The 103518-nt window shown below is 44.6% G+C and overlaps 16 protein-coding genes and 1 long non-coding RNA gene across 22 annotated transcripts; 9 read left to right on the forward strand and 8 right to left on the reverse strand.

Moving 5' to 3' along the window:
- Positions 1–17908: 17908 nt before the first annotated feature.
- LOC9663365 (protein MIZU-KUSSEI 1) lies at positions 17909–18823 on the reverse strand. The gene has a single exon (XM_002993477.3). It carries the CDS (start codon positions 18797–18799, stop codon positions 18098–18100), a length of 702 nt encoding a protein of 233 aa, XP_002993523.2. The 5' UTR covers positions 18800–18823; the 3' UTR covers positions 17909–18097.
- A 299-nt stretch (positions 18824–19122) lies between these two features.
- LOC9663366 (pentatricopeptide repeat-containing protein At1g74750) lies at positions 19123–21547 on the forward strand. The gene is made up of 2 exons (XM_024667183.1): positions 19123–20926; positions 20991–21547. The coding sequence occupies exon 1, from the start codon at positions 19137–19139 to the stop codon at positions 20187–20189; it is 1053 nt and encodes a 350-aa protein (XP_024522951.1). The 5' UTR covers positions 19123–19136; the 3' UTR covers positions 20190–20926; positions 20991–21547.
- A 214-nt stretch (positions 21548–21761) lies between these two features.
- Positions 21762–25331, forward strand: LOC9663349 (DNA repair protein RAD4). The gene is made up of 16 exons (XM_024667172.1): positions 21762–21784; positions 21849–21952; positions 22011–22280; positions 22354–22446; positions 22504–22596; positions 22671–22766; positions 22814–22863; positions 22918–23577; positions 23635–23759; positions 23810–23880; positions 23930–24124; positions 24181–24312; positions 24365–24574; positions 24635–25001; positions 25068–25089; positions 25165–25331. The coding sequence occupies exons 1-14, from the start codon at positions 21769–21771 to the stop codon at positions 24998–25000; spliced, it is 2481 nt and encodes an 826-aa protein (XP_024522940.1). The 5' UTR covers positions 21762–21768; the 3' UTR covers position 25001; positions 25068–25089; positions 25165–25331.
- Positions 25332–28335: 3004 nt separating this feature from the next.
- On the forward strand, positions 28336–29901 carry LOC9663351 (probable xyloglucan endotransglucosylase/hydrolase protein B). The gene is made up of 4 exons (XM_002993463.2): positions 28336–28771; positions 28850–28950; positions 29046–29242; positions 29306–29901. The coding sequence occupies exons 1-4, from the start codon at positions 28603–28605 to the stop codon at positions 29697–29699; spliced, it is 861 nt and encodes a 286-aa protein (XP_002993509.1). The 5' UTR covers positions 28336–28602; the 3' UTR covers positions 29700–29901.
- Positions 29902–30144: 243 nt separating this feature from the next.
- Positions 30145–31677, reverse strand: LOC112343541 (protein EFFECTOR OF TRANSCRIPTION 2-like). The gene is made up of 3 exons (XM_024667169.1): positions 31545–31677; positions 31072–31458; positions 30145–31005 (listed from the first exon to the last, which is right to left on the reverse strand). The coding sequence occupies exons 1-3, from the start codon at positions 31617–31619 to the stop codon at positions 30454–30456; spliced, it is 1014 nt and encodes a 337-aa protein (XP_024522937.1). The 5' UTR covers positions 31620–31677; the 3' UTR covers positions 30145–30453.
- An 84-nt stretch (positions 31678–31761) lies between these two features.
- On the reverse strand, positions 31762–33397 carry LOC9663352. Of its 2 annotated transcripts, none has more exons than XM_024667168.1 (7): positions 33078–33397; positions 32795–32884; positions 32663–32743; positions 32474–32605; positions 32188–32409; positions 32037–32129; positions 31762–31980 (listed from the first exon to the last, which is right to left on the reverse strand). In XM_024667168.1, exons 1-7 carry the CDS (start codon positions 33330–33332, stop codon positions 31819–31821), a joined length of 1035 nt encoding a protein of 344 aa, XP_024522936.1. In that variant the 5' UTR covers positions 33333–33397; the 3' UTR covers positions 31762–31818. The 2 variants fall into 2 exon arrangements, with proteins under 2 accessions (XP_024522936.1, XP_024522935.1); XM_024667167.1 differs by having other exon boundaries at positions 32037–32144.
- Positions 33398–33542: 145 nt separating this feature from the next.
- LOC9663367 (ent-kaurenoic acid oxidase 2) lies at positions 33543–35835 on the forward strand. 3 transcript variants are annotated; one of them, XM_002993464.2, is made up of 10 exons: positions 33543–33694; positions 33781–34006; positions 34102–34429; positions 34485–34634; positions 34701–34952; positions 35014–35100; positions 35152–35230; positions 35280–35386; positions 35438–35559; positions 35627–35835. In XM_002993464.2, the coding sequence occupies exons 2-10, from the start codon at positions 33783–33785 to the stop codon at positions 35718–35720; spliced, it is 1443 nt and encodes a 480-aa protein (XP_002993510.2). In that variant the 5' UTR covers positions 33543–33694; positions 33781–33782; the 3' UTR covers positions 35721–35835. The 3 variants fall into 3 exon arrangements, with proteins under 3 accessions (XP_002993510.2, XP_024522941.1, XP_024522942.1); XM_024667173.1 differs by having other exon boundaries at positions 35014–35230; XM_024667174.1 differs by having other exon boundaries at positions 33543–33677; positions 35014–35230.
- Positions 35836–35896: 61 nt separating this feature from the next.
- Positions 35897–36995, forward strand: LOC112343542. 2 transcript variants are annotated; one of them, XM_024667176.1, is made up of 3 exons: positions 35897–35984; positions 36066–36107; positions 36165–36995. In XM_024667176.1, the coding sequence occupies exons 2-3, from the start codon at positions 36081–36083 to the stop codon at positions 36921–36923; spliced, it is 786 nt and encodes a 261-aa protein (XP_024522944.1). In that variant the 5' UTR covers positions 35897–35984; positions 36066–36080; the 3' UTR covers positions 36924–36995. The 2 variants fall into 2 exon arrangements, with proteins under 2 accessions (XP_024522944.1, XP_024522943.1); XM_024667175.1 differs by having other exon boundaries at positions 35898–36000.
- A 4101-nt stretch (positions 36996–41096) lies between these two features.
- Positions 41097–42156, reverse strand: LOC9663353 (NDR1/HIN1-like protein 26). Its single transcript, XM_002993479.2, has 2 exons — positions 42074–42156; positions 41097–41652 (listed from the first exon to the last, which is right to left on the reverse strand). The coding sequence occupies exons 1-2, from the start codon at positions 42154–42156 to the stop codon at positions 41097–41099; spliced, it is 639 nt and encodes a 212-aa protein (XP_002993525.2).
- Positions 42157–42734: 578 nt separating this feature from the next.
- On the reverse strand, positions 42735–43260 carry LOC112343535. The gene is made up of 2 exons (XR_002991312.1): positions 43169–43260; positions 42735–43105 (listed from the first exon to the last, which is right to left on the reverse strand). It is a non-coding gene; the product is annotated as an uncharacterized LOC112343535 (long non-coding RNA).
- A 722-nt stretch (positions 43261–43982) lies between these two features.
- On the forward strand, positions 43983–48561 carry LOC9663369. Of its 2 annotated transcripts, none has more exons than XM_002993465.2 (14): positions 43983–44869; positions 44939–45073; positions 45128–45272; positions 45328–45612; positions 45666–45915; positions 45977–46164; positions 46215–46368; positions 46421–46527; positions 46578–46706; positions 46759–46854; positions 46914–47398; positions 47460–47581; positions 47653–47758; positions 47829–48561. In XM_002993465.2, exons 1-11 carry the CDS (start codon positions 44076–44078, stop codon positions 47391–47393), a joined length of 2763 nt encoding a protein of 920 aa, XP_002993511.1. In that variant the 5' UTR covers positions 43983–44075; the 3' UTR covers positions 47394–47398; positions 47460–47581; positions 47653–47758; positions 47829–48561. The 2 variants fall into 2 exon arrangements, with proteins under 2 accessions (XP_002993511.1, XP_024522949.1); XM_024667181.1 differs by having other exon boundaries at positions 47657–47758.
- A 217-nt stretch (positions 48562–48778) lies between these two features.
- Positions 48779–52329, forward strand: LOC112343539 (probable disease resistance protein At5g66910). The gene is made up of 2 exons (XM_024667165.1): positions 48779–49056; positions 49110–52329. Exons 1-2 carry the CDS (start codon positions 48779–48781, stop codon positions 52327–52329), a joined length of 3498 nt encoding a protein of 1165 aa, XP_024522933.1.
- A 7-nt stretch (positions 52330–52336) lies between these two features.
- Positions 52337–53077, reverse strand: LOC9663354 (probable C-terminal domain small phosphatase). The gene is made up of 2 exons (XM_024667155.1): positions 52943–53077; positions 52337–52887 (listed from the first exon to the last, which is right to left on the reverse strand). Exons 1-2 carry the CDS (start codon positions 53051–53053, stop codon positions 52480–52482), a joined length of 519 nt encoding a protein of 172 aa, XP_024522923.1. The 5' UTR covers positions 53054–53077; the 3' UTR covers positions 52337–52479.
- A 13-nt stretch (positions 53078–53090) lies between these two features.
- LOC9663370 (integrator complex subunit 2) lies at positions 53091–57852 on the forward strand. The gene is made up of 14 exons (XM_024667154.1): positions 53091–53335; positions 53385–53485; positions 53535–54077; positions 54141–54303; positions 54365–55017; positions 55075–55332; positions 55384–55532; positions 55585–55714; positions 55783–55936; positions 55990–56186; positions 56250–56944; positions 57002–57146; positions 57204–57389; positions 57450–57852. The coding sequence occupies exons 3-14, from the start codon at positions 53754–53756 to the stop codon at positions 57687–57689; spliced, it is 3294 nt and encodes a 1097-aa protein (XP_024522922.1). The 5' UTR covers positions 53091–53335; positions 53385–53485; positions 53535–53753; the 3' UTR covers positions 57690–57852.
- Positions 57853–62928: 5076 nt separating this feature from the next.
- LOC112343540 lies at positions 62929–64875 on the reverse strand. Its single transcript, XM_024667166.1, has one exon. It carries the CDS (start codon positions 64873–64875, stop codon positions 62929–62931), a length of 1947 nt encoding a protein of 648 aa, XP_024522934.1.
- Positions 64876–70251: 5376 nt separating this feature from the next.
- On the forward strand, positions 70252–71283 carry LOC9663355 (heavy metal-associated isoprenylated plant protein 28). The gene is made up of 4 exons (XM_002993467.2): positions 70252–70361; positions 70472–70574; positions 70756–70837; positions 70904–71283. The coding sequence occupies exons 1-4, from the start codon at positions 70318–70320 to the stop codon at positions 71239–71241; spliced, it is 567 nt and encodes a 188-aa protein (XP_002993513.2). The 5' UTR covers positions 70252–70317; the 3' UTR covers positions 71242–71283.
- Positions 71284–71467: 184 nt separating this feature from the next.
- LOC9663356 (heavy metal-associated isoprenylated plant protein 28) lies at positions 71468–72835 on the reverse strand. Its single transcript, XM_002993482.2, has 3 exons — positions 72177–72835; positions 72015–72090; positions 71468–71952 (listed from the first exon to the last, which is right to left on the reverse strand). The coding sequence occupies exons 1-3, from the start codon at positions 72567–72569 to the stop codon at positions 71591–71593; spliced, it is 831 nt and encodes a 276-aa protein (XP_002993528.1). The 5' UTR covers positions 72570–72835; the 3' UTR covers positions 71468–71590.
- Positions 72836–103518: the final 30683 nt, after the last annotated feature.

A 103518-nucleotide genomic window follows, 5' to 3' on the forward strand; every position in this document is an offset into this window, starting at 1 on the left:
GATGATGTTTAAGCCCCCACCAAAACCCCTAGGAATCATCTCATGGCAAAGAAGAAACCATAGAGAGGAAAGAAAATCAAACAAGAGTGCTCTTGGAGAAGATCCAGTGAGATCCACATGGATGTTTCTTCTTCCATATTCCTATGAAAGTTGTGGAAGTTTGGAGGAGGAAGTGGTGGTTTTCAAGAGCATGGATGGAATGGACTTGGTTTCATGGAATTTGATCATCGTTCAGTGCATGGAAAATGGTAAATCCAGGAGAGGGCTTGATGGTGAATCTGCAATGGGATGTGGAGCCAGTTAGGGAACGAGTCAGCCTAGGAACCTGGACATGGGCGTTTACAGCCCCAAGACCAGCTTGGGAGGATGGTGATGTGAAGGTGTGGTTTGTAGTGTCCCTTGAATAGAATGTTGGTTGTCTTTTTTGGGTATCTAGAGGCAACATGTTAGTGCCAATAGGAGACAAATAGGTCATGCTGATGGTGACAGATAACAAAGTCAAATGCAGAATTTAAGTGGTACATCAGGCCCCGAAGCATTTGGTGGTGGTTCAATCATAGAGGGAAATGGCATTCTCAAATGGTGGCAATAGCAACTTATTGAAGATTTGGATTAAGACCTAGTAGCATGGAAGCAAGGAGTGAGGAGCTCCTTTTCGAGCACGAGATGGTCCCTTGACCAACAGGGAGGAGGCCCGAGGGGAGATCCCCAAGCTTTGGAAGAAATGGATCGAACAAGGAGTCAAGGCAGACCAAATGGTGAACAACACATTTGCATTCTGGAAACTACCAGTACAGGAGAAAATCAAGGCCACCTTTTGGTTGGTGGCAAATAACAGGTTATCAGTGGGACAATAATTCTAGGAGGAAGCATGCCAACAATACAAAGAATGTGGCGAACTAAAGACAGCATAACATGCACTATGGAAATGTGATGTGGCGAGAGAGGTATGGTGATAGATTCTTAAGGTGATGTAGAAAAGAAATATCCCAAAGTTCAAGGTTCAGAGTGGAGACATTCTCCACTAGTTTGAGGGAGCTAGAGGTCCAACCATTGGCCCAGATTGGAGATGTATTTAGTGTCAAGGATGACACGGATGGAACATGCAAGTCTAGTGGGACATGATAGGGGTTGAAGTCAGGATGTCAGTTTGGGAGGTGATGGGTTATAAGCATTGGTCTATCTTGAGAGTGACAGGTGTGCAAGCACTTTAGGAGGCACAAAATCATTGTCACTTTGATGGGAAGCAAGTGAGTATATCTACAATGGTGGCTTCATGGTAGAGACTCACTCTTGCAGCAATGCATCTTCATTACACCATCTTGAAAGAGTAGGTGAAATTGAAGAAGCTAGAGGAGTGGAGGTCTAGGTGGCTCCTGTGTTTCAATAGAATAGTAGGTGGCAAGATTCACTAGCAATGGTGCTCCCTAGACTCTGTTCTACATTTGGCTGAAGGGGGAGATTTGGACATTGATATGATTTGAAGGAGATGACCACGTCCATTTGTATTCAAGGACTAGGTTCAATTGCGACACAAGAGTAGCTCATTGAGAGGGTGGTACACCCAATTTTTGTATTAGTCCCATTGGGATATAAGGAATGCATATACATATTTATTAAGGATGGTGATGAAGAGTGGATTTGTTCCAGATGGTCAGACCTTGGTTGCTGCTCTCAAAGCTTGCGAAGGTGTTTTAGAGGAAGAGGAGAAGTAGGGTGATTGGAAAGATATCATCTGGCTGCTTGGAAAGAATTAGAGAAGAAAGATTTATGACATCTAGCAACACATACTCTGTTTATAATATAGATAAGCTCATGCTACTCTTTATTTGACTAAACTCAAAACTAATCCAACACTAAACTACTCAAAGAGCAATAGTAAATTTCCCTAGAAAAGAATTGAGTAATATAACTCAAGCCTTTCAATAGCAAGTGTAAACAAAAATAATTTAGGACTTCGCCATTATCCACTCCATGGCACACAATTCGTAAAACCATCATAACTAATATGCATCAAAGTAGAAACTTTTGATAGCATGATGTGAATACAAGCAATGAGATCATACTTCATTGTAAATCATTTCTTGAAAATGAAAAGATAATTTATATATTTGATCCTTCATCCATAATGACTCTCTTTTCGGACTCAACTTAACTAAACCATAAGCTTGCATTCAAACTACTTTTAGTCCAATTTTAGAAAAGTCTATAACAGAGCATGGCAATGACTACTTGAACCAATAGACTAATCTTTATATTTTTTATTAATCCATTCATAATCATGCTTAGAAAGGATCTACTAGTATTGTGCTAAATAGCTACCGAGCAGCCCATTTGCCACTCATAGCAAACCTATAGGAAGTGTACTTTTTACCTACGGTAACATAGTAACAACTCATGGTAACTATCAATTGGCTAACATTAATCTTACTAACTCAAAGTGTAACCTTAAGTTGCTAATGTGTCTCATTCATGAGCTTAAGCATAAACTCGTGCAAACAATACATTTTTATCCATCTAATGAGCTTAATAATTTGGTGCAAAATAATAACTAAAATCCATACCCAATGGACATATGTGAAGCCATACCAACCAAATGTATTCCACTCAAATCATCATTTTCATCTTTGCGTATGCAATGAGACGAGTTGCCTAATGGCATTTTATCACAAAGAATCTGTCCAAGTTCAAAAGCTCCAAGAAGATTGCAGTGCTTTTGAGCTTTCTATAGAGCTTGTGCAAGTTGCAGCAAGATGACTCCAAAATGCTAAACTTTAATCTTTGTTTGACACAAGTTTTGCAAATGGTAGAGGCTCTTGCGATTTTCAAGTATTCTGTGCAAAGTCTTAACATGCTGGTAAGTTTTATAAGAGCTTCACCATAATTAAACTTTATAAACCATAGCACATAGTACCTCAAGGAAATAGAGTGTGCAAAAAGAAGGTTGAAGAAGATGAGTAAAGAGTGAGTGTGAGGGAGAGGCAAACTAGATTAAGGTTCTATGCTCCTCAGTGGGCACAAGTGTCTATCTTCCTAGTAGCCACCTCAGTTAGCATCACAAAATCCATGTAACTGAAAGCTAGCATCTAGGACAAAGGAGTAAGTAAAGGCAAAGGACCAAGTCCCTTGAAGATAATAAAAAAATCACTTGATTGCCTACTAACATGCCATGCCTAGATTCTCAGAAAACTTAGCAATAATGCCATTGTATATGCTAGATTTGGACAAGTACAAACTAATAAATAAATGAGACTACCCACAACAGCTCAATAAGGAAAATGTTGTATGGCTTTGTGATTTGCTAGAGCTTTTGGGGACTAATCAAAGGAGAGATTAGGGTTAATCTCTAACATGGACCACTAGAACATTCTGAGAATATTCTATAGCCTGTGGGAGGTTGGACTAGGGTTGTATTAGAGACAAGTTTGGTATTAATGATTTGCTTGATCATCCTTGTGTTGCTTGATATTTTATTAATTTGAGGCAAAGGTATCATTAGATTTGTGTCAAGCCAAAGGCTATTCCAAAGATAGCATTCCAAACAAGGATGAGTTACTATAAGTTTTTGGTGATGCCATTTGATTTGACAAATGCTCTTACAACTTTTCAAAGGTTGAAGAAATAATTTTTACATTTGAGGAAGTTTGTGATTGATTACTTTGATGATATCTTAGTGTCCAACTCTACTGTGGAAAAACATGAGATTTTTGCAACAATTAAGGGACACTAAGGTCTACTTGAAGTTGTCTAAGTGCAATGTTTTTTAAAAAGGAGATTGAATATCTTGGATATTTAATTTCGGTGCATGGTATAAGAGTTGATCCCACAGTTTGTTAAGATCCGGTAAAAACATGGAAGTGACAATAAGGTGGCTAATGCATTATCCAAGATGATGAATTCTATCTCATTTGTAAAACTATCCTATAATCTCTTGAAGTTTACTAATTTCAACTCTTTTATCAATGATATTCATATGGAGGTTTTGTCGAGGGACACCTTTACAAATTTGAAGGGTGATAAGTTTATATTATTCGATATACAAGATGGAATTTTAGTGAAGAAGGGATGTGTGGTGGTTCCTGAAAAATGAGCCATCTTCATAAAATGGTCCATCATTTCTTTAAAAGGTCTTAGGTAAATTAGTGATAAAATCTATCAAGATGTTATCCCATTCATTTTTACGTACACATAAAGTATGATAGAGCCTAGAGAGCTTTTGATGATCAACTTTGATAGCTTGGCAGGTTAAATAACCATATATGTAGTTCTCAACATTTGACTTCATCCTAAGCCAAAAGAAATGTGTCTTTACCAACACATATATCCTTAGTACCCTTGGATGCTTAACATTTGGCACATCATAACACTCAATCAAAATTCGTTTAATGAGTTTATCTTTTGTTCGATTGCCATGGCTACCAATAGCGGCTGCTACTAACGCCTGCATGCCAAGATAAGAACTTGAATAGAAAACATACTCCTTTATGGCCAGCTATCCTTCCCCATACATCCCAAGTTCCCGAGAGGAGGTCACCATAAAATGTATAATGTTTCGTATCAGCTTGCGTCCAAGAAGTATACCCGAGCTACATAAATTGTCGGTAAGATATGAAGAACTAAGAACAAGGAAAGAAACTTACAGCAATCGAAGGAGTTCCAAGAACAATGACGTGCGTGAAGGACAACCGAGCTGGGTGGCTTGATGAAAGCTCTCGACTTGGCTCGTAATAGAGGGTTTTAAGGTCACTCTTCTGATACAAATCAAGCCCTACTGTATATGTGGTGAGGAGTGTCACTTACCAAACCAAATCTGTTGCACAGGAGCTGAAACTAGTGTGGCCCCAATGGCTTGGTGATGGGTGCTGCAGTCGACCAGCCCACAATGAAGATGACAATTAAAACTTCTAAACTTTCTTAAGTGTTTGTAGACCAGTTATTTAATCTTTATGGTTTGCCAAGTGACAATGTGAGTGATTGAAATCCCAAATTCACATCCAAGTTTTGGCAAATGGTTTTTAAGAAAGTAGAGACTAAGCTAGGCATAAGTAGTGGTGAGTATCCACAATTAGATGGGCAAGAAAAACACATGAATTAGCTCTTAAAAGATGTATTAAAGTCTTTCATAGAAAACTTGACTTAACAAAGAGTATGAGAAAAGTATTTACCTTTGCTCCAGTTTGTGCTCAACAATCAACTATTGACATGTCTTTATTCATGGCAATAAATGGATATAAGCCCAAATCTCCTGTAAGTTTGAGTTTAATTGTCAAGGTCCAAAGCCAGCTCAAGAATAAGACTTGGTCAAAGTCAGGAGTTTTTCTTTCTTTTTTCGGTCATAGTGGGGGAATAAGGGAATATTCTGCTAGAAATAGGATGCATCCCTTAGTGCCAGAGGTTGATGAGAGGTGGACAGCCAATTTCTGGGCATAGCATGTATGTAGAAGTGAATAGAGTTAAATAAAAGAGAAGGTTCTTGGAAGGATGCCTCATCCAACAGATTTAGAGTGTGTGGAGTGGAGGTTGGCAATGCAGCGGTGACTACAGTTATTTAAGGAGTGCACCACAGCAAGAATTGCTTGAGATCAACCAATCTATGTGAGTTGTCAGACCTGTGGGCAACCCTAGGTTAGGATGTTGGCAGAGGTTTTAGCAAAGGTCGCCAACGAGGCTAGGGACGAGGCTAGGCAGCAGTGATTCTCCGTGTCGTCGCGAGGAGTGACATCTTTTGGTGCACTACCTGGGAATTGAAATGAGCGTGAAGATTGTGGTAGAAAGGTGAGCGCTAGGAGAAGCTAGGCTGCCCTCACCAAATCTACGTTGTTCCTTTCTAATGTATGAGCCAAAGAAGTCAAGAGTACTTGGTAAGACTTATAGAAGTGCAAGAGCAAGAGGAAAGATGAGTGAAGCAAAGATGTGAGAGAGAGGCGAGAATTCTTGTTAGAAATCCACCACTAGTTTATGATCTTAAGAGTCCAAGAGCGAAGAGTGCAAATCCTCGGCCAAGCAGTCCTATCAGCAAGCAAGAGAACAGTCAAAAACAAGAAGATGAGTGGCAAGAGTTCCAGTCATCACCACCGCAGCAACAGCCAGTAGAGCAGTGGCAGCAGCCACCAATCCAACAAATGCAACAACCTCGGCAGCAACAAGCAAGGAATATGGTAACAATAAAGATGAAGTATACTATCTTTAATGGTATGGGAGATCCAAATGCCCATGTGATAGCATTTTAAGGATACATCCACAGTAAATGAGGAGGCAAATGCAGAAGATCATATGAAACTTTTTCCAGCCACATTATAAGGCATAGCTGCAGAATGGATGGCTCAAGTTTCAGCAGCAACAGATTGGGCAGCATTTAGGGCATCTTTTTTAGCTACCTTCTAGTTGGTAGGCTTTTCACAGTGACTCATGACTGATTTGAGTCATTTCCAACTCTTGCCGGGTGAAAGTTTACAAAGTTATATATTAAGGTTTAAGGGATTGATCCTCAAGAAGCAGCCATAGCCAACAAAAAAGGAGCAAGCACAATACTACACAAATGGCTTGCCTCATGCGGTTAGCTTTCATGTTTTGTGCCATAATCCACAAACCTTGGCCAATGCAATTTGTCTAGCTGGAACTTGGGAGCTAGATGAGACATCATTATAGTAATCATGGATTGGGAGCTTTCAGCGATGGAATGATGAATTTCATGATGGGAGGACCTAGAAGCATGCCATAGCATCCAATGCCTACTAGACAATAGCCTTTTGGAGTCTTTGGAATAGGCCTTGGGATAATGGATTATATCCATTAGCAATAGCAACAATGGCAAGCTTCAATGAGTGTAGTTCCAAATCCAACACCAACTACAGTGGACATCCAAGTAGAGATGAAGAAAATAAAGGAAGATATGACAAAAAAAATGAGTGACTTGCAATTGAACTGGGTTAGAGGGGTACAAAGCAGGCCACAGCCCATGCGATAGTGAAAAAATTTCTGGTGTGTGTAATGCAACAATTATGGACACTACCCAAATGAGTGTCCATAGCTAGTGGTGAATTGAGAGAAGTGCCAATATTGTTGGTGAACTAATCATTTCTTGGAGGATTGTTTTTACAAGCCAGGAAATCCAGCAATCCTTGGAAGCTACATCCAGACTATGCCATCAACACCACTATCTTCGGCTCGAGCATTGACTTTCTTTCAATGCCCATTTTCTCATCCAGTCTAGACCATGAGCTATGAGCCGGTGATTCAAGGGTATATGCCAAATATAATCCCAGTATATGCAGCAACACCAATTCCAAGAGGCCGTGGACGAGGAGCTCCCTGTAGAGGACCTATTCAATGCTGGAATTGCAATGAGATGGGCCATATTTCACCAAACTATCCACATCCCAGGAAGCAAATTGGGTACCAGCCTATATGTGGAATCTGTCAGACATAGGGCTTGCACAAGCAAGACAATTGTCGGCATAAGCTCAAGCCAAGCAAGGGAAAGGGGGTTGTAGATAGCAATGCAATTTTTTTCCAACAAGCCACACCAAAATCTAGAGTTATAACACAGGCACAGAGGCATCAGCAGATGGAGGAATCTGAGATTGATGATGCTAAGGAGGAGGATGACCCAAAGAAAATCGCAAGAAAAAATTGCAAGGAGAAAATAGAGAGTAAGCAGCCTAGATCAGATCCACCGGCTACAAATGACTAAGATAAACCCTAGCTAGGGCTCTTGACAAGGGCCAAGGAGTTGCCAAGGTGCTACACAAGAAGTGGAAATGAGTGCTGAATCTGGAAATGTGGCTGTACAATATTCTTCAAGATTTGGATAGTCAATGCCCAAACATCACATTTGCCCAGCTTTTGCAATTGGCTTCAAGCATGAGGAAAGTGTTGGCCATGGCCATGAAGGAACATCGAGAAGTACTGGTTAATTCAGCTTGGCCCCTTTTCACAGATCTCAGTCCCCCCTATATAGATGTGGAAATGCAAGGCAAGCCAATCTGCTGCGCAGTGATCAACAGCGAAAGCAGGGTCAATATTTTGCCCGAGGAGACATGGCCGAAGTTCAATCTTCTGGAACCAGTTCCAGTGCCATTTATGGTTAAAATGGCCGACCAGAGACGTGTCCAGCCAAGAGGAATTGTGACTAGTGTTCGCACTCAGATTGCTGGTCTAGTTTTCCACATCGATTTCGTGGTCTTGAAGATGAAGGAGGGATGTTGGGCTATCCACTACTGCTCAGACGTCCTTGGCTTCTCCAAGTTGCAGCTGTGCATAATTGGCATACAGGGATTCTTGCCAATGGTGATGGCAATAATCGTGTTAAAGTCCAAGTTCATTTTCGCCTTAGGGCATGGCAAGTACTTGAGGCAGAACAGGAGGATGAAGACAGCTTTGATACATCCAATTCTAGCAGCCCAACAAGCAGTGAGGACAATAAAGAAGGTAGCAACAACACAGCTAGTTGTGAGGAGCTGGAAATGATTGATGTTGCTGATGTCATTAAGAATTCTTGGGGTAAGCCTCTTTTAGCATGCAACACCAAGGAGCTTGAGAGCTGGCTGTGGGGAAAGGATGGAGAGTTGCCTTTTGGCAGCGTACAGGTGGTGGAAGAAGAGACTGGTGCCAGACAGTAGTGAGGACGGAGCCCTTTTCCTCACTACATAGCCACGGTGCTTCACAAGAAATGGATGGATGGCATTTTGAATCTTGATGTGAGGAACAATTTTTTGAGTGAGGAACTAGTTGCCACTTGCCAGCTCAAAGCTATTCCACTGGAGCAGCCATGTTATGCTATGCAAGTAGGAGATTTGAAGCAGATCATATATAGAGTTCCAGGTTTGACGATCAAGATACTAGAATTTCCAGTCGACTCGGATTTTTTGGTGGCACCTTGGAAAATGGACAACTATATCCTGCTGGGACAAGATATTTGTAAGGCAGCAAGAGTGTCTCATCAGTGGAATGATCCTCTTCACTTGTGGATTCCAAATCCACATGGCAATGACAGAGTGCAGATCAGCATGGAAGAAGGGAATGAGCCTAGCGAGCAAGTTTTTATCATGGTGTTGGGATCAGGAGCTGAAAATCAAGCTGTGCCAATGCCAGTGGCATTCCAGATAATGGATAGTTCTAAGGCCTGGATGGGAAGAACCAAAGCAATGCATCTCATAGCATTTTTGGAGAATGTAGAACTCACAGCAATGGTGGACTCAGAAGCACTTGGCAACTTTTTGACAAGAAATGGAGTGGCTCGAGTAGGCTTGGCGATTACGGCTCTTCCTAAGCATTACATTGCCATTTGTGCCGATGGTGGAGTTTTTCCAGTGTTGGGTCTCATGAGTTCCAACATCATGATTGGTGATGGAGACTTTCACAAGGTGCCTTTTTATGTGATCGAGGGCATTGTGACCAGCGTACCAATTACTTTGGGAGTAGCTTGGCTTTTCCAAGTGCAAGTTAGTCATGACTATGTGACTGGTACTTTGGTGGTGGAAGATGATAATTACTAATCTCGGACAATCATCTTGTCTAATATCAATGTGTTTGATTATCACTTTTCTTATATGCTAAAAGTCGAGAAGGCTTTAAAGTTAAAAAGCAAGGAAGTGGCAGCATGCAAGGATCATAGTATGCTTGAGTCATCAACAACTCAGCCAATTCAGATCATGGATGGACCTCAAGAGCTAGCTGGCTGTCAACTTTCCAAGGACGTGGTGCCAACAGCTGAGTTGGAAGCAAGAAATTATCCCAGCTATTGAAGGCACCCCAGACATAAGCTGTGTTTATGGAGCAAGTTGGTGATGAGTGACATGAGTTACTGGTGGGACACCAGCTCACCAAGGAGGAGGTGGAAGCTTATTGTCAACTATTTTTTGAGTTTCAAGAGATGTTTGCATGGAGCTATGCTGAACTTGCTAAAGTAGATCCAGAGCTGGTGCAACATAGGATTCCCTTGCTTCTAGATGCAGTGCCACAACAACAAAGAGCTTATAAGATGAATTTGAGCTTGTGAAGAGCTTCAGAAGGTATTGGATGCGGGATTTATTGAAGAAGTGGATACTACAGATTGGCTTTCGCCAATTGTAATGGTCCAGAAGAAGAATGATAAACTTAGAGTGTGTGTGGATTATTGCTGCCTTAATGCTACAATGAGGCAGGATGGATTTCCTCTTCCCTTCACAAATGTGGTGCTGGACAGGGTCACAGGGAAGGAGTTGTATAGCTTTATGGATGGTTACAGTGGCTATAACCAGATTCAAGTGGCTCCTGAGGATTGAGCAAAGACAGCATTCATTATAGAGTGGGGCTGCTATATCTTTCATGTCATGCCATTCAGTTTCACAAACGCGCCGGCTACTTTACAACGTGTGGTGACTTTAGCATTCAAATCTCTTCTTCATGAGAGTGTGGAAGTCTTCTTCGATGACTTCTTGACTTTTGGAAGCTGCGAGAAACATCTGGAGCAGCTTCGTGCAGTGTTCCAGCAGTGCCAGAAGTTTGGTATTTCTCTTAATCTTGGGAAGTGCCAATTCGGAGTAACGCAGTGTGTTGCTTGGCAGGGTCATCTCAGCTTGAGGCTTGGAGGTGGATCCTGCAAAAGTGAACAGTGGAGGAGCTTGAGGCACCACAGACTGTGGGGAAGCTACAAGCTTTTCTTGGCCATGTTGGTTATCACCAATGCTTTATCCGGCATTATGCCAATGTAGCTTTTCCTTTGACGAGCCTCTTGAAAAAGAACATTCCTTTTGCATGGACCTTTGAGTGCCAAGCTTCCTTTATACAGTTGAAGCGAGCCTTGATGACCACTCCAATTCTCAAGCTGCTAGACTAGAATTTGAAATTCTATGTGCATGTTTACACCTCAACTTTTGCTATTGGTGCTGTTTTATGCCAGCCAGTTAATGGTTGGGATCATCCCATCTTTTATTTGAGTAGGCAATTATCTCTGGCTGAGAAGAATTATACAACTACTGAATGAGAGGGCTTGGGAATGGTGTTTGCTATTACTAAATATTGCCACTATTTGTTGAGAAAGCCATTTCTCTTCTATCTGGATCACTAGGCATTGTGCTATCTTATCAATAAGCCCTGTCGACACAGCCAAATCACTCGCTGGTTGCTTTTGCTTCAAGAATTTGAATTCGAGATCATGTTGAAGCCGGGAAAATCTCATGTGATGCCTAATCATCTTTCAAGATTACCAAGAGAACCTGCTAGGGAAGGAGTTTATGATGAGCTGCCCGATGCTCCTCTTTTCTTGTTGGAGGGAGGGCAAGTTTCTACAGAAATTCTAGATGTGTTCTCAACTCGATTAGAAGTAGTAGAGCTACTGTTATACCAGGTTGTAGCTATGCCAGAGTGGTATCAGGGTATTGCAGAATTTCTTGCTGCTGGCAGATTTCCTAATGATATGCCAAAGGTGGTGTAGAAGAGGCTTCTTTACCAATCACGAGCTTTCACCCTGATTGCTGGCCAACTTTATAAGGAGGGAAGAGATGGTGTTCTGAGGTGCTGCATTCTTCCTCATGAGGTGCAGCAGGTGATTGGCTCTTGCCATGATTCTCCCTATGGTGGGCATTATGCAGCAGCAGCGACTATACGCCTTGTGCTCCAAACTGGTTATTGGTGGCCAACTCTCTAGCAAGATGTGGCAAAGTTTGTGAGAAGTTGTGATCCATGCCAGTGTGTTGGGTGTCCTACTCGACGAGATCAATGCCGTTACATCTGATTATTCCAGCTCTACCTTTTGAGAAGTGGGGAATCGACTTCATGGGGCTGTTCAAGCCAAAACGACATCACTAGAATCGTTATATCTTGGTTTGCATGGATTATGTGACCAAGTGGGTGGAAGCTGAAGCTTTTACAAATGACACGGCCAAGAAGGTAGCAGGATTCCTTTACAAGAATATCATCACACGCTTCGGCTGCCCACTTGAGCTTGTGAGTGATCGAGGTACGCATTTTATTAATGCAGTCATTGCAGCTCTCACAACCAAGTATGGCATTTCCCATCGATGCTTGACGTTGTATCATTCAAGAGCAAACGGCCAAGTTGAGAGAACCAATAAGACATTATGCGACACTATGACCAAGCTTTGCAACGCAAGTGCCAATGATTGGGATACCAAGCTTCTTGATGCACTGTGGGCTTACAATGTTGCCTACAAGGTAATTACACGGTTCTCACCATTCCAATTGGTTTATGGCCAGGAGGTGATCCTTCCTCTTGAGCTGGAAGTTCCTTCTTTGCGGACAGTAGTAGCTCACAATTATGATTGGGATGAAGTTGTTCAGCAGCGGCTGGAGCAGTTGGAGAAGCTGGATGAGACTCACCTCTTTGCTTTCCAAGCTCGTGAAGCTCTCCAATGTCAACACAAGAAGTGGTATAATCGTCATTTACGGGCTAAGAGTTTTCAGGCATGAGACCTTGTGCTACTATACAAGAGCAAGTACTAGAAGCATCCAGGCAAGCTTAAAATCTGCTAGATTGGACCTTATCACATGAAGGCTGTGAATATCAATGGCTCAGTCAAGTTGAAGGATTTTGTTGGCAATCCTTTGCCTATGCCTGTGAACGGAGCACGACTGCAGTGCTATCATGTTCCATATGGAGAGGAGTGCTTTGGGGACAAAGCACAATTGTCACAGGGGTGATGTTGAAGGCTAGAGCCAGCTCAAGAATAAGACTTGGTCGAAGTCGGGAGTTTTTCCTCTCTTTTTTTGGTTATAGTGAGGAATAAGGGAATATTCAGCTGGAAACAGGGTGTGTCCCTTGGTGCCAGAGGTTGACAAGAGGTGGATGGCCAATTTCCAGGCATAGCATGTATGTAGAAGTGAATGGAGTGAAATAAAAAAGAAAGTTCTTGGAAGGATGCCTTGTCCGACATGCTTAGAGCACATGGAGTGGAGGTTGGTAGTGTGATGGCAACTACAATTGTTTGAGGAGCACATCACAGTGAGAATTGCTCAAGATCAATTAATCTGTGTGAGTTGTCCAACCTATGAGCAACCTTGGGTTAGGATGTTGGCAAAGGTTTTAGCAAAGGTCGCTGACGAGGCTAGGGACGAGGCTAGGTAGCAGTGATTCTCCACTTTGCTAGTGTGTTGTCATGAGGAGCAACATTAACTTTGGTTCAAGTGCCTCATGCTTGTGATTTCTTGGAGGATATGCAAAATAAACTTGAGTTGGCAAATTTGAACATGAAACAAACTCAAGAACGAAACAAGAGATTAGCTAATGATCATTATTGTTATTAAGAGTACAAAGTTGGTGACAAAATTTTCCTTAAGTTGTCAAATGCACAATAGTCTTTAAAAGGAGGTGGTAGTGCTAAGTTGTCTCCATGGTATTGTGGACCTTAAATCTTGCTTATACTTTAGACTTGCCAACTAATTTGAAAATTTATCTAATGTTCCATATGAACAACCTTAAAGTGTGTTTGCACACTAGTGATGTCATAGATCAATCCATTATCCAGGTCCTATTTATGTCCCAGAGATTGATGCTGAGAAAGCTAATCCCCAATATTCTTGCTCAGACATTAGTGAGGATATGTTGTAATATAACTTAAGAGTTGTTGGTTCAATGGAATGGCTATTCTATAAACAAGGTTACATGGAAAATTAAAGATGACGTGAAGAGATTATTTATGAGTTTTGGTTAGGATTTGAATGACATTTCTAATGAAGGGGAGAATTGAGTTTTATAGTCATATTGCTATATGATTTGAGCTATTTATTTATTTTCATTCTCTTATTTCCATGACCGTGTTATCATGTGAGAAAGCTGTATTGCTTTCTTTCTTTTGTGGTTATTTATCATGATGTTAATGTTGTGGTTTGCACATTTTTTTTCCATAGCCGTATTGCCTTCCCTTCATATAAAGCTTGTTTAGTTTCTTGAGGCTAGTTCATGAGGGAGGGGAGAATGATATAAACCATAGGAATATTCTGATATTTTATGAAGGCTAAGGGTTGGGAGGTTGGCCTATGGTTCACTCCTTATTTGTTTCAATATCCATATATAGGTGTTGAGATTGAAGTACAATCCTCCATCTGAAAGCATTTATCAATACATTATAGGCTCTTTATAAAGGTCATGAGGGCCCACACAGGGCATCGACCTATAATTTGTGTAGAAGATGCCTTCACTTGAGCAAGTGGAGTGTCTTCACTTGAGGCAAGGTGTTTTGATGATGTTGTATGTATCTAGAGTTTTGTTTGAAGTTGGTGACAGTCTGGTTCAAGAATGGCCAGCAGCTTATTGCAAAGGCATGATGCACTGTCGCGGTCAAACAAGGATGTCCCACTCTCTTCAGTTTTTAGACACTCATTCGAAAACAGGATTTATCATAAATTCATATGGCTAAACTCTACATATATCTCCTCCTCTATGCTGATAATTTACTTCTGTTCTCAACAGGCTTATAACACCAAGTTCACCACTTAGTAAGGTTCTGTTGCCTTACTGGCTTGTCTGTAAATCTCACAAAAACACAGACCATGATCCTTGGTCAAGTTGATCACAACAACATGAATGATGGTGATCTTCACTATGAAAACCAAGTGCTTGTTCGTGTTGAGAAATACAAGTACCTTGGTTACATGGTGCACACTAGGGATCCCTGGAAGATAGGAACAGCATAAAGAATTCAAGCTGCCACCAATGCTTACTACGCACTCCAAAGTTATCTCAAACAAGTTGGCATCTTTTGATGGGACGCTGCAGGCAATATTATCACACCAAAGTCATCACAGTATTGACATATGGAGGTGAGGTTTAGGACCTTGGCTTGCCAAAAGCTGTATGGAAGAAAATGGAGCAACTAAATTGCTAGTTTCTCAATGCTACGTTTGGATGCAACAAGGTGCCCATTGGGATCATGATCATGGAATCTGGTATACTCCCAATTGAGGTCTACATGTGGAGGAACACAATACAGTACCTTCTGAATCTGATAGGCCAAAAGTGAGAGAAAATGGTTCAATATGCTATCTCCAACTCCATTGAGCTTGCAAGACACAACTGGATAAGGGTGGTTTCACACAAATGAACAACATGTCTTGGAATGGATCTTGACACTTTGCTTGACCTATGTTCCAGCACAATGGCTTCAATGAGCATTTTGAATGGTGGCTCCAAGGTGCAGATCATGATCAAAAGTTCCACCACTACCTCTCCACGGTCAACATGGATCAAGGTGGGAATCTATCTTTGTTATTGACAGATTCACCAAGTCAGACATGTTCTTTGTGTTGAGGGAGTGGCACTGTGAAGCGATCAGCAGGTTGTAAGCTATGCAATCTTGGACAAAGTGTTGAACAGTTTTGATTGCTTGAGTGCATAAGTACCCTCCCTTGACATTTTGCATCCAACCTCAGAGTGAAGATGATGCTGGCCTGTTCTGTATAGTGGGAAAATTCTACAATGTTCTGTCCCATGGGCATGTGCGGTTTTAGGGCTTGGGATTAGGGTGTACGGGTTGGCCTCTTGGATACTATGCTAGTATGCTTGTATAGGTGTTCAATTGCATTGACCAGTGCATTTAATTTCCAGAGTCTCCAGAAGAGCTACAGTAACAAATGCTTTACTGAAATCAACAAAACAAAAAAGAGTTGCTTTTGTTTTGCGAATTTTTCATACAATATGCGTAGCATAATGAAATGATCTGTGCAGCCATTCTGTGGTCTAAATCCTGCCTGGCCGACAGCTCGTTTGGAGTTGAGTTCACTCCATAATACAAGATGATACTCAAGAATGCTTGCAAATAATGGAGCTCACCATGATAGTGCGATAATTTTCAGGTGGCCTAGGATCACCAGACTTGTGGATTGGAAAACACGGTTAATTGTCCATTCAACACTGTTCGCACGTTAAAAAAAATTGGCGGAAGTATTTTCAAGGGGAAGATCATGTCACAAACTTGGCATCATTAAAGTCTCTATGGCTCCAAGGATTTAGTCTTCTCTAAAATGAAGTATTCGTGAGCATTGTCAGGGACAATTTGGTCTCGAGACTGTTGGCTGTAGAGTTGCTTGTCGGCAAGGAGAATAGGTTTTGCAAGCTAAAGCTTTTTGTGGTGTAGTGCTTGGCGTACATTCTCGAGATTCTTCTTGAGGCAGTGGCGATGTTGCTTCCATTTGCATAGCAGGCAGAATTGTTGCTGAATGTCTGCTGCATCAGGTGCACCCTCTCATGTTTTACGCTTTTTGAGGTGATGTAGTCTCTAGGGAATCTGCCAGCTTGTTTGGTAGTGTTCTGTGGGAAGGTGTACTGAGCAGTTGTAGTGGCACGAAGGAGGAGTGCATCATGTTCCTCTAGTCGGTTTCTTCACTCGTTCACTGTAGAGTGGGTTATGTTATGGTGGTAAAACAATTCCAAGTGGGTAGTGATCTGAGACCCAGGGGTCTGGAAGTTTGTTGTGTGTGGGTTGAGTTCCAGACTTGTGAGTGCATAGTCAACAACGCTGGTAGTATAGCAGGTGTAATTTGTTGTGTCTGGCCACTTCGAGTTGCCATTTAAGATCTGGAGGCACACAACATCAGTGAGTTGTAGAATTTGCTTCCCTGCTCTATTGAGAATTGTGTCTTCAGAGTGCCGGGTATGCAACTCGGCTGGCAGTCTGTTCGAGCATTAAAGTCCCCAAGGACGACAGTGGAATTAAGTTGGTGTTTCATAAGGCAATTGAGGAGACTTGATTGTATGAGGACCCAGGCAAGGGGGAAATAACGATCAGGTATTCATCAGAGATGGAGCTGGTTGTGTACATATGCTGTTACTCTTCCATTGCCGCGGGGAGTGCCAGAGCATAGCCTGGCAGTTGAGGCAGGTGGAATGATGCTCCCACGTCTCACCAAACCCAGCAATGTCATCCATTCTAGCAAGCCATTCCAACGTGTGGCAAATTGAGGGCATATTTCTGGATACCTAATGTTCTTGCCCTATTTGTACAAGTTAGAAAGGTTTAAAGTAACGAAGTGCAGTCGTGGCCTCACAACAACACAACCAAGCCATCACCAGCAACTACCACAGGTGATCACAACTCCCGATTCCAAACCATGCATTGTTTGTAGTGACTTATTTCTAGAGAAAGTCTGAGGAGTGCAAGATCAGCTGAGCTGTTTTTGGATTTCTACTCTTGTATGTCTTGTATGTTTTGCTGGGAACATCTCCAATCGTTTCTCCTCGGCAACCCCACTGGCTGGCACCTGCAAGGATTGCATCAGTATTGTGGCCACAGGGAGGAGGGGCTGTCGTTTTATCTGCAGTTCGTTGCCAAGGTTCTGAATGCTGGTGTCGACGGAAGTTGGTGAGTCGGTGAGTAACTTTTTTGGTTGTGGTCCTCTGTTGACTGGAAGTTTGAGGAGAAGGTAATCAAGTTCCTCCTGGACTTGTGCTTTGTATTTGTATGACCGATTTTGATTTTTGCTGTCGTTTGCCTTTTGGAGTGAAGTGCACTTTTTCGACTTTTTCTAGTACCAGCGAGTCCACAATAGTCTCCCAAGGATCGTCAGGATTTTCAGCTGCCAGAAATATAATCAGGAACATACCATCTGGAGACTTGCCTTGCTTAAACAGCCTTTCCGTAAAGGCTGTTTAAGCTCTCGAGTTTCTTTCTGTAAACGTTGTTGAAGCTCTTGACTTTCTTCCTCTCATGCATAAATCGCTCATGGTCGTATCGCTGAAGCTCAAGTATTCGTGTCTGAGTCTCAAGGGAACCCAATTTCGTCTCCAATGGAGCCCTTTATTTCAGCATAAAAGATAGCTGAAACTTTGAAAGATTAAATTAATCAATTTAAAATTTAAATTACCATTAAAATAAAATCATTCTTTAATCTTATATAAAAAATTTAGGATTACAGAATATTCGTCTTATCGACAAAACAGGATAGCGAATATTCTTCTAACTGACAAAACAGGAATAAAGAATATCCTTCTTATTGACAAAACAGTGTGGTTGTAGTACTTTCGTCGGCCAAGCGTTCGATGCGCTGATCCAGACGCTAAAATGTACACACAGCCACATACACACACAGACACACACACACACAGACACTTATATTACACGTGACCGACGATCCATCGCATTGCCACTGAGATCATCGCCTCTTAGATCCGGAGGAAGAAAATGCTGAGCTCCGGCGCACCACTCCCGTTGGGATTCACCATGTAGAGCGCCTCCGAATCGTTCGATCCGACCACCCTCTCGAACTTGGCCCTCATGTACATGAGCTCCTCGCCGGGAGAGGGCGAGGGATTCTCCCCGGGAAGAACCCCCGCGCCCATGGACACCGACTGGACGAGACCCAGGACCCTGGCATCGCTAGCGCCGCAATGCCGGCTCACCGCGTAGCCCGCCTTGCGCCCATTGCAAAACATCGACCAGATCGACTCCTGGAAGAGAAACCCCCGATTGCTGCCCCCGCGCTCGCATTCCAGCGCGATTCTCAGCAGCCCCGACGACATCTCCCGGACCAGGCAGCTCGTCGGCGTCGCGAGCTCCAGCAGCACCACGGGCTCGGATTTGGGGTCTTCTTGGACTGCAAGGAAGACGTGACCCCGACGATAGCCATAGAGCGTCCCGACGACGATGCTGCCCACGGATTGCTGCGAGGAGGAGGACGATCCCTGGGGAAGCGCGAGCCACTTGCAAGGGGGAAATGCCGGGATCGGCAAGAAGCTCATGAACTTCCTGAGAATGCCGCGGAGGAATCTGTTGTGCCGCCAGCCCGAGGCGTGCGATTGTTCCGGTGGCGACGCGGCGGAGGAATCGCAGTTGCTGCGCAGCGCCACCAGCGGACCGGCAGCCATTGCCGCATCTTTCTTGTACTTGGCCCCCATGAAGAACCCTAAAAAAACCACTAGTAGATCGCTAGCCGTTCGTGGTTTTAAATGGCCAACGGACGGGACAATCGGACGGCTGGGATTTGTTTTACTGTAGAGACCTTGTGTGTCTAGCCGCAGTGTTTGCAAAGTGGCCGATCTAATGCTGGGAAAGAACACGCCATGGAAGGAATATTTTAAGATCCTTGTGTCACATTGGAGAGAGTTTCTTAAGCGCTAACGCTGTCTTTAGCGAAAGATTATATCTTATGCCAAGAACCCTAAAAAATAGTTTGGAAGGGGGGAAAGGATTCTGGGGTTTTGGATGCTCCGCCATGGCGCCGGGAGATCGATTGCGGCGCAGGGTTGGATTCGCAGTCGGCGAGGTATGTGCATTTGCGCCGCCAGGGCCAGCGACAGCCGCGAGCTGGTGGAATGCGTCGTCGATCCATCCGAGACGATGCATCCCGAGAGGCTGCTGCTGCTGCGGACGCGGCCATTCCTCTACAAGATCATCAACGTTCTCAACAAGCCAGAGCTCGTCCCCAGCCTCAAGGAATCGCTCAAGGTGTGGGAGGGATTCGTGGATCCGTTGCTAGTCGGGGAGGCGCTCAAGCACGTCGATAGAGGCCACGCCGCCCTCGCGTTCTTCAACTGGGCGGCGACGCAGCCGGGATTCAAGCACAGCACCTACACTTACAATTGCCTCATCCGGTGCCTGGAGCTCGCGGATTGCCAGGTGATCGTCTACGACATCTTCCAGAGGATGCTCTACATCGATCTGGCTCCCACCTCGTTCACTTTTGACGTGACGCTGCGATCGCTGGGAAGAACCGGCGAGCTGGACAAGCTCAAGGTGGTGTGGTCGGAGATGAAGAAGCTCAAGCTCTCGCCGCATCCCAGCACGTATGAGTCGATCCTCCACTGCTACTGCAAGAACGGGGAGGTCGAGGAGGCCTATAAGATCTTCTCAAGGCTGATCCAGTGGCCGGAGCCGATATGCTTCCCACACCTCTTCTACAACAAGTTTATCGGGCTCCTCACGCAGACCCACAACGTCGGGACCGCCTATCTCGTGTTCCTGGAGATGATCGAGAGTGGCTACGAGGGCAACGTCGACACGATTGGAAAGCTCGTCATCGCCCTTCACAAGGCTGGGAGGCACTTGAGCGCTTGCAAAGTCTTCGACGAGCGCGTGCGGATGTTCCAGACGGCTCTCACGGGAAGGCTGGGCGTGCCAGGGGACTCCATCGCGGATCACTATCTCTATCACGCTGAGAAGACAAAGAGGCTGTGGCGAGCGGCGGTGCTTAGCACCGATCCCAGGAAGAAGAGAAGATATGGTGGCCCAACTTGCCTTAAGAGGCATGGATACTGAGAGTTCGAGTTGGGGCACAAAAAAGAGTTCGTGGAGATTATCAAAGATCTCGCTGTGGAGAAGAGCTCCGTCCTTCACTCTTCGAGGTCCAGCTCCAAGCTCCACAGCTCCAAGGGGTGCTTGGCGGTACAGAGAGCTGAGTTTCTGGGACGTGGTTCAAAGGGCAGGAGTTCCAGCCAGCTTCAATCTTCTACAGCTCCAAGGGATAGAAAGAGCAAGAGCTATGGAACAGCTCCATCCGGGAACAGGGGTGCTTGGTGATAGAAAGAGCTGTGGAGTTGATCTAACAGCTCCATCCAGGGACGTGGTTCTCATCATAAGAAAGGAGTTGCAGCCAGCTTCAACCTTCTACAACTCCCAGGGTGCTTGGCGATAGAAAGAGCTGATGGAGCTGATGGAACAGCTCCAACCAGGGACGTGATTCGGAGTTCCAGCCAGCTTCAAGCTTCTACAGCTCCCAGGGGATCAAAAGAGCTATGGAGCTGATCGAACAGCTCCATCCAGGAACAGGAGGAGTTCCATCCAGCTTCAAGCTCCCAGGGGTGCTTGGCATAGAAAGAGCTGTGGAGTTGTTCGAACAGCTCCATCCAGGGACGTGGTTCTCGCCACCAAAACGGAGGAGTTCCATCCAGCTTGAAGCTTCTACAAGCTCCCAGGGGTGCTTGGCGATAGAAAGAGCTATGGAGAGCTCTCAAAAAGGAGGAGTTCCAGCTTCAAGCATCACAGCTCCAGAGCAAGTAAGTGGAAAGTTTTGGTGTTTTATATCTAGAGACCCCAGATTTCTTATGTATGTTTGGACAGGACTTAGAAGATGTCTTCTGGCCGAGGAGGCTGCCATGGATCTTGTTTGCCGGTGTCCAGTGCTATTCCGAACAAGTTGGCCGGGCAACAAAAGATGAGCTCCAGCTTCTTGCTGCCGCATCCTTCGAGCTCGCCAAGCTTCATCTCTCTGGGAAGGCTGGCCAGCGGCAGCGGCGTCCACTCGCCACGCTCGCGGTTGAAGTAGTGCAGCGGCCACGACTTGCGCGCGATCTTGCTCCTCTCGCGAAACGCCGCCATGAGCTCCTCCACGCTGGGCGCCTCCCGGAAATCGATCGAGTGCCGAGTCTGGGAAACCGCCATTGCTTTCGGCGGCTTGCCGAGCAGCTTGTGTCCGGGCATGTCGATCCACAAGTCCTGTAAAGCTCCTGGAAGAAGAACAAGGTGAGAGAAAAAACCAGTGTTCTTCGCCAAAGATCCTGCTACCTCGAAGCGAGCTTTCTGGGCAATAGACTCTTCGTAGGACTTTTTGGTTGTAGAAATCGGCATCTTCGATTTCCTCTTCAAGCTCGCTCTCGATCGCCTCGAGTTTTTTTGGATCCACCTGCGAGGTAGCGGTGCTCGGCGTCCACTTGCTCGCACGCTTCCCCGAAGATCTTGGTGCCGCGGCGCTCCACCTCTTGCAAGTACTCGTCCGACTTTTCACATTACAAGCGCCAAAATCTCGAATATACCTTTAGGGTTCTAGGGTCCAACTTAAACCCTAAAGCCTAGGGTTTACCTTTATGTTAAAATGTTTTAGGGTTTAAGGACTATCGCGATGGAGGAGGAGAGGGGTAAGGGCATGGCGCGCTCGCGATTCCGTCCTGGGCCGATATTTCGATCTTCTCTTTTCTGCAGAGACTCTGGCCGATGCCTCGGAGAAGGATGTGCAGCGGCTCTTGGATCGGGTGCGGGGGAAATCCAGCAAGAAAGACAGCTCTAGCGCGCCGAATTCCAGTGCGGTATGTTGTTTGCAGGGTGGAACAGGGGGGCTAATGATCGATCCGTGCCCTCGATCAGAAGCGCTGCATTTGGGACTCTTCCAGAGCTGCCGCTACCGCGTCGGTTTGTGGCGCGCCGGCGGCGGTAGCGCAGTCGCACCAGGAGATTTTGCTGGCGCGGGAGAAGAATGCGGCCGAGAAAGGCAAGATTGAAGCCCCGGAAGACGATATCGAGTGGGAAGTTGGTGATGGGAATTTCCAGTGCTTGAAAAATGGCTTAACGATAGAAGTGGAAAAGGATGTCGGTGGAAAGAAGAAAATCACAAGGAGAGCGAACGCAAAAGACAAGGTTAGTCTCTCTTTCCTTTACGATTGTTTGTTTGTTCTTCTTTTCTTTTCTCTCAATGAGTTTAGTGTTACAGGAATTCGCGGAGCTTGTTCATAAGCTGCATCTCTTGTGTTTGCTGGCTAGAGGGAGGCTCGTGGACGCTGCCTGTGACGACACGCTACTCAAGGTTTCGAGATTGTTTTGTTTTCCAAGTGTGAGAAGTTTAAGATCTATTCTGATGCAGGGATTGGTTTATTCGCTTGTGCCAGCTCGGTTTTCTTCGTCCATCGAGCCGGAGAAAACGACTGTGTCGACTCTGACTGCTCTTGTAAGATGGGTAAGACATGTTTGTTTTGTCGGGTACTTTTGCTGCATGATTTCTTATGTCTTCTTTTGCTTTGTATCTATCAGCTCAATGGCGTGATGCAAATTGCTGTGGGATCTGTGAGTGGACCCTTGTCCGAGTTGAGTAAGGTCCTTTCCCGGCAATTTGGTTCAGAAGAAGAGGTAACATGCGTTTTCTCTCTTTTATGAACTTAGTAAATCGTTTTTAGATTGCGGCGATCACAGTGGCCATGTTCCGCGCTCTGACATTTAAAACCAGGTTCGTTCGTGTTGGAATCCGGTTTTACTCACGAACTAAGGTGTGGCGTGACAGATATGTCTGCGTTTTGGACGTGGCTTCCATAAAGCCCGATACAGAATCGATGCTCGCTTCGGAAAACTGGGAAGAAAATATAGCGGACTCTAGAACAAAAGCAGGGAAGCTTTTCACAGATTTTAGATCTGGTGGCTCACCAGATGTTTGGACGTTGAAACGTGAAACCGAAGACTTAACAACTTCGCCAGTTTCGACATCTAAGAGCGTACTGTCCAACGACAGCCCTGAACCATCAAAACCTCAATCAACCAGCAAAAAGAGGAATCACACGCCAACTTCAAAGCCTGCTGTCAGCAATACAGATGAGACGACTCCAGCCACTCAACAGAAAAGAAAACGAAGGGGTGATGAAGAGTTCGAGCTGGAAATGGCACGGGCAATGGCTGCGACCAGTGCAGCAGTGATATCTACACCCCAACCTGCTCCTAAAGTTGTTCAGCCCAAGCCCCCTCCGCCGGTGGTTTGGTCTCGAAAGAAAGGTCCTCTCCTGCACTGGGCAGAAGTCTTTTGTGGCGATGACAGCTCGGGAAGATGGATTCACGTCGATGCTGCTCGAAATCTGGTCGATGACGCTGAGAAAGTCGAGGCCTCGAGCAAGCAGCCAGTTCGTTACGTCGTCGCGTTTGCTGGATCCGGAGCAAAAGATGTGACTCGCAGGTAGATACATTTTGCTTCAAAATTCTCGCCGTCTCATCCATTTTTTCGAATTAACAGGTACACTACTTCCTGGTCCAAGATACAGGCATTGAGAGTGGACGAAGGATGGTGGAGTTCATGTCTCTCTCCTCTTAGGCGCTTGGAATCAAATGCATACGACTCACACAGAACTTCAAACGAAGGTGACCATCTAATGCTATATGTTTTAGCCTTGACGTCGTGCCACTGTCAGAAAGGAACACGAGAGAAGATATGGAGCTGGATGTGAAGTCTTTTACTGAGCCCCTACCAACAAACCAACAGGTATTCGAGCATTCCATGGGCAATCTTCTTTACCACGCGTCGTCCACAGGCGTACCGAAACCACCACTTGTATGTCATGGAACGATGGCTGACAAGATACCAAGTGCTACATCCGAAAGGGCCCATTTTAGGCACTTGTGGTGGCAAGCCTGTTTATCCCCGGACGTGCGTTCAGGATCTTCACACCAAAGAACGGTGGCTACGAGAAGGATTTGCTGTGAGAGAAGGAGAAGAGCCCGTCAAGGTATTGTCACTCACCAGAATATCACGACCAAATGACAATCGCTTTTGTTATTGCAGATCATAAAATCTCGTAATTTGGCCCGCAAAGTAGAGGGAGCGCCCGACGAGCCTTCTCTAGTGCTCTTGTTCGGAAAATGGCAAACCGATCCATGGCAACCTCCGCCGGCAGTGGATGGAATTGTTCCAAAAGTAAGGCCTCAATCTCTTTGTGCATCTCTGAGCGTTTGTTTTGTGGATTTAGAACGAGCGAGGCCATGTGGATGTATGGTCAGAAAAATGTATACCTCCTGGAACCGTGCACCTCGCGCTCCCGCGGGTGACCCCGGTCGTCCAGATGCTGGGGATCGACTTCGCACCGGCAATGGTCGGGTTTGAGATCCGGCAGGGACGCTCCGTACCAGTTTTCCAAGGGGTGGTAGTGTGCGTTGAATTCAAGGACGCCATCCTACAGGTAAGCAAAATCTCGTCACACCGTTTTCAGAAGCTGATGCTGTGCGGAGAAAAACCAAAGGTGTACCGCGCGGAAGAAGAGCGAAGGGAGGCCCAGCTCCGAGAAAAGAGCGAGGCACAAGCGGCTCTACGGTGGAGGCAGCTGCTGCGTTCCATGGTGACGAGGGAGAGATTGCGAGCAGCGTACGAAGACAAAGGTGTGAGCAGCAGCGTCCCAGAGGCGGAGGAAGAAAAGGCCCGGGCTGCTGCTGACGATTCGAGTGCTGCTGCCAGTGATGATCGAGCGGCGAGGAGGAGGCCCGCAAAGGCGGATGATGAGAACCACGTCCACAGCTTCCCGGACGAGTGGCAGAGCTACGACGAGGAGGCGTGCGTTCGGATCAAGCGCTGTGGCTGTGGCTTTGAGCTGCGAGTGGAAGAAATGTAAGGTATGTTTTCAGCTTTCAAGGATAGAATCTACAAACTTTGATGGCCTTGGACTCTCGCCTTTTTAGAGGCATGGAGGACAATCACCAGGTAAGTTGGAGACACAGTCGTTAAGATGAATCGTTTTGGGATGTTGGGTGATGGGGGTCTTCTTGGTCCGTGCAGATAAAAGCTATTAAATCCGTGCTCGAAAACATCGCCTGAAAGCAATCGGTGGCTAAGGTCTGTGCAACAGCCTCTCTCCAAACTTTGAGCTGCCATTTTGTAGCATGAATTTTAATCCGAAGTTAGCTCATCTTATTCGTGGAAGGTGAGCAAATATTTAATTTGTTTTCCCTTTGAGAGTTAAATTGATATTCAATTAACCCTAAATCTTGCTGGTGATCAAGGCGCTAGTGCCTGCACTCATCTTGTCAAAGGTTTGTGCGCATATCTCGTTTCACAGGCAAGCCCTGCATTGGCAAAATTGCGATCCAAGCTCTACTACTTGCACATAACCATGAAGAAGATCAGACCTAGTGTGCTCTAAATGGTTACTAAGGTACATCCACACCAAAAGAAAAAAAAAAATATGTTGCTTCTAATAACAGTGGGAGGCTTTCTAGTTTGTGACCATCAACAAACTCTCTTAGTAATATTGCAACTATTATTATTAAGATTTTTAGACAAAATACTGCAATTCTTATTTTGTAAAGTTTCTTTCTTTGAAATATTACCATAATAACAAAGCCAAGCTTCTAAGATTCATAAACAACAGGACTAGTATTTTCCAGTTAACAAGAAAAGGTTGAATTAATAAGGATATTATAAATATAATAGCCTTCAAAGCACAGAATCAACCGAGCCGAGAATTTGTGAATTGCTCAACAAGCATTGAATGGCTATGATGGATCCCATCGCTGGAAACCATAGGACATGGCCATTACGCCAGAAAATCTGGTGATTAGAGCAAGTTCATCAAATGTCTAAGTAAGCATTAACATTTAAGCACGAGGAATCTCGCAAAGTTTTGCCGCACTCAAATTTTTCTTTTGAGATACTTCTTCTCTTTATTCCTTTCTGGCCAAATGGAATCTTTTCCTTTTCTCTTTTTAAAGGTATTCTAAAAATTATCCTTCGAAGCATTACGTGGGATTGAAGCAAAGGTGATTTACAAATAGCACGCCATAGCTCCCATCGGATGCTGCTACACACAGTTCCTCTCGCTCCATACGCGAAGTTCCGCTCCCCCTCATCAGCGCGTGATCTTTTTTCTTGTGCGAACAGACGATGAATATCGGCATAGGGATAGCGCTTACTGCTGCTGCTGCGGTTGCAACACCCGCCGTAGTTTCTGCGGGCATCGCAGCTGCTGGTTTCGCGGGGGCGGGGATCACCGCCGGATCAGCAGCGGCGAGTATCATGAGTCTTTATGGTGGTGCTGTTCCTGCGGGAAGTCTGTTCGCCATTCTCCAGTCTGTAGGCGCTGCCGGCCTTTCCACTACCGCTGCAACTGTAGCCTCTGCTGTGGGTAGTGGCGTTACTGCCGCTTGCATCGCGTACGTATTCTGAAAAATTCCACTATGGAGCTTTGTGTATTTACAGTAAAAGTATGATAACGTTTAAGAAATTCATGACTTGTGAGCGTGGCTCTCTGACGATTATCGCCATATCTCGACGATATTGCCATCCCCACTGGAGGTAAGTCCCAGGTAAGTAGAGTTCTCTATTTTTCCAAGGCTTTTGCTTGTCGATATGTACATCAACTGACCGAACGAATGGCCAAACTGTGTTGCGGGGCATCATTTTTTTTGTTTTTTTTCCCTCTTGTTTTCGTTCTAAGATTGATTCGCGCAGGTAGGAGAAACCGAGATGAAAGAAGCTTAAACGCAACAAAGCTAACAGGCCCAAGATCTGCTGCTGGTGATGCCCCCTCCAAAGTTCATGGCAGCGGCAAGGGCATCGATGTTGCTGAGAAGGACTCGGCACTCTGCCAGTCACTGGAGACCGGGGGCGAGGTCGGGCTGCAAGATCAAGCTCAGGATGTCAGGCCGGAACGTTCTCATCAACTTCTGGGTACTTTTGTGCCAGCTTCAGTGTCTGATTGGATGCACGACGTTCAACTACACCTTGAGGCTCTTCTGCATTGGATTCACCAAGCGGAGGCCGAAGAAAACTTGCTACGCTCTGTCAAATTAGATCACGGTCAGAGTTCAATGCGGCCGGGTGCTCGGGCATCGGGATTTGCAATCATCGCAATCATCGCAGGAGGACGAGGATGCTCTCTCGCAGGGAATGGAGGCTCCGTCCAAGCTCCGAGCTCAGACCACGCTCCATATGCATGTCCTTCCACGCCCTCTCTTCCAGGTTAAATCCAAAGCTCTTGCTCCAAGCTCCAAACTCCAAAGACGATCATCAAAACTGGTACGTAGCTCTGCGTCCTTTTCATCTTTCCAATACTTCCACATCCTCTACACTCCATGCTCCATCCATGCTCCAAGCTTTCATGATCCCAGCTCCAGCCTTGGTCCTTGCTCCAATCCTTGTGCTCCAAGTCACGCTCTGCTCCATGCTCCATGGCGTTGCCACTCTTGATTGGAACTGTTCCTCACTGGCAATATCAATGGATTGGGCTGGCATGTCAATCTGGATCATGTAAAACTTCTGATTAAATAAGAAACTAGCTAGTGTTAGCTTGTGGCTGATTTGAGCCGAAGATGAGCATTGACTTTCGTTGGAATGGGGTTTTGATGTCTTACCGAGTCAACGCAAATTGATCACGGTTTATCTTACTAATTCGAAGAAAGATTTATAGAAATGGCTTTATTGTGTTTTGAACTTGAAGGAACCAGCTGGCCTGACACAAAGTAGTAAAAGTATAGTATCATCTGTTCTGTGGTAGCCTGGCAGGCTGGCTAGGATAAATAGGTGGTAAATGTAGTTGTTTGTGTGTGGTAAAGTAAGTATGAGCTGGACTGGACACTGAACTGATGGCATGGATGGGAGAGAGATTGATTTCCGATTTTGATTGATCGTATAGTTTGTGACTCATGATTCCGGAGCTACGTACGTAGCAAACGGCCCCTACGTAGCCGTAGAGAGAGAGCTATACATATAATGCTTTGAGAAGCGAGCTCCAGGAGGAGCGGTCGTTGTCTCCCTGGAAATTTTGATTCTTCCGTTTCGTCGTCTCGGACGGAGCAAAAGATAGGCATGTCGATGGTCGAATCCCAACAGACAAAAGCAAAAAACAATTCAAAAAAAAAGAGAAACTTTTGTATTTTTCAATTTTTTCCTAAGAAAACACATTTGCAAATGTTGGAAAAGAGAGACTGATTTTCCAGCCTAAAAGTGAAGCACTGGCACGCAGCCAGGGGATGTGAGAATCACTCACTCGAGCGCCCAATTCTCTTCTCACGTGTTCTGCGTTGCTCTGCTCTACTGTGGCTTTCGATTCAAGCTACCTTTGAAACGCTACGTACCCCGCTATAAAACCTTCCTGGAGGAAGGAGAGAACAAATAGATTCATAGGCCTTTGTTTTGGGCGATCGAAACTCTCGATCGATCGAGTTGGTTCTCTCCTGTTCTTGTCAATCAAAATCGAGTTCTTTGTAGTGCATAGAGATGGGGCGTCTCTTTGTGCTTGGATTCGTGGTAGTTCTCGCTGCTTCTTCACTGGCAGCAACCGTGAACAAGAACTTCAACACCGACTTCGCGGTGACCTGGTCGCCGGATCACGTCAACACTCTCTTGGGTGGTAGTGCTCTCCAGCTCCGGCTCGACAATTCATCTGGTAGAGAAAAGAGATCCTCTCACATTTTTCTTCCTTTTATTGATCTCACCGTCTCGATTGGAATCCTCTGATTGTTAGGATCTGGATTTGCATCGAAGGGCCAGTTCCTGTTTGGAAAGATCAGCATGGACATGAAGCTAGTTCCGGGAGACTCGGCCGGAACAGTCACAGCATACTACGTAAGTTCCACATCACGATTCACGATTCACGATTCGATCTTGAGAGCATTTCGATCTGGATCTAACATAGCATTTGCTTTTCTGTTTTCTTGCAGCTCACATCGGGCCAAACACCCAATCGAGACGAGCTCGACTTCGAGTTCCTGGGAAACGTTTCCGGCGAGCCATACATTCTCCAAACCAACATATACTCCAATGGAGTTGGAGCGAGAGAGCAGCGGATCTTCCTCTGGTTTGATCCCACCACAAGCTTCCACTCCTACTCGGTGCTCTGGAACCAGCACCAGATCGTGTAAGCAAGACGAAAATCTCTTCTTTCTCTTCTCTCGAGCTCAAAGTTCCTTCCTTGGCACAGATTCCTGGTGGATGAAATCCCGATTCGCGTCTTCCGCAACAACGAGGCCAAAGGCGTCGCGTTTCCGTCCAAGCAATCCATGGGTGCTTTCTCGAGCATCTGGAACGGGGATCAGTGGGCTACTCGCGGAGGGGTCGTCAAGATCGACTGGAGCAAAGCTCCGTTCGTCGCGTCGTATCGAAACTTTGCGGTGGACGCTTGCGAGTCGGGTAAGGTTGAGGCGTGCTCGGCCATGGCCAGTTCCGCGTGGTGGAACGAGGAACGCTACCGCTCGCTCAACCGGAACCAGCGCCACAGGCTCAAGTGGGTCCAGAAAAACTACATGGTTTACGACTACTGCATCGACACCTCGCGCTATCCCACGCCTCCGGCCGAATGCAAGGATGCTTTCTAGGACTGGTGCATGGTGGCTTCCATTCTTGGACACGGCTGAAGCTCTGGGCTGTATCGAAATCGGGTGAGCTCCATTTCGTCCTCGGGTGGCAAGTTTACATTCCAAAGTTGCTTTGTACATTTTGTTATTTCATTTGTGAAGTTGATTCTGCTCTGAAGCTCAAACTTGATTTCAAAATTCAAAAGTTTCCATATTCTTTGTACATTTTCATGCATTTTGTTACTTTGTTATTGTGTTGAACCTGTTCTTGGGTGGCAAGTTCAAAATTCAAGAGTTTCTTTGTACATTTTCTTATTTCCTGAATTTCAAGCTGTTCTTTAGTGGGAACAAAAGTTTCTTTGTGCATTTTTTTATTTCCTAGGAAACTCAGAAACTTTGAACCTGTTGTTCAGTGGCAACTTTAAATTTTCAAAAGTTTCTTTGTACATTTTGTTATTCCAGGGTGAACTCTGAAGATGAACCTGTTCTTGAGTGGCAACTTCAACTTACAGAGTTGTAACAATGACATGATAACAAGAGTCAAATCTCATCTTTAAATCAAACATCGTACATTCTGTTGTTTTCTCGTGATTTCAAAAAAGTTCGAATCCGTCCTTGATGACAGCCAATCTTGAGTTCAAATGTGCGTGTCTGGAGCATTCCATCATCACAAACTTACGAATCTTTACCCCTTATTAAAAAGTTGGTAAATTTTGTTGAGCGTAAGCTTAGCATACAGTGTGAGAGTTGGAGTCCCATCACATAAGAACTATACCTATAACTTGATCACCCTCATTCTCCTATGCAAATCGCAGCGCTTCCTCCCATTTCTGGGAGTTCTCGTGCAGCCAACGCCATCCACCTTTGACACCACTCCGCATTTCAATCCATTCTCTCCTGTCACTTCCCCGTAGAGTTTCCCTGTCCCTGCTCTTTCGATCCTCACCTTGCAAACCTTCCTGGAAGAACTCGTCTTCCTCGCATCGTCTGGACGAACTCCATCTCCTTCTTTCTTGCGATGATCTTCGTGACCATCAATGGAGAGGCCAAACAGTCTCCTGATCACGTCCCGGAAGCTCCTGGCCTCCGATCGATCCTTGGGCTTTGACAGCTCCACCCTGACTCCAACTCTCCTCTCGAAAATCCTCGCGCAGCCCAGCCGTGTCGCAATGGAGCTCCTCGTCCCGCACACCACGTTGGATTGCATCTCAAGCTTGGTGAGAACGTCCAGCGATCGCCGAGCTCCATTGGCACCCTTGTTCCAAGCGTAGTCGAAAACATGGAGTAGCTTCTTCTCGGCTGCTAGCGCTGATTCCTTGCTTCCTGTCTAGAGCAAAAAAGAAGAAGAAAAAGATGAGCAAACTTGCGAGAGAAAAAAGTACCAAGAACTTACAGCAGACCATCGAAATGCCAGTGAGTATCCTCGAGCAAAGATCTCGGAGAACAATCGAGGTCCTTGCCGGAAGATCTGCGTGAGAACTCTCTTCTCAGGCAGCCATTTCTCCAATCCAGTCCAGCCTTCCAAGTGAGACCCTCCTTGCCCGTAAGACTGTAGCCTTTGTCTCACATTCTCGGCCTGTCCGAGGTACACGGCCACCACATCTCTCCTGTGTAGCCTCTTCTTCTTTTTCCTCTTGCGAGAACTCGAGCACGGCCGGACGATCCCCAGCTCGTAGATTCCAGGACGAACAGCGCTCTTGCTGGGGAGATTGTGGAGCCGGTACCTCGATCCGCTAGGGCTGTCCACTGAATCGCGCCAGTCCGAGTGCCCGATCAAGATCTAGAGGAACGGCGTTAGCGGAGACCAGGATCCAAGAAGTGGAAGAAATGCGCCAGGATTTGGTAAGTGAGGGAGAGATGTGGTACCTTCCAGCGCGTGAAGTAGCGATCGTGCTTCACTGCGAAGCATTCCTCGCGGCGCATCCGGCAGGGCGACGCCATGGATCGTCCTCTAGCAACGGACTAATTTTCACTTTGGCGCCCTAAGTTCCAGGATTCGAACCCCTGACTTTTCTCATCTCGGACTCCATGTCAGCCTCCAGCTCGGGCACTCCACCTCGGACTCCACCTCGGGCACTCCATCTCGGGCAATCTTTGTGTAGTATCTCAATTCTTTCCTTTGCTCAAACAAAACTGTGCATCACATCGTCTCCCCCGGAGGGAGCTCCGGATGCTTGGCAGGCATTCCGAGTATCCGTTCCATGTCGTAGCGAACTTCGATGTTCCGGATGCTGTATCCCACCACCATGAGCCAGTATAACAATCTCGCCAGTTCTTTCGCGCTCGTCTCGGTCGCAGTTCTCTGTGAGTGATCCATCGCACAGGAGATCTAAAGAGAGAAAAGCATATGGCTGCTACCTTTAGCATTGCAGCGTCCGAGATTCTTATCAAGCGTTGCACGAATGTGTTCATGGCTTCCACTGCGTCCTCCCCGGCGCTAGTTGTCAGCTCCTGCGAACTCAAAAACTTCTCATCCAAAACTTTAGGAATGAACGGAGGTTTTGAGTACCTGTAAGTTTTTGGGCTCCAGGTTTTTCAAGTAGTCGAGAAGCTCGTTCTGGCCAGACACCTTGCCTCGCTCTAGTTGCTGCTGAAGCTTTTCCACCTCCGACTCTAAGAACTCGATGTATTCCACGGCGTCCATAGCCACCGGGCCATCTTCTTTGTGCCACTTCAAGACGCTCCCCTGGACTTGCGACTTTTGTACCTTACTCTCGAATTCGGGACCAAACTGGAACGAACACAAAAATCATCTTTGGTATCAGACAAGACTTACGAATATCATTTCATCTTGCCTTCTCGTCTTTGGGGGCCGGAAGTGCCGCCTGTTCTAGACTTTGTTGCAACTCGATACGGTACTGCGCATTTCTAAACATATATCCTGTCATTAGGACGCTATACATGAGCTGAGCAAGATTCTCAGCCACCTAGAAAAGCACAAGTTTTTTAACCACGAAGAAGGACCAAAAAACTAAAACCATTACCGTAGTGATAGTTATCTCGAAAAACTGTGGAGGAAGCGTTCCAAGCATGTTCGTCACTGTCTTTCGCATAGCCTCGACCACCTAAGGTACAGAAAAAAGAGTTTAGTTGACAGAAAAATCACAAATCTTTACCTGTTGAGGAGCTTTTTGGATGAAGAGTTCCATGAACTCGGGCTGGACATTTTGCACATACTCCAGCAACATATCTCTCCTAGTCTTGGACTGGAAGAAGAAATCAAAAGCATTTCCTCCCAATCAGTATAGAATCCATCATATAAAAAACCCATAGAAAGAAGAACATTCTAGTCGAAACAAGAGAAAAATCCAGAGCTCCAAGCAAGAAAGAAGAACCTTCTAGTCGAAACAAGCAGGAGAAAAAAATTCTAATCGAAAATGCAGGCCTAAAATTTCTTACAAGAGATCGATTGCCAGCGGACGAAGCAGAGGAAGAAGTTAATTCATCGCCAGACGATGCCGATGAGGTAGCCGCGGCGCAGCTAGAATGCTTCCTCCCGCTCCGCCATAGCCCTATTGCAGAAAAAGCCCTGGACGAGCTCCACGCCTGCTTTGCCCGATTGTGATCCGGCCAAGACGCCAAGGAGGAAATGGCGCTTGCACTAGTCGAGGAAACGCATGGCTTGAGCCAGCACGCCGGTTGCAAGCAAGCCATACCCTAGCAATCGCCTCCGTAGCGCTGCTCGCTTGATCAATCCGCCATAGCGTCTGGAAATTAGGGCTCATAACTGGAGCCTGACGTGTCGGGGTTGCTACCGTCCGATGGGGAAATCGACGGCCCTGCAACCACCTCTAAGCTAGGGTTTAGGGTTTAACGCGGATCGCTTTTTGATTACTTTACTCCTTTTTTTTGTTCGTCCTGGAAGATTCTAGCGTAACGCAATAGAACAAGGATCTTGATCTCTTCTGGGCAAAATCTTGATTTTTGTCAAAGTGTCCTGTAATTTGCAGGAGCTGGATGGAATCAGGAAAAGCTATGGACGAGAGCTCAAGCCCACAAGTTAGTCTTCTTCCAAGGTTTCCTCTTTTTGTAAAGTGGATCTCCACACTGAGAGTTTGCTCTCTTTTCTTCTTCTCTCTTTTTTTTTTTCTCTTCGTTGCAGGGATGAATCTCAAGTGGGCGATCGCGATCGCCACAGTGGCTGCCGCTACATTCTTCGAGCTCCTTCGCAACTTCAATAGATTCTGGTATGAACCAAAGCTCAAGCCCGGGCAAGCTCCACTTCCTCCAGGCTCTCTCGGATGGCCAATCTTTGGAAACATGGCATCGTTCCTTCGGGCTTTCAAGTCCCACAATCCAGACTCTTTCATCACCAAGTATCTCCACAAGTTAAGCTCTCTCTCTCTCTTTTCTCATGAAAAACTCAAGCATTTTTCTTATGAAAAACTGAAGCTTTTTGCTTTGGATCTTCTCCTTCTCAAAGGTACGATCGAACAGGAGTCTACAAAGCATTTCTCTTTTGGCAGCCAACAGTGCTGGCGACTACTCCAGAGACATGCAAAGTGGTTCTTTCGAGGGATTCTTTGTTTGAGACTGGATGGCCGAGCAGCACAAGGAGACTTATCGGCACGCGATCTTTCGCTGGAGTTACCGGCGAGGAGCACTTGAAACTTCGCAGGCTCACGGAGCCAGCGCTGAGCAATCCCAAGGCTCTCGAGGATTACATCCCTCGCATGTCCAGCAACATAAAGAGCTGCCTGGAAGAATGGTCGTGTCAGGAAAGAACTCTCTTGCTCAGGGAGATGAGAAAGGTATGTTCTTGCTCAAATCGATTTTGAGTTGGTCTCTGAATGGGAATCTATATAGTACGCGTTTCGTACCATTCATGATATTCTTTTCAGCAAAGATTCGGGCCTGGACGTGGAAGAAGTTTCATCTCTTTACTATGAAGGGAACCAAGGAATACGTTCTCTACCGATCAACTTGCCAGGAACTTCGTACAATCGAGCTCTTAAGGTAAAAACTTTGCTTTTCCCAGGCTTGTCTCTCCAGCCTATGATAACAACCTTTTTTCTGTGCAAGGCTCGCAAGAAACTCGATGTACTGCTTCACCGAGTTCTCAACAAGAGAAGATTTTCGGAGAAACCTGAGAAAACAGACACACTTTCGCTGCTTATGGATGCCACTGACGAGAACGGGAAGCATTTGGACGACAAGCAAATTGTAGATTTGCTAGTGATGTATTTAAATGCGGGGCACGATTCGACTGCTCATCTCATACTGTGGCTACTGATTTTCCTACTCAAGCACGAAATTGTCTATGACAAAGTTAAGGTAGTTTGTTTCTTTTCTCCTCTCTTTGTTAAACACCGTTTTACTGCTGACATGCTGACAGGAAGAACAAGAGCTCATCGCGTCTCAAAAACCTCTTGGAGATTCGCTCTCTCTATCGGACGTGAAAAAGATGTCATATCTTTCAAGAGTAAAGTTGCGATTCATAGCTTTGTCTCATTTTCTTTTCCCTTTGCACCAGGTGATCAATGAAACCTTGCGAGTGGCTAACATATCTCCAATGGTTTTCAGAAGAGCTGTGACTGATGTCGAAGTTAATGGTGATTCTTTCCGGTTCTTAGTTTCTCTAGACTTATAAATCGTATACAGGCTTTACAATTCCTAAAGGCTGGTATGTGGAGCCTTGGTTGAGACAAGTTCATATGGATCCTGCCGTGCACTCCAATCCTCAAAACTTTGATCCGGATCGATGGGCTGTAAGTGTTGTCTTTGTTTTTGCGTTACTGTGACAAAACAAATCCCTGCAGAGAAATGAAGTTCGTCCATTCACGCACTTACCATTTGGACTTGGAAGTCGAACATGCCCAGGGAACGAACTCGCGAAGCTCGAAGCATGCATTATAGTCCACCATTTGGTGCTCGGCTACGAGTAAGCAAACTTTATTTGTACGTGTATCTTTACGTGTTTGGTCACTGTGTGCTTGTGCTATTTGCAGCGTGAAACCGCTGAATCCAGATTGCGAAGTAACTTTCCTGCCGCATCCAAGGCCCAAAGACTACTTTCCAGTTCAAGTTCGCAGACGTAGATAAATCGGTGATCACATCACGCAATCGAAGGACAGATGAAGACTCGAAGGACAGATGAAGATGTTTACTCTCGAGAAGCAATCGTTTAATGGAAGATAATGCAGAAAAATCTCTTTTTTATCAGCTTTTCTAACCTTTCTTTTGGATAAAAAGTACCTTTCCTGAGTGGAGAGCTGGCAGGAAATTCAAGGAAGCAAGCTTGCTGCGAAGAAAGCGTGGTAGCTTTGGTTATTTCTAGAAGACGAATGTAAGAAGCTCAAGAAATAGGTCCGTTTCTTAGAGTGTAAGTTGCCCTCTTTTGGAAGCTAAGCTATAGAGTAAAGGGTCTTTGTGTTTTCCCCATGTTAGGACACAAGGACACGAATGGCGCTCGCTTCCTCCATCTCTAAGGCAAGTCACACCGAAAAAACCAAGAATTTTCTATCTCATGGGCTGTGAAATTCACAGGTGCTCGAACGATTCAAGCGGAATCCACGCGCTGCGATCACCGACAGTGGTAAATCCAGGGAGAAGGCCAGGATATCGTTTCCTCGATTGGAATTCAGGGAGAGGGACGAGGCCAAGTTTGATCTGGTGGCACGGCTCGACTTGACGCTCAGAATCTCCATGCTGTCCAAGGTGAACTCCGAGATCCAGCGTCGCTCCTTCTCGGCTTTGCTGCTCTTCACGGCGGTGTGTCTCATCGGCCCTTCGGCGGCTTTGGCTATGGAGGTGGATGATATTCCAGAGTATGGCCCAGGGCTTCCAAAGAAGGATTTAGTCTTCCATGGGGGAGTTTTTCTCGCTAGAGTCCAGAGGCCAATGGCATTGTCAACCACGGCAACTTCACTGGCCAGTGAATCATCTCGCGGCGTGTTTATGGAAGAAAAACTCGACGTGGAAAACGAAGAAGAAGAACTCGAGGAGATTCTTGAGCTGAGTATGGTGGTGCCAAGATCCGAGCTCACAGCATTCGACGTGTTTATTAATCTCCCACAAGCGAGCGAGAGCTCGCCGATCACTCTCCCGGAGTTTGTTGGCTCGTTTGCGAGTGGCGAGATCGATAGGCCAGGGTATCGACGAGTGAAAGTTCGGTTTGGAATAGGTGACAAGATCAAGCTGCTCCATCTGGAGAAGGAAAGGAGTGTTCTTGTCGCAATTGTTCGTCATGGAGCTACCAAAGGCGTGGAAATCACGATTAAAGACATTGATATAGAGCTAGAATAACAACTATAAATCAGGAAAGACTCATCGTACTGTACTTTAATTATAATAAATCAATACATCCATTTCAAACAAGAGTTATTTTTGGTTTGCTTAAGCATGATTAGGATGGTAGTGAATATACCTATAATATGTCTGAATATTCTAAGATTTTTTACCATTTAACAGTTGTTATTCATTTAGATTAATCTTGTATTTATAATTTATAAACATGTTTATAATTTATAAACTTTCCTAAACACTTCTTAGTATATTATTTTCTATTCTACCATCTAATGGTTAATATGCAATAAGATTAATTTTGATTTATAAATTATAAACATTTTTTTATAATTATTGATCGATTGGATTATTAAACGAGACTACTATTAAGCAAACCAAGTGTTGTTGCATGCAACATGCAGCAAATTAATCTTGAAATAATTTAAAATAACTTGAAATAACTTGAAATTTTGGTACATGCCCAAACCAATTTTCAAGTTTCAATGAGTATGAGGATAAAGAGACTGTAAAGTACCCAGGTACATGCTTTTTACAGCCACTTTGCTAACACCTTGTCACCAGATCTAAAGCATCACCTCTCACAATCCCGGAGTTTTATAAATTGAAAAAATGAACACTATTAAATATGAAAAATTCTAGAGGCCTTTTGATTGTTTTTGTGGCTTGGATTTCAACTTGAACCTTATAATCCCCCAAAGTCTTCCAACTACTGCCTCCTCATGCCGTGGGGAGGACACGCCTCCAACCTTTTCTTGGGGCTAATATATACCTATTTTGAAATGTAGCATACTTCAGCATTTGTGGTTGCTATTTGCTCTTGGCAGAAGAAAAACAGGAGACTTTCTACATGCTCAACTCTAGCCAATTATGATGGTGAAGATGTTTGCAATCACAACCCTTTTTGTCTCCTACAGTCACCATAACAGAGAATTCTTTGCTAACTAAAAATCCAAAATGCTAGCTTGGAAATTGGATCACCAATCACCAGTCCCAACCTATGCTGTGTGCTGACACAGAGATCTCCCAAGAGCATTGCCACTGCATGTGAACCATGATTTACAAAACACAATAGTACATATTGTAGCTCAAGTTCCATTTCAATCATATTAAACACATGTTAATTTCTTACCTCAATCCAATCAATGCTAAGCCAATTTGTACCAATTTGCCATTGGCTAAACAAACATCCACAAATTTTTTATTGAAACCATGCATACTAAGACTACGCTGGGCACTTTTTTGGCAGGAAGAAGTTGTTGCAGATTTGCAAAAACTTGAAAAACAGCTACTATAGAGCTATACTCTTGACTCTATTGGGGGGGGGGGCGGGTGCAAGGGATGCCATCCTATGCTGGAACTTGCACTAGAATTGCTCAACCATGTGGTTGACATTGCATTGGAATTATTCAACCTTATGGTTAACACTGCACTAGAATAGCTCTATCCTATAGTGGACTTTGCATTGGAATTGCTACATCACTAACAAAGCTCTTTTATGGAATTGTCTCCTCTATTCTATTTACATTTTCTCTATTTAGTCATGGAGCAACCTCTTTTACACTCTCAGCAGGAACAACATTAGGGGTGGACATGAACTCAAGATCTGGTTTCTCTATTTTAAAAGACAATGTCTCCTCACTGGCTATAGTGTGGTGAAGAGAAGAAGCAAAAGAACATAAACAAGTAAGGTAAACGAATTTGAGTGGTTTTGGCTTATTATATAATGCTAGCATAAAGATTTCTAATCACTGCAATGATTGCAATGAGTGATAAATATCACTTGCAAACTACTAACTCAAAGGAACTCTACAGAAGGCTTGCTCCAGCTCTATCGCTCCACAGATGCCATAAGGCCATACTCCACATCCAACCAATTAGGCTTCATATTTGTCTTTTTTAATTCCCTGGTTAAACTCCACCATGGGAGTGTGGCTGGAATATATGACACTACTGAGGAAGCCACAAGGGCATATGACCGAGCAGCAGTGGGATTCAAGGGAATTCATGTACATCTAAACTTTCCCAAGGACCTCAAAGAGCAATTTAAAATTTTCTTAGGAGGGGACAAAATGAATATGCTGCAAGGGATATTTCCTTGTTCCAGGTATAGAGTCCCTTGGAATATCTTGCCTAGGTAGAGAGTTTCTATCTCTTTGATGTTTTGACTAATATGGTTTCCTTGCCTGTGTGTTGACTGAACATTTGATTTTCTTTGTTATGAGAAAAAAACAAATTCTAGACATCTGCTATGGTTACATGAAAAGTCAACACTTGTCACACACAACAGCACCTTAAACACATGTCAAATTCGCATCTTAGCACACTCTAGCTAATGAGCACACAAGTTGTGCCACCCTCTCATTGGCCTAGCAAACATTAGGATGTGATGAAAAGAAGGTTTACTTAATTAATCTTTTGGTATTTAACATAAATATATTGATAAAAAAGAAGTGTTTTAATCATAAACCATAAAATATATAGCTTAAAATATTTATTTATTCTTATTTAATATAAAAAATACCACAAAAAATAAAACTCAAAATAAACTAAGTGTTATAGTAAATTATTTATATATTTTAAGATGTTTTTTCCTTAAAATCAAATAAATAATAAGCCTTTAAATTTTTATTTTAAATATAAATTATGTCTATTAATTTCAGTTGACCAAAAAGGTTTATCAGGATAACTTGGAATATAAAACTAAATTACAATCATTTTGAAGGCTCAAAAATGTTAGAAATATACAATTAAGATTCTTTTTACAAAAGACGTTTCTTTTCCACTCTATATTATATAATGATAAAAAAAACTATTAATTTAACTCTGAAAATAGCATTTTAATTTGTTATTTATTTTAATTTTAATTTTTATAAATTATATTTTTGCCAGAATAAAGTACAAGATTACATCTTAAATTTAGTAGTAAAATATCCTTATTATTGGGAGATATTAAAAATTATCTTGGATTTTAGAAGGAAAAGCTTTAATTTTAAAGTATTCATAAAACACAAAAAACATTTTTATTTTCATTTAAATTATCAGTTTATGTAAAAACAAGCTGAGCGCTACACACCCGGGGCAAGAGGAGAAATCGATTGCTAACACTGAGTCGGCCCGATCCAGCTAACAGGGAGCGATCTAGAGCAAGAAACTATGAAATTTCGTTGTGATCGAAATGTGTGTACCACTTATAATTATACTTTTATAAATATTACAATCATCTATTGATTTTGGTTTATTAACTGATCCACTAAAATAATATTCAGGTTCTGATATACCATCTCGGTCATAATAAATTTTTAAATTTTTAAATGTAATCTTTATGGAACTTGCTGAAATTAATAAATTTTATGAAAATATTTTCAAAATAATCTTCCAAAATCTTTATATAAAGAATTTCCAAAAGTATAACCATTTTCTCCACTTGATGCATAATTAAGAGCATTTCTTGAATAACATGAAATTTTGGTTAAAACAATTCCACTAGTTAAAATTACTGATATACTATTAAATAAATTTAAAAGATAGTTATCATTTCAATCAATAGCATGTATTGATTCATCAATAGCATCAACAATTGTACTCATATCCACATTATTTATGCTATTTAGAAAATCAAATTCTGGATCATCACCATATGTTACTGTCAAAAATAATATTATTACATAGCTGATAATAATGTTTTTAGCCATATTTATTAATTAGAAAATGACTATAATATATTTAAGAGTTTAAATTTTATTTATAAAAGTATTTTTCTTGTTTTTTCAAATTCTTATTTGGATTTTGCTTATTTTAAATAAAATAAAGTTTTAAAAATTATAAAGTCCTGGTCTTAAGATAAAGGCTCCAATATTAGCACAACAACTCTCTTTTTCCATGAACAATTTTCATGCACTTTCTTTTCCCAGATTGTGATGCTGAATTCACCACGTCCCAGCTTGCACCCCAGCCTTGATCGAGCTTCCGGTGTGCTGCGTCTTGTATCAAAAGCTCCAAAAGGACCAAATATTTGCATGGCCTGACCTTGTGTTTTACAAAATCAATGTTTTACTCAACGCTCAGGCTGACTGCATTGTGGGAATTCTAGCGGCTTTCACGCGTCCTTGGAAAGCATTTGCCTTCAAATCAGAATCTGGACCGTGCAAAATAACAAATCAAGATTATATATTTTCAAGCTCCCTGATTTGGATTGAAAAATGCAACAGTCCATCCACACTGCCTTCCTTTCAAGCTGCTGAACCTATTAGTAGAACTAACGCCAATCAAAAGGTTACACTTATCGTCCCCGTGAAGGTCGCCAGAGATAAGCTTTGTTTGCCATGACTTGTCGACTCGTTTGTACTTTGCCCGCATTTTCACGTTGATCCTCATCGGAATTTGGCCGGAGTCTAGATCGCCCTTCAGTTTTGTGGCAAGATCAAGAGGAATGGTGAGGTTGAAAAGTTGGAGAGGCGCTTCAAAATGTGTGATGTTTCGAGGTGGCTGGACAAACGGAGATGCGTAGGCTCTTCCCAGCTCGTAGCCGCGATAGACAGCAGCGATTCGCAAGTGCCAGAAATGGACCCCCATTTTCTTGTTTGCATTGCGAGACCAGACCTTGAAAGTTAGAGATGCCGAGTCGATCCTGGATCCTTGTGAGCTTGAGTTGCTTGCGCTAAGATTCGAGAGGACTGCGTCCTCCAGGATGTGGTGGACTTTTGAGCGGTTTACGACTGCACTGACTGAGCTAAAGAAGATGATCACAAACAACATCGAGAAGAAGAGGCAGCAGCAGAAGCAGCAGCAGAAGCACTTGCATGACGACATTTTACCTACGATTATGAAGCTCAAGTGGAATCGAGGGAGGTTTCAGATCTCATATGGGATGGTTTAGAGTGTACGTTTTCAACGTTGAAATTTGTGTAGCGCATGATCTTCCTGGAAGTAGCTTGCACGACCATCACACGGTTTGAAAGATGATTTTGTCAAAGTACTTCATGGTATCATTTTAGTTCCACTGTTGGTTTCGAAAAGAAGAAGCAAAGCTTTACAAGATAGAAAGAAAGAAAGAAAGAAAAGTAGTGATAAATCAAACCAACTACTTTATAATACTTTGCTGGTTTTCTTATTCTTGATTGAGAGCTCTGAGAGACCTTTCAGTCTCTCACGCAGCTCTTGCTGCCGTCGTCCCAGGACCATCCAACATAGCACTTGACACAATCACGTCCACTCCAGTGCCACCCATTGTCATATTCGCATCTCACACATCTACTACCATTCCAGTGCCATCCACCGTCTTCGTCGCAATTCTGTGACACGCAAGTGTTTCCATTCCAATGCTGGCCACCGTCGCAGGAGCACACAGATCCTCTCCAGTGCCGGCCGCCATCGCAAGAATTATCATCATCAGCAGCAGCAACATTACATTCCATTGCGACATAAAACGCCACACACAAAACGCTTGCGACTACGAAACCAAGCTTGAGACCCATTGCTTCTAACTCCAACTGATTATACATTGTGCTTATATACTAGGGAATACTCTTGGGTAAGACCTTAGTGAGGCTCATCTCTTTGTTTATTGTGTTTACATGGTCGTGTAGTGCCCACCAAGAAGGATAAGATTGGAATTCACCAGGTCCAACGTTTATATTGTTAGCATCTATGTAAATCTTCCGGACAAAGAAGATTTCTCCAACTTACCAAGTCTAACGGACGTCAACTTGTTACAGTATTGCTTTTGCTGGCCACAGTAAAATCCATGCAACTGATTTTGACTAATATTCGATTTAGTGTAATACAAAACAGAGACAGTGTCAAAACTATGTATTTGGCTCTAATCCTTTTTCTTCTCTTTAAACAGTTGCATGAGCAGCGCAAAGAGCATGGACATGAGAATGTATCCCCATCTGGGGCCTTCGGAGGAATTTGAAGCTCCAGCGCCACAAGTGTCGAAGTGATTATAGTTTGATGTGGATGAAAGCTTTGGTAAGTTTGCTGTGTTGGTTTGAGACGAGGATCTTGGATGGATGATGATCACAGCAACAAAGATGATGAGAGGCAGCAGTATAGCCCAAACGGAGAATGTTGTCAAGCGATCTTTCAAGCCCGGGATGCCTTTGCCTTTGAAGAGAAACAGAATGGAAAGAAGTAGCAGTGGAACCAAAGGCGATGGAGGAGCTGTGGCGGCGATGGCCATTCTAAAAACTCCACAGTCAAATCATCAAAGCACAATAAAAGCAGTGGTGATTCTCATCACTTACCACTCGAAACTTTTGTAATCCCCCTTTTGAAACTCGAGAGATCATAAGATCCCAAATCACGAAGTTTTGTCATCCACTGTTCGCTGTCGCGTAATCTGACCACAGCACAGAAACTCTAGAGTTTTGCCTTTTCAAAGAAACGAAAAGAAAAACTTGACCCGCGAATTCTTCTAGCTTTTTTTTCTACTCAGCGTGAGCGACTTCGAACTGGCAAAGGTTCTCCAGCCACAATCGCCCAAGTGAATTTAAGACTAGATCTCATGAACAACGAATGCATAGAACGAATTGGAAGAGAAAGCACGCCATGAAGAACAAATGGAATTTGATTACAACAATATACCTGGCCTGGCTACAAAAATGTGGCAGTAGGAGTGTGGAAGTAGTGTCATTCCTCGTCCAAGAGAATGGGATTTATCAAGGGATTCATCTGTGCAATATACACAATCGCCCATCTGGAAAAAAGAAAAAAAAGAGTATCAGTTTGAGAGAGAGAGAGAGAGAGAGAGAGAGAGAGATCTTACAGCATCCAGCACGAGACCACAGCAGTGATCACCAAAGTTACATGTAGCCTGCCAATTTCCCGAGAAAACCTAAGATCCAGCGTTCGCATCTATAGATTTCTACTCACAAATTCATGGATGGCCCCTTGTTGTAGAAGAACGTGAATCCCAGGCAGCCCAGCAGCGCAGCGCCGAAGAAGAGGATCGTCGTTACCATAAATCCCATGGCGCGCACACAAACCCTAGATCTTTCCCGCCAAGCGTGAGCTACAAGATACTCAAATTTAGGGCTCTTACGCAAGGGCAGGGCATTGGCCGCGCTAGGCTGCCAATGCGGCGCTCGCTCAGCGTAATCCAGCTCTAGTGATCCAGTAGGCGCAGATTGAAGCATAGATCTAAGCGCATCGATGGCGGATTCTCGCGGCCGATTTGTTGTCAAGCCGCTGGCGGCGCAGTCGTTCTTGGCGGATATCGAGGTAACTCCGGGGAAGATTTACACTGTGGGGCGATCGAGCTGCTGCGATCTCGTGTTCAAGGATGGGAGGGTCAGTCGCCGGCATTGCCAGATTTTCGTGGATGCCGAAAATTCTCTCGTCTTGCACCATGGAGTCGAGAAAGGGGCAGATATTTGCCTGAGATCGTCCGTGGTCTACGTCAACAGTGAAAGGATTTCTCTCGGGAGCTCCAGGGTTCTTGTTCCAGGGGATAGAGTGTTCTTGGTAGCTCCGGTTAAGGATTCTATCCAGGATACAGGGTTTACAGTGGAGAATGCTGGCGAGAGTAGTGATGCTATAAGGAGCTCTTTGGAGGAACTAGAGATGAATGTCCAGCGGCGCCAGGTAAAATCCAAGGCTGATCATCTCGGGCCAAGTCTCAACTGTAAGGTGAAGAGGGTGAAAGCTTCGGTGGAGCAGCTGATTGATAAGAGCCGGCAGCTACGATCAGAGTGCTTTACCAGGAACTCTAGCCTGGAAAATCTAGCTTTCGTCGGGAAGGAAAGGGATCTCCAAGAAGTTGAACAGATTGGAGGCGACACAAAGGTGGCTGGTTGTGATTCTTTTCCAAAATCAAGTGGACTGTGCATGAATAAACTGGAGGATGTACAGCCCTCCAGAACAGACGTGTCAGTGGCAGATCTTCTGGCGCCATTGGAAGACATTCGGGAAATGTTTGTGGCATCGTTTACTACTGACATTATTTGGTGAGAATTTTTTTTTTTTTTTCTGTTCTTCTTTCTCTTTGTCTAATCTCCGCAAGTCGTTTTTTGCAGGTTTATCTCGTCCTTCGGGCTTCCAAAGACATTACCTGTGACTATAGCTTGTCACGACAGCGAACGAAGCTGGAGCACCGCCATAAGCGACCGCATGGAGCATCCATATTGTGAGTGGCCAAATTTGAAAGTAGTGTAAGTTTCTCGTATCTCATGTTCCAGGCGAAGTATCTACATGTTTCTATGCAGGTATCCGCCTTTCCCTGTTTTGCGACGAACAAATGATAAATCCAGGATGCGTGGTGTTGGCTGCCATCATCCCAAGTTTTTTCTCTTAAAGCGTTCAAAAGATATTCGAGTTATAGTGACGTCCTCCAATTTGAATTACAGACAGGTATTTCGTTTTCATATTCTCCTTTGGAGTTTGCTAACTCTTTTTTTTTTCACAGTGGCTGCAAGTCTCCAACACGGTTTGGTGGCAAGATTTTCCCCTTCGCAACACAAGAGACTATTCCTCTCTATTTTCGTCCAAGATTACCGAGGGCGGAGAAAGAAATGGAGATTTTGCAGCTTACTTGGCTGGCTTCATTTCCACTTTGGTGAAAGACGTTCCTAGCGAAGCTCATTGGGCAACCGACTTGGCTTGCTACAATTTTTCGAAGGCAACGGTGTCACTGGTTGCGTCAGTACCGGGATTCTGGGAGGAACTGTTGCCTTTCCCAGAGAGTATGAAGGTAAGCTTTTTATTTTGGTGTTTGTAAATCGTTCTGATTAAATTCCGAAGCAGGAGCTGGAGAAAAGTTACCTCGGCACCGTAGCAACAACAGTTGCGGGAATTAGCCATCAATTTTCCCCCAAATGCGATCCTAATGGACTGAGATTGCGAAAGCTCGCTGCTCTCTTGAACAGTTTGCCTCTTGATCCAGAAGGCATGGTGCACGTCCAACTCAAGCGAGCCAAAGACTTACCTGCTGATCCGAATGCAGTGGTGATTTCCGTGGTTCCACCAACTCAGCAGTTGCGCTTTCTCGAGCAAAGTATGTGTTAACTTCTGGTGTTCTGTTTTATGATTTACCGAATTCTGTGTGTGTGATACAGGCGATATTGTATCACAAGCAGAGGAGCTGCCGATTGGATTCTTGCCAAAACGTGCAGCTGCATGGGTTTCAACGCTGTGTGACGCTGGTTTGTGTAGCTGGAGGGCCATGCTATGGCCCAAGCAAGTGCTTGGTGTGGCAGCTGGCCAAAGCAAAAGCGTAGTACAGCTTGGACTTCATGTTTTTGAGGTAACCCGTGCTTTATATCGTACATTGTTGACAGTGTTTTTGTGTATCAGGGGTCTAAGTTCGGGGAGCTTCTTACGAAAGACCAAGAATCTGCAATGAGCAATCTCTTGCGCCATATTCAACGGAAATATGGCCTGTGGCGATTAACAGAAGTTCTTGCCGAGCACAAGTGGCCAGATTCCGCTGAAGTCGATTTTGTGTATTGTAAGTGCTGCTTAAAACTTATCACTAAAACTGATTGTCGAGGTCCTTGCAGGTTCCTCTTCCATTGGAACGTCCTTGAACTCGAACTTTCTGGCATCATTCTCCGATGCTGCAGGCCGCAAGGCATCACTAGACGATTCGTGTGAATCAGATCCGGAGGTAAGGTTTTGTTATTGTACGTGACTATCTTGCGATCTTTTCCTATTCAGTGGGGCCGCTGGACCGCGGAGCATGAGGCGGCCAATCCATCAATAGAAGTAGTTTTCCCGACCTTGGACCGGTTAAAAAGCGCGAAATGGGGCCCTTCTTCATACCGAGGAATTCTTTGCTTCCCAGAGGTACATAAATGTTTTTTGCCGAGCAAGCAAACATCACTTCTACCAACAACAGCGAACGTGGGAGAGAATAAAATCGACGAGCGCTGTCAACTTGCACGACGCAATTCCATGTCCACCTAGTCGAGAAGGAATCCCAATGCATGTAAAGGTACTATAAGTTCTAAGTTGCAAAGAATGCTCAGTCACACTATCTGTTCAACCTCGCAGGTAGCACAGAGACGATTTAAATCGCCCACATCAAGCCAAGCATTTGGCTGGATTTATACAGGCTCACACAACTTTAGCCCCGCCGCGTGGGGCAAATACGTCAAAAAGGCGGCGAGCAACGACGACGAATACCAGTCACCTTGCACTCGACTACACATTTGTAACTACGAGCTCGGGATAATATTCATAGATCCGCCACCAACATACCAGGACGATGGTGATTCCAACACAACGAAACAACAAAACCATGGTGGAATCGATAGTTTTACACTGCCGTTTCGAGTACCGGCACCAAAGTACAGCTCTTTAGACAGGCCTGCGACAGGCAGCGCAATCTTCCAACTTGTACAACAATTAGGGGAGGGGCAGCGATCCGTCCTAAACGAGGCTGGAGAGCACGAAGGCGTGTCACTGTCGGACGTGGAGATTGATACACAGGAGCCGGAAGAGGACGATGCATCCTCGAGCGCGTGCTTATAAGCCAGGTACTTAGTTCCCTAGTAGTTTGGAAAGTAGAATTGGTTCTAACAAGTTTCGCGACTACAGGCCACGAGGACGAGATTTCTTGGCGTGTTTCTAAGCCTAGCACTTTGGAATGTAGAAAAATTTCGAGACTACAGGCGACGAGGACGAGATCTCCCCCGGTGGAGCGCGTGCTTACAAGCAAGGTACTTCTCTAGCACTTTATAGTTGGTTCTAACTAGTTCACTTCTAACCACCTACACTGTTTGTATCAAAGACAGTCAGTCCATCGCTGCCACCTCGCCATCAGCCGTTGAGCTAATTTGCCACATCATCTCTTGGTTCTTGGCACTTTGATCTCGGGCTTTCTAGCGTCACAAGAGGTATGTGACGGGCAGCCCAGTAGCAGACCCCTTTTGATCGCCGCTGGCATTGTTTTCCTTTGCAAGATAGATGGGGAGAGAAATGGAGGAGCTTGGCTTGCCGGTCGAGGTCCGCGACTACCTCCAGTCGGTCTCCAACGCCGAGGTCGCCCTCTTCGTGGCGGACAAGCGCCCCGCCAGCGTCCGCGAGGCCCAAGACATGGTGGCCGAGCTCGGGGCGCCGCCGGTGAACAAGACTTTCATGATATCCTACGGCGACTCCAACGACTATGGCTTTTGGGCCCGCGGCACGGTCAACGGTCGCCCGGCGTCCTTCATGCCCAACTACGGCTCCGACGCCTTGGTCTCGGCCAGCGCGGTCAACCGCCTAGGGTTGACTACCACCCTGTGCCGCCCCTTCCGCGTTGACGGGTCGCCCGTGGTCCACAACCGCAAGGTGAGCGACCTAGTGTTCGAGCTGGATGGCGGGTACAAAGGCTGCATGGATTTCTACGTAGGGGATGGCGGGCGCAACGATTTCGTGTTTGGCAACCGCGATATGACCAAGTTGGGTACCGGGTGCTCGGTTTACTACGGGCGCATGCTGGTGGAGCTCAGGGGTGGAGACGGGACTTTTACCTCGCCCCTCTACGAGGGCCGTCCTGGGTTCCACTAGGTGGGGAGCGATCTTCATTCTCACAAGCTCATTTTCATTTTCAGCAATGTGCTACTAGGTAGGAACCAAGTGGTAAGCATTCACTCACAGAACTCCTGTTCTTATTCTCGGTTCATTTTTAAAGAAAAACCCATCGTTTTCATTCTCACCAATGTGACTCTTTCTTTTCTTTTTGTTTTGTGCTGAAAATCGACATTTTCCAACCCAAGACTTAGCCTTGTTTTCTTTATACAATTCACTATGACTTTGCCCAATGCCAGGACCCTTCGGAGCACGCTGAAAAGTACAAACAACGCGTTCTAGGAGTGAAGCTCGTATAGTTTGTTCATGAGCGATTTTTGCGTTAACAGCGATCTTATCAAAAGATGTCTTTCGATCCCACGTCCGTGTTGCCAGCGGTCATTGCCGTGCCTATCAACGAAGCTTTCAAGCTCCTCATATCCGGGGCCTCCAAGTACTGGAATTTCCCAAGCGCGTCCAAGGCTGCAATTAACGAGTACACGCCTATCTACAATCTTGCACTAATGCGTATTGCGGCCGTACAAGATCATGCTTCGGATGAATATCAAACACTGACTCGTTTTTGCGATTGTTTCAATGAAATGGAGCAGCATATCAAGAACGTCCACTCAGCTCATCCCAGGTAACATCCTCATCTGGAAAAATTCTGGAACACTAAACATCACTCTACTGCAGATACATCGGGGAGATTTTCCGCTTCTTCGGCGCCAGATCTAAACTCGACAGCTTGATGCCTATCTTAAACGCCCAGCAAGTTCTCGAGCGGCCTTTGGCTCTAGTCCACTCTCAGCAAATCCAGGCTTTGGACTCTCGGCCGCCCCATGAGTTTCAGTACCGCTGCCAGCCCCCAAGTCTTCCTCCAGGCATAAACTACTTGATTGTTGGAAGAGACGAGGAGTTTTCCAGGTTCAAGTCACTGCTTCTGGACGAGGGAGGGCCAGAAAGGATTGGCTTGTTTGGCCCGAGCGGCGTTGGGAAGACGTTCCTGGTGACCCATCTGTGTCGCGACGGGGAGATCGCCAGTCATTTTGATGGCATCATCTGGATCAGTTTTGATTACAGAGAGCGCTTCGATACGTTGGTCACTATGCAAGCAGACATACTTTCTCGGTTGACAGGGAACGATCGGAGGGTAGCATCGGTTGCAAATGGAAGCAGGGAGATTTTCAACTTTATAACCAGGAGCAGCCTCAAGAGATACATGCTTGTTTTGGACAATGTATGGAAAAAGAACTGGCTGCATCTTTTAGATCAGGAAGGTGACATGGGGAGGGGGAACAAGGTGGTGGCCATCGCCAGCAATGCCAAGCTATTTCCAGAGGATAGGTGGACTAGTGTCAAGTTGGATCCTTTGTCTTTTGATGATGGCTACAAACTCATTTGCATGCAAGCGTTTGGAGGAGAAGACCAGGTCCCAGACACCCTTGATAGAGATTATGTGGAGAAGATGGTTTGGCTGTGCAGTGGAGTTCCCAAGGCTCTTCAGGTGATGGGCAGATATATGAGAAGAAACAAGGATCGTCCTTGGTTTTATTGGCAGCATGTTCTTGACAATATCAACAGGTGGGAACTGGATGAATGGAAGGGCATATTTGAAATGGTGAAACTGAGTTTTATGGAGCTGGACGAAGATGCGCAGCTGCTCTTTTTTTCCCTCGCCCTGTTAAGAGATCCCTGGGATGAATCGAGCTTATTTCACCTGTGGCGAGCAATGAGGTGCTCAGAAGACGATAACCTTTGTTTTGAGTTGCATAAATTCAACGATGCCATCTGCAGGCTAGAAGATGCATCGTTTGGGCAGCGGCAGTGGGACGATCAAATCGTTGTCGACGATCTTATGATGAGTTTTGCTGACTACATCATAGACAACGAGCCATTATTTTTTACCACTTTAAAGATTTGCAGAGACACTCAAGGATATCTAGTTGTAAGTCAACCCAATGCTGAACAGATTGTGCTTGTCAATAAGATTACTTCCCAGCCTCTCATTGAAGCTCCATCGCTTAGGTTCCTGCGTTGTCATGTAGCAACTTTCACGGAATCTTTTCTGGGGAAACTTGTGGAGCTCAGGTACTTACACTTGGAGTCATGGTGTAGTGGCTTGTGGAATGCTCTTCGGAAGCTTTCTAAGCTAGAGGCACTCAGAATAGTACTACGGGGCAGAGAAGCGGATGCCGTTATTGATCTCAGCTTTCTGCATGGGATGCATAACCTGAGCGAATTATACATTTACTATTACAAACTTCCAGTGGTAAACTTTGAGTTTGTGAGGAAATTAAGAAAGCTGAAGGTTTTACGACTTGAAGATAAACATGTGAATGTCAGATACGACGGGAAACTCAGGTGTCCTAAAGAAGATCTTATTCTCTCCAAAAACGCACTGGAATTATTCAAAACTTTCAGTGGGTCTAAGATGCTAACAATGCTACATCTTGGAGCTATTATTCTTACAGAGCTGCCGTGCCATATCAACTTTCCACGTCTCACTAGCTTGCAAATTATGGTTGCGTCAAGATCCCTACCACCCAGCTTTGAAGAGCTTCAGAACTTGGAGAGCCTGGAATTAGACGGTTGTGGAGTGCTGGAAGAAGTGCCACGGTTGGGCAGGCTTTGCAACCTCCGGCAGCTTCAAATTTCGGGCTGTCCTACAATGGAACGCATTCCTGACTCTGCTCTTCAAGATGGTTTAGTGTCCTTCCCACGGCTTGAGCGCCTCAGCATTTCAGACTGTCCAAAGCTGGCTCACCTTCCTCACGTACAATCCACGAGACCGCTTGTTGTCCACCTGGAGGCACTACCAGCTTTAAGACAAATCGACGAGCAGTTATTCATTGATCCTCTTATTATTGATAACTGTGGGTTGATCCAAGAGGTTAATGTTGGAAAAAGCTTGCGCCGAGATCTTCCTATCTCCGTGTGTGAGAGCATAGACGACATTCCAGTGATAGGCAACCTTACACTAGGGGAACGGATACCCCCCATCTTCAATTTGATTGAATTCTCTACCTCGATGATGCTGCACATTATGGAGTGTGAGAAGCTGCTGCTACAAAAGCTTCCCAAAGCTCTTCCTATGCTTCGTAAGCTCTCATTGGACAAGGTGACATCTTTGGTGGAGATTAATGACATGTTCTTGCCAAGACTGGAACGACTGACGATCTTAGATTGTGAGATGCTGCACAACATTTCAGCTAGATTGCCATCACTCAAAGAGCTTGTGCTGCAGAACTTACCATCTTTGTCAAGAATTAATATGCAATCTGATCCAGAGGCAGTTTCAGATCCGGACAAGCTGTACAGCGTTCCAGCTCTTCCTTCTACAGTCATGAGGATTGAACTAGTGGCATTACTATCTTTGGTGGAGATTGGCGGCATTATGCCGTCCAAAAATCTCGAAATGCTCATAGTATCGGATTGTGAGAAGCTGCGCAGCCTCCCAGCTCAATCTCTCAATGCCACCACGGCAGATCATGCAAAAGGCTATCGGCTTGTCTTAAAGAACTTGCCATCTCTAGTCGAGATTGGACAAGGTTACAGCATGTCAAGGGTGAGTATCTTGCACTGCGAGAAGTTGCACAGGGTTCCCTCCATTTCTGGGATGACGGAACTTCGACTGAAGAGTTTGCCATTGCTGGTCGATATCGAGGAAAGCTGTGCGGTAAAATTGTACATTTCGGACTGTGAGCAGCTGCAAAGAGTTCCTCCCATGCACGGACTTGAACGCCTTTCGCTGAAGAATCTACCATCCTTGATCCAGATTGATAGAGGTTCTCTATCCACAATCACACACTTGAAGATCTCGGGCTGTGAAAAACTAGACGAGGCAGAACAGATTGCACAAGAGTGGGAAGAAAGTGACGATGATGAAGCAAGCTGTCTGACAAGGAATTTTTGATATCTAAGGAGATAAAGAACAATCCATTTTGATTGCAATACAGGTTCATAAACTACAAAATCAATCGAAAACAATCAGAGCCGAGAAAATCAAGAAACTCTGACCAGCTCTCCGCAGATTTCTAAACGCTGTCCTTAAAGGAAAATCCAATTATTTGCCGAAGTTTTGTAATCGCCACTTCCGCACAACCGGCCTCACATCCTCGACCTTCGCAAGGCCGAGCAAAAACGGGACGAGGTCCAGCAGCTCGCGATCACCGGGGTTGTCCCAGAAGCTCGAAACGGGCACCCAGTTATCCAGGTTCCACACACACTTAGACTCGGAGTCGTCCACAATCACCACCCTCTCCATCCCCCGCCCCAGCATCGACAAATCCTTGACGTGCCCAACTTCGCTGCTCCAGCTGCAATGCTCGGTATACAATCTGTGCGCAAACAATCTTCCCTCGGGGTCGAGCTCGTCCAGGATCGGATCCGCGATGCGCCGGTCGCACGACGTGAAGACGACGATCTCGTAGACACGGGCCATTTGGCGGAGGAAATCGTCGACAAAGGGGCGCTTGAGAGTGAGAAGTGTGCCATCGGATCCACGGACTTTGGAAACGAAGTCGTACCTCTGGTCGGGGCTTGTGACGCTCGAGACGAGCGTGTGATTCATGTCGAGAACTAGGGTTGGCTTGCCTTCGTGCTCGGGGCGCTGATCGGGTGGGATGAGAGGACGCCATGGCCGCGGCTCGGAAGCTCTCGCCAATACCATTCTCTCTTCTTCTCCAAAACCCTGAAAAACCCTTTGTAATTGTAAGACCTTTAATAGTGGGGGTTTTTAGGGTTTATGGCGATTCGCTTCTCTGGCTCGTCCTCGGAGGTGCTGCGCGTCTTCAACCGGGCGGTGGATTTGCTGGCGAGCAGCGCGCCGGAAAGCGACCAGGAGCTGCTGGAGATGGTGAGGAAGGCCAAGAAGGAGCAGGAGAGCAACATCTTCCATCCGCCCAAGAAATTGCGCACTGGTAAGGCATTTGATCGAGGGATTGATTGATCGACGTCCTTCTATGGCAGCGCGCGCGGCTGGAGATAGCGATTCCACTGCTCCTGCTGCTACTGCTACTGCTGCGGCGTCCAAATTGGGAGCATCGTCTCGCCCATCTGACCAGCAACAGGTAGAATTCTACTCCCTCTCTCTCACACTCACAAATTTCTTGGATCCAGGCCTCTAACCAGCCGCCAAAGCCGAGTGGATTGGTGCGATTGGGCTCCAACGCCGGCGTCGCAAGGGGGCGCGTCGAGAAACCCAAGCGCAAGCCAGGGCGGTAATGCCCAAGAGCCCTAAATCTGCGAATATGCTGGATGATGCTTATTTAAAAAGCTCACAGAATATTCTTGTAACGGCACTCGAATATTACGTTAGAATGTTAGGGTTTATGGCCGATGGCGGACGATATTTTGGAATTCGTGCGCCATCGCGTCTTCCCCGAGCGCCTGCACGCCATCGATGCGTCCATGAAGCTGCCATTCGCTCCCTCGCTTCTACTTGCAGCGTGCGATGATCCAGAGCAGCGGCATTGTGTGCTGGGGAATTTGGAAGATCACAGGTGCGTTTCGCGAGCGCTCGAGTATGCGCGGCTGGATTACGGGGAGATCTCGTGTAATATCGGTGCCGAAGCGGAGAATGCCGCGCCTATGGACGAAGATGGATTGCTCGATGGCGGGGAAAGTCCGGACGAATGCCTGGCGTTTGAGCAGGCTACTGAGGTAATCTTCTAAGTTTTAAAGGATGTCTTCCTTCTTTTTGATGGATCGTCTCCTTTTTTATAGAAAGGGCGCGTTGAGCTTGTTATAACATCCTTGCTAGGAAGAGCTTCAAAAGCAACCTCGAATTCCAGCATGGGCAGTATTTGGAATAACACGGCATATCTATCCGAGCTAAGGTTGCTTCTTCCAATCGCTGTTTCACGTTGTCCAGGAATTTTCACTCCAGGTTGAATTCTTTTCTTCTTCTCTCTCTCAAGTCTTACATTCAATGTTTTTTTTTTCTGCAGAGCTACTCGTCAAAAGCTTGCTGACTGCTGCCTGTGGCATAGAGCTTCTTGTCACAACGCTCGCAAACAATCCATCCCTGGTCGAGCGAGCTCCAACACTCCTGGTGGACCTCGTGAAACGGGAGTTAGATCAAGAGTCAGCCCGTGAAAAGTCGCCTGCTGAGCCTCGTTTTAAGCCGTCACGCGAGATGGAAGCCGCCGTGTGGACGCTGTTCAAGCTTTGTCAGGTCTCTCGTTCGTTCGCCTCGACTTGCAGAGACGCGATGGTGGAGGCAATGGTTCTCGAGGAGCTGGCATTACTGGTGACTCTGGAGGTTTTACACGACGAGTTCGAGTTCCTATCAGAAGTTCTGTTCAAGAGCTTTACACTTGGTGGAACGGTACATAGCTTATTGCCATGGTTGGCGCAGTATCTATCGTCGAGAGAGAAAAGTTTGCTGCCACTTCCGCGTATGACCGACAAGGAGGGTCTCTCGACGCCATCCGAAAGATTTGTTAACAAGGAATGGGTGACTTGCGAGCTCAGGAAGGCCTTGCTGAGGCATGCGAGGAGGATAAAACAGAAAAAAGGATGGTGTCCTGAGCTATATGCACACTTGAAGATATATTGTGTCTTGATTCGAGTTGGAGACATCTCGCCATCGTTTGAAGAGGTACTCAAGTTTTCTTTCTTGTTTTGGTTCTGGCTTAATCTTTCGGCATGGCTGCAGAGTGATTTCTGGTTGAAAACAATTGCGCAAGACAAAACAAAGCCACCCTGTTGTTCGCAACGTATTCTCGAACTTGGAGTTGCATATTTATGTTTGGTACCAGGTCTAGCTGGAAGCCCAACGAGACTGCTGTACCATGGATGTGTGTCGTACTTGCTCTCACCCGTGAAGCAAGACAGCGGTTTTTCATCGACTGTGGAGCTTGCCATATGGTTGTCGGTGCAGCTATTTCTACGAAACTTGAACAACATAGCCCAGGTAAATCCAGTACGCGCGTCTTTTCTATTCTATGCTCTTACTGTGTGGCAGTTTGTTAGGGAGTCACTTGGAATCCACGTGACAGTGCACCATGGTTTGATGCATGATTTTGCGTCGGCTGCTGGAATAACGTCCGACCCGTCGCTGATTGCAAATGCCGTTGCTGCACTTCGGCCTCAAGGTGCTCTTGCTGGGAACGTGTAATCAAATCACCATTTACCTTTCTCATTGACTGACTTTTGATTCTTGCAGGAAACAACAGAGTCGTGCACTAATGTGTCTCACGCAACTACTTCACGCGGGTACGTTCAGTCGGTGCTTCACGGACATCCTAGGTGCAGTAATACACAGTATTTCAAGAGCACGCGAGCCTGTTTGTCGTGTAAGTTGGCCTCTGGAGTCTTTATTTTTCTTTTCTTTTTTGTCTTACAAGCTTTGCGTCGATTCTAGGAGGTAGTGCACTTGATCCAATCTTATATGGATTTACCGGTTCAACAAGGAAATGCCAAAGGCCCTATATTCAAAGCGGTCGAGCTGGAGACGTTCTTATTGGATGCCATATCTCCTGGCAGCTTGTCTTTTTATAACAACTGTTCGGATGATGGTGAGATTCTTTTCCAGATTATTCATGTCATTAGCTCGCTCTCTTGCAAATAGGTCTGCGGGAAGCTGTCGATCAGGCGCCGGCAGTTCTCGCGACATACTTCATTCTCTGCAGAGAACACCTCCTCAGAAGTTTGGGTGTTGACGACGATGTAAAGTGGTGGCCGGATTTGGTCTCAGGTACACCTTGGAGGCTGGTGCTCTCGTACATGGAGAAGTTCTCGTCGCAATACGAAAATCTTCTTCCTCAGGTAAGAAATCACCAAGTCAAATTCATGCTAGAAGCCTTTAACGTTTGTATCTGCTGCTCCTAGTGGCTCGCTCTCGCAACTGCACTCTTCCCTGAAAAGTTCATCGTACTCAACCATCTTGACCAAATGGAAGCAACGGACAGACTTATTGATACGGTAGGCGTCGACGTCGCAATGACCGACGAACATGCGGCAGACAGGGACTCTTTATCAGTGGACGCAATTCAATCGGCAAGAAAGAAGGCTCCAAGCGAACCACAACTTATTCTCCGTGTTCTGGACGGAATGCGTCGGCGAGCTTCTAGCTATGACTGGAAGTTGACAGACGTGGTTGGAAAGCCCAGCTACTGGACGCTAGAGAGCACTCTTATCAAGGAATTGCTGCCGTTTTTATTGGACCCAACGTGCCCGCATGACGTACAGGCAAAGTTTTGTAGCTGGTGGTACGCTTTGCCAGATGCTGCGAAGGAGCCTCTGATCATAGTCTTCTTCAAAGCGATTAAGGTCTCTGGCTCGGCCTATACTGGTCTCTTGAAGGAAGACACGCTACTGAGCTACAGAACTTTGGTCCGGGATCCCTTGCTTTTCTTATCGTGCGACCCGAGGCTTTTTCGTACGCCGATGCTAGCGTTTTACTTGGACACGCTAATGGAGATCCTGATAGTGAACAGGAGGCTGTGCGAGGCATCGATATTGGAGTCTGGGAAAGATGGCCTGAGGCGTGAAGAAATCGCCACGGCACTCGTTTCTCAATACAGGTATAGTTTATAGTTTTCAATTTTCTTTCTCGAGAGAGTAATTTTGTGTGCATGCAGCGCTGTCTGCCAGATTCTACTGGAGCGTTGTGATTTAAGCCAGGGGAAAGAGTCTTTGTCGATGGCGATGAACAAGCTTGTTTGTAAGACGGTGTCATCACTTCTTACAGTGAACTCTCTACTTCTGAAGCTGATACATTTCCAGGCAAGTTTTTCCTTATCCCGTTTCATTCTACAATGCGCATTTCGAAATGTTTTGCAGGGATATGATTCAACGCGTATACCGGTGATGCTAGAGCATGTCCCTGCAATGGTCCACTGCCTTGATTTTCTAGACGAGTTATTACAACAGCAGCAGCAACACAAACAAGTTTTTGCCATCCTTCTCGCCTCGCACGTCACTCGCTGCTATCCCGAAGCCAATCTAAGCTTCCAAGTGGCAGAGAGGGTAGGCAATTATCCACACATTGTTTTCATTGATACAAGCAATCTGTGTTGTGTGCCTCAGGTAGTCTCTCATGTTACATACATCCTGTCCAAGGTCGCTGGCAGCAGCGAGTTTTTAGCGCAGATTTTGCAGCCCGTCGCAGAGATTGCCACCACCTTCCCTGTGCTCGCTCCAAAAGTGGTGGCCATCTTACAGTCGTGTAGTCGAGCTGGAGCTTCGTTGAAGGCAGGAGGCCCTCCTCGAGACGCCAAGCTCGAGGCGGCCGCAGTGGGAGCTCTCGGCCTTGTGGTGGGAACTTGACCAAGCGAAAAGAAAGAGGTAAAGCGACTGGAATCGCAAAGCAAAGCTCCAGAGACAAGGATGCATTTGTTAAGAGGAGGAGGCAGCTCTTTCTAAATGCCTGATTATGTGTAAGCAAGACAGCTCCAAGATGGAAAGTGTGGCTTCTTCTGTCTTTCTTTAACTCCAAAGTAGGTCACAATTCAACACCAAAGATGCGCTGCAAATGAACAAATACAGGAAAAGAGTGGATCAGTGGCCATCCGACAACTTGTGCAATGAAGGGCTGTAGGGCAAGGGCAAGGGAGTGTCAGGTGGTCATCTCTTCCTCCAATCGATCCTTTGTGAGGATCTTACAACGGTTCATCTATTCCACATAGCCAGCAATATAAGATGACACTTACAGCCACATCTGGCATAAGAAACTATTCTTTTTAATAAGTAAAGAAAGATAATTTGTCTTGTAAAGGGCTTTAAGAATTTTGTGCTGGCCAGTAGCTTGTTGTAGACGTACTATGGAATTTGTGGCAGATAATCCATTAAAATAAGGGATGACATAAACTATAAGAATATTTTAAGAATATTCCATGGTCTGTGCAGTAATGTGTTCATTGGAGCAGCACATTCTTTTAGGATGACAAATAAGTGGGATATAGATCTTGACGAGGAGTATGGCATTAGTGATGATTGCTATGACAAGGAGGAAGAATCTCTTGATACTATTGTTGTGTGGCAAAGATGCTAAATATCTAAGGTTTAAAGTAATATTAAAGAGGTTAAAGATTCTATCAATCTTATTAAAAACTTCTTACTTCACAATCAATCTTGTGTCTGTGATTATTATTGGTACATTAAACATGCCAAGGATTATGGTATTATAGAATGGAAGTCATCACTAAATGTTTGTGATAGTTAGGAGGCCAATTCTTGGTTGGAATTATGGAAAAGTTATTGGTCTCATAACCTTTGTAAGGATAAAGTGAAGATTAAGTTAATTCTAAATTGACTTCTTGGAGTGATTTGATTAAAATTTTCTATACTTTGTTTATTAAAAAGTTTGAAGAGGTTGATCTCATGAACCAACTTCTAGAAATCAAGCAAGGGATTTTGTCTTTAGATGTATATGCACACAATTTTTGCTTTAGTCTTATAAGCACTTATAATGAGCTGTTAAAAGTGCAATGTTTCATCAAAGATTTGAGCTTAATGGATGTGTAGCAAAAGGTAAAAAAGATTTTCTAGCAATGTTAACTAATGCTATCACTAAGGCTTAAATATTTTTGCCCAAACTATCAATCAACTTAGTCAACTTTGGTCAATAGGATGATTTATAGGGTAGTTAATATGATGACCAACCCAATGGTTCATATTTAGGGAAGAAACAACTATTGTTCCATCATAACTCAAAAAAAAAAGATGGTAATGAGGTTAAAAGAAATCATTTATATTAGCAAGAGAAAGATAAGGTAGAGGGCAATTGTTTTCATTATCACAAAGCTAGACATCATAGCAAGGATTGTCTTCTTATGAAAGGATCAAAGAATATTAAGGTGAGTATGGTGGAATTTATTAAGGATACAACTCAGGCATCTATTGTGGTGGCTCTTTCACACATTATGGCAAAAGTTCAAAAATTTAAGTCTTGAGTGTATATTAATTTTGTAGAGCTCAATGGTTTTATGCACAATCAACTTGTGAAGGCCAAAAAGGACATTCAGGGTAGTGTTGTTAGTATTCTTTTTTATCTAGGTGCTACACACAACTTTTTGAGCTTTAAAGTGGTGAAGTAACTTGGTTTGCTTATAGAAAAGAGTTTGATAATCTATGAGGTGGTTATGGTAGATGGATTTAGCACTTATGTTTACTGTGAATAGCCTCCGAGTGTTCTTTTGATGGTTTAAGGGATTCTTGACCATCCTTCACTCTAGGTTATGGATCTTGGTCACACAGATGTTATTTTTGGGAAGGAATAGTGATAGGAAGCCAAGGATCAATTGAGAATTTAATGTTTTGCATATCGAAATTAGTGGCATGTGAAAGAGATTGTCATAACAGACAATAATGATACTTCATTGATTAATACTTTGGAGTTGGTGATATGCACACATGAGATCTAATTCTTTTGTGGTTTGTTTCTTTCTAATATACTCATATTTAATTTGGCATATGTTCGTGGGCATGGGGCTCAGATGGATTGCATTCAAGAGGAGTTCTAGACGTATTTCCAGATGAATTGCCTGATGGTTTGCCTCCCAAACATAGAATTCAACATGAGATTAATTTGGTTCTTGGAGCTACTCCTTATTAACAACAACTGACTCACACTAGTCTTGCTGAAGATGAGGAGATTAATAGGCAACTTGTTGAGTACCTTTGGAAGGGGTGGTTATAGATAAAGAAGTCTCCTTAAGTTGCTTTAGTGGTGATGGTTAAGAAGAAAGATGATATATGATATCTCTATGTGAACTATAAGGGATTGAATGATAAGACAATGAAGAATATGTTCCCAATCCTTATATTAATGATTTTCTTGATTGTCTTTATGATGCTTGATGTTTTTCAAAGATTGATTTGAGGCAAGGGTATCATTAGATTTGTGTCAAGCCAGAGGATGTTCCAAAAATTACATTTTAGATGACAAGGTCACTATGAGTTTTTAGTGATGTCATTTAGTTTGATGGATGCTTCTACAACTTTTCAGAAATTAATGAATCAAATTCTACAACCTTACTTGGGAAAGTTTGCAATTGATAATTTTGATGATATCCTGGTGTTTAGTTCTTTAGTGGAGGAATATGAGATGCATGTACAAAGTGTTTTGCAACATTTGAGGGATAATAAGCTCTACTTTAAGTTATTTAAGTATGAGTTGTTTTTGGAGAAGATTGAATATCTCATACATTTGATTTTAGTATATGGAGTGAAAGTTAATCCCACAAAGATCCAAATTGTGGTTGATTGGCCTATATCTTCAATAGTGCATGATCTCCGTTGAGTAGATATGTGATGTGATGTGTGACTAAGAAGTTGCAAGATGCAATATGATGTTATTTGGCATGTGTATAGCTATATTTGGTGCTAAGTTCATAATGCTATCTCTCATATTGCAAAAGGATAGTTGGAGTCAATTTTAGTTTCCCATTTTTTTGAGTTCATGACATTTGATTTGATAGGGCATTTTCCACAATTGATTGTTGGTAATGAGTATGTCATTATTGCTTCTAATTATTTGACTTGCTATATAGATGTTAGTGCTTATTTGTAACTATTATTAGATACTTTTTTATCAATCGAGTGGTATTCTAGCATTCTTGTCCAAAATGGATTCTCTCAGATAATGGTCCCACATTTATGGCTAAGGTATTTTACATTTTAACATCTCAACTAGGGATACACAGCAATGTCACAAGTGCTTATCATTTATAGATAAATAGTTTGGTGGAACAATTCATTCAAACCTTCAAAGGAATAATTGTAAAGTAAGTGAACTTTTAGTATTCAAATTGGGATGGTTATTTGCTGTATCTTCAATATGCATATGTCACAAGGATATAAAATTCTGTTGGTGCTTCACTATATAAACTTCTATATAGTCATGATCTAGTACTGCCAATGGAGTTGAGTTTACTGTAAGCGATTAATTTTTCCATTATACTTTAGTCACTTAACCACACCTCTGACCACTTCGAAGAGTCTCACTCACCACCTCCATAAGTCCTACTTTGGACTTGGGCTTGCTAACCCCGAGAATGGCATCTCCGCCACTCAACCTTTGCACTTGGTCCAAGTGCTCCACGTGTCCGATCCCATGACTGACACCCCAAGGCACCACCAACACATCAGCCCGTTACACTAAGGCCATGCCCATTCACCTTGGTCACACTGGTGGTCTAACACCACCTACACCACAGTCCCGTCTCTCAAAGACTGGGCCATCCGTCCATGAGGGATCATCCCCGATCCACTCCTTAGCATCCTTAGGATGTCCATAGACATGGGGATTAGCCTTCCCCAATATCCGCTTTTCGGTCCCTACCAAGTCCCTTTCTGGCCATGGCCGTATTTGCCAACACTGCCACTGGATCAAGGCCCGCAGGCCCGACCTCTAAGTCCCTCTATCCTTTGGGACTTCCTCACCATGTGACCGTATCCTAGGTCACTACACTAGAGGACTGCTCCTCTTCCCTTTCACCGTTTGGGACTTTGGGGACAGCATTTCGGAACACCGTGGCCTTACGCAAGCCTCATGGGTACTCTCCCCGCCTTTCGCCTTTAGGTGCTCTAGCCATGGGCTTAGAGCGAGGTTCCGTTGAGCCATGACAGGTATCCAAGTAGGTAGTGCCACTCACACTTGGACTGGGAGCATCGGCCAGTCGATCTCCCGGGGGAACTAGAGCCGACTCTTGAACACTTCACCAAGCTACCCCGCTTGTCGGCTTGTGTTCACTCTAGTCTTGGACTTCCCAGTGGGCAGCTCATCACCCAACATTGGGTCCGGCCTTCCTGGGCCAAACTGGCCTTTCCTGGCTAAACTGGCTCCACTGCAGTCCTCCCCCTACTATACTTTTGGAGCTCACCAAACCCCCCAGGGTCTGGGAGACGAACGCTTTGGGCTTTCACCCTCTCAGACTCGAACTCGGACTTGGCCTCGGACTCGGACTCGGACTCGGACTCGGACTCGGACTCGGACTCGGACTCGGGCTCAGGCTCGGGCTCGGGCTCGGTCTCGGTCTCGGTCCCGATCTCGGTCTCGGTCCCGGTCTAGGTCTTGGTCCCGGTCTCGACTTCGGACTCCATCTCGGGTCCATCTCGGACTCCATCTCGGACTCCATCTCGGGTCCATCTCAAGTCCATCTCGGGTCCATCTCGGGTCCCATCTCGGGTCCATCTTGGACTCCATCTCGGACTCCATCTCGGACTCCATCTCGGGTCCATCTCGGACTCCATCTCGGGTCCATCTCGGATTCCATCTCGGACTCCATCTCGGGTCCATCTCGGACTCTATCTCGGACTCCACCTCGGCATAGTTACGAACACGAACACGGAACACGAACACGAGCCTCAGATTTCAGGAACTCGAACACGGAACACGATCACGGCCCACGATGGCTCACGAATATTCTACTGAATATTCTAAGAATATGTTATTTAAAAATTATATTCTATTTCTTATTATATTATTATAGGAATATGCTATATTTTATTATATTATTCTTAATATTTTTATTTGCACATAAACTACTTCACACTTTTAAACTACTCAAATATCCTGCATCTCATCGTCATCTTCAACCTCATGATCTTCGACCTCACGATCTTCGACATCATCTCCATCTTCCTCTTCCTGTCCTAACTCAAGCTCGTCTTCAGGATGAGGAACTGTCTCCAGGACTTTGTAGCTTACAAACTTGTCGTAATCACGATCATTTTTGCAGGTTAACAACCTGGTGTTGCAAGCCACAAAAACCAGATCCGCTGTCCTGTCCATGGTAAGTCTGTTCCTCTTTTTTGAAGAAACATGCTCGAAAGTACTGAACAATCTCTCCACCGAGGACAACGAGCATGCCTGACTTAGAACTCGAATGGCCAACTTCTGAAGAGCTGGAGTTTCATAACCATAGTCCTCCCACCAACGTACAGCTCCCCTCTTAGTGTGATCAGCCTTAGCATCATATGAGTTGAAAATGCCTCCTATCCTCCGGTAAGTTAAAAGCTCATCACGTATCACATCCCTCTCACTGGATGTAAACATGGCCAGCAGATAAGCATTCCAGTCCTTTATGACCTCTCTGTTAGCATGCTTTTCATACTCCTGAAACTCGGGGTCCAACATGTATGCCACCGAGTGCATGAGCGAGTGATACTCATGCCACCTATTAGACATGATCTGATGAAGTTCCCTGTACCTGCCATAATCCGACTGTCCTTCCTCTAAACTTGCATCCAACCTGTTCATGCACTCATATATCTTTCCAATCGCAGGTATATCACCGTCCACAACACGAAGAAGCAGCATAACATCCTTGGACACCTCTAGCATGTCCTTAACCTGTTGCCAGAAACTGTCATCAAAAACCGTTGCATAACTGTCCCTTCCTGCTCTCGACTTCGACTCAGGCCTTGCTCTGTACGCAGGGCATACGAACATCTGTTGTAAAGCTTCTCGGAGCTCCACCAGCCTCTCCATCATAATGAAGTTGTAGCCGAACCTGGTATCACAATAACGCAGCAATCGCTTGTGATTAAACTCCGCCAGCAGTGCCACTATATGAGAGTGGTTTCTAACGAAGATCACCAAAGACTTTCCACGCTCCAGAAGTGTTGCCATCCATGGAAGTACACCGAAGTCTTTCAAGGCATTGTTCAAGCAATGGGCAAAACATGCTGCCCATTGAATTTTCGGGTACCTCTGTTGCAAAAGTGCTGCTGCTGCTCTGTTTGCATTTTCCCCATCGGTCACAACCATGACAATGTTCTCTGCACCTACAATGTTAATGCCTTCTTCCCAACAGCGCAGAGTATTTTCAGCTGTTTTTCCTATTAAGGAAATGTCGATAGCCTTCAAAAAAGCTCCTCGTCCTTGACTATATGCCACAAGCCCCATGATATGCCGATTCCTCCTATCTGCCCACCCGTCTGCGCATATGGTTGCACCCCTCTGCTCCCACTGCTTCCTCAAGGACGCCATCTCAATGTCAATGAATCGTTTCTCTTTCACCAAAAGCTTATCCCGGAGATCATCATATTTTGGTGGTGCATAAGGCACACCATGCCTGGCAACTTCCTGTATCATGTTGAGGAAGTAAGGTGACCGAGCCTTGACAAATGGAATGTGTTCATTCCAGAAAAATCTTCCGATAGCCACATCAACTCGGTTCTTCCGCTCAGGATCCATCGAATCAACAATATGGACTTGACTCTGTTTGCTAAAAAACAGGGAACTGCAGCCACTTCCACTTGACTGGGATGATACCACCGGTGGAAATCCTTGGACATTGCCATCCATTCTCATAGAAGCACCACCAGATTCATTCGGCCGTTTCTTCCCCCTTGCCCCTTTCTCGGAATCAATAACCTTTTGCATATTGAGCAGATCCGCTTTCTTGTTACCTGGGATGAGAGGACAACTCACAATATCCTTGCTGCCTGGGCCTTCTCCTAACAGATGAGCTCGCACACGATCAACACCACTCAGTTTGTTCACCATTGGGCAGTATTTGCATGACCATAATTTGTGGCCATGCCCCCTGCTCTCAAGAACACTTACCTCATCCCACCATCGCGAAGAAGGATGCTTTCGCAGTATGCTGGATTGCTGCGCCATGCTTGTTTGCCTTGGATTGCTGCTGCTGTGCCCTGAAATGGTGCGCCCTGGCTGGATTGTCGTGTGATGCCGTGCGCCCTAAAACCAGAATATTCCGCGCGAGAATATTCTGAACAGTGGTCCGTGTTAGTAACACGGACCACTGTTCACGAACACGGCCGTGGGAACACGACCCATGGCCGTGTTCGTGAAACACGGTGAACACGGCCGGGATCCCGGCCGTGTTCGTAACACGGCCTCGGACTCCATCTCGGGTCCATCTCGGGTCCACCTTGGACTCCACCTCGGACTCCATCTCGGGGTCCTTCTCGGACTCCACTTCGGACTCCAACTTGGGTCCATCTCGGACACTTCCACGTGTCATGTGTTGGTCCTTTTGGGTCCCTTTTTGGAGCCTCGCTTATTGCTCTCTTTGTGCTTGTTCCTCGAGCACTTCGTTAGGAGTTCCACTCCCGCTCTCGACCTTTCAAGGCAGAGCTTTTAGTCCAAACGTGTTACGCTCGTTTGGCTTTTGCTTCGGCCACTACCACGTGGCGCCCCTCTGGCTCCACTTTGGGGCCTAGGGATTTTGTGTCTCACATTTACCTTCGCAATTGCTATAAGCTGCTGATGCTAAGTCTTGGAATTAATATTTGACGAGCATTCTTCCACTTGTTTAAATAGAGTGTACACTTAGGCCATATACAAATGGGATAAAAATAAAAAGACCTGTGCAGCTTCTTAGGCATATAATGATGCCCTATATGCCTGCATAAAATAGGAGAATCATGGTATAATAAAGAAGGCCATCCTCAATGTGATATTGAGAATGTAAATGCTAAAATAATAAGTCATTAATAAATGATGTAGAATTTTCAAACATATCATAAAGCTTTCAAATCCATGGCTCAAACTTTTGAGCTTCACAAACCTTATAAAAAGAAGCTAAATTTTGTGGTGCACCTTGTGGACACTAAACATCAAGTATAACAACTATTGACGACATGGAATCCTCTTCAGAAAATCCACAAATACTAGAATATTAGGGTCAACAAGAATAAAAGAAAAGAGTGAAGAAGGAAAAAAAGCTCAAAAAAAGGCATTAGCATAAATTATAGAACTCTTATAGTGATGAACAACCTCAAAATTATATATCTGAAGCTTTAAAGCCCACTAAGTAGTATGACCAACCAAGTTCTTCAATTTAATAACAAAGGAACTACAACATAATCACTTTATAGTAATGTTTGAGAACCATATAAATATGCATCTCGAAACCCCAAACCATTGCTAAACACTCTTTCTCTATTGTGGAATAGCTTATCTCCGTTAATTGTAATGTATAACTAATGTATATAATGGGATGACACTAAGGCACACTCATGCTTTCTTGCATCCATACACCCTAAAACCGATATAAGAAGCATCTATATATAAAATGAAAGGTTGAGTGTAATTAGGATATGCCAAAATTAAATAAGTCATCAATAAGCTCTTTGAGATCTATAATTGCCTATTTGCAATCTTTAAACCATATGAAAGATAATGTTGATGACTTCAGTAATACTCGCAATGGTGCAATACAATCAGAAAGAATTAACAAAACAATTGAAATATTGCACCTTGCCCAAGCACTATACATTATTCAAGCTGTGTTCTTAGATGCAAAGATGCATTCCCACGTCCCCTCTAAGTGGATCAAAACATCTTCAATGAAGTCAACAGTCACCTTGGCATATCATAAAGAACTTCATCCTACTGAAATGTTACTAAAACATTATTTAAACTAAACGACATCACCAAGAACTTGTATAAACTAAATAATGTACAAAAAACATTCTTAGAAATATCATCTTTAGCCATCGGCATTTGTTAGTACCCAAAAGAAAATTTTAGTAATTCATTTGGAGGCATGACTTGTGACAAGCTACATGAAGATGACATGAAACTTCAAAGAAAATTATAAATCTCTTGCAATGGTGAAGTAGACCATAAAGGGGGGTGCTCTCCAACTGATGTAATATTCTATCTGATTGGGCATCCAACTAGTTAATGTGGCACCAACCAAGTTTACTAGTCACATTTAATTGTTTTTATAACTCTAAAGCCTAGATCACTTCAAACCTTAGTTGAATGAGCTGGAAATCCTTAAATGTTTCTTGGTGTAATCAATAAAAACTTTTAAATATTTACATCCAACCATACAAGAAACAAAGACTGACCAAAACCACATCCCTATTTTACACTTGATTGACTCACATCTTACAATGCTCTAATCAAGTTGCTATGCTATTGGAGTATATTAGTGATGATTCCTTGATCAATTCTAAGGATTTGAGAGTGGAGATGAATCTTCTAAATCAGTATAGTTTACATGCTTAAATCTCTTTTTGATATATGGGCTCTTCACTATATTGTTCCCAGGATCAAGAAATGTTTGCTATACAATCATCACTTCATCAAAGAACTTGTGACACATCTATATTTTTAGCATAGAACGTTTGCCATTGACTCTTATGTAGCAATTGATTAATTGTTTTTTATAAATTGATAAAGACTTTTGTTAAGGAGGGAAATTCAAAAAGAAGAATGCTAGCTACCAACATTAAACACAAAACTTTGCATTCAAAAGTTTTAGCGCTTAATCTTTGTAGGAGGGAAAAGTTTATTATGTTGTTTGGATATTGTGCTTACTAGGCACCAAGAAAAAAGAAAAATCTAACTCAAGCAACAGCCTTACCTCTGAGAACAAAGACAACTCATATAGCAGCTCAGCTACAAGCACGTTCAGCTCCAACTTACCAAAGAGTGGCTCATCAATCCACATCACAAAAAAAAGTTTCTTACACTTTTACTGTACCTATGCATGAAATTTTTGCATCTTTGTTAGAGGCTATAGGGAGCATTCCTATAGAAGAGGACACACTTGAGCTTGATTTATCTCCTGTTCATAATTTTCCTCTCTTGCCTTTTGATGACAAGCTCCCACCTAAAAAGAAGAAAGCTACAAACCTTTAGACAACCATAGACATCGATAAAGCTATAGTTGTTGTTGATGAAGGCTCCAAATCAATTCAAGAATCTGCTTGAGAGTTTGGTGTGACAACACTACACAATTGGCTTGATGAAGTACAAAGCAAAAAGGTGGTAGCAACAGGATCTTTACAGATGAGGAAGAGGATGCCATTGTATATTAGATTATGCAACATCAAGCAAGTGGTTGGTTGGTGGCATGGATTTAAAAAGTGTTAACCTCAATTAAGTTTGTGTTCTCCATAGTCTTTGGGGTATGCTTGAGTATCTGCAATCACACCAGCAGTTGTCAAGCCTTTCTATGCAAGGTGGCAAGCATTGATAGCGGAAAAGAACTATTCACCTAGTTGAATTTTCAATGTTGATGAAACTAGGATATCTGCAAAACAAAGATCTAGGTTGTCATGCGGTATTCAACAAGCAAGCATGCACAATTTTTAGTGTTGTTCCAAATGAGTGTCAAAGGATAATAGTCATTTGTGCTATTGCTGCAAATGGCCAGAAGCTTCCAAATCACTGCATATTCCGAGGGCATAATCAAGCAGTAGGTTGGTTGGAGTTCTGTGAGCTTGGAACATCCATGCAAGTACAAACCAATGCATGGATGAGAAATAATGGGCTTATTTGCTTCCTTGAACACTTTGCAAGAGTCATCCCAGGTGGCATTTCTCCAACAAATCAAGCTTGCATTATGATGGATGGTCATGGCTCTTATCATACTTCACATCATATGCAACCTCTTGATGTGTGCTACTTTGGACCTTTCAAGGCAGAGTTCAAAGCCATCCATACTGAATGTATAGAGACAGGATTTCATGGACACACTCTAACAAAGATCTTAGCAAGAGTGGTGAGAAGAGCACTTGACAAGGCTCTAACTTCTGCAAACACCATTGTTGGCTTTAAAAAAACCAGACTCTGGCCTATTGATTGTGCAGTTATAGATGCTAAATTTCACATGGATGCAGCTCTACAAGACACAGGTAAGAAACTTTAAAAAGATGAAGATGAAGAGACTTACATTTGACATAAGTGTAAATGACAATAGCGATGATGATTTGGAACTGTTGCTAAGTGCTACAGTTGCTATGGATGTAAACTATACAATGGAAGAAGCTGAGAAAAGCTGATGGGAGAAGGCAATATTGAGGCAACTTAAGGCAGAACAAGCAGCAATAGAAAAAAAAAAGCACAAAAATTGGAGAGGGAAATGGACAAATAAGTTGGACTTGCTGTAAGGAAAGTTTCAAAGAACCTTTACAAGCAAGGATTAGAAACAACTATGCAAGAATATAGAACAAACATCTTCTTCCAATCTTTTCAACAAGACTTTGAGCTAGATCTTGAGCCCGGGGAGAAAATTCTAGTCTGGCACTAGAGCTTCCTTACAAATAACTACCTCTACTCATTGATTCTTAACTGATTTTGTGTACTCACAATAACTATGTGGACGAGAGAGGCAACAGCCAGCCCCAATATTGATCCATTGTGGCCAAAACTAAACCTTTTGTTATCTGTTCCTAGTTTCCTTAAAACTCAAGTGGTTATAGAGTGTTTGACTATGGTTTTGAATGGTTAAGCTTTATATTTTTGTACTGTTTTTCTCGCTTAAATATATATGAATTTCCACGTTAAAATTTTTTTTGGAGATAGCCCACACTAAGCATATGCCATGAGGAAAAATAATTTTGATTGGAAATTTAAAAACTTATACATTAAGAAATTCTAATCAGTTGAAGAACAGCCCCTTGATTTTTTTGCTTGTTGAGTTCACGTCCTCCTGGCCAACTTTGCCACCTTCATTGTTCATGTGGTTTATTCTTCAAACAGGAAATTTAAAAACTTCATTTAATTGTATACGGTATCACAAATGGGAGTTTTAATTAACTTTCAAGCCTGTGTAGCTATATGAGAGTCACTGCTGTGATTCCTAGGCCTGTACCTCTCCTGACTCGAAAAGCACACACCCCCACACACTTTTCTCGTCAATATCTCTGGCTCTGTCTCGGGCAGTGTGGTTCTTCTTTTTCCCTAGAACCTCGATAGGAGAAAGTTGGTCTCTGTTTGTTTGCTAGCTAGGCAGAGGGAGATAGGCCTAGAGAAGAGCGAGCAAGATAAAAAAAAAGAATTAAAATTCCTCTCTGTCTGTCAACAATGCAGTGGAGGCCTCGCCAGTGTTGATTCTGATCTGATCCAGGTCCTTTCTTGGAATTTTTCTTGCTTGGTTCCAAAACCATACTGGGTTTCTGGAAAGGGATCAGAGTTTCCAGGTCGAGAAAAGTAGAAAAAGAAAAAGGAGAACAAGAGAAAACAATGCCTGGGTTTGGCTCCTCGTGGCTCTCTTCGTCCCCATTCAGGCAAGTATAGTTTTGAACAGTCAAAATGGATTTGTTCTGTTCTTTTTTTGTCTTTCTTTTATATGCTGTGAATCGATCAAATCGAGTGTAAATCTTTGGAATGTTTCCAGGGGCAAACGCAGCACGGACTCATCGTCTCCTGCCAAGTACCAGCGCTCAGCAAATGCCACGACCAAAGGCGAGCAGCACACGGCAAAGCAGCCAAAGTTTCAGGTGCGTGTGCATGAGCTTTCATTCCATTTCTTTTTACCTTTTCTTTCTCCTGAGGGAACGCCCCAGAATCTAGAAGGAGTTTTGTGAAAAAATTTAATGTTTCTTTTCAAAACGAAGAAGCCCAGGAAACTCACACAAAAGCTTCGCTGTGTTTTTTCTCTTTGTTTTTTTTTTTTTACAGTTCCAGACTCTTGTGTTCAAGGTTCAAGTCCATTGCGATGCGTGCATGGGGAAAGTGAAGAAGGCAATTGCCAGCATTGAAGGTAAGGATCTCATTTTCCATTAGAATCTTTCAGTCTATAAAAATCCCTCCTTTGTGAAAATTGTAGGAGTTGAATCGATTTCTGTCGACTTGAAGCAGAAGAGGATCACTGTTACGGGTCACTTTGATCAGCAAAAGCTCCTCAAGAGGGTGGCCAAGACTGGAAAACAGGTGGAGCTCATCACCACCAAAGATGGAAGCAGCAGCAAAAACACCACCACCACCAACAACAACGGCATGATCGATCAGAAGCCTCTCATGGTTTTCCCGATGGATTCCAGCGCCACAGGAGCAAACGCTCCACTTTTCTCCCTGCAATTCTCGCCTGCCGAAGCCATCAACAGCAACAGCAACAGCAGCTTCATGTTCAGCGATGAGAACGTAAACGGCTGCTGCATCATGTAACTTTTGGGTTATAAAAACATCCTTGCTTTAGCCTTTGTTTTTAAAATCCTACTTCCCTGATCGATCGAGCAGATGTCAATTCGTGGCGTGGCATGGAATTTTTATTCGCACCCGCGAATCCAGCATCCCTCGGGGAACCAAAACCGTAAAAAAAAAGAGAACAATCCACACCCGGAAAAATCTTCCCGTTTGAGAGGGATCAAACTCAAGTGCCGGCACGCAAGGATTTCAAACGAAAACCGTGATGATGTTATCGTACAATGGAAAGAAACATAACCAAACGAATCTAATGCTAATCTCTCAAGGAGATCATCAAGAGGGAAAAAAAAGAAGAAATGAGCCAAAGAGCTTACATGATAGAGCAACTGTTTGCATTGTCGTCGCTAAACATGTAGTCCATGTCGCTGCGAACTTGGGGTGTCACGCGATGGATGTACGGAGCCATATGAGCGGTGTTTTGCTGCGACCTCTTGTCGACCTGGATGGTGTACGGCTTGGTCGTGGCGACGTGATGATCCGCGATGATCAGGGCCGGCTTGCTGTTGTTGCTGTTGCCGCCGCTCATGTGGCTGATTCCGGACGAATCTTTGGATCCCACAAGCTCCACGCTCTTGCCCGTCTTGGAGACCTTCTTGAGCACCTTCTTGGGGTCGATGTAGCCCGTCACGGACACCTTCTTTTGCTTTTGGTCAACGGAGATGGAGTCAACACCTGTTTGAACGGTTTTGAATCAGTCCGGGCTGGATCACGATAAAAGATCTTTGAACATATACCGTCAATGTCTGCAATGGCCTTCTTCACCTTTCGTATGCAAGCATCACAGTGGATCTGAACCTTGAGAACAATGGTCTGCGAGAAAAGTATAAAATCACAAAGGAGCAACGGAAAGATGAGGAAGCTGCTGTCTAGCAAGAGCAGAGACTTCCATTCTGTACCTGATACTTGTTCATTTTGTAGGCTGGCTCCACCTTGCCGCCCTTGTGCTTCCCATGGAGGGAGTATAAGTTGTTGGTGTTGCGATAATAGTCCGAAGATTTGGGAGTGGAGTAGTAGACAGACTTGCCGTTGTTTGCAGCAGCAGCAGCAGCAACAGCGACGGCGGCCGGGGAGTAGTAATTCTTGCCGGATTTACCATGGCGGCTGTGGTTTTGGGCGTGGCCGGGCTGATGGGACGAGTAGTAACTCCCCTTGTTGTTACCAGTGGAGTAGTAATCCGGTGACTGGAGGCTGGATGAATCATACTCTTCCAGTTCTTCGTCGCTGTAACTTACGTCTGAGAAGTAACTCTTCGGCGACCCCTTGCTCTTCTTCCCTGAAGACTTGTACATTTCCTTTCTCTCTCTCTCTTTCCCTTGTTTTGCTTCTGATCCTGATCTAACTAGAGCTTTCTATCGAGGAGACGAGAAGAATGTAGAGCTTAAACTACAAGAGGCGTAAGAAACACTCGAGACTGGAAGTCTTTATATATCCTCGATTGATTTGGCGCTGCTGAACAGAGAGTGAGTCTAGAGAAAGAGAAAGAGTGCACAGACAACATGAGCTCTACGCATTCTCAGGCGGTCAGGGGACAGGCGGTCTAGCTAGCATTAGAAGGACCTGGGAACTACACTTAAATGCAAAACATCCATGCTTTGTACTTAAGTCTCCTGGTTTAAGTAGTCGGTCAGGTGTTGGCCTAGATTTTCACCAGTCTTCCAGATTTCAAAATCTATCTTTTCTTGAAAAGAAATCTTACCTAGTATGGATTGAGACGTGTGTCCATGGTCGGCATGCTCACACTGTCTTGGAAGAAGGGTCCAACGAGAGGAAGCCAACACATTAGAGAATCATACTTCTAAAGAAGGGTATTATGGTGTTATTCCACCTGTAATTAATTCTCGATTTTACGAATTTAAGTTAAACTAGCATAAATATTACTTTATTTCAAACAATTTTGAATTTAACTATTGTGTGATTATGTAAATGATAATGGATATACTTGGAATATTCTTGGGTATTCTAGTATATTCTTATGTTTATTATATACATATTTAAAACTTATAAAAGTTCTTAAGCTCTAGCATATTTTACAATCTAATGGTTTTGATATTAATCTTCTGTTTATAAATTATAAATATTCTTATAATTTCTTGTAGTGTTTTAAATTTCAATGGATAAAAATATATTTTTTTTTGCATTGAGGCTTCCTTATGGGCAATTGCAAATTTGAAGTTGAGGGATCATGTTAGGGTCTAGTGGAGCTCAGTATTAAACTTTTCTATGCTGGATGTTGAAAGATGTAAATGCAATGTCTATAAGAATTCTTAATTAAAAATTCACATCTTCTTATGCTCACAGGAATAATCTCTAAATTGAAATCTAAGTATGTGCTTTAAAACCATTCAACATTTCCTTTGGATTCTCACATCAACTTTCTCTATTTCTTGCCTGGTGAGCAATCTCTATTACAATTTGGACACGTTCAAGCAATGTGGTTATAAGAACAACTAAATCTATATATCTAGCAAGGTGAAAAAAGTATTCAATCCTTGTTTGTAGAAATTTAATGATTTCTTTTACAAATCCATTATTTTTTCCTAAATTACTGATCAATTTGTAAATTTAAGTATAAAATATTTTAGATCTTGATAATAGAAGAATTTATATAACTGGTATAAAAATACTAGCATATTGAATAAATTTTAATAACAATTTATCATTTATGTCATAATACGTAATATCATACTCCCTTATCTAAATCTACTTTTCATATCTAGCATCTAGGTGTCATATATTCTTTTTCTAGAATATTACTTAGGATTATGCTTTTGATCTAATGGTTGAAATTTAAAAATTCAAAACATGTCAAACACTTCAATTTGACACTCTAATCAAGTTAGGTTAATACCACTGTTTATTTTGTACTTTTTAGCTTGCCAAGAATTGGGTGTGCAATAACAACTAAATCAATCAAGTAGACAAGATCAAAATCTTCAAATTCCACACATAGGTGTTACCTACCTACAAGTAAGTATAGACACCTTTACTTTCTTTATTTCCAAAGACAATTGCTATTGTAATTGTAATGGAGCTAGTGTGCTTGGTGATTGATTGTCCTCAGATGGATGGATTGGATGGATATGAGAATTGGTAGTAAAAGCATGAGGAGTTATACCATATGCTATAAATGCCACTATCAACTAAATTTGATTGTTCAACTACAATTTCATAGCATTGAGCAATCACACTAATTGCTGCTCTAGAGTCAAAAAAGGAAGAGGCTATTGCTCTATCATAAAGATGAATAAAAAGAAAAAAAAAAGCAAAAAAAAATAAATTGAAAAAGCTATAAGAAAAGCTCAATTTAAATAAAATCCTAAATCCAAGCACTCCTCAAGGACAATCAAAATTGCCCCTTCCACCAATGTGAGTGCATAGAAGATAGATTGGAATATAGAAATGTGCATATTAATTAGCCCAAAAACCTTAGTTTATATACAAAAGCAAATGGTCCAAATTGAAATCAATTCACTACATTAATATTAGTATATGGCATCATAACTGTACACTTTGACCATAAAACACAAATTAAATACTTAAAATATTTTTTATTTGTGAATGACAATGTTTATTTATTTATCCATCAACTTTTCTCTATTTTGAGCTTGTATTAAAGTCATTGATTTTATTCTCTATAGCCAAGTCAAGATGCTCTAGATCCTCCTTCCAATTTAGCTAAACATGCAATTTGACCAATCCAAGGACAAAGTCAGTCAATCAAAATTTTCAAATTCCATAGCACACCCATAGGTATTACATACCTATAAGTATTGGCTTTTAGTAAAGACACCTTTACTTTCTTTATTTCCAAAGATAATTCTATTTGTCGCGAATGTGACTTCGGTTATCAAAAGTTACTTATCGGTCAGTCCTTACGGACTCTCTTTCTTTACTGCTACGACGGCAGAAGGTCAGTATTGCTGGACCTGTTATCAATCTTCGTCTAAGCTAGTTGAGAAACTGGTCTTCATGTGTGCACTTGACCAAATGAGCATAAGGAAGGAATTCCTAAGTGTGTATTTAGTTAAACATACTTGACCTGGTTAGAGAAACTCATTCGTTGACTTGCACTTGCTAGTGTTGGGAACCCCCGCGATATTGAACTTGGTCCCTCAATATTTGCTAAATGATAGCTTACCATGTCTGCCAAACACCCTCGCTATCATGCCCTTAGCATTAGTCTCAATTCGGTCCCAAATGTTATTTATGAAAAGTGTCTAGATTTGCTCATTTGGCATATTTACGGAATATAGAGATTGTATTCCAATACCAAGACCAACACGCAAAACAGAGCCAAACAGAGTCTACTGCTATTTCAACATACCGGTGGCCTAAAGTGAGGATATGGGTACTCCACTAGCTAACATGGAAAGTTGCTCTGTAGTCTGGTTCCGTCACTCCTTGGCTCCATGCTTAGGAGTTTGGCATTGTTCCTTTGTTTAGTGGCCCAAGGCCATGAACCTCGGGTTTTGCACCACTGTCCTTTGGACACATGGCATATAACACATGGCATGTGTCACGTGGCATAAAAAGGGTTAAGGTTCTGCTTCGTGGTGTTATCCTATGGTAAATCACCATAGGATAAAGGGTCAAAACCACGTGCGCTACATTTGGTATCAGAGAGTGAGTCTCGGTGAGTTTTATCCAATGAGACTGGGCAACTAGTCTCGTTGCATACGTAGAGATGAAAATGATAATCCGAGTGGGTACATGTTTGGGTGTAAGGGCTTCGCATTCGTTTTTTGGGTATGGATTTTGGTTACCTTTCGTACCATATTGCATGAGCTTGCTCTTGGGCTCACTAGAGGGATTGTTGTTCCATTCGCATGAGTTTGCGCTTGGGCTTGTGAGTGAGGCACATTAGCACAAGTTTGAGCTTGGGCTCATGAGTGAGGTGCATTAGCAACTCAAGGTTGCACTTTGAGTTGGCAGGATTAATGTTAGCCTATCAGTGGTTCCATGAGTTGTTTCAATGGTTCCATGAGTTGTACCTTGTGCCATGGGTGAAAGTAAACCTTCCCTGGGTTTGTTATGAGTGGTAAATAGGCTGGTCCGTAGCTGTTTAGCACAGCACTAGTGGATCCTTCCTAAGCATGATTACAAGTGAATCAACCAAGACTATAGAGATTAGTCTATTGGTTCAAGTTGTCATTGCCGTGCTCTCTCATAAACTTTTCTTGGATTGGACCGAAAGTAGTGTGAAAGCAAGTTTGAGGTTTAGTCAAATATGAGACCGAAAAGAGAGTCATCGGGGACGAAAGATCAAACACGAAAATCATTTCCTCTTTTTGGAGAGATGATTTGCAACAAGGTGTGACTCATTGCTTGTATTCATATTATGTAATCAAGAGTTCTTACCTTAATGCATGTTGGAAATGATGGTCTTACAATTGGCAAGTTGTGGGATGGATAGTGGTGAAGCGCTATACCATTTTGTCTAGGCTTGCTATTGGAAAACTTGGGTTGTAATGCTTAATTCTTTTCCGGGACTTTACTATTGCCCCTTGGGTAGCTTGGTGTTAGATTAGTTTTGAGTTTGGTTGAAAAGAGAGTGGCATGAATTTGTTTGTGTTGTGAACAAAAGTTAGTGATATTGAGTGTTGTAAATCTCTATTGGTGGGGTGTGGCATTTATGTTGCATTTTGTCGAATCAAGTTGACACTTGATACTCACATAAATCTTTGTAGTAGTGACATGGGCATTGCATAGTGTTGCTTGATTGATGATCAAGACATTGTGATTTTTCATATCATATCTATGTGATAATGAGTAATGTGTTTACAAAGTTGCTTGGTTAAACAATGATCAACCCCAATGTGGTTGATGGTGAAACTAGTTTACTTGCAAATAGTAGCATTGTAGTAACTTTGACTGGATTCCTGATGGTGATTCATTATACTAAGCTTAAGTTAGTTCCTTAGTTTCTTGAGTTAGCCCATTGAGGTGTTGGAAAAGGTTATAGCATTCACTTGCTATGGCTTATCAATTAATCCATTAACACTTGGAGTAGATTGTTAGATGGAAAATGTGTGTAGTTGAGGCATTGATATTGCTAGCACTTGTGTTAGTGGAAGTGGCATTGTTGTTTTGAGTGATGAGGAATTTTCCTTAGAGCTTGATTTTCCATGTCATTTTTCTTGTTAATGTTTTGGCTTCACATTGGATCTTGAAAGTGGTAGAAGAAGAGTGTTAGTGCAATATGGATATCTGAAGATATAATCTTCGTGATCAAGCCTTGGATGTTCATTTTGCATTTTGCGGATATCGGTGTTGGATGTTGGAAAAATGGGCAAAGATGTTCGAGGCTTAAACATACTATGGGTCATGAGAATTTGTGTTGAGGTGAACCTATGTGAAGTTGTTAGTAGGAGGAAGTTGGTTAAGTCTTGAAAGTTTGTATTTCTGGACTGAGAGTCATTCTTTCTCTAGGATGGAAAAATTTCCACAAATTTTCTTAGATTTATCCAATGGATAATTTATTGATCATTTTGTCTGAAAACCATTCCGATTTTGTAAGCTGGTACAAACTAGTGAAGGGCTTGGAGTTGGCTTCGGTTAGCTTAAACCTTAGTATGTAGTTTGTATGATGTGGCCCAAAAGGGATGCTGACTTTTGGGGCTAAAGTAATTGAGTTGGATAGAGTCTAGAGTTGGTGTAAGAAACTGGCCATTGCACTTTTCCCAGAAAGGTGACCCTTGTGTGTTTCTTTTATAGCATTGTGCTTGGTGGCAGGTTGCACTTTGCATTTAGTTAGACTCTATGAGAGTAGTGGGCTCTCACTGATCTTGACTTAGTCTTGGTGGCCTTACGCCTTGGCTGAGGATGATGATGTCTAACTTAGTTGTTTGTAGTTGAGATGTTGGTACTCATATTATAGCTTTGTCTAAATGGAGGTTGTGTACCAATATGAATCCATCTCATGGTCATCACTTTAGTTTCGAAGTGTTGATCATGCATAGCTAGCTTCTTCAAGGCATGCTTAAAGTTATTGGCTAAATGCATTGGTGTGCTTGTCACGGTTGAGTTGGATTTGAGTAGTCATTTAATTCATGTTTGTCCATGAACCTTTATCTCATACTTGGGGTATTACATTCATGTTAGATAAGTGTATGACTCGATGACGTGAGTTTAGTGCTTAGGTCTTGTGGAAGGCAAGTTGAAGAGTGATTGTTGGTTGCTTGACAACTAATGATTGCTTGTAGACTTCATCGAAGACTGTGACATTTGCTTCGCTCGATGATGATGTAGTAGTGATAAGTTTGCTTTACTGGATGGTGTTGCGGAGGATCGTATTGTTAGACTTACATGGGTTTTCCATGTTGGCATATTGACTCCACCTAAGCTCTATTTCGTTAAAGTGGGAATTGTCATTATCCCACTTGTAAAATAAGGTTTCCAAACCTTTATATAGTATATAAATATAACAAAATTCAACTGCATTGAGGCACATGCCATTTTATTTTAAACAAGGAAATGTCTACTCAATCACTTCTCCTCCCCCTGCCACTGCTTCACCTCTCTCTTCTCCTTGTCATTGTCGTCCAATTTCTTTCCATCCTTTTAATATTGGTTCAGTTGCTCCGAGTCTAGGTAGAGCCCAAGTCCCCATTCAATCTTTACTTTCCCCTTATTAATAAAACAACTTCGTAGACTTCCAATAACATGCTGTAACACTTCTAGTATAATGCAAATCCTCTCAAAGAATTGTCTTTTAATATTAATACAATGGCATGGAACCCCATGCCATAATAAGTTACATTTTTAAATAAATACATGCCATCTCAGACTGTTATTTTTTGCCTCCAACGCCTATACAATAATCTTGGAATTTCATCACTCTCCACACTATTAGGATTTAAACCCAATAGTAATGCCATCTCTTCTCTAATACGTCCACGCTCATGTTCAGTGGTCGAAGAACTCATCCGGTTGAGCAGATTATGGAGATGCGGATAGTGCTTGGCTAGACAATATACATGCCATAAATGATGACTGGTGTCTGTCCAATCAAATAGCTTTTGATATACCATTCCATCTGCCATTTGGTTGATTTCTGCAGCCACCTCCTGGACTGGCCGGTTCTCTATCACCATCGCTCCAAGCCGTTTTGCAAGGTCCCCCAGAACATACGGTTTCTTCTCCCTAGTTTCCATACTGCAAGAGATGGGGTGCACTGCATATGTGTGCGTGTTCGCTGCAGTTTTAATCGGCGAGTCATCGATGATGAGGATTTCACTTGACCTAGCAGTCCGGTTCATCACTACAGCCTCTGGCTTGACGAAGATGGGCTTGCTACCCCTCACATGGACCATAGTCAAGCAATCCTCCTGCGTTAGGAGAAAGTCAAATGGTAATATTACTCGCGTCTGATCGTGCATCATCTGTAGCAACGTTAATGCATTGTGGCGCATCATGGATGTCCAAACTCCCAATTGCAAATTGAACCTGGCCCTCTGTTTTAAGTGTCGCATGGTCATTATTAGATCCCGCAGTTTCTCCCGTGTGATTAATGTGAATCTGTCTCTTTTGACCAACTTGCGACTGCAGGCTTTGGAGGGTGCAGTGACATTCGAGGACGAGCCACGCTCATGGGAGAAAAGGACACCGTTCAGATCAAAAATGATACAGTACCTTCGCCGTGACTCTGAAATGAAATGCGTCAGCATAAAAAATGGTACAAGTCAATTTTACCATCTACAATATTAGCGAATGGTGCTCCCGATGGTCGTTGAGAGGGTTTTGGTCGAGGAAACGTGAAGGGCGGAAATACTCTCCTCTGCAATGTGGGGTCAATCGCATCCGATGGTGTGTGGGCACATGCCATTTCAGCTGTAGACTCTGGTACAACTGGCTCAACAGTGGCATGGGGTGGTTCTGATGGCGTGTGACCACACGCCATTTCAGCTGGTGCCTCCGTTGGCAAAGTGGACATGACCGAACAGGCAGCAGGGGCGGTGTAGGGAGGTTCCAACGGCGCGTAGTCAGACGATTGGGCACATGTTGAGTCCGTTGGAAATGAGGATACGACCGGCTCGGCGGCTAGGGCAGCCTTATGCGGGTCCAATGGCGCCTGGTCACCGTCAGTTGGATACGTGGACAAGATTGACTCAGTGGTATGGGCAGCATCAAGTGGAGCGTGGTCAGCTTGCTTAGCGTTGATATGGATAGTAGCCTCCACCAGCTCTGATGACTCTTGCAGGCAAGTAGAGTCCACTGGCGGATCCATATGCATGTCCAAATATCTCCCTTCGATTGAGATGGTATCCTCCCTACTGGCTACTAAAAACAAACTCATTAGCACATTGAATCGACTATACTGTATTTACCATCAACTGCTATTGAGGAACTAGGACCGATATCACTTGGGCGCACTGCTGATTCTGAAGGATTGGACATACGTTTCGACCCTTTCTTGGCACTATCCTTCCTCGACACTAAAGGCTAGAGTTTGTATCTTAATTCAACTGAATAATCTTTACTTACCATTTGCTTTGCAACCTACATGGACAATGGTAAAAGGTTAGGAATGGATGTACTATTATTTACCTGATGGTTTGTCTTGTATGACCTTCCTCCGCTGCTCTTTGGCCACCTCAGGCTGGCCATCGTCGTCATCATCGTCGTCGTCGTTATTGTGATTGTCACCATTGTGAGGACCATCCAAGTCCTCTTCGTCCTCCTCTTCTTCGTCCTCCTCTTCTTTGTCCTCCTCTTCGTCCTTCTGCTCTTCCTGCTCATTATCTTTCTCTGGCTCCTCATCCCCCTCCTGCATTTCTTCCATAGGCTGCTCAGGCTGGATGGCTTGTTCTTCTAGGACCATCTTGGGAAAATCATCTGGCCGAGTCTCCATCTCAAAATACAAGACATCCATAGCCTGTTTTAGTGCGTGACCTAGGACCGTATCCTCACCCGATTGTCTTAACATGGTTTCTGCACGTTCTTGCACCCTTCGAAGATGACGAGATGAGAAAAACGTGGCCCTGACTTGAAAAGCATCCCTCATCCATTGTACCTCTCCATTGAGATTGGGGAAGGGGAGTCTGCCATAGGAATCTGAGTCAGGAGGTGGTGACCGCGAGGCATTACCTATCATCTTTTCGTTGCCCTTCTTCCTTTTCGAATCAAACGCCTCTTATCCCGACGATTGTCCAACGTGCTTTCGCTTTTTATGACCACTGTCAGTTTGAGCTTGGCTGGTGCTTGCCTGTTTTGCCTTTGAAGAAGTGTCTCCTGCAAGGAATGGCATGAGACCACACGCCATTGCAAATATAATTTGTACCTCCTTTTTTCCTATTGCTTGTCTGTTTGTCCTTCTTTGACGCGCCACCAGTGCGCTTTTCAGTCCTCGTGTCTGAATATTCACAACGATCTATAATCAAAATGGCGTGAGGCCTCACGTGACCTTACCTTGTGCAGGTTGTGAGCTCGGCCCAACATGGGTATCTTCAACAGTAGCTGTTAACGCCGTTTCAGCATCTGGGGGTGGCCACGCTCCTGCATACAGAGCTTGTGAGATAACATTTAAACTTAAAGTGCGTACTCACCAGGTTCGCAGAGAAGATACTGTTTTTCTTTGGCAACTGTAATTATATGCTCCATTGAAGTCACCTCTTCAATGGAGTTTGTCACCGCAACACACGGGACACCCTTGAGTAGTGCGGCTCGAAAGAATAGTCCGCCGCAGTTGTACTCGACAACGCATTTGCCCTTGGAGTCGGAAGCAGGTGACCCACCCGCTATTGCGTTGAAGACCCAGCTGAGCATTTCCCATGCTGCACTTGGAGCTTTCTCTGGATTCGAAAGCTCCATAGCCGTCTTCAGTTCCTCAGGCACGGGTAAATTGACCTCCCTCAGATCAATTCGATCGGCCTTGTCGAACGAAGCTGGGAAGTCACTCTAGTCCCACTCTGCTGCAGGACCAATAACAAGGGCGAGTGTGAAGATGCGGACATTCGTCGGTATCTTCTTCTTAGCCATTATCCCATGGATCTCCTGCATCTCCTTGCCTTTCAACCGAGCCTTCACCTCGTTCAAGGCCTTCCAGAACTTGTGATAGGATTCGGAGTCGTAGATCATATAGTGGACTGAAGATTCCACCTCCGCAAGTCCCACCATTAAGTCAATGATGGAGCTGACTTCGTCTGCATGAGTGATCTCCTCGTTTGTGAAGTCCATCACACAAAAGATGTTCTTGACCTGCTCATCTCCACGGGAAACGATGCTCCTCCACCTTTGATCCTCATCCGAATTCACGTATACCCGGTAAGGTTCTCGATAGGCCTCTGCTGCGGGGTCGAGCTGTTTCTGAAGCCGGCGGTCGACATCCCTTTTAATGAAATTTGGATACTGATCCAACTTCTCAGCTTTATTTTTCGTGGCATCCCGCAGCAGATCGATGAACTTGGGGCCCCCCTTCACGTACTCGTCGATGTCTTCATTTGACAACTCCAGCTCTTCCATCATCTCTTGCGTGGTGTCAATGCTCACCCTCTCCACGGCCACTTGCTCGAAGATCCAATCCTTTAATAGCGCACGAGCTCTCAGAGTCGTGCACAAGTCCTCGTATGTCACAATATGGCCGGGAGTCATTTTGGTCTTGTTGAAGACTACCTCACCACGTAGAAGAGCATTAGCCACTGTCAGAAGGTCGTCGTCGTCTAGAGACCGTGAGAAACGCAAGGTGTTGAGCTTCAAATCATTGGGCTTCCGGCCGTCCTCCACACCCATTGAGTTTAGCAACTCCCCGTCATGGTACCTCCTCAGCACATCTACCCATTTGTCAAAAACAACTTTTGTCGCGAGTAGAATGTTATGGATGCTGAGTGTGTCATTGACCCCCAGTGTTTTCGAGAGAAGACTCGAGAATTCCTGCAATGGAAATGGCGTGAGGCCACATGCTATGCCACATGCAATGAGGCTTACCTGCCAGGCGCTAGTTGCTAGTGCACGTCCTTGTCCTGGTTTTTGTGGCTTCTTCAGTTGAACCCAGAGCTTCTGTGTTCGTGCCAATGTCTCGTGCAGACCTGATTTGTAGCACGTTTCTTGCTTGACATTCTGCGCGTGGGAGATGGATATGATAGATCGGAGGGGCGAGTTGCCTTTTATCAGGCGGACAACTCTTGTCTTGAAGACTTTCTTCACCTCCTCGCCCACCATAATATCCACAACTATCTCTTGCATCGCCAAACTAGAATGCTGCCCGGAGACGGCATAGAACCGGATGTTCTGATCGTCCAACACCTTCCTATTGATGAAGTCTGGAAACCTCGTTTCGCCCTTCATTGTTCGGTAGTAGGGGATCACGTCTGCGATGTCGGGTGTTACTGGACTTGCCAGCATCTTCTGCTTCAGTTTCTCCACCCACTCATCAGATACTAGCCTGTGGTTGTATTTGCTTTGGATGTCGATATGGCTCACGTCGATTGTATATACTTTGTTGGAATAGTAACAAGTACTATTATCTGCGACGATTTTTGCTGCCTCTTCTTGCTCTTTCTGCTCTTTGCGGCTCTTCTTTTTGGTGGGTGTAGTGTTCGAACCCGAGGCAATGGCATCACCGAGTAGCTTCTTTTTTGGAGCAAGAGAGTCGGACGTCGGCTTGAGCTTGACCACCCTTTTCTGCTTCGGGGTAGTTTCCAGATCGACCCCCTTCCCCTTCGCTTCACGAACTGGAGGCACTCTCAACGGCTCAATGTTGGAATATAGTTTTTGAACATCGCCGTAGGTGAGGTCCGTGGATTCCATGTGATCTTCATAGACCCGCAGCGTCTTTGAAATTGTGGGCCTCCTGGACAACCTCTCCCTAGCTCCCTCTAGGAATTCCTCATAGCCGCTGCCCCCTTCCGGGAAGCCGCTAGGATATGCAAGGTGGATCTTGAAGGCGGATGCTGTCTCTACCACAAGTGCCAGTCCATATTCTTGCATGGAACTGCATGGAGTGTTTGTCACTTGGATGAGGATCCCCATGCATTCTTTTCTCCCACCATCTGTGTTGTACAGCCTCAGATCCTCGCCTTCCATCCCGAAAGTCCAACTGGTGAGCTCCTCCCCCTTCTCTGCATCCACATTGACAGTGGCTGGAAGAAGAACGCAATTCCTCGCCTGTTCAGAAATGCACAACAATTAGAGCTGACAGATGAAAAGCTAGCAGCTGGAAATAACGTAAGGCCACACGCCATTCACCACTGCATCAGATGTCTTGAGGCTGCATCCTAAGATGGCGTGAGGCTACACGCCATTTGTAACCGGACTGCACTCGAGAGCCCAATCGGTGCATGCCAATGTTGCTACTGAATGGCATGTGGCCTCATGCCATTTTCTACTTGGCCTAAAAGACTTACCATTTGAAGCCGAATGGAGGCCGTGACAATCGAGGCCGGACTCGCTGGCGAATGTGCACTGTGTGTGCAACAGATCGTAGCAGCAAGGCTACTCTGCCACTTACAGTTGGAGAGTGGTGTTGAAATCTCCCGGGACGCCAAGTGGGCTGCGTGTGGGTGGCGGAGTGGGCGGCGGAGTTGGCGGCGAAGTTACAAACTGGGTGTGTTTTGAAGTGGACACCGATGCACATGAGCACGATGCGAGCGCGAGTGTGATGCAAGCGCGAGTGGACGCCGATGCACACGAGAAACCTGTAGAGAAGGTAGATGAGCGCGAATGTGAGTGTGATTGCGAGTGGGAGCGCGATGCGAGTGCGAGTACGATGCAAAATGCAAAACCTAACCTCACACGCGCGAAATGTCACGACGGTTGGTAATCCCGCCACGTCATCATTCCTCGGACTTGGGTGCCACCATTAATTTCTGGATCGCCGCGCGCATGCATGCACGTGAAATCCAAAAGAAATCCGCAACGTCATCATTCCTCGGACTGCATGCACGCGAAATCCAAAAGAAAGATCATGATTGGGATATCATTTAATACCCTCGCTATATTTATACCATGCATGATTGGATATTCCAAAGCATCTTGTATTTCCACGCGAGATTTTTTTGAGTTTTCTGGAGATCCAACCGTTAGATCGCAACTAGATTTTACAGAATGGTATACAATGTCTTTCTTGATGACCCTGCAAAGAAGCATCTCGATCAGACACCACATGAGACCACACAAGCCTTACAATGTTTCAGGGGCATTTGCCATAGATCCGACCGTTATTTTGCTCCAAGATTTTACAGTTTGGTGTGAATTGACCTTTCCATCGACACTGCAAAGGGACATCACAATCAGATGTGGGATCACAAGAAACTAACTTCACTAACTCTGGTTTCACCAAGATCTACATAAGGAGTTATGAAATGAAAGGACCCTCTCTATTGAAATGTGTTTATGGTCCTAGGGGCATTGTGACATATCAAAGGATTTTGCATCAAGTTCTGTATTTGCATGTTTATCAAGCTACTGAATTGCTAAATCCTAAACCCTAAACATGTGGCAAATGCTGCGTGAAGAAAGATGCCCTTTCTAGGCAAATGCTGTAAGAGGCAGATGCCGAGCAGATGTATCTCAGGCTAGCGAAGGGGACAAACGAAAGTTAGCTATAAACATGACGGGATGCAAATAGATTACTAGGCTGGTCCTGCGAAAATCAAAAACCATAATTGAAAACATTGAAAATGCAAAAAGAAAGGTTTATAATATTTTTGAATTTTAAGCAACCAAAGGAATGTAAGTAGGGCATGTGTTTGTAAGTTTAAAAATGCCTCAACCACTTAAATTCCCAAGTAAATAAAGCTGTTTCTATTTTTGGTACAGGTAAACTTTATAGCGTGTGGGCTCATGCAATTTTGAACCCAAAAATGCACCAAAAAATGCTCGACTAGCATTATTCTTTGAATGGCGTGTGGCCTTATATTGCCATAAATGGACGTACACACACAGCATAATTATTCCTTTACACGGCGAATAATCTTGGTGCGGATCGCTGACATGGCATGGCAAAGTTCGAATCACTGACATGGCACAGCTGGATCGAGGCAAGGACATGATGTGACAAAGTTCAACCTCCGACAGTAAAGTCTAGAAGCTACTCAGTTTGAAATTTGTCAAAGGAATCATAAGATCTGGTTTGTCAGAGGATTTGATGTGACGTTCAAGCGTGTGTTATTTTTGAATTCTCGAACTCATTCCTAGGTCTATCATTTTTGTGCGCCGCGTTCTTGGTTCCGCTGAGCGCAGTGAGCGCTGCTTGTGTAAGCGGCGTTGTGAGCTGTGGTTTATGCGTCTATGAGCGGTTGAGGCATTGCGAGCGCCATTGCGAGTGGCAGTTTGTGCGAGCGGCGCTACGAGCAGTTGCGGTGTTGCGAGCGGCACTACAAGTAGTTGCGGTGTTGCGAGCGGCACTGTCTTTGGTGTGGCTACCGCTTCCTCTTGATATTCGGCACTTGTGCTTCCTGGTATGTTCACCATGGAATGGCTTAGGACCACATTTAGAAATGGCATGAGGCCACATGCCATCTTGGGCCCTTGCAATTTCATGGCTAACGTATTGTCATGTATGTTTTTACTTGCCTGCAGCTGTGTGTATATCAAGATGGCATGAGGCCTCATGCTATTGAGGTTGTTTGGTATGTTATGATTTAGGCCATTCTCCAATCATTTTTTGTATGGTCTTAACTTCTTTTCTACACTTTCAGAATGGCCTCCGCAAGTGCGACGCATGTTCCTTCCGTGGATCTTAAGAACCGTGCTACATGGATTCAGGCAAAGGTGTTTCTAAACAACCCCGAGGGGGAGGTGGTAGCTGAGGGTTTAGCCACAGTTGTCGATCCAAGAGATGCGGTTGCTAATCAAGAATTGGGCTGGGATGATATTGGAGTTGCGATTTTAGAGGTTGTTGACACAGAAGAAAACAGTCTGACTATTGGAAGCATTGTGCGGTGGAAATTGAGGCACTTAGTGTTTGAGAATGTGAAGGATTCACAATCAAACACCACTACAACTGATGACAGAACATCTCTTCATGGGAAAAGAAAGTACACCTTCCTAAAGCGCAGCCAAAGGGATCTGAGCAACGAACCGAAAAGGCAGAAAATGGCGATGGAGGTTCGAATGGTCTCGACAGTTGCTTGTTGCAAGAGGAGGTGCTGTCAACATGTTGATTGGGATGCTATTGAAGAGGAGAGAGCAAGATACAAGACATTGTAGTGGAAGGTAGCTCGCAATTTTGTGTATGAGGCATTACGGTCATCTGTTGATGCTTCAGAACATCAGGTGGGGGGCATGGTCTTCCAGAGGGGTTTGGTCTGCATGAAGGCATGGAGAATCATTTATGGAGTCCCTCGAACCACATTCTACAGAATCAAAACTGAGTTCGAGGAACAAAGGGTTCAACAGGCAGTCCATGGGAACGACGGTACTCACAAAACTAGGGGTTATGTTGTATATGGAGAGGCAATCTTCAAGAGGTTTGTCGAGACATGTAGCGAGCAACAACCACATAAAACCCGCCTCTTGGAAGATGGAACTCGAGACACCCAACGAGTTCTCCCTTCCATGTATACCAAGGGGGCCATATTGGAAGATGTGAATCGGGAACTCCAGAGTAATGGCTACAGGAAGCTGAGCCAATCTTGATTTAGTAGATTGTGGAGCAACAGGTTCAGGGATGTGAGTATAGGAAAGTACTCCAGCTTTTCAAAGTGTGACGAGTGCACTGCTATCAAAATGGCTTTGTCGAAGAATTCTTGCATCGCTCAAGAGCGAGAGACGTTGGTTAGAAGGCGGCTCGACCACAACATCGAGCAGAGAAGCTGCAGGACTGCATATTATCATAACAGGATTCTCTCCATGGAGAGACCTGACTCTTACCTCTGCATCATCCACGACAAAATGGACCAGAAAAAGACGTGCTTACCTCGACTCAATCCTGCCCCCAAGGCAATCTCTTCATCCATGCAGCTGCCTGTGTCTCTGTTTGGCATAATCGCTCATGGGCATGGTGCCCAGAACTATGGGAACTTCTTTGTACCTCTATGGCGTGGCGGCGGTGCAAACATGATGATTGCGTCCCTAGCAAAACACTTAAGGTCTCTGCAAAGTGTGCAGACTGAGCTGAACGGCCAACCCTTGCATAAGGCCCTTGTCGATCGAACCCCATACAGGGTTCAGCTGGAGGAGGAGCAAAGGCTTGCAGTATCGAGTGTGGCCCCATGCCATCCCAGTGAATATGTTGGCCCTCAGATTGTAGGGTTATCACGTGAGGCCTCATGCCATTCCGACGAGGCTGGTCGCCCGGTGAATGCACAGCCTCATCCAAATGAAGCAGAATCTCAAGGAAGTTCTTGCGGCCGATGTGGCCTTCCACCCCATCTTCTGCTCCAAACAGACAATGCTGGCAGTGAGAACAAAAACACGTACGTCTTTGCGTACTTGGCGATGCTTGTTGCCAAAGGCATATTTGAAACGGTTACACTTGGCTTTCTCATGGTTGGGCACACTCATGAAGACGTCGATGCCATGTTCAGTCACCTGGCAGAGTCCCTCCGACGATCCAATGTCCTCACCCGCCCACAACTTTACGATGAATTCCAAAATTGCATCAAAGGCACTGTTGAAGCTGCACTTGTGACAGAGGTTCCAGACTTTAAGGGGTTTGTAAGAGGCTACATCAGGGACGGATCCGAAACGCTGATTGGCCACTCCAAGCCTCTTCAGTTTCATTTCAGCATGCGTGACGGTGCTCAAGTGATGAGGTACAAGATGAGAGAATGGGACACAGTGTGGCTGCTAGTGGACGGCATTGAACTCTTCAAGAGAGATCCCATAACTGGGGAACCTATGATTCCTCAGGGTCCCCCACGGCCGATGCACCCGGATGGACTCAAAGACCAAGAAAGTATAGTGGCCGAGATTAGACAGCATATTGCCTTCTGGAAGAGGGGGTTGGTGTTTGGTGGAGAATCCTATTTTCAGAGGTGCAAGACTTTGATCGAATACTGGGAGAAGATTATATCTGCTATCCAAAATGGGCCGGTTGTATATGAAGATTTGGAAGAGTCCTTTTGGCCAGAACCCAGAGCACTAGATAGTAGCGGAACAATGTCCTCTGGAAATGCAGTGACAGATAACGATGTTGAGGATCACTATTGTGGGCCGAGGAACAAGAAGCCGGATTCAGCATTCAATCCAGTATAGGTCTGCAAAGGAATGGTCGTACTTGTCAGACCCAGTAATAAAAAACAAATGATATGGGTGGGGCGCTGCATCACTGATGCAGAGGAGGACGCGGAAACTAACTCCTTCAATGTAACTGTGGAGTGGTTCAAGCCAAGTTCCGGATATACGAAGGATTGCCTAGAAAAGAGATGGGTGCTGAATCCAAGGGATCCCAATATGAGCATATCGGTGGATAATGTTGTGCATGGTTGGATGCGGAAGCAGAGTGCCACCATCACCTTGCCAGACCATGCAAGAGATGCAGCAAGAGCATTCATAACCCAGGTTCAAGGTGAGATTCATTAATATTCCTTTACTAAGTTTCTAATGTATTTTATTTCAAGGTGAACAATCCGAATCTGAATCAGAGGAGGCGTGATGGCATGTGGCCTGAGATGATGTGACATATGCATTTACCAATCACATGTGCATAAATCTAATAATATGGCGTGTGGCCCATATTAATGGCACATAAACCCATATTGTGGGCTTACGTGCTTTATGTACCATCATTCCCTTGCAGCGTGTGTGTTGGTTTCCTTTTATAACACAACGAACTCCATATTTTAGGGTGAAGAGCGTTTTCATGGCAAGCACAAAATCTATAAGTGAGGCAGAAAAGGAGACGGAGAAGGAGATAGGTGAAGATGTAGAATATATAAGTCTTCCAAACTCTCCGTACTATACTCCAGGTGATCATTTTTCTGAACAAACGGCAATATTAACAACTATCGAGAACGCCCCAGTAATGTCAGAGACAACAATCCAAAGCAAAACAACTGACCCGGAGAAGGATGATAGTACTGCTGAGAGTACCAAAAAGGAGGTGTCCACTAGCGCTTAGGCTTATAATGGCGTGTGCCCTCATGCCATTTACTTGATCACCAAATACCTTTTTCCCTTTGCACTAGTATATCTTAATACCGGTCTGAGAAATAGAATAGCATGTGCCCTCAAGCCTTTTACTAAATCACCTTTGACAGAAATGCAAGCCTCTATGTCGTAAAAAAAAGGTACTAGAGAAATTCCTTAATAATATGAATGTTATTTAGTTTCATGAAAATACACTAAGGGTCAAAGGAGTTAAATGACTTCTCCAGACTAGCAATGCCTCTTGCTACACCTTCACAATTAGATTCGTTAGAAAAAGATAACATTGAATAATATCTAAATGTTCTCACCATTAAGTTATATGTCTGGCTAATAGGAATGACGTTCATCTTGGAAAGCTCACCACACACTCAATGAACAAACAAATAATGTGTGCGCACATGCCATCACTCTTCTTTAGCTTCAGATTCGGCTTGTTCACCTTGACAATGAGATTTATTATACAACCAGATGGACTCAGTCTGGACACAAAGTCATCGCGCTAGTCACCATGCCCCAGATATGTCTAGCCCCTGGACAAAAAACATATAATTTCACGTCATTTTCAAATACTTGAAAATTTGTACCTATTCCCATTTTACTGAATAAATCCCACTTTAACGAAATAGAGCATACCTTTATCAATACCATTTAGTTATGTTTCGTTTATAGTATTGGATTTCTTTGAGTCTTGGATGTGGTGAATCAGTCCTTGATGAAGTGTTATTTGTAACTAAGTTTTGTTAAAGGATTGGTCTCGGATGCTGGGTAAAGTATCTTCAACCTTGGTTAGCTTAGTTGCTGGAAAGTTTTGAGTGATGATTCACTCTTGCCTTCTTGTAGCTTTATTCTGATGTTAATGGCATTGAAGTGATGCTTTGTCGTTGACATTATTGGTGTTGAGATTCAAGTGAGATGAGATGTCTCTCTGTAGGATTGATATTGAGTCTCATTAATCTCGATGCAATTAGTGTTGATGCTTGAGCTATAGTTTTATGTTATTGGCATTTATGCATTTGCTAGTTAGCAACTGTATTGACGTTCAAACGAACTGAGTGGCAAGTTTGAGTTAGTTGTGTTCTAGACGAGATTATTTAGTAAGGGTTGAGCTTTGGCTTTTCCTTAAAAAGTGATTCAATCGTGGACTATACTAGCTTTACGAGAGGAAGAGTTAGTGATCGATATTAGAATGTTTGAATCCTTATTGGATTTGAGTTGGAATATATCGATTATGGATGATTCTTTTTGTGCTTGTTATGAAGTGAGTTACATCTTGCTAAAGATAGATTCATAGAGGATTGTTTAATAATCACTTGTTGAGCATAACTTCATTGTGTTTGGCTTTTGGATTGATGCAAATATGCTCTTCATTAGCTTTGGCATTATGAAGTTTAGATTATGAATGTGTTGAAGAGAATATTGTGGGTTATATCATGATTTCTTCTTTAGCATTGAAGTTAGTTCCTACAAGACTTGTGATCATTATTAGGCAAGACTTAGTTATATGCTTCTTTAAGCTTTTGGTTCTTTGAGTTTTGTGCTTATTGTTTCATTTGTTAAAAGATATTGGGGAAGACATTTTGGCTCATTCGCTTCAATGTTGAAGTTGGCTTTTGCATTTAGCAATTATTGGTGATGATTGACTATCATCTAGGATAATTGATTATCCTTGTTAGAGGTTTACTTGATTGTTGTTGATATAGAATGACTCGTTGTTCTTTGGGATGGTGGATTCTTTCATTGATAATGATTATGCATCTCTTTCTTGATGGGATGATTGATGATCTTTTATGATAGTTTGCTGTTCTCTTTGATGGCTTATGGCTTTTCGCAATATCACATGTACTTTGTGGTTTGCTTTGGATTGGTCTCTTGGGTTTGAGACATTAGTAGGATGTTGCTGACACTTGCTTGAGCAACTCTGGTTCCTTAGTATTATTGACTGGGATCTATTCAGATTGGCTTCTATGATAGTTAGCATAAATGGGTGTTTGTTGGTCTTACTGCATTCATTTTGTTTTGTTGATTATTGCTCGAGTTAGTTTTGAAAGGTTGGGATGTTATTTCTTTTGGGTGATACATTCATGAGCAATGTGTTTGTCAGTCAATGATACTTTGTGTTCTTTGAGTTATCTTTAGTAAGTTGGTTGGAATACTGTCTGCCATCTTTAGTACTTAAGTTTTATCATTGAGTTTTTTTTATGATATGCTAGCTATTGAATTTTGTTGGATGGTGAATTCTATATTTTCCAATGATAGTGATCTTGGTGGTTCCTATCCACTAATATTGGTTTATCGGATGATAACTTACTTGGAATACTTTCGTATTCTAATGTAACATATATTTGCTGATAATTAAGTCTCTAAGATATCATTGTCTATGACTTTGATATTGTCCATCTATTGATCTTTAAGTTTAGGCCAGTATAGGCAGACTGACTTTGACACTTCATGTGCATGGTGAAATCTCTAATCATGGGGTAGCTACTATCAACTAGTCACATAACCCGCCTCTTTGTCGATGTTCCTTATTCTGTTAAAAGGGCGTGACCGTGTAAACAACTCTAACTACCTGTTTACAGTAGTGTATCTAAAACTTATCAACGGGTTTAGTTTCTTTGCTCATGAGGGTTGGGGCCTTTAGCTTCTCTCTCTATGCCACATGCGGGCAGGGGCGTATCACACTTTTGTAAGTTGGGTGACACCCAGAGCAGCAAGGGTGGCTGACTCTATTGGTCATTTCCTTGTCGGCGACGGCTGGAAGGTGTCTGAGTTAGTAGCACATCTGCGTTAGACAAAAAGGTTACCTTAACTCATTTAAGTTGGTGCATTTCTCATATAGTGTGAATACTGTGAACTTTTTCTGGAGTTGTTTCCTTGGCAGTATTCTAGACTCGAGTGTGCATCGATGAGGATGTCGATCTTCCCTAGGGGGGGAGAGTGTCGCGAATGTGACTTCGAGTATCGAAAGTTATCTGTCGGCTAGTCCTTACAGACTCTCTTTCCTTACTGCCACGATGGCAAGAGGTCAGTATTGCTGGACCCATTATCAGTCTCCGCCTAAGCTAGTTGAGAAACTAGTCTTCATGTGTGCACTTGACCAGATGAGCATAAGGAAGGAATTCCTAAGTGTGTATTTAGTCAAACATACTTGACTTGGTTAGAGAAACTCATTCGTTGACTTGCACTTGCTAGTGCTGGAAACCCCCACGATATTGAGTTTGGTCCCTCAATATTCGCTAAATGATAGCTTACCGTGTTTGCCAAACACCCTCGCTATCATGCCCTTAGCGTTAGTCTCAATTCGGTCCTAAATGCTATTTATGGAAAGTGTCTAGATTTGCTCATTTGGCATATAAATAGAATATAGAGATCAGCCTGAACACAATGGCGTTCATCCTGTGTCCAAATTCACAATCTGGCGCCATTCCATAATTCCATATTTAGTAAGCTTCGAACTTGTCCCAGAGACTAACTCCTGATACTAAGGGAGGCTTGGGGTGAAAGCCCAAAGCGTGTGTTCTTCAAGGGGGGGGGGGGGGGGGGGGGCGGGGGGTTGTGGGGGGTTCCAAATGTATAGTAGGGAGATAGTGGGTAGGTTGGGTATGGCCGACCAACATGAGGCATAGTTTAACTCCCGCTTGCGTGTTTATCCTTGTTCTGCGTTCGGCTTGGGTTTAAGCCCAAGTTCCATTCCATGCTAGCTGGTGGAGTACCCATATCCTCACGTTAGGCCACCGGTTTGCCGAAATAGCACTAGACTCTGTTTGGCTCCGTTTTGTGTGCTGGTCTTAGTATTGGGATGCTGGTTGCTCCAGGACTATTCCAAGTCGCTCTGGGCTCCTGTCCCTTTGCTCCTTGGGCTGTAGTTGCTCCATGGTCCGGTTCCATCACTCCTTGGCTCCATGCTTAGGAGTTTGGCACCATTCCTTCATTCAGTGGCCCAAGATGGACTCGAGATAGACCCGAGATGGAGTCCGAGATGGACCCGAGATGGAGTCCAAAATGGAGTCTGAGATTGACCCGAGATGGAGTCCAAGATGGACCCAAAATGGAGTTTGAGATGGACCCGAGATGGAGTCTGAGATGCGACTAAGATAGAGTCCGAGTCCGAATACTAATACAGGCTGTTGAGTGAAAGCCCAAAGCGATCATCCCCCAAGGGGGGGGGGGGGGGGGCAAGGCGGCTGTGGGGGGTTCAAAGTGTGGGGGTTGGATCCCAGTGGAGCCAATTTGGCCAAGAAAGGCCAGTTTTGCCCAGGAAGGCCATACCCAACTATTGGGTGATGGGATGACCACTGGGAAGTCCAAAGCTAGAGTGAATATAGACCGACAAGCAGGGTAGCTTGGTGAAGTGTTCAAGAGCCGGCTCTAGTTCCCCCAGGAGACCGAATGGTAGATGCTCCCAGTCCAAGCGTACTACCTACTTGGATACCTGACATGGCTTAACGAAACCTCGCTCTAAGCCCATGGCTAAAGCACCCAAAGGCAAAAGGTAGGGAGAGTACCCACAAGGCTCGTGTAGGGCCACGGTGTTTCGAAATGTTGTCCTAAAGGCCTAGACTGTGCAAAGGAAGAGGAGCAGTTCTCTGGTGTAGTGACCAAAGATACAATTGTGTGGTGAGGAAGTCCTAGAGGACTGTGGGACTTAGTGGTCGGGCTTGTGGGCCTTGATCCAGTGGCAGTGTTGGCGAACATGGCCATGGACAAAAAGGGACTTGATGGGGACTGGAAAAGAGATATTAGGGAAGGCTATTCCCCATGTCTACGGGCATTCTAAGGATGTTAAGGAGTGGATTTGGGGTGATCACTCATGGACGGATGGCCCAGTCTTTGAGAGACAGGACTGCGATGTAGGTGGTGTGGGACCACCGGTGAGACCAAGGTGAATGGGCATGACCTTAGTGTAATATGCTGATATGTCGGTGGTATCTTGGGGTGTCGGTCATGGGATCGGACACATGGAGCACTTGGACCAAGTGCAAAGGTTGAGTGCCATGGATGTCATTCTCGGGGTTATCAATCCTCAAGTCTTGAATTGGACTTATGGAGGTTGTGAATGAGACTCCTTCAAGTGGTTAAAGATGTGGTTAAATGACTAAAGTAGAATGGAAAAATTAGTCACTTACAATTTGGTATCAGAGCTGTTCCTTAGTCTGACTTTTATTTGTGGCCAAGTATATCACCACTTGTATTGGAATTGGAAGGTCCTGGGTATGGACCTATTTTTGAAGAGTAGCATGTCGAGAGGACATGGCTCTCCACTCAAGTTCATGCGTGAACTTATGGGCAATGTGGTGGATAGAAAAGGGGCTAGTAAGGGAATGACTTTGGGATCTTGGGAATAATATAAAGGTTTCCTCAGAGAGTTAAGGATGTGATCTAGATAAGTGTTTGACTCAGCAAATTGGCTAATGTAGTTATGGTAAATAACTATAGTTGGGATCACGGGAAAGATAGAGACTCCAAAATAATAAAGGAGTCACAAGATTATCCTCATATAATTGAGGTTGGTGTTCATGAATTTGAGACCAAAATTAATGATTGTAGGAGGTCAAATACGGAAGAGAACACAAGTCCTTGAAATGGCAGTCGGGGCTACCTTTAATAAATGCTGGAACAACCCAAAGAATTCGGGGTGTACTTAGAGGATGAGTTGGTATTCTCATCATATGGATAAGTAGTCCTAAGGTGCAAAAGTTGCCCTCAGAGAACAAAATCAAGTGTTGGAGTAACACTTGCAAAGATAGTCCTTGTGAATAGGATATAAACGTAAGAAGTTGTATTCCAATGAGCTGGCACCTCAAAAGTAGTACCTTACGGGTTAGTGGATTAACCAAGTCTAAAAATGCTAGATGACTCGAGTAAAGTCAAGGAATGGTCCTAAAAGATTAATAAAAGCATTTGGACTAAGGTGTGTTGTGCCCCACGAAGGTTGGGGAGGATCATAAGATTCAAGTATGAGAACAATGAGTATCTCATGGATGGTAAAATGTGCCATACTAAAGTTGTGGGGAAGGTGTTCCTAGAAGAAAACAACTTGGACACAAAGTTGTGTGTAAACTCTATGATGTAGTGCTAACGGATAGTTGGCATGAGAAAGAACTGTATTGGTTTTGGCAAAGACCTAGACACAAGTAAAAAGTGTTATAAAGGTAGGCTCATGGAGCCGATGGTGTGGAAACACCAAATGTGCCAAAGTGTGATGTCTTAAGGTAAGTTGGCAGGTTCATGAGAACCCCTTCCCAAAGGAATCCTAATAAAAATGGGAATGGTATAACCTAAGTTGGAAGGCATGCAATTGGAGTGTGGTGACCCAGATAATGATGGAGGTGTGGAAGCACCAATAATGAGTTGTAAGATTTAACAATTATGAGGCAATTAAGCAAATGGTGCAAAATAGTCAGTTAAAATGGTAGAAGGTAACTACCCAAAACTTCCCAATGGCATAAAGAAGTTTGATATACCCTTATGGGGGATAAATTGCTTATGTTGCAATATAATAAGTCAATGTTGTAAATAGGAATGCTCATTGTTAAAGAGGCCATCATTAGGACACTCAAACACTCTAGAACACCAAGAGGTGGTGTTTGGTGTCGCAAGGGCAATAGATAAGGCACAAAGGACTAAATCCTTAGCGAATGATGGATAAAAGATGTTATCCAAAAGTCCAAAGTTGCGAAGATGGGAGAAGACCGTCTGCTTAAATTAGATAAAACCAAAAATGAAATTTTGGCAAGGCTAGTGATAGGCATATAAAGGCCTATAAGTAGCAATATTAATTCTGATGTGTGGGATTATAAGGTGAGCATACCTGAATTGAGGAACCACTCCCTAGGCTATTGAGTAAGTTCATCCCTAAGAATACTTATTAAGGCATGGTAGAAAGTGCAAAGCTATCTGTAAGGAACCAACTCGCCGAGGTGTCGTAGGCTAAAGGAACCCCGAAAGCATGACCAAAATGACAAAGAGTTCATCGGATGGGACCAAGTCGAAGATCGAGTCCAAGACCGACTCTAGGACCGAGTTCGAGATAGAGTCCGGAATCGAGTCCGAGACCGACTCGGGGACCGAGTTCGAGTCCGAGTTCGAGACCGAGTTCGAGACGGAGTCCGAGATCCGAAATCGGGTCCGAGGTCGAGTCCGAGGTCGAGTCCGAGGTCGGGTCCGAGATCGGGTCCGAGATCGAGTCCGTGATCGAGTCCGAACCCGAATCCGAAGTCGGATCCGAAATCGGGTCCAAGATCGAGCCAGAGACTAAGTCCAAATACTAATACGGGTCAAGGGGTGAAAGCCCAAAGCGTGCGTCTCCCAGGGGGGGGGGGGGGGGGGGCCTTCCGGGGGTTCCCAAAGTCACTCGGGGGTTAGGTAGGGCCTCCGGCCCGGTTTTGAAGGGACTCTCCAGTTGGGCTTCCAAACCGACTTGAGGTTGAGACTGGGACCGAGGGGCCTTGGGTGGGAGTGAGCATGGACTTGGCTGGTGCCGGAGGGGCCATCCAAGGAAGTGCTCAAGAACAGCTCCCACTCCCAAAAGGGAAACCGATTGCGGTGCTCCCGGCTCATGTGGAGTGGTGCCCCACTTGAGTACCATGCGGCTCATTGGTCCTCGCCCTTCCTAGGGGCTTGGGCCTTCCTTCGGGATGGAAGTGGGGGGCGAGAGGTACCCATACCGGGCCGCTAGGCCACGGTGTTTCGCCCCGGCGTCCCGAAGCAAGTGTTGCACTCAAGACTTGGGATTTAGAGGGTCCCATGATCAAGTCTTGTGGTACCAAAGGATGTTAGGAACCTGGAAGCTTGGTGTGCTTGGCTGCTTGTGCTTGCGGGGAGTGTAGCCGAACCTTAAGTCCAGTCTAACCCGGGGAGGGGGATTGGGAGTGATTTGGGAATCCGTGGATGGAAGGCTAACACTCCGTTGCTCGTGCAGTGAGTAGCTGAGACCAAGTAGGAGCTGGTACCATAGGCGAGAACCTTGGCAAGGGAACTTAGCAAAAGCCAAGGCGGTGTTGGACGGATAGACGAGGTAAGCTGGCAAATTGGAAAGGAAAAATTTGTGGTTTACAATTTCGTATCAGAGCCTTTATCTCAGTTCTAGCGAAGGATAGAGGCGGATTGCTAGGAGATGGCAAGGGCAGGACGTAAGCGAACCCAAGCGGAGACGGAACCTCCGCCGGAGCTGGAGCCTCCGGTCGAACAAGAGGCTATGGATGAGGAATCCTTGCATGAGGAGGACTCTAGTGAGGAAACTTCCAAACAGGAGTCCGGTGGCGAGGTTCGGTCGTCCAAGGCTCGATTGGACGTGCTAGAAGGACAGTTGGCACAGACCAATACCCTGCTGGAAACTCTCGTACGCAAGCTAAAGCGTGACGAGAGGCAGAAGAAAAAGAAAAAGACTGCGGATGCTAGCAGCGCAGAAGGTGCGGATCTTTCGGCCGGGACTGAGGCAAAACCAGACAAGGTCGAACAGACTGAAGTAGAATCAGTCCCTCAGGCAGTTCCCAAGTACAAACCAAAGTCCCCACCGGTCTTCAAGGGAGTGAACGACTATAAGGTGGTGGAGGATTGGTTTTACGATATGGAGGACTACTTCCGAGCGTTGCGGTTACCGAGCTCGGAGAAGGTCCCATGTGCAAAACCATACTTGGCAGATAATGCCAAGTCTTGGTGGAGAACGACGGAGGCCAACGAAGGACCAGTGGCCACTTGGGACATGATGAAGGCGAGGATCCGCGCAACATATGTTCCTCCGAATGCCACTCTGCATCTGAGAGATGAGCTGAGTAGGCTGAAGCAGACTGGAACCATCCAGGAATATGTGAATGGGTTCATGGCAAAGAGGATACTTGTCATGGACATGGGGGATATGGATGTGTTCCATGCCTTCATATCAGGTTTGCAAACCTGGGCTCGCGGTGAGGTGATGCGGTGGAACCCGACCAACTACAAGGAAGCGTTGGATGCGGCCATCAAGGTGCATTTCAACGATAACCTGCGAAAGGGGAACACGACGGGGTCGGGATCCACGTTTAGCAAAGGGGCCAAACCAAGGGGAACATATAGCAGGGGGAAATTCAAGAAGAGTTTCTCTAAGAATGAGTCCTCGGGGTTCCGGAAAGGCAAATCCGGTGGCCAGCGAGCGAGTACGTGGGGGAGTCAAGCGAAAAAAGACAAACCCACGGATAAGAAGGTCAAGTCGTATAGTAGCGTGGGAAACAACGTATGCTACAACTGCGGCGAAGCGGGACACTTCTCGAGGGAATGTCCCTACCCGAAGAAGGCCAGAGCCAATATGGCCATCAAGTCGGGTGAAGTCCAAACTGAGGTATGTGATCCAGTCCCTAACTCAAAGTTACTCATTACACGAGCAACTTTGGTAGAGAGTCGTTCGCGACATCTACTAGCCCTCCAAGGGAAGTTCGAAGGTAGCTTTGTTAAGATCCTTATTGACACGGGTGCTTCGGATAATTTTGTGGCTGCAGACATAGTCCGGCAAGCCGGACTAACGGTGCAGCGGCTAGGCGAACCAAGGACTATAGAGTTTGTTCAAGGTAGCCAAAGCACCGATGAGGTACTTCGACAAGCGAGAGTCGAAGTGGGGACATCGAAAGTGGACATGGATTTCACCGTCTTGGATATGGCGGGATTTGACGTGATCTTCGGAATGGATTGGTTTAATCGGTTTGTGGTAGCCCTGCATGGACAAGGTAGGAACCTTGTGGTATTGGCGAATGCCCAAGGAAGAAGATCTAGGGTGGAGGCCCAAGATCTAAAGGTAGGGCAAAGCAAGGCCAAAGAATCCTGCTTAAACCTGGTGTCCACGAGAGGACAACTCACTAAAGGAACTAAGGCAGCCTTTTTGTGCTTACTCTCGGTGAAGAGTGACAAAAAGACAAGAACGGAAGAAGTGCCTTTAGTGATCCAGGGAGTGTTGGACCAATTCCAGGATACCATGCCGGAGGAGCTATCGGCGGGGTTGCCCCCCGCACGACCGATAGAACATAAGATTGAGCTGGTCGAGGGCGCTGAGGCGGTGGTTCGTCCACCCTATCATTTGAACGAAAAAGAACTCAAGGAGCTCAAGTGCCAACTAGAGGAGTTGGTGGACAAAGGGTATGTTAGGTTGAGCAAGTCGCTGTATGGGGCGCCGGTATTATTTGTGAAAAAGAAAGATGGATCTATGCGCATGTGCATAGATTACCGGTTGCTCAACAAGTATACCAAGAAGAACAAGTACCCTTTGCCAAGGATTGAGGACCTGTTCGATAGGTTGGGAAAGGCAAAATACTTCTCGAGGATTGACCTAAGGTCAGGATACTACCAGATCAAGGTAGCTGAGGAAGATGTCGAGAAGACAACCTGTCGAACGAGGTATGGAAGCTTTGAGTTTCTGGTGATGCCCTTTGGGCTGTGCAATGCGCCGGCAACGTTTTCGGCGTTGATGAACCACATCTTTGTACCCTATCTGGATCACTTCGTGGTCGTCTATATTGACGACATCCTGATCTATAGCGAGACGCTAGAGGAGCATGCCGAACACTTGGCGAAGGTGTTTGAGAAACTAAGGGAACACAAACTGTATGCTAAAGAGAGCAAATGTGACTTTGCTCAACAAGAGGTAAAGTTTCTCGGGCATGTTGTGGGCCAGGACGGGCTCAAGGTGGACCCGGAGAAGGTCCAAGCGATCCAGGAATGGGAACGACCATCGAATGTACATGAGTTGAGGGCGTTCCTGGGGCTATGCAACTACTATCGAAAGTTTATCAGACACTATTCGAGAGTAGCCCTGCCCTTAACGGACCAAACAGGAAAAGGGAAGATGGTATGGACAGCAGAATGCGAGGCGGCATTCGTCCACCTCAAAGGGAAGTTGAGGAAGGCTCCGGTGTTGGCATTACCAGACTTTGGTAAGGACTTTGAGGTAGACACGGATGCTTCGGACTTTGCATTGGGCGCAGTTTTGAAGCAAGACAACCATCCAGTAGCGTTCTTCTCGAAGAAGCTGGACAAGGCTCAACGGAAGTGGCCTGCCCACGAGAAGGAATTGTTTGCGGTGGTCAAGGCGCTCAAGGAGTGGCGACACTACCTTGGGAGACACTTCAAGGTTTACACGGACAATGTGGCAACGAAACACTTCTTGTCACAGCCCGACCTAAGGGGAAAACAAGGTCGGTGGGCCAATGCTTTGGCCGAGTTTGATTGCGAGATCCTGTACAAGCCTGGGAAGAGCAACATCGTGGCAGATGCGCTAAGTCGAAAAGCGAGCTTGAAGTTGGCGATATCTAGCGCGACAACAACCTTTTGGGACGATGTGCGGACCGCATACGAGAGTGATGGTCTAGCACAAGAAGTGTTGCTGAGGAATCTGGAGGCGCGGAAAGCTCACCAGAGAGGTGAGCTGCCAATGGAAGAGAAAACGGGCTATGCGGAACGCAACGGACTCATATATTACAAGCAAACGAGGGTGTATGTTCCAGAAGGGGAACTAAGGAAGGTAGCCTTGGAAGAGTGTCATGACGGACCTCTCGCGGGACACGGCGGAGTGCCCAAGACGATGGGCTTACTCAAAAGGAAGTATCACTGGCCAGATATGGCTAAGGACGTCCAAGACTATGTAAAGACATGTCCAACATGTCAGCAGGTCAAAGCCGTGACGAAGGCTAGTGGGGGCTTGTTGCAAAGCATCCCCATTCTAGATCATCCGTGGAAATGTCTCACGATGGACTTCATCACGGGACTACCCCCAAGCGAGGGGTTCGATGCGATATTCGTGGTGGTGGACCGATTTTCAAAAATGGCACATTTCATACCCACCACGACGGATGTGGATGCGGAAGGTGTGGCGAAGCTGTTCTTCGAACAAGTGGTTCGAGTGCGGGGAAGGCCGGAAGAGATTATCTCAGATCGAGATAAGATCTTCACCAGTAGGTTCTGGAGGACACTCCTAGAACAGTATCGCACCAAGTTGAAATTCAGCACAGCCTATCACCCACAGACAGGTAATGGGTATTGAGTCAAGATTGATGGCACTAACACTTCTTGACAGACGGACAAACGGAAAGGGTGAATAGGCAGCTGGAGGATTATTTGCGATGCTATGTCTCGGGAGACCAGACCGACTGGGTAAGTCATTTGGGACTTGCGGAAATGTGTTATAACAACTCACCACATTCGAGCATCGGGGTGAGTCCATGGGAAGTCATCAATGGGCGAGCTATTGAAGGTCCTGTGGAACTCGGCGTGGCCGAGTATCATGGAGAGTTACCCGCAGTGGAGGCATTCACGGCGGAAAGACTCAACATTTGGAATCTAGTGAGGGATTCCTTGGAACGGGCTCAACAAAGGCAAACTAAGTACGCGAACCAAAAGCGTCGGGATGTGGAGTTCCAAGCTGGGGAGAAGGTGTGGCTGAACACCAAGAACCTCAGGCTACCAAGTGGGATCAGCCGGAAGTTGACCCAAAGGTAAAAATGCATATATTCCTGTAAATGAATTGATCTTGAGTTCCTTAAGCAGGTTCGCGGGGCCTTACGAGATTGAGGCTCGAATCGGTAAAGTGGCTTACCGTCTCCGACTTCCTCGAGAGATGGGGAAGATGCATCCCGTGTTCCACGTGAACTTACTCAAGCCGTATTTGGAGGATCCGCTTCGCAAGGACCAAGTAAGACCTTTACCTGAGGTTATCCAAGGGGAGGAGGAATATGAAGTCGAGGCCATCCTCAATGCGCGCAAGAGCAAGCGACAAGGACGCGAGGTGAGAGAGTTCCATGTGAAGTGGAAAGGATTTTCACACTACGAAGCAACATGGGAACCGGAGGAGAACCTAGCGAACGCGCGAGATCTAGTGGAGGAATTTCTGCATGGCAGAACTCTATGTACTTATGCAAAGTTCAATTAAAAGTATCAATTTGAGAAGTTGAGCAATGGCATATGTTGGGACCCGAAGGCGCGCCGAAGGTAAGCTAATTAGCATGGGTTAGCTAGATCGACCAGGCGTAGGGAGCTACGCCCGACTCCCTGCGGGGATGTCGAATCCGTAGACGTATTCTACGGAGGTTGGGTTCGAGTCCCAACCCCCTAGTAAAGCAAGGCTGGGTTCAAGTCCCGACCCTATACTAGGGCGTGGTGAGGTGAGGAGTATAGGGACACCTATATTCCGTTGTCATGGGCTTTTGGCCGGGGAGGCTAACTTAGGCACACCGCTAAGTGGGGGGATGC

This window comes from Selaginella moellendorffii, unplaced genomic scaffold (genome assembly GCF_000143415.4).
Source record: "Selaginella moellendorffii unplaced genomic scaffold, v1.0 SELMOscaffold_161, whole genome shotgun sequence".
NCBI classification, from domain to species: Eukaryota; Viridiplantae; Streptophyta; class Lycopodiopsida; order Selaginellales; family Selaginellaceae; genus Selaginella; species Selaginella moellendorffii.

What these genes read in the sequence shown, in the direction of transcription:
- LOC9663366 (XM_024667183.1), top strand. Translation starts at nt 19,137, where the DNA reads ATGCTCCGCCATGGCGCCGGGAGATCGATTGCGGCGCAGGGTTGGATT.
- LOC112343540 (XM_024667166.1), bottom strand. Translation starts at nt 64,875, where the DNA reads ATGGTGAACAAACTGAGTGGTGTTGATCGTGTGCGAGCTCATCTGTTA.
- LOC9663370 (XM_024667154.1), top strand. Translation starts at nt 53,754, where the DNA reads ATGGCGGACGATATTTTGGAATTCGTGCGCCATCGCGTCTTCCCCGAG. An exon ending in GGTGCTCTTGCTGGGAACGT is followed by an intron (nt 55,533 to 55,584) that starts GTAATCAAATCA and finishes TGATTCTTGCAG; the next exon opens with GAAACAACAGAGTCGTGCAC. An exon ending in GCACTCGTTTCTCAATACAG is followed by an intron (nt 56,945 to 57,001) that starts GTATAGTTTATA and finishes GTGTGCATGCAG; the next exon opens with CGCTGTCTGCCAGATTCTAC.
- LOC112343541 (XM_024667169.1), bottom strand. Translation starts at nt 31,619, where the DNA reads ATGGCGTCGCCCTGCCGGATGCGCCGCGAGGAATGCTTCGCAGTGAAG. An exon ending in GCTACTTCACGCGCTGGAAG is followed by an intron (nt 31,459 to 31,544) that starts GTACCACATCTC and finishes CCGTTCCTCTAG; the next exon opens with ATCTTGATCGGGCACTCGGA. An exon ending in TGGCATTTCGATGGTCTGCT is followed by an intron (nt 31,006 to 31,071) that starts GTAAGTTCTTGG and finishes TTTTTGCTCTAG; the next exon opens with ACAGGAAGCAAGGAATCAGC.
- LOC9663365 (XM_002993477.3), bottom strand. Translation starts at nt 18,799, where the DNA reads ATGGCTGCCGGTCCGCTGGTGGCGCTGCGCAGCAACTGCGATTCCTCC.
- LOC9663353 (XM_002993479.2), bottom strand. Translation starts at nt 42,156, where the DNA reads ATGACAATGGGTGGCACTGGAGTGGACGTGATTGTGTCAAGTGCTATG. An exon ending in ACGACGGCAGCAAGAGCTGC is followed by an intron (nt 41,653 to 42,073) that starts GTGAGAGACTGA and finishes CATCTTCTTTAG; the next exon opens with CTCAGTCAGTGCAGTCGTAA.
- LOC9663349 (XM_024667172.1), top strand. An exon ending in GAGCGAACGCAAAAGACAAG is followed by an intron (nt 22,281 to 22,353) that starts GTTAGTCTCTCT and finishes TTAGTGTTACAG; the next exon opens with GAATTCGCGGAGCTTGTTCA. An exon ending in CCCTACCAACAAACCAACAG is followed by an intron (nt 23,881 to 23,929) that starts GTATTCGAGCAT and finishes CGTCGTCCACAG; the next exon opens with GCGTACCGAAACCACCACTT.
- LOC9663369 (XM_002993465.2), top strand. Translation starts at nt 44,076, where the DNA reads ATGGCGGATTCTCGCGGCCGATTTGTTGTCAAGCCGCTGGCGGCGCAG. An exon ending in TTGGACTTCATGTTTTTGAG is followed by an intron (nt 46,165 to 46,214) that starts GTAACCCGTGCT and finishes TTTGTGTATCAG; the next exon opens with GGGTCTAAGTTCGGGGAGCT. An exon ending in GAATCCCAATGCATGTAAAG is followed by an intron (nt 46,855 to 46,913) that starts GTACTATAAGTT and finishes TCAACCTCGCAG; the next exon opens with GTAGCACAGAGACGATTTAA.
- LOC9663355 (XM_002993467.2), top strand. Translation starts at nt 70,318, where the DNA reads ATGCCTGGGTTTGGCTCCTCGTGGCTCTCTTCGTCCCCATTCAG. An exon ending in CTCTCTTCGTCCCCATTCAG is followed by an intron (nt 70,362 to 70,471) that starts GCAAGTATAGTT and finishes GAATGTTTCCAG; the next exon opens with GGGCAAACGCAGCACGGACT. An exon ending in GGCAATTGCCAGCATTGAAG is followed by an intron (nt 70,838 to 70,903) that starts GTAAGGATCTCA and finishes TGAAAATTGTAG; the next exon opens with GAGTTGAATCGATTTCTGTC.
- LOC9663351 (XM_002993463.2), top strand. Translation starts at nt 28,603, where the DNA reads ATGGGGCGTCTCTTTGTGCTTGGATTCGTGGTAGTTCTCGCTGCTTCT. An exon ending in CCGGCTCGACAATTCATCTG is followed by an intron (nt 28,772 to 28,849) that starts GTAGAGAAAAGA and finishes TCTGATTGTTAG; the next exon opens with GATCTGGATTTGCATCGAAG. An exon ending in TGGAACCAGCACCAGATCGT is followed by an intron (nt 29,243 to 29,305) that starts GTAAGCAAGACG and finishes TCCTTGGCACAG; the next exon opens with ATTCCTGGTGGATGAAATCC.
- LOC9663352 (XM_024667167.1), bottom strand. Translation starts at nt 33,332, where the DNA reads ATGGCTTGCTTGCAACCGGCGTGCTGGCTCAAGCCATGCGTTTCCTCG. An exon ending in CCGCTGGCAATCGATCTCTT is followed by an intron (nt 32,885 to 33,077) that starts GTAAGAAATTTT and finishes TTCTTCTTCCAG; the next exon opens with TCCAAGACTAGGAGAGATAT. An exon ending in TCGAGATAACTATCACTACG is followed by an intron (nt 32,606 to 32,662) that starts GTAATGGTTTTA and finishes GTGCTTTTCTAG; the next exon opens with GTGGCTGAGAATCTTGCTCA.
- LOC112343539 (XM_024667165.1), top strand. Translation starts at nt 48,779, where the DNA reads ATGTCTTTCGATCCCACGTCCGTGTTGCCAGCGGTCATTGCCGTGCCT. An exon ending in GTCCACTCAGCTCATCCCAG is followed by an intron (nt 49,057 to 49,109) that starts GTAACATCCTCA and finishes ACTCTACTGCAG; the next exon opens with ATACATCGGGGAGATTTTCC.
- LOC9663354 (XM_024667155.1), bottom strand. Translation starts at nt 53,053, where the DNA reads ATGGCGTCCTCTCATCCCACCCGATCAGCGCCCCGAGCACGAAGGCAA. An exon ending in GTCACAAGCCCCGACCAGAG is followed by an intron (nt 52,888 to 52,942) that starts GTACGACTTCGT and finishes CTCACTCTCAAG; the next exon opens with CGCCCCTTTGTCGACGATTT.
- LOC9663367 (XM_024667173.1), top strand. Translation starts at nt 33,783, where the DNA reads ATGAATCTCAAGTGGGCGATCGCGATCGCCACAGTGGCTGCCGCTACA. An exon ending in GACTGATGTCGAAGTTAATG is followed by an intron (nt 35,231 to 35,279) that starts GTGATTCTTTCC and finishes AATCGTATACAG; the next exon opens with GCTTTACAATTCCTAAAGGC. An exon ending in TTGATCCGGATCGATGGGCT is followed by an intron (nt 35,387 to 35,437) that starts GTAAGTGTTGTC and finishes AAATCCCTGCAG; the next exon opens with AGAAATGAAGTTCGTCCATT.
- LOC112343542 (XM_024667176.1), top strand. Translation starts at nt 36,081, where the DNA reads ATGGCGCTCGCTTCCTCCATCTCTAAG. An exon ending in TCGCTTCCTCCATCTCTAAG is followed by an intron (nt 36,108 to 36,164) that starts GCAAGTCACACC and finishes TGAAATTCACAG; the next exon opens with GTGCTCGAACGATTCAAGCG.
- LOC9663356 (XM_002993482.2), bottom strand. Translation starts at nt 72,569, where the DNA reads ATGTACAAGTCTTCAGGGAAGAAGAGCAAGGGGTCGCCGAAGAGTTAC. An exon ending in ACAAAATGAACAAGTATCAG is followed by an intron (nt 72,091 to 72,176) that starts GTACAGAATGGA and finishes CTTTTCTCGCAG; the next exon opens with ACCATTGTTCTCAAGGTTCA. An exon ending in GGCCATTGCAGACATTGACG is followed by an intron (nt 71,953 to 72,014) that starts GTATATGTTCAA and finishes CCGTTCAAACAG; the next exon opens with GTGTTGACTCCATCTCCGTT.